Source organism: Microcebus murinus, chromosome 26 (assembly GCF_040939455.1).
Source record: "Microcebus murinus isolate Inina chromosome 26, M.murinus_Inina_mat1.0, whole genome shotgun sequence".
NCBI lineage: Eukaryota > Metazoa > Chordata > Mammalia > Primates > Cheirogaleidae > Microcebus > Microcebus murinus.
Window position 1 is genome coordinate 15167311 of NC_134129.1, and position 144179 is coordinate 15311489.

Sequence of the window (144179 nt, forward strand, 5' to 3'; positions counted from 1 at the left end):
GACAATTTCACTTCACTGAGACTAGCTGACATGGTTTCTAAGTTTACAAGTGTTACAAATAAATGAGTAAATGAACAGCGTGCACAGCCATTCTACGTAGTTACTGAGAAGTGCTGCAACCCGTCATACAGATAGATTTAATGAGCAGGATGTTCCCCAGTAACCTGGACTCCTGTCATTTAGAATTGGCGTAGACTTGCAAGTTATCTTTAAGATCCCTTAAATTTGAGAAAAATAAAGTCTGTGACTTTTATCAGACATTTGCCATTTCTTTGGTTAACCAGAATCCTAACCCACTTTATACACTTGAGCCATTCCCTGCCTTGCTCCTCACTCAAGAATACTTCCTGTACTCACTTTCCTATCCTCTCTCAACCCCAAGGAATGGCTGCATGACTATGCAAGCCAAGCAGCTGCCCATTTTGGTGGTTAACTGTATATGGCAACTTGACTGAGCCATGGGTGCCCAGATATTTAGTCAAGCATCATTTTGGGTGTTTCTGGGAGGGCATTTTTGAATGAGAGCGGTTCAATAACTTGCCCAAAGTCACACATTGGATAAAGGGATGGAGCTGGTATTCAATTCTAAGCTATCTAGCTCCAAAGTCCCTCATCTCAAACATTATCTCGTTCAATAAATATTTATTTATTGAATAGCTACTATATTACAAGCACCATAAAGCCCCTTTCGACTCCCCAGGGAGAGCTAATTGTTCCCTTCTCTGTGCTCCCAAGGCATTGTAAGATTCCCCGATCCCATTGTAGGCCAAATTATATATTTATGGGGCCAGGCAATGGCTCACGCCTATAATCCTAGCATTCTGGGAGGCCAAGGCGGGAGGACTGCTTGAGGTCAGGAGTTTGAGACCAGCCTGAGCAAGAGCAAGACCCTGTCTCTACAAAAAATAGAAAAAATCATCTAGGCATAGTGGCTCATGCCTATAGTCCCAACAACTTGGGAGGCTAAGGCAGGAGGATGGCTTGAGCCTAGGAGTTGGAGGTTGCTGTGAGCTACGATGATGCCATTGCACTCCAGACGGGGTGACAGAGTAAGACTCTGTCTCAAAATTAAAAAAAAAAAAAGAAAGAAAGAAACAAATAAAAGAAATTATATATTTATGAGCCCCCCCCAGCCCCCCATGGTAGCCCATATACCTAAGGACACTGTCTATGCCCATCTATGACTGTCTGCCTGGCACCTGGTCTGGCGTCTCACACAGAACAGGTACACAGAAAACGTTTGTTGGATGGAAGACTGTTGAGATTAAAAGATTGATTAGCTAATATCGTTTCCTGTGACTTGGGAGCCAGCGCCTTAGATGCTAGACTTGTGGGCTTCACTTGGCCAGTGTGGAAAGTGCCAAGGCAGCAGTGAGGGACGCCAAGAGAGAAAGGGTAAGACTGCCCGCCTGTGTCCTGATTCACTTACCTCAAACATGTGCATCCCAAGGCAATTTTGGGAAAAAGATTTTAATAAAAAAACAAAAGCAAGGGAGGAGGTTCCCCAAAGCCAGGGTAGGAGGCATTACACCTTGATTTCTGTTTCCCAAGAGGCCGTGCACATCCCAAGAGGGTCAGTTTTGTTGCTGTATCTTTGGGTTCTGAGCCAACGGCTGGGGCCTCAGCTATCGTGTTTCCCCAAAAATAAGACCTGCCCATAAAACAAGCCCTAGCAAGATTTCTAAGCATGTGCACAATAGAAGCCCTACCCCGAAAATCAGCCCTAGTGAGGGGCGTGGCTATGAAAACCAGCCCTAGTGGTGGGCGTGGCTATGAAAATCAGCCCTAGTGGTGGGCGTGGCTATGAAAATCAGCCCTAGTGGTGGGCGTGGCTATGAAAATAAGTCCTAGTGGTGGGCGTGGCTATGAAAATCAGCCCTGGTGATGGGCGTGGCTATGAAAATAAGCCCTAGTGACGGGCGTGGCTGCGCAGCGCATCTGCACAACCCATGCATGTCGTCACGGAGCGGGAAAGAACACGAGCAGCCCTTCTCATCTGCCCCGTGAGAGCTCTAGTGCTCCACAGGAGAGATCGGGGCCAGTGGTTCTAAAGGAAATAGAGTCGCAAGACATTCAGGATGGGATTCGGGGTCTGGAGAGTGAGGACGATGTTCCAGAAGAAGACGACTTCACTCTATTTGAATCAATGTAGATGGCTGTACCGTCCTTAAAAAAAAATAACACATCCCCTGAAAATAAGCCCTAGGGTGTCTTCTTGAGGACAAATAAACATAAGACCCTGTCTTATTTTCGAGGAAACATGGTATCACTTGCTGGCATCTAAGAGAGAAACCTGTTGAGACAACATGCAAGAGAAAGGTCACCACCTGCTCTCAGCAGATTCACTTGCATTCACAGCACCACAGACCCTAGCCATCAACAATTCAGTGATTTTTCAAAACCTTTACTTGCTTGGAGTTAGCAGAACTCCTTCTTCTAACCGGATATATAAACCAGATAAATGTCGAGTTGCTCTGGTCAAAACAAGGGTGGAGACACGAGGTCCCTTCCACCCCTGCCCTCACGCCCACTGAGCGCTTTGAAAGCCAGCAGCTCACGGGGGGGTTAGACAGATCTGAAGGGTTTCCTCTGTTGTGCCTCTCTGCTTCCTTTCTAATAAATGCATTTGCTAAAAAAAAAACAGTGCTATATGTTTTCCAGTCTGTACAGTTTTCAGGGCAACCTCTGAAGCCTACACACAAAATGCTCCTGCTTTTTCTTCACTCGTGCCAGCCTAGCACGAGATTAGACAGTGAAGCCCTGAGTTAGGTCCTGTGTGTTTGTAGAACACTTGACAGGTCTCCAAACTCTTTTTCAGATGAGGCAGTATAATTTGTTCAGATTAATTTGTGTCATGGGCAGAAGTTGCCCAAAAACAGCACCCACTTTTTTTTTTTTTTTTTTTTGCATGCTTGCCTTACAAAGCCTGGGTTGAAGCCCCTCCCCCCATACTTTGCTCTGTGCTTCTCTTCCACTTGGCTGTTCTGAGTTGTATCTTATATAATAACCCAGGCCGGGCGGGGTGGCTCACGCCTGTAATCCTAGCACTCTGGGAGGCCAAGGCAGGCGGATCACTCAAGATCAGGAGTTTGAAACCAGCTTAAGCAAGAGTGAGACTCTGTCTCTACTAAAAATAGAAACAGATTAATTGGCCGATATAATAACCCAGTAAATATAACTTTTTTAAAAAGTATTGTTAATGTAGGCCGGGCGCGGTGGCTCACGCCTGTAAACCTAGCACGCTGGGAGGCCGAGGCAGGAGAATCGCTTGAGGTCAGGAGTTCGAGACCAGCCTGAGCAAGAGCGAGACCCCGTCTCTACCAAAAATAGCAAAATTAGCCGGGTGTCCTGGCGCATGCCTGTAGTCCAAGCTACTCGGGAAGTTGAGGCAGGAAGATCGCTTGAGCCTAGGAGTTTGAGGTTGCTGTGAGCTATGATGATGCCACTGCACTCTAGCCCAGGGTGACAGAGCAAGACTCTGTCTCAATCAATCAATCAATAAATCAAGAGAGCAAGCAAGCTTGGGTTCAGAGAAGGCTCTAGCTAGGTTTTCCCAGAGGCGGTGAGAGAGGCAACTGGGATTTGAACGGGGGCTAGGAAGATATCTAGGGAGGGTCTCTGAGACACACAACAGAATAGGAGTTTCATGGCGCAGCAAGCAGCTGGGACTCACGCTTGGTGCACTGCAGCACTCCAGTGAGGAACACTCTCGAAAGCAAAGGCAAGCCAGGCCCCAGAGTCCAGACTCAGCCAGGGCGAAGACCCGGTTCCCCAGCTGGTCCAGAAGCTGCAGAAATGCCTGGCTTCAAGGGACCATGTGTGGCTTTTAAATGACCGTTCCCCCATGGACCAGCGTGGATCAAATACCAAGAACCACGCCTCTGACTTGCAGTATGAGTCCTGGCGCCTTCCACAGATTTCTGGGGAGCAGAGGAAGCCCCAGTTAGCGACTTAGATTAAAACTCTTGGTAGTTGGATTCGGGTATGGAGCAGATAAAATTTGATTTAGAAAAATAAATGTGGCATGTCTTTTAAAGACAAAGATAATGAGAACGTTACAGACAATTTGATGGAGTGAAAGGTAGCACACATTACCTCCTTTGATCCCTACAGTACTATGCAAGGCAGTTAGGGCACCTGTTACGACGATTCTCCTTGTGTTAGTGAGGAGACTGGGTCCCAGCGTGGCTTAGTGTCCCCTGGCTCCTGAGAGGTGGAATCTACCGCTGAGTGTTCTCCTTCCTCCAAGCATGACTCCCGATGTTGTTCTGAGGAAAGAAGGGTATGCAGGGCATGATGTCAAGGGAGAATTTGCTACTGGTAGTTTTTACAGAGTAAAGGCATGGGGGCTTTCCTAATTGGATTTCCTCCCACCCCACCTTGGACCAGAAAGAAATTGGGGCGACTCACAAAAATACTTAAGAGTGTGGTGGGGTTGGCTCTTGGCCTTCATGGCCACCTTCTTCTAGCTTGACTGCGGCACTGCAGAGTACTTGACTAGAAGGTGCTTTGTGGGCTCTCAAAGAGGCTGGGGCTCTTGCTGTGAATTGGGTGCCGCCCATCAGAAGCACTTGTATGTGTGAGGTTTGGAAGGCGGAAGTGAGGTGGCGGCCATCTTTCCCTCCCGCCCCAGCTGTGGCCGCTGGCAAACATGGCGTCGCCCAGCCTCTAACCTCAGCCACAGCAAGCCTCCTTGCCTCCTCGGAGCTGTGGCTGTGAGGTGAGCTTTTGAAGTCAGCACTTCCGGTGGTGGCAGCCTCCTGGTTTTCATGTCCGGGCTGTGCCAGAGGCGACAGTGGCCTTCAGCAGTGGGTCAGTTGAGCACTGTTTTGCTCAGAGAGGCGTTCTTGGAGGCCCAGCCTTCATCTCTTTGAAGTTATGCCATGAGCACCTAATCCCCTATATTAAATCCCTCTCTGCTTGAAATAGAACGGTCACGGGTTTTGTGTCTGTGCCTTGAATGGTACACAGAGTTATTTAAAATATCACAAATCTTTTTTAGACAATTAAAGGGAAATGAAAGCAGGGGGAAACAGGGATCCAGTCGTGAGAATAGTACAAAATGCAGACATGAGCACAAGTCGTGGGCAAACTAAGAACACCCTATTGGGCCAGAACATTCTGCGAATTTGAACATCATTCTTTATGCTTCATAGAAGACCTGGAGGGCATTGGTTAAAATAATGGCTGCTCCAATAAGACCATGTGTTCAGTACTGTACTGCCAACACTCTATAGATTCTCTCATTGAATTCTACAAACAGCCTATGAGCTAGGTGCTGTTCCTCGGAGAAGTTATAGGACTCCTCTAAATTCGTATAGCCGATAGATGGCAGGGCTAGAATTAAAACTCAAGCCTTCCTGACTCCAAACACTAATCATAACAATGTTCTTTTTACAATTTCCTTAATCCAGGGTACGAGTCCTCTGATTTGACGACTTTGGATGATCCCAAAGTATAATTTGGCAAAAACATCTCTGGGGTTATGGCACGATATGAGCTAATATATGCACACAGGTTTCTTAAATGCATGGATAGAACTTGAATTTCAAAGGAGAGGGCAGATGAAGCGACGGGTCTTTAGACAACTGTGCGTAACTATTGTTTAAATCAACTAGGTTTTTGATGGATTCTGAATGTCAGGGAGTCGGGGGTTACACTGTCTGACAAGTACCTGGAGTGCAGCTATTCTCAGTGTCAGTTAAGAGCAGGCTAACACTTTACCAATCAGCCCAAACTGGAGTAAGGACTGATTGACATTCTTAGCAGGAGGGGGGCTTACATTCATTGGAGAGCAGTTCAAAAGGAAAGTGATAACCTATTGTTATCTGAAAAGTGAATATCTTAGGTAACCCTGCTGTGATTTGGCTTTATTTTAATCATAGGCAGCCAATCTATAGAAGCATGTGTGTGATGGGAAAATTTCTTTTCTTCCAATTTCCTTTAGACATCTACAAAAAGCTAATAATCTTACTTTTAAAATGCATTAAATAAAAACCAATCTGGGCACGCTAATATTCCTTCTACTTTCTCAGTCCATTTTTACTTACCAACGTATACCATGTTTTCAGATTTAACCTTTAATAAGTACATGCACCTCAACTGAAACTGCACTAGCCCTTCTCATATAAATCACCTTTATTTAATAAACTGAGTAAAATTGAATATCACATACTCCCCTCAACTTAGTTTTTAACCCAAACAAACAAATATATGCCAAATCTTCTACATTTGGTAGAAGTGAATCAAAAAAGTACAAGACCTTAGATTTCCAATAGCCAATGTGGGAAGGTCTTATATGGAAAACATCAGGTTTTTGGTGTGTCTGTACTATAGGAAATTGTAAGTTTAATTCATATGTGGTGATCTGAAGTGATGATCATGACACATTGTTAAGTTAAACATGTTAGTTGTAGAATACACATATGTAGTATAATCCCATTTCTTTAAATAGCATACATGTATGTATCAAAACAAGAAAGGTATGGAAAGAACCATGTCAAAGTGAACCCTGACAATCTAAGGGAGCATAAGAGTTGAGAAAAATCTTTTAAAAATAATAGTATATCACATAATAATTCAAAAGACATTTGGAAACAAGAGCCTTCCTGCCAGAGGAATGTGGAAAACCGGTAGACATGGCAGACATGCTTCCTTCTGAATCTCCCGGTGTGAGTCAACAAGAGGGGTCTGGGTGCAAGTGGCTGGGGAATGCCCCGAAGGGCCTCACAGACAAGAAGTCTTCCATCAAGAGGAGACACCAGTCACAGTCCCCCACAGCATGGCGGGGGGTGGGGGGGTGGGGGGGGAAGGGGGCGCGTGTATTTTAAGCAGCTGAACTGCAGGGGACTTTTAGTGGTTTCCCAGAAGTGGTCTGAAAAGGACTACAGTCTGAGAAGTAGCTGAGAGACAGGAGGAAGAGCCAGGTACGTGGACTTCTGGGACTCCTATTGCTGCTGTCTGTTTCGTTTACTGGGATTTTCACTTAACACAGATTTAAGGGGCAGCCACGACAACAAAAGTTGACATTATCTGATGCCATTGAGGGGGATCTTAGCATCAAAAAAAAATTCACTTAAATTCCTTGAATCTTAGTTTCCTCATCTTTGTAATGCTGAGAAATCCCTATCTCCCAGGCCTGTTGTGAGGCTAAGATGAAATCGTGCAAGTTAAGTGTGTAGCTTAATAAATGCTTGCTTTAAAGGGGGGAGGGGTCAGGTAAGTGGTGAATAGTGGCCCAGGTAAGGCCAGCCCATGGGCTTGGAACTCTTGACATTGTACCGTTGTCTTCAACTTCCCCGTCCCCCTCAGATAGTGTGCATTTCAGACACCTGGGTTAAATTGTCACCAACACGTGCTCTGATTGCCTGTTCATCCTTCGGATTTCCTCTTTCTCTGCTTAAAAAAATCCATCTCATTTTGCAAGGTCAGGAATCTGAATCCTTATCGGCCTGGGAGAAAAGAAGGACAGTCGAGTCCCATGAAGCTCTTGTCTAGTAAGCATCATGGTAGAGAAGACTCCTTCTTGCATCCTACATCCGGGAATAACATGAGACTTGTTTGAACTGGGCTGACCTAGCTAGTCTTTCTGGATCAAGATAGGAAAATAAATTCACAGAGAGGCAGTTTTGACATAGTGGCTCAGAATCCAAACCTTGAAGCCAGGCTCCTTGAATTCAAATCTTACCTTTGCCACTTGTTAGTTATGCAATCTGGGGCAAGTGAATTGAACTCCTCTGTATGTCTTATTTTCCTAATGTGTAAAATAATAATTATTATATATTGTTGGGAGGATTAGATTAATTAATGTATTGTAAAGCACTGATACCATAATAAGAGCTATATATACATATAAGCTATATATACATATACATATATGTACATATACATATATACATAAAAGTTAGCACACACACAATGAATCCCCCATGCCCATGTCCAGGCAGACATCACTAATCAACTGCAGAATTCTTTCTCACTGTTCCTCTTTGAAACCTCTGTACCCTTCTTAACAAAGCCACTCAAGGTAGTTGCTAATTGATTAGCTCACCAAATAAAAACTGTTTTTACATCCTGTTATGGTGTCAACTGGAATATCTGGATGGAGCAGTAGAAAAAGTTAGTTCACCCATACCAGTTTTCTATACCAAACACTAACATGTACCCAGAGTATAGGACAATGACACCATATAAGGGAGATTTGGCCCTCAGGTCTTTTTTTGTGTGGACACAAGGTTTTCGGCTGCCCTGGAGTGCCTGTTCATATCCTGAGCCAAGCAGCCATGAAGAAAGCCCTTTTGCATGTCCTCATTCTTTGTTGGTTACAGATCAGGAGCGCCTGCTAAGCCACAGACCACAAAGAAAAAGGTCACTCTCATAAACTACGCCGTGGTCCTGCTGATGTGTTTGAAAAAGCACGCAAACTTCAAAGCCAACCACGTATGCAGACACGCAGGCGAGCCACGCAAGAACAGTTATTGCAACTACGAGCATTTGCCCCGAGGGCCCAGCCCTCGTGAGGCTAAACCCTTCACAGGAAAACCCACATCACAGAAGCTGCAATGGACCAATGAACGTGGCATCAACAGAGGAGGAGACATATGGGGAAGAGCTTGTGAATTTATAACCCAACAATAACAACTGTTGCATGGAGGAAAAGCAGTATTTTCACCCACATTCTCACTGATCTGAAATTGTTGGTTTTCCCTCTCTAGTGCTCCTCACGACCCTGCAGACCCCCCCCCCCACCCCTCTGTGAATCCAGCGTTTCTTTTTCTCACAAGACTCAAATGAACAAGGCTGTTCTTTGAAACACGGAGGGCGGAACGTTCCTGGAGGACAATTGGGAAGTTCACGTGGTACATGAGGAAGTGTGCACATTACACGCCTGGGACATCAACAGAGAATTCTGGAGCCTACCTACGCCAGTGTTGACTTCAGCCACATTCTCACCAACAAGCTGGAGGGAGTCAGTAATAAGTAGCAAAGCGGTTGATTTTATTGTATTTTATTTTATTTTTACCTTCTCTTGTATTTTTGAAGGTAAAGCGAAATGGCTAAAAAAAAGTCACCCAAAGCTGAGAAAAGAATAACAAAGGGCTCATTCATATACCAACTAGACTGATGAAAAACTAGTGTTTAAAATCCTAGGATTAGGGGTCAAACTAGAGCTTCCCTCTCAAGTCCACTGGTCATAGCCATGACGTTCAGGGCAAGATAGAAAACCCCTAGAGGAAAAGTAAAAGGAGAAATAATACCAACCTCCTAGAATTGTTGTGAGGCTTCAATTAGGTACTATGTATAAAATACAAAACATACAATAAGGATCCAGGTGTGTAATAAGCATTTGATAGATGGTAGCTGTTATTATAACCATCAGCATCACCACTGCTAATTATCCAACCAAGGCAACCTATCAATTATCACTGTTATTTATATGACCGAAACATCTAGAAAGATCCCAGAGATAATAAATGACCCAGTGAGTGAGTGAGTGCTGTAAGAGAAAGTCAAATATGTGGTGTCATCTCACAGGGCAAAAATAACTGAAAATTAACTCATTAGAATTATTTGAATACTCATTAACTGTAATCAGGCATGAGGGAAATTTTGGGATGGTAGCAATGTTCTAAAGCTGGATTGCGAGGACAATTCTGTAAATTTAATAAAATCATTGGATTGCGAATTTGCAGTGGGTGGATTTTTATGGTATGGTAATTATGCCTCAATAAAGGTACTAAAATAGTTCTCCATGGGCAGGAGCCGAAGAGGAATTCAGATAATAGGAAGAACAAAAATTACCTTGCGAGCAGCACAGAAAGACAAAAGGAAAATATGAAAGACAGATTAAAAGACATGGAAGATAAAGTGAGAGGCTCTAAGATGCATTATATTGGAGCCACGGAAGGAGAAGAGAAAGAGGACGGAGAAGAGGTGATTTTAAAAGGACCGAGGTGTTCCAGTATTGATGAAAGACACCAATACAAGAAGCCCCCAAAATGCTAAATATGATAAATAAAGAGAAATTCTAGTTTAGACTAGCTCTTCACTATCAGAGTGAAACTGCGAAGACTAAAGACAAAGAGAAAATGTTAGTGGCAATAAAGAAAAAAGATATCTTCAGAAGAATGACAGACTAAACTGACTTCTCAATAGCAACAATAAAAACCAGAAGAGCATGGAAATAAATGTGCTGAAAAATGTCACCGCCATCCTTGACTTATGTATCTATTAAAAATATATTTTTAAGGATGAAGGTGTAACAACAGTTTAGACAGAAAAAACTAAGGGGTTTGCCAGCTACACACCTTAACTGATTTTATTATCACTGAATTTTTGCATTTCTTCTGATCTTGAATATCCAATGATTAATTAAGTGCAGTCCTTAACTTCAACAGGCTCAATATTAAGACAAGGATTATCAGATTTAGCAAAGAAAATATAGGACACCAAGTTAAATTTGAATTTTAGATGAACAATAAATTTTTAGGATCCATATGTTCTAAATACCATACATACTTCTAATATTAGGTTATTAAGTATGAAATTCCTGGTTTTCTTAAGTACTAAGTTGTTATGTCTGATATTTCGCTTTGACATTTCTTGTTTTATTTTTATTGTGAAGGTACATCCTCATTCTTTCAAACATATGGTTTGACTTGTGATTATCTTTCAAATTTTTTAGAGCAATTTTTGTGAAACCATGGATAAATAAAAAATTTGTTTTATTTTCGAACATGAGGTTCCATTGTGAAACCAACGCAGGGCAGACAGTTCGCAAATATCAACGAAGTGTTTGGGAAGGATGTGGCTAATGAACACACAATAGTTTGATGGTTTGAGAAGTTCCACTCTGGGGATTTTAATCTTGAAAATGAGCCACGTGGGCGACTTGAGATCAAGGTAGATAATGATGAGCTGAAATCCATAGTGGAAATGAATCCATCTCAACCTATATATACATGAATTAGAAGCAAGGTTTCATGTTACTATTCCAACAATATTGGACCATTTGAAAAAAATCAGCAAGGTAAAGAAACTCAATAGATGGGTTCTACATGAATTAAATGAGCATTAGTAGAAAAATTGCCTCGAAGCTTGCTTTTCTTTGTTGTCACGACATAACGGTAAACCATTTCTACACTGTATTGTTATATGTGATGAGAAATGGATTCTTCTTGATAATCACAAGTGTTTGGCATAATGGTTGGGTAAAGATGCAGTGCCGAACGACAGTCCAAAACTGGATGTTCATCAAAAAAAAGGTAATGGTGTCTGTTTGGTGGTCCAGCACTGATATTATCCACTATGGCTTCATGAAACCTGGTCAATCAACTACAGCAGATGTCTACTATAACCAACTGGACAGAATGATGAGGATGCTTGTGATTAAGCAGCCAAGGTTGGTCAATAGAGACAGGCCAATCATCTTGCAAGACAACACTCAACCACATGTTGCAAAGAACAACGCTTCTCAAACTACAGTAGCCGGATTTGAAAACTCTGTCATCTACCCTATTCACCAGACCTTGCACCAACTGACTACCATTTCTTGCAGGCTTTGGACCACTTCTTTTTTGTTTGTTTGTTTGTTTTTTGAGGCATCGTCTTGCCCCATTGCTAGGGCTAGAGTACAGTGGCATCATCATAGCTCACAGCAACCTCAAACTCCTAGGCTCAAGGGATCCTCCTGCCTCAGCCTCCCAATTAGCCGGGACTGCAAGCATGCACCACCCTGCCCAGCTGATTTTTTTTTTTTCTATTTTAGTTGGCCGGTTATTTTCTTTCTATTTTTTTAGTAGAGACAGGGCCTCACTCTTGCTGAGACTGGTCTCTAACTCCTGACCCCAAGGGATCCTCCCGCCTCAGCCTCCCAGAGTGTTAGGGTTTCAGGCGTGAGCCACCGCACCCAGCCTTTGGACCACTTCTTGCAAGGAAGAACACTCAATTCTCAACAAGTTGTGGAAAACACTTTTCGAGATTTCATTGCCATTCACTCTCCAGGCTTCTTTGTTGCTGGCATAAACAAGCTACCATTAAGATAGCAAAACTGTGTCTACAGTTTATGCTCATACGTTGATTAATTATACTGCTTTTTGTTTGAAATAGAATAAACTACACTTCTAATTTGAAATCAGACGTTTCATAGTTAGTGACCTGATGATTACATGTCGAAATTTAAATTTACCTGGGTGTCGTCCATTTCATCTGGCAATCCTAGTTTATACGAGGGGAGAGATGTCAGAGCCAAAGCCGGAGTTGGAAATTGTAGGTTGGTAGGTGACAGCCACAGGCCAGAGACTGCATGGGACAGATCAGAGCTTAGGGAGAGCATGTCAGCTGAGAGAAAACAAAGAACCCTGAATCTCCAACTTTTAAAGGGGAAGATGGTGGAAGACAGAAGGAAGGACCAGGGAGGGCAGGCAGGGAGTCCAGTTTGCAGGAGGAGGGGTACCAGATTGCATAAAGCCTCATTTGTTCAGCAAGTATTGAGTGTCTACTGTAGACCAGCTACTGTTCTAAACACTGCTCTAGATAACAGAAGGAGAGAGAGAGAGTGCTCTGAAATAGGTATTTTGGAGATCATTCGAGAGTTTTTAGAGATGCGGTCTCATTACTCTATTGAGGACCAAGTCCCTGGCTACAATCAAGCTTTTTGAGATTTTTCTGTTATGGGTTGATTGCGTCCCTCTCAAATTTCTGTGTTGAAATCATATCCATAACCCCCGGTACATCAGCATGTGACCTTGTTGGAAATGAGGTCTTTGCAGATGCAGTTAGTTAAGATTGTTAGGTAGAGATGAGGGCAGGCAGGTGGCAAGGCAGGTGATAAGGGGATGTGGTCAAGGGTGGAAGGTCGGGATCAATAAAAACAGAGAAAAGCAACCACCACCAGCACAACTTGAAGTTACAGACTTTTCCCAACTGGGAGCATGCTCAGAAGCTAGGAGCTCATGACCAAAGGTAACCTTTCCCTCATTAACATAGTAAAACCCACTCTCCCTGGAGCCATGGCAGTTCAGGAGCTGGCCATACAAGGACAGAAAATAGGGCCGGGTACAAGATTCTGGGACTCTCCACCTACTTTCCCCAAAAGATATGACTATTCATTCCATCATCCCCAGCTTAACATGTCATTAGGGATTAACATAAAGGACAGACTCTAACCCTGGAAGGACACTGCTCCTTATTGGAGCAGTCCACTGTCTACTGACTTCCAGAATGTTCTATACTTCCTACACTCGGCCTTTAAACTCAGGGTCATCTCCACTCGTGGGGACGGGAATGTTCCTCTCTCTGCAACATACTCGTGCTTTGCAACAAAAGCCGCTTGTGTGGAAGCGTTAGGCGTCTGTCGTCACTCTGTCGCACTGGCCCTGCTTGCGGTTCTTCCGAGCAAGGAGCCAAAGAACCAGGACGACACCCGTCGGAAACCACCCCTGACGAGATGGGGTTACACAGCAACAGGGTAGGTCCCTAAACCAGTGTGACTGGTGTCCTAATAAGAGGGGGCATGTGGACGCAGACACGCACAAGGGGAGCTCTACGTGAAGATGAAGGCATAGTTCTAGAAGCCCAGGGAATGCTAAGGACTGCCAGCAAACCGCCAGAAGCTGTAAGAAAGGCATGGAATAGACCCTCACGAGCCTCAGAAAGGGGCTTCAACCCTGCCCACACCTTGGCCTCACACTTCCAGCCCCCACAACTGTGAGAGACTCCACTTCTGCTGTGGAAGCCAGTCTGTCGTCTGGAGGGCTTTGTCATGGCGGCCCTAGAAGACCAGCACTCTTTCCCTCCTAAAGAGCCCCTGAAGGCTGTCCAGCCGGCATCAAGCTCTCTCCTGGGGTGGGGTGACCCCCCACCCCCCAGGTGCTGGCTCTGCTGGCCTCCAAGGTCCAGGCTGGGGGGGGGTAGCATGGTCTTCCTCAGCCTTCAGCTTCTGCCCCTCCGCCAGCCCAGGGACTTCTTGGCAGCCTCAGCTCCTCTCCCCACTTCCCCTTCCTGTCTGCCCTGCCCCCTCTGCCCAAGCCCTCCTCTTCTTCTCTCCTCCTCCTTCCCGCAGAGCAGCTGTGTGGGTAAGGCTGCCCCAGGGAACATTCCAGTTCCCCTTTTCCTTCTCCCCAAAGCCCTCCCTCCCCAGGGTGAAGTGAAGCTACCCTCCTACCTCCCACTCTGGGTAAAAGGCATCTTTTACTTCCTGTCTGTCCCCGACCCCCCTCTCCCCGACGGCTCTTCCTCACTCCCAGTGCTGATGGAATGTCTAATTATTTATTGAAAAACTATTAATTAACTACTCGTGAAGCGCTGTGCTAGCAGCTTCAGGGACGTGTGAGATGAAAAACACCTGTACTTTAAGAAAATGAAGGCCGGGCAAGGTGACTCACGCCTGTCATCCTAGCACGCTAGGAGGCCGAGGCGGGCAGGATCGCTCGAGGTCAGGAGTTCGAGACCAGCCTGAGCAAGAGCAAGACCCCATCTCTACTATCAATAGAAAGAAATTAATTGGCCAACTAATATATACAGAAAAAATGAGCCGGGCATGGTGGCGCATGCCTGTAGTCCCAGCTACTCGGGAGGCTGAGGCAGGAGGATCGCTTGAGCCCAGGAGTTTGAGGTTGCTGTGAGCTAGGCTGACGCCACGGCACTCACTCTAGCCCGGGCCACAAAGTGAGACTCTGTCTCAAAAAAAAAAAAAAAAGAAAGGAAATGGGAACGTGGTAATAACTTAAGCGTGACGTATAAGCCTCTCCTTGGGCTGACCCAGTTGACTTGGGTGGGCGAGACTTCCAACGCACCTTGGTTCGGAGGGAGAAGACATCCTGGTGGCAGATGGGCGAGGCCAGCGTGGGAAGACCCAGTGTTTGCCACCGCCGAAGGGCAGAGACTCAGATCTGGGTGCAAACTCTGGCTCTGCGTGCTGCCAAGTGAGCTGAGGCAACTCTTAGCTCCTGCAACCTCTTGGGCAATTGAACCTTGAGTGTCCGGAGAATTCAATATCCAAACAAGTAAATGATACCAGCAGAACCAGTGGCCCCGGATTATACGGGTATTTTATGTTAACTGAGTTTAAATCTGGATATAGTGGGCATGGAGACCAGCTCAGACAAGAGCCGAAACAATTGCAGTGCAAGGCAGATACTAATTATAAGAGCCAGAAATATGGAGAGCCGTGGGAATTCAGAGACAACTTCCCAGAGAGATGATTTCGCTGGTCTTGAAAGACGGGGGCTTTTGGATTGATGAGGCAATGCAAACTCTGAGACTGGAAACAGAAGAACGTGGGGCATTTTCCTGGGTTTATGACAATGGAAGAGAAGCCAGGAAGAAAGGCTGGAGCAAGAGCTTGGACAGCCTTGAATTTCTGGCTGAAACATTGGGATTTTAATAAAAACACGGAAATCTTTATAGCAAAGTGAAGTTTCGTGGTGCACTTGTACAATGTTGTTTGCATTTAAGAAAGACAACAACTAGAAGCAAATTTTTGTTTTGTTTTTTTTTGTTTTTTTTTTTTTTTTTTGAGACAGAGTCTCACTCTGTTGCCCGGGCTAGAGTGACGTGGTGTCAGCCTAGCTCACAGCAACCTCCAACTCCTGGGCTCAAGCGATCCTCCTGCCTCAGCCTCCCAAGTAGAGTAGCTGGGACTACAGGCCTGCGCCACCATGCCCAGCTAATTTTTTCTATTTTTCAGTAGAGACAGGATCTCACTCTTGCTCAGGCTGGTCTCGAACACCTGAGCTCAAACAATCCTCCCACCTCGGCCTCCCAGAGTGCTAGGATTACAGGCATGAGCCACCGTGCCCAGCCTAGAAACAAATTTTCGACTGTATAATTCTATGCCAGGCAGTGGCCTCTTCTTCCTTCCTCTTTGACGAGGCTAATTGGCCATGGCAAAACGCACCCATTACGCGTATGGACAAGGCGGTCTTGACAGCTTCCTAGTGACACATGTGGCAGACACTACTATGGAACTGAGATTTCAGGAGCTAACCCGCCCAGGGCCACACAACACAAGTGGTAGAGTCAGGGCCGGCACTGGGATTCGAACCAAGTCCGAGCCTGGACACCAAGCACCTGATACCACTTTGCTATGCAAAGCTGGGCTCTGGGAGAAACGAGCTTAGACTCGCGACACAGGGTGTCAATTAATTAGTGACACAGGTGATTGCTTCTAACTCGAAATTTTACACACCAAAAAAAAAAAAGGCTGAATGACAGCGAAAACATCTGAGAAAAAAAGACTTGTTTTGTGATCCATTAGTGTTCATTGCTGTCTCGTAATAGAATAATGGCAACCGACTGAGTGAGGTGTGGGTCTGTTTGTCACTGATTATTGACACATTCCTGGCCACACAATGTCCTCCTGGCTTTAAAAGAATTCTTTTTCACTACAGGTCACTGTTCACTTCTGTTTTCTTTGAGGAGAAGAAAGAGTTGCCCGGGCTAGAGTGCCGTGGCGTCAGCCTAGCTCACAGTAACCTCAAAACTCCTGGGTTCAGGCGATCCTCCTGCCTCAGCCTCCCGAGTAGCTGGGACTACAGGCATCGCCACCATGCCCGGCTAATTTTTTTCTATATATTTTTAGTTGGCCAATTAATTTATTTCTATTTTTAGTAGAGATGGGGGGGGTCTTACTCTGGCTCAGGCTGGTCTCGAACTCCTGACCTCGATCTATACTCCCACCTCGGCCTCCAAGAGTACTGGGATTATAGACAGGTGTGAGCCTCCGCACCTGGCCCTAACTCATTCTTTATGTAATTACATGGCTCGGGGGGGGGGGGTTCTGTGTTTCAGGTTTTGAGAACCCTCAGCCTCTATAGCTTCCAGGGGTCTGGACAGTGCTGCTTGGTCATGCGGAATGCTTCACCCCCGTGACAGTACCCAACTAAGAGGCAGAAAGCACCTTCCTCCAATCAACTGATGAAAACTGAGCTCTGTTCAAGAAGCAAGTAGAAATAAGGGTTGAGGTGGAGCATGAATATCTCACTTTGAAATGCCTCTTTCAAAACCCAAGCCAACCTCTTCCAACCACTTTCTTGGGATTCCTGATGTCAGCTTTGCCAATCGCTTTTTTCATATGAATTTTTAGATAATCTCATTTAGGAAGAATGAGATTATGCCAGTTGTATTAGATTAGACCATAAAATTGCTGTTATTTGACCATGATTTTGCCAACAAAAATGGTCACATGAATCAACCTAATAAGAATCATGGCTGTGTGTAAAATTTCCAAGATGTCTTCTACACCTATTTTTCAATTTAAATAGAGACCCTCGGTTTTTAAGAATGAAATGAGAAAATATAGCACATATGAAAGTTCTTAATAAATGTTGGTGGAATCCTCAAGTCTATAAATCCTACTGTGATTGGGTAGCCCTGCATGTATTTTATGAAAATTGGGTACAAAACTTTCTGATGTTAAGGTGAATACACTTTAATACTTTAAAGTTTAATTTTTCTAAGCTTGAAATAATCAAAAAACCCATTTGATTTATACATTTACATTTTTATTAGAATTCTTCAGAACTGTCAACAATTTGGACAACATATCAGGAATAAAACACGTGAAACATCAACATCCTTTAAACTTACACCGCTTACATATTTACACATAAAGTTACTGTATATATAAAAAATATTTCCGAGGACTCATGGGCTTGGGAATATTCAAAAGACATTATTGCTACATTTCAATATTTACAAAAAAAGCCACAAAATAATTTCAAACATTAAGCCACTGCAAAGAAACATCCGATGTAAGAAAAAATTATAAAAATATAAACTTTCAAGAATATCCAAGACAAAACTCTCAATGAAGTGCCCCTGAAGTACCTAGACATCTACAAGAAACAACCACTTTTACTAATAATCAAAGTCAATAGAAACGCAAAAGGAATTTTACAGACAAAGTATGGCAAAACAGCAACAATTTCGTAGGGGACAACACAACCCCAAAACCGGTTAACTTTGGAAAAGGTGCGATTGCGTAGAACTTCAGTGCAAATGGAAACTTCCAGATAATGGCCACAGTTGTCTAAATGTAGTCTAAGGGACCTAGGAGGGGGAAACCGTGAAGGCAACATACCTGAATCTTGCAAGACAACACACAAATCTTGCCATGTATACATTATTTACCTTTTATACTGGGCAGGGAGGAGGGGGGAAAAACAGGTAGACTACAGGAATAATAATATCTAGGCTACAGTCTAAAGGGTAAAATGTAAGTATGTCTCAGTGGGACAGTAGCGTTATATAAGATCTAAGGAATGGGTACAGTATGCTGAGTCTAAATAACAGAGTGTCTTAAGTGCAGGTGGGCTGCAAATAGGTACTGAAGCCTTCTGCTTCGTATGCGCTTTTATGGAAGCTTCTAGAAAGCTGTGTGAAGGCAAACAAGAGCAGTAGGGATAATGAAAGCCAAGTGACTTCTTGGGTACCGAAGGACCCTCTTGGACTTGGGGCAAGAATACCCCTCTAAAATATTTGTCTACACACACACACACACACATACACACACACACACACACACCACACACACACACACACACACACACGCACTTCTATAGATACTGGCCTGGTGTCCAGGACATGCCTGTGAGGAAGGCTGAATCTACATTTTATCTCCTGCTACATAAGAATCCGAGCCAAGACAGCACTATCTTCTCACCCCCAGGGGGGGTGGGGGTCACGCAGTAAATCAGGAACTTTCTCAAACGGCATCAAATCCATCAAGTGCAATGCCATTCCAAAGCTGGTAGGCTCGTTTTCTGGAGAATCTATAGAGCAAGTTCATCGGCTAAAAGAGGAGATTTTGTTAAGACTGTGCTTGGCTGTTACGTTTCTTTTACTTAAAAAAAAAAAAAAAGTATTATCTGTTTCCTTCAAACGTATATGGCTCCTAATCTATTCCTACACACGGTGGACACGACACTAGGGTCGCACACAGAAACGAAACCTCGTGGGGTTTCGCCCCTCGAATGTATGAACGTGGGCAATGGATAGATGAGTGTATATACAAACGCTGGCGGGGGAGGCCTTCTCTCCAACTCCCTAAGAGCAAACTCTAGTCAAAAGCCAGGGGAGCGGTATGAAAACTCATACAGTGGTCTACAGCAGCTACCTTTACCCATGCTTAGGGAATAATTGTTCATGCCCTATGTCTCAATCCGAGGATGAAACACCAGATTCCTTAAGTCCAGATCCTCACACGTCTGTCCTGTGTTCGAATCATGTTCTGTCTTTCCATATAAACGGTTTAGGTTTTAGCTTCTAATCTTACCCTATCATCTTGGCTAATTCTCAAGGCCAGGTGTGACTGCTACCACCTACTCATATCAACTATCAACCGGACTCTTCCAACAGAAAGTGGAAAACCCTTGGAAAGACATCTGGGCATCTAGCCCATCCCTCCCTCTCTCTTTTTTTTCCAAATCAGAATTTTTTTTTTTTTTCTGTTTCCCATAGGAGCTACTTTGCCATTGGGAATATATATACAGTTCGAACCTTTGCAAGGGGATGGTGGCTGACGACAAAAGCCATCGCGGCCACTAAAGTGTGCTTAGAAAGACAGGATTTACAGTGGGCTGCCCACTCCCCTGGAGCAGGGTGCAAGTCGAGGGAAAACAAAAGAACCATCGTGGAAGCCGAAAGAATGGGGGATCACCCCTGCGTGGGAGACCCCCGCAGACTCGTTCCGATCAGACGTCTTCCTGGACCAGCAGGGGCTGGGAGGAGGAAGCCGTGCTGCCCACAGAATTGATCCTCACAGAATGGTCCACCACGCGGCTCTCGGGCTTGGGGCTGCAGTTTGCTAAATTGGAATAAATCTGAGAAAAAGAAGCCCACAGTCAATAGCCCAGTCCCTGCAATGAATACAACAACAAAAGGGCACACTGCCAGCATCAAAATCACAAATAGGCCGGGCGCGGCGGCTCACACCTGTAACCCTAGGACTCTGGGAGGCCGAGGCGGGAGGATCGCTCGAGGCCAGGAGTTCGAAACCAGCCTGAGCAAGAGCGAGACCCCCGTCTCTACTAAAAATAGAAAGAAATGAATTGGCCAACTAAACATATATAGAAAAAATGAGCCGGGCATGGTGGCGCATGCCTGTAGTTCCAGCTACTTGGGAGGCTGAGGCAGGAGGATTGCTTGAGCCCAGGAGTTGGAGGTTGCTGTGAGCTAGGCTGACACCATGGCACTCTAGTCTGGACAACAGAGTGAGACTGTGTCTCAAAAAAAAAAAAAAAAAAAAAAAAAAGTCACAAATAATTGAGGAAGACTCTTAAAAGAGAGGTGTTTTATAAGAACTCAGTTTCCCAAACCTAAGTCGTATTGACAAAACAAAAACAACCCCCCATTTTTTCCCAAGGAAATCACTTTACGCAAGAAGTGCTGGCAAAACATGTGCACACCCGGCTTTTCTGCTGGGACCCATCTAATGGGAATGAACATGATCTAACCCACTACAGGGGGGTTATAAATCTCTAGAGCCAACTACAACAACCCAACAGCCCCACGTCATTTGCTGAGAAACCCATGGCCCTTCCAGGGGTCTCTTGTCAAGAATCAAAGCAACTGGGTGGAAAATACTGTTTTAAGTTGAAATAGGCTTTGACACCCAGGAAAACAAGCTTGAACCCACAAATATCAGTAGTGTGTGCTATTGGAAGAGATAGCACCAAGCACACAGCCCAGAAAAAAAAAAAAGCAGCTTAAAAAAAAATCTGAGTCAAAGTAGGGATCACTAATTCTTGCTTAAAAGCAGGAGAGGAAATAATGGATTTGAGTTTTCCTTCCCCCATGCCCAAATCACAGGGAGGGATCTTCCAACTTCAAACGACTCCTCATTCTGTGTGGCTCGCGGGCCTGACAGCTATCTGCCTCTCCCGGCTATGCTTGTTTGATCAGAAGGTTTATTTCAGCGCAGGAACAAGCTGTCTTTTCGATGCTTTTCTTCTAGTTCTGATCACCCCAACCCTCCGGAGCATGAACGGCCCCGGCCATGTGAGAGTGAGAACACGCCAACCCCATGACCAGCATTTGGGGTGGGAAGGAAACACGGCAAATCCTTATGGAAACTTCTACTTCCACACTTCTGAGTGTACAGCCCTCCCCAGCCCTTCCCCCTCCGCTTCTCACATCCCTCTTTGGCTCAGAACAGGGTGGGGGTTGGGCAGAAAGAACTGGTTCCCATTGCTTTACTTCCCCCCAACCTGAAGCTGAATTGACAACCTAAGCCCAGGGAAGAAGGGGTGGGGAGGTTAGTTGTCACCCCCAAAAAAACCTGCAAAGGAGGAACAGACAGAAAGGCGATTCTATGCCTGGCCAGAGTGTACTCACGTGATTGGTGCTATCCGAAATCTGCTTCTCAATGAGCTGAACGATCTGCTTGAATGTTGGCCTTTTTAGAGGATCAGCATCCCAGCAAGTCTTCATTATGTCATACCTGCAAAACGAGGGCCACTTACTGTCCCTCCTCCTCAATGCCTTCAGATGCATGCCCTGCAACAACTTGCAAACTAATTCCAGAGCTGTGCAACTGGGCGCATGGCATGAAATGTGCATGCATAAAATAAAACCACTGCATGGTACGAAGTGTTGCTGCAACTTTGTTTTTGGTGACAGGAGATTATGAAAATAAACGACAGAAATAAAAAGGAACCAAATGACGATTGCAAACTGGGCTGGTTGAAAACCCTCAACATCTGGGCTTCTGTCTTTAAAAAATAAAAAGGGGAAACGTGGTCTGGAGGAAAAACTTCTGGGGCCCTTACATTTCGGCAGGTGCGTGCTCGGGGCTGAGCATTCGGAAGCCTTCCTTGATCATCTTGTAGAACTTAGAGTCCACGGGCATCCCAGGGTAGGGGCTGCTTCCTGCGGCACAAACAGTTTGCAAACTGAGCGTTAATCACAGCCAAGCAGGACACCCACAAAACCTCAAGAAGACGCTCAGACTCTTAACAAAGGTGTGTCTTTGGCCAGGATCGGTTTACCTAAAGAAAACAGCTCCCACAGAAAAATCCCGTAGGACCAGACGTCGCTTTCAAATGTGTACACGCAGTTGAAAATACTCTCGGGCGCCATCCACTTCACCGGCAGTCGAGCCTGCGATGGAAGCAGAACAGATTCCAAAACGTTAGCTAAGAAGCTACAAAAAAAAAAAAACCCCGAGCATTAAAGATTCTTCCAGATGTTACTCCCGCTGGAAGGTGGGGTGACAGCTTGAATAGCAACTCACAAAGGCCTGTTACCTACAGGATCTCAGAGGATCCCAACCACCTCTGACGTCTGCAGGTCACAACTGCATTATTCCCATTTTAAAGATGTGGACATTGAGTCAGTGTAGCCTGGTTATTAAGACGTCAGAGACAGCCAGACACGGATTTGAATCCCGGCTCCGCCACTGGCCCTGAGTGACGCAGAGATTTGTCACATGCCATTGCGCATGTTTCCTCCTTCTTGTTCCTTAATAACAGAAACATGGCCTCCCACATTCGGGACTACATTTCCCAGCCTCCCTTGCAGCTAGCTGTAGTCATGTGACCCAGCCCTGACCACCGAGTCGGAGTCGTAGGCACTGTATAGCAGCTTCAGGAAAATGTCCTCAAAATATAGCTGGCACATACATGCCCCCTGCCCTGTTTCCTCTAGTGTCTTTGCCTCCTGCCTCCTGGATGGGACGGCTGGCTGTCCTCGTGTTGGTCATCTCGGACCATGAAGATGATCCAAGAAAGAATTGGTCCTGAGCATTTCACGGAACCTCTGTACCAACCCTGGCCTGCTACCCCCAGACTTCTTTTACACTTTTATTTTGCGTTTTCTGTCATATGCAACCAAAACTCCCCCTTCACTTATATATTGCGAAAGTTACTTAAATATTTTGTCATTAAGGCTCCATAGCTTCTCCTATAAAAGAAAATCAACACCCCTAATTTCATGTTCTAGGGGTTAAATGAGGTAATATGGGTTAAAATGCTCAGCACTGCCGGACTCATTAAGTATCTGAAGAATCCCCTAGCATAAAAGCAAGTGCTCGATCAATAATAGTGGCTCATCAAGATTGGGACTGTTCTGAGGGGTGCAGTGGCAGGTTCCGAGCAAGTATTCAACAGCTGAACTGCATGTCCTGAACTCTTTCCACTGAGATTGAACTAAACTTTCTGTGACTATTCCTCTTGGATTTATTCTGGATCCCTGGATTTTATAATCTACCATAAAAAGCTAAAGCAATCCTCCTCTTAATCCATTTAGGATTGAAAACTGGGAAGACAGTTTTTTTCTGGTCTTAAAGTTATTTTAGTCTTTTTTTTTTTTTAAAGGCTTCCAATATCCTTTCCCTAAACCTGCTCTCGGGTCTCTTCACCTGTGACCTAACGGTATCCTGCATTCAGAGGCCTGTGAACCTCAGAGGGGAAAAAAAAAATCACATCCTTAGTTTCACTAACTGTTAAATGAAGTCTATAGCATTTCCTTCAATTACAAACGAAGGCAGTAACAATCCACAGTAGAATCAGCAGTACCTGTAACTCTGTCACCAACAGTAATCACAGGTATTGTCACACCCTATGACAGTGCTTACTAGGATCTCAATATTTCCATGCATCACCACTTTGAAAATACAGTCGTTTTTAGAGCCATAGCCTGTTACTCTGTGTCGTAAATACATGTGCCAACCTATCACAAATTTACTTAATAGTTTGATACCTACTTCAATTTAACTGCTTTTCTTACTGATTCTATGTATTTTATTTTAGGCACTGAAAACAGTATTCTAACAAGGGTTCCACACACACATGAAATGCAAGAACTTTCAGAAAACACCTGACCCACGCAGAGTTCTCAAATGACTACAGTATAAATTTGAGGCTGTAACTTGTGAGTTTCCTTGTTTTTAACTTGGCCCATAAATTCTTCTTACCCACTACTTCCCTGGTGAGAATGATGTCTGATTTAAGGTTAGTTCGACAGACTTGAGCTGAAGTCTATGATTTGGAAGCCCGGTGGGGACCCAACCTCTCTTGTCAATTCCAACTAAGGTCACAAACCAATAACAAGCTCGGAAAAAGCTGTGGCATTACCAATGTCACCATTATTTCGATTTCAAATAAAAGACCTATAAAGAATAGTAAGAACGTGCCTGGCATAGTCTAAGCACTTTGCACATTGAACTCATTTAATTCTCACAATGACTCTTCTGAGGCGGGTGTCAACTATTATTCCGAAGTGGAGAGAATTATCCAACACCAAGACTCAGGTGTTGGATAATTCTTGACAATATTACACGGCTGCTAAATAATCTAAACAATTAGAACTCCTCAAGACAGGGGTTAGAGCCTGCTACCTTCTTCCTCTTGCCCTTCTGTCAATATTTAGAGACCTGGATAATAAACCACTTGCCATTCTTCCTTCTAAAATTGCACCAGGATGGAGAGAGGTTGTTTTTATCAACACTCTTGATGATGCTATCTAGCCTCAGGGGAGGCTTTCTAGAAATGCATGCTTTGGTCAGGAGCTAAGCCCAGTGACACATCTACAAAACCAAGTAGAGTACAGCCTACCCCTCCAGATGCCATGGTGATGAAGGAGAAGATATTATATTATCATAAGGGACACAAAAATCTACCTCTAGGAATAAATCTGGACCGTGGAAATGGACCCAAGAAAGCAGGCAGGGAAGACTGTGATTTTCCATACCAGTGGAATGCTGTTCTAGAAATCATGGGCTCTAGTTTCAGCCTCTGCTGACCCGTGTCACCTCTGATCAAGATCACTAGACTAGACCGCACCTTAGTTCCTCCAATTTTTTAAAATAAGAAGACATTATCTTCTAGAGCATGTGTTTGTTCTGAGGCTACACCAAACATTGGCGATAAAACAAAAGCACTCTGAAAAAAAAGTATTACTATGTTCTATAAACCAATTATTACTTTTATTTATCAACCTATTTAACAGCTCTCCAATGATCACGAGTCCAACATTCTACACAGCTAATGTGAAACATGATCTTCAATTTTAGTCTTTCTCCTACAGCTTGTCAATCTCAAAAAATTTCTCCTGCTGTGACCTTCAGGTCTACATTTTCTTACACTTGAGCAAAATCTAGTGCATTACTATTCTCGGGCTATCATGGAAATTCAGGCTATTTCTGTTTCCTTCACATGCCCCATAATTACACAATTAGAATTAGGAATTCTATTATTGAATGTTACTTGTAGTAATGTTCAGCGTGCCATGCACATTTTGCTGAAGTACACTTAATTGGACTGCTAAAATGTACGATATCTCAAGATAAGATTTGCATTATGAAAATCATAGGGGGCAATTTTTATCAAAACTTGAAACTAAAAGTCCTTCAGTTCGAGGTTGCAGTGAGCTATGATGGGTGTTTTCCAGATTGGGTGACAGAAAGGAAACATTCTCTTAAAAAATAAATAAATAAACTAAAAATCCTTCGCAGGATCATCAAAGCAGAGAATAGGTACTCACGTTTCCTTTAACCACATAATTCGAATCATTCTTGATGTCTCTGGCTAGACCAAAATCGCAAATCTTTGTGATCCGACCATGGGTAAGGAGAATATTTCTGGCTGCCAAATCTCTGTGAATACACTGTCAGGTTGGGGGAGAAAAGAAAAACCATTTAAATTCACTTTTAACGTTTCAAGACTGAAAACTACTTTTCAATACTAGAGCGCTGCTTATATTATCAAAATCCAATACTTTTGTTTTACATTAAAGTATTCGCCATGCCCAAAAATCAAAATCAAAATTATGCCTTGAATGCTGTTCCCACTTTATGTTTCACATAATCAGGACCATAATTACGATAATCGCTTTCAAAACCAATTCTAATAAATGCTTTTTTTTTTCTTGTCAGGACTAATTTCATCCATGGGAAAATACATTAGAAACAGTTGTATTGTATTTTTAAAACTGAAAATTCATTTTGCATGCATCTCTTTTGAGTATCCTTTCATAGAGCTCCTAAAATATCTTTGGGACTTCAATTTGACATCTCCCAAAGATGCGAGGAAGAGGGTCTTTATTTCAGCCGCCCTGTATCCTCTTTTAGTTTGGTAATTGTTTGGAAATGTCACCAATGATGTTTAAGGGTAGGATCTAAAACCTGATTCTATTCGGATTCCTCTCACCCTTCCACAGACCATGTTCTTTCTTGCTTTGGTTCCACTATTCTCTTCCCATCCTGTTACTTCATAAGCCATGCATACAATATTTGGGGTCTAACTTCAATAAAACTCAAGTATAAGCTTCATCAAGCATGGTACCTATGAGATACCCCCAGCATTTGCTGAAAAACACAATTCTCCACTACCTTCTAGGACAGGGGTCCTCAAACTACGGCCTGTTGGCCACATGTGGGTGTTTTTGCCCATTTGTTTTCTTACTTCAAAATAAGATATGTGCAGTGTGGATAGGAATTTGTTCACAGTTTTTTTTTTTTTTTGGTTTTTTTTTGAGACAGAGTCTCACTTTGTTGCCCAGGCTAGAGTGAGTGCCGTGGCGTCAGCCTACCTCACAGCAACCTCAATCTCCTGGGCTCAGCAATCCTCCTGCCTCAGCCTCCCGAGTAGTTGGGACTACAGGCATGAGCCACCATGCCCGGCTAATTTTTTGTATATATATTTTTAGTTGGCCAATTAATTTCTTTCTATTTTTGAGACGGAGTCTTGCTCTTGCTCAGGCTGGTTTCGAACTCCTGACCTCGAGCAATCCGCCTGCCTCGGCCTCCCAAAGTGCTAGGATTACAGGCATGAGCCACCATGCCCGGCCACGGTTTTTTTTTTTTTAAACTATAGTCCGGCCTTCCAACGGTCTGAGGGACAGTGAACTGGCCCCCCTGTTTAAAAAGTTTGAGGACCCCTGTTCTAGGAGAATAGCCTATATATATATATATCTCCTAAAAGCCAAAAGTTTTAAACGAATCCACTACATACAAGAAAAAACTCATGGAAAGCTCATGCAGACGGGCTTGTACTTTAAAGCTTATAAATTAGAATGGGAATTCCAAAGAGACAGCAGCTGAAACACGAAGAAACTATGTTTTCCTGTGCTTTCGATTGCCACACTTTGCAAGGACACTCTGCATTCTAACGACGGCTCTCGAGTGCTCCGTTCCACGAGGGACGCCCACTCAACTCACGTTCTTGGAGGCGAGGAAGGCCATGCCCTTGGCCACCTGGTAGGCAAAGCTCAGCAGGTCTTCCAGGTCCAGGGCCAGCTCGTCGTCCTCCATGATGGCAGGAGTCATGTCCTTCTCTATGTAGGAGCCTGGCAGGAAGAGGGGGATTTGCTTAGCAGTTAGAACCTTAAAGGTTAGGGAAAGAAAGGAAAGAAAAAGTGGTGGAATGACAAGACACCCAAGGCTGGCAATGAATGAAATATTGCAAACTGGCAGGCAAATCACCTCCCCCAGGGCTGAGGGAAGGTAGATGTGGAACCACCATAGCTAATAATATTCAACAATCCTGGGTGGGGTTACAGTATTATCCTTACGGGAGAGGAATAGTGGATTAATACGAAAATCCCATATCTGGAGTAAGATGTTCAGATAAAAAAAAAAAACCACATGCTCTGACCCCAAATACCCACTGGCAATCCTAACCACTGGGGACCACTGGCATTGCCACAGGACCCTCTTGTAGAGGAGAAGTGGTCACTGCCAGGAATGCCATCACATCCGACAATGGTAGGATGCATCTTCTGTAAGTGAGGTCGTTTTTATTGCTTGATTAGGTACCCACCTATTCTCGCAGATCTCCTTTTGTCGGCCTTGGTTGGGACAACGTAAGAAACTCCAGGTTTCATGTCCATGTACTCGTTAGTACTGTCATTGCTAGGACAGAGGAAACACCCGAGTCATGGCGGGGTCGAATGGGGAGTGCAGGGGCCACTAACAGGTCAAACTCGCTTTCTTCTCCCCCTAGGGGACCTAACGGGCTGATTTTATTCAAGGAAAGTAATGCAAAGCTTGAACGCAGAGTTTGAAAATATCGTTCTATAAGATAGTTCTTAGTATTCAATATTAGGGTCCAATCCTCAGGAATTAGGTGTCTGTCTTGTGTTCAATCACAGGGTAGATTCAGGTTAGGAGTGTCCTATCTCTTTACATAATGGATTTAATGGGAAACACAGAGCCAAAAAATGTTATCCCACATTACCTCAAACTCTCCTCTAAATTAGCCCCAGGAGACAAGATGAAAAAAAGACAAAGAACAAGTGCTTCCAAGATGTGTTTTGGGGAGACAGAGAGATCGTTAACATATAGCGACTGATGGAGGGAGGTTTAAAAAAAAAAAAAACAAGTTTAGTTCAGATAAACACCAATAATTTGGATGATTTTCTGAACCATCTGGACCTCTTGAATCTGCAACATTTGGCTGGAGACTCTTCAAGATTTCTAGGACTTCCTGCTCCTGATTAGCATAGAAACACCATGACAACAATCTCCTTCAGAGTGTGCTGGTGGTTCCAATCCCATATGGGATCCCAAAGCACAAAGAACATCACACAGGATTTGAACGGTTTAGGCCATTATTTCAGAAAGTTAAAAAAAAATAAGTCTAGGGCCAAGGTTTCAAAAAGAAGGCAAAGTAGCTCATTTCTTCACTCAAAGAGCATATGCTCTGGGGAAACTAACGAAAGGTAGTTTGCACGGGATTTTACTATCTCTTTCAACCCTCAAACTACAGCCACATGCCCCCACCGAGGACATTTATCTGGTCCACTGGGTGTTTTTGCCACCGCTGCCTGTCCTGCTTAGCAGCCGACTGGTCCCAGGCCCACAGTGCGCATGTGTGGAATGTGCACCCCACTCTCCAACGGTCTGAGGGACAGTGACCTGGCCCCCCTTTTTAAAAAGTTTGAGGAGCCCTGACTTAGGTTTACAGGATTAAAAAAGATAAAAAGCTTCACCTGAGGTTTTCAACTTTAGCCGGAGGTACAGAAAATGGCTTTAAGAGATAAGTGACCATCAATAATATTTACTGAGGTTTGCTTGGCGACCCTGGCATTATAAGTTCAGGAGACAAAAATCTTGCCACCTCCAAACTTAGGGGATATGGAGTGAATAAAACAGGAGAGGAGGCCAGGCGTGGTGGCTCACGCCTGTAATCCTAGCACTCTGGGAAGCCGAGGCAGGTGGATTGCTCGAGGTCAGGAGTTCGAAACCAGCCTGAGCAAAAACGAGACCCCGTCTCTATTATAAAATAGAAAGAAATTAATTGGCCAACGAATATATATAGAAAAAATTAGCCGGGCATGGTGGTGCATGCCTGTAGTCCCAGCTACTCGGGAGGCTGAGATAGGAGGATCGCTTGAGCCCAGGAGTTTGAAGTTGCTGTGAGCTAGGCTGATGCCACGGCACTCTAGCCTGGGCAACAGAGTAAGACTCTGTCTCAAAAAAAAACAGGAGAGGAGAAATCTACAACACAACGGCAGCGATAGAAAGTACAGGGGCCTGGGCGAGACAACAGTGATGTCTGTTGGGCCAGGTACATCTAAGAAGTCGTCTTCAGTGGGGGACTGTGACATCATCCTCAAGAAAGAACAGGTACAGCAGAGAAGAATTCTATCCTGGCTATAAATCAAATTCCCCCTAAAGGAACCTGAAGCTCTCTATACATCATTCAAACTCAGAACAGGATTGATCATAAAAGAGATGAGAATAAGGTCCAGAGCTTTAAAAAATAAGCTGGAGTAGTTATGTCTTTTTATAGCATGATGCATTAAACGGGCTTGCAGGGGGGAGGACGGGACGTAGACGAGTGCAGAGGTACGTGGCAGGAAGGCTGGTGGAGAGACACGTTCGGAGCCCTCTGCCACTCTGCTAAAAGTTCGAAGGGACATTACTGTGACAACTTGACAGCATCTTCCTATAAACAGCATCTCCCTGCAAAGACGCACATACCACCAAGCTCACCAGCAGAAATGGAAATGCACACAAGAGCGGAGCCGTAAGACAAACAGATAGAAAATTCATTCAGTTGTGCAGAACTAAAGCTGAGAAAAAAAAAAAACACAACCCTAAAGATGCATTTTTAAAAAAAATCCATCAGCAAAGCTCTAAGTTGAACACAGTCTGAATCTTTCTTTAAAAACACTATTTGAACTTTCTAAACTGTTAATCACATTTAAATGATTTAATAAGGGATGTCACGCCTCAGAGTACCTCGGTGCGTTTTCCAAAGAATCAGGCTTGATTGCAAACCCCCCTGACCCCACACGCTGCCTGCCGACTGTCTATGTCAATCAGTCTTACCAGGAAGACTCTTTTGAATGTAGAAGGTTCTTATAAAGTGCTGCCTCTGCATGCTCTTCCTGCTTTGAGCAAATAAATGAATCACGTTTGCGTCGCAAAAAATTCAAAAGATCACCATAGCAACAGTATTCCGTAATGACCAAGGTGGGCCCTGTGAGCACGGAAGAGAAGGTGAGAAAGAGGTGAGGCATATAGATCATGCTGCCTCCTCCCAAAAACACCCAAGGGTGCTCATGGCCATGAACGTGCAGCTTCAATGCACCAGCTTACCTAGTCCAATGTCATCCTATCTGTTAGCATCCCTTATCAAAAAAAAAAAAAAAAAAGCAGCATGACGTGGAGAAAACTAAAACAAGCACGCCTCTTTCTACCTGAATTTCTAAGTGACATTAGTGCATGGGGCTGGGCGTGACAGCTGCTTTCACAGACACAAGTCACTGCTTCCAAAATTCTGCACTCATCCAACTTCCTGCGTGCATTGCTTTGATTCCCTCCTGTTTACAGCAGGGCTGCGTGTGCTCTCTGCCACGTTCTTATGGCAATGACGAAGGGCACACACTGCAGCCTCGCAGGAGATCAGCCCAGAAAGTGGGTGGAAACCCGAGACGACCTGTATTCCCAGCGCCACTAGCTGAAAAATTCTCTGCTGTTGCAGGTGCTTGAAGCTGCAGTTCCAAAACAACAGGCAACTATTTAACTTGGGGCAGAAATTTTCTCATGAACAATTCACGACGCAGTGAAGCCACATGTATGGGGTTGTTTTAAGGCCTTACAGAAAAAGCTGTTAACTTTAGCTCGGATCTCTCCAGATCACCGGGAAGAGTTCCTTTTATGCATCTTTGTTCCTTCAGACCAAAATGCTGTCTGCAGACACCACGGACATCCTCCGTGGGAACCTCGACTGAGGCTTCAGATAGGAAATTTATTTTTACAGAAGTGAAATGTTACTCTGGGAGGCCGAGGCAGGCGGATTGCTCAAGGTCAGGAGTTCGAAACCAGCCTGAGCAAGAGCGAGACTCCCGTCTCTACCATAAATAGAAAGAAATTAATTGGCCAACTAATATAAATAGAAAAAATTAGCCGGGCATGGAGGCGCATGCCTGTAGTCCCAGCTAATCAGGAGGCTGAGGCAGGAGGATTGCTTGAGCCCAGGATTTCGAGGCTGCTGTGAGCTAGGCTGACGCCAAGGCACTCACTCTAGCCTGGGCAACAAAGCGAGACTCTGTCTCAATTAAAAATAATAATAATAACAAAAAACAAAAAAGAAGTAAAATGTTTGCCTCGTTTGGTGTATATTTGAGAACTTATAGGTTTAGAGACCTATTTTAAATTATGGTATGGAAATGAATATTTACCCTTTTAGTGACTATATCTGATTCAGCAATATATAAAGCTTGCAAGGTAGGAAAATCCTTCCAGTTGAGATGAGACATTCAAGAGGTAAAGGTTGTTGATTTTACATACATGATAGTAACTAGGTTGTCCTACCCCATGATGATAAAACTAAAATCTATTTTTTTTTTTTTTGAGACAGGATCTTCCTCTGTTACCCAGGCTAACGGGCAGTGGCACTATCAAAGCTCACTGCAACCTCAAACTTCTGGGCTCAAGCGATCCTCCTGCCTCAGCCTCCCAAGTAGCTGGGACTACAGGCATGCTCCACCATGCCCGGCTAATTTTTTCTATTTTTTGTAGAGATGGGGTCTCACTCTTGCTCAGGCTGGTCTCAAACTGCTGGCCTCAAGCGATCCTCCTTGCCTCAGCCTCCCAAAGTGCTAGGATTACAGGCATCAGCCAACACTCCCAGCCTAAAATCTATATTCTTAAGAACAATAAAAAAAACAAAAATCTAGCAAGAGAGAACAGTCTGGGTAAAAATCTTGCAAACAGTTTATAATCAAGCATTATCCAAATCTTATTAAAACGTCACCCTTTGATAACCTGGCAGCTGATAAAAGGCAATACACACATGGGTTTACCTCCAATGGTGCATGCTCCAAGAAGATTCACAATGTTCATGTGATTACCCAGGTAACTCAGGACTTTGAGCTCAGACATCAGGGCTTCTCGTTCCGTTAGATGGGCGCTTGCTACAAAATTAGAAACATCTCATTTACGCACAAATCGAATTTGGCAAACGGATGCTTTGCAACGCAGGAGTTTGCAGGAACTTACGTTTGAGCATCTTCACGGCGACAGTCATGGCCGAGTCTGACTTAATCAAGCCGTAAGCAGTGGCCTCAACAACTTTCCCGAAGGCACCTGCACCCAAGGTTTTCCCTTTAGAAAGGAAGACAGTGAGGTTAAATGGTGGCGGGGGTGGTGGGACCGAAGGACCCCTTGTGTTAATTTCAAAATCACAAAAAAAAAGGAAATCAAAGACAAATTTGTCTAGAAGCATTTTCCTATGTTTTCTATGCCCGACCTAGCAGGGGTGGTGGGGAAAATTTCACAGATAATGCTCACTGTTTCAGGTGGAACAAAACAAAGGAAGCCATCGGGGTTCCCTAAAGTCATGCTATCTATGTGCACACAGAGAGGTTACTCGGAAAGCCCCCGTCTCGTACTGACCAAAACTCAGCCTATTTCTGGGAAACTCCCATTTGTGATCATAAGGAAGTTGCGTTGGGTCTATGTAAACATAATTGTTTCCATTGATCTCCTCGACAACCTTCCACTGCACTTCATACATCGGTTTCTGGATGGGAGAGAGAGAGAGAGAGAGATTATATTTTAATGATTAACATCTTGGTCATGATAGCACTCAGGGGAGAGAACAGGTGAGTGGTTACCTGCAAATATTTGTAGGTAAGAATCATCACGACGATGCACATCATACCAGCTACGATTACAAAACCGATCAGCAAAGGAGTGAACAGGGTGTGGGGATGGATTTGTTCTAAAATAAAACACAAATGGGGAAGCACAAACAATCAGAAGGATAGGGTCTTCGCCAGAACTACTTACCCCGAAATGGAACCGCCTCCCAGCTTATAACCCATGGCAAGATGCAAAGCTATGACTCTCCTATCCTTACCTTGCTTATAGTGTACCTGTTATTCAAATGACTCTTTGGAAATACGACTTTAAACCAGAGTACTGCGGAACAGAAGTTGAGACTTCCGTAGCACAAGAGTAATTGTATGCTGTTTTTCAATGAAAAGTAACATCTGAATGAATTTTGTACTTCAATCAAATCCCTGCCTTGTACAACTTTAAAAAGGAGCTTCTTTTATGGATGGTTTGTATTTTCTTTTTTACGCTGTCCTGTAAATTCCAAATTCTACAACTGTGCACGATTGTCTTTTACAACCAAGAAAAACATTTTTAAAGTATTCTTTTCATTGCCCTGTCTGAAAAATCAATGATGTAGAACAATGGAAGATTCTTTCACTCACTATTCAAAAACTGAGAAAAATATAGCACTATTTGGCACTAGTCTTTGCCAACTCAAAAAAAACCCAAAAAACAAAAAACCCAAAAACTGAGCCCTCAAAACGTAGGTGCCCAGTGTCTTTTGTGTTCTAACTTTATACCAATTCATCAACCCATCCACGAGGATCATTTAACTTATGTTAGCAGAGGTAGTCACTCATGAACCAAATTTTAAACATTTTAAAGAAACCACTTGCTAACGTGATTTCATAAAAGACAGTGTTAACTTTCTGATACACTGTCTGGCAAAGTGTGAAAATAACTCATTTTAAATATCTGAAATTTTAAACTGAATTTAAATTTTAAATCGTTCTGTTTGGGTATAAGGTAAATACCTTTCTCTATGTGCTTTCTCTATCCATTTTCAATGGAGACAATTGTAACCATACAATTAATTATATGTATAGAAGACACACGTGTGCACACATATAAAATATATAAAAGTAGCGTGGGTTGCATGACTCAGTGAAAGCATACATTTTATTAGCAAACTAGTACGAAATGAAACTCGATGACAGTACGGTGACAGTACGATGGGATGCATGTAGTACCGGAAATGACATGGCGCATGTTGGAATGGATTGAAAGTCATGATTGATATGTGGTGGACAGAGCCTAAACATCCCCTTAAATTGGATTAAAAAGAAATATACCTTTGTTGTTACCTTTAAATGCAAAGTTAAAATAGGCAGAAGTTTTGCCCACATCGTTGGAGGCCTTACATTCAACCGTGCCATTGTGCCTGAATGCACCCGAGTCTATGGAACTCTGAACCACGAGCTTCCCGAAGGCTGGCCCGGATGAGTTCTGTATCTGCACATCCACGGGCAGCACAGGAGCAGAGCACCTAGGGGAGAAAACAACCACCCAGACTTACTCTAGGAAAAGAAATAAACATGCAACAACATCTACTTAAAGCTAGACGTTCAGCCGGGCATGGGGGCTCACGCCTGTAATCCTAGCACCCTGGGAGGCCAGGGCGGGAGGATCACTCGAGGTCAGGAGTTCGAGACCAGCCTGAGCAACAGCGAGACCCCCGTCTCTACTAAAAAATAGAAAGAAATTAGCTGGACAACTAAAATTATATAGAAAAAAATTAGCCGGGCATGGTGGTGCATGCCTGTAGTCCCAGCTACTCTACTCGGGAGGCTGAGGCAGGAGGATCGCTTGAGCCCAGGAGTTGGGGGTTGCTGTGAGCTAGGCTGACGCCACAGCATTCTAGACAGGGCAACAGAGTGAGACTCTGTCTCAAAAAAAAAAAAAAAAAAAAAGCTAGATGTTCATAATCGATAAAAATCAATAAAAAATTTCCTTTTGCGACTGTCAGTGTTTGACGAGGAATGGGCACTTTTGTGGCCAGGCAAGAAAAGCACTATGGACAAGAAGAAAAATGAGGCTTGGGATTGACATGTGGGTTTGGATCCGATCCTGACAAGTTGCTTAAACTCTGCACGATGCAGTTGCTACAGGAAACACTCAGATGGGATGATGGTTGACGCCCCTCCTGGGGGGTTACTGAAAGGACTAGAAATGAATCCCATATAATGGCTGGCATAGATGCTAGTACACAATAGATCTTTTTTTTTTTTTTTTTGAGACAGAGTCTCACTCTGTTGCCCCGGCTAGAGTGAGTAGCATGGCGTCAGCCTAGCTCACAGCAACCTCTAACTCCTGGGCTCAAGCGATCCTCCTGCCTCAGCCTCCCGAGTAGCTGGGACTACAGGCATGCACCACCATGCCCAGCTAATATTTTCTATACATTTTTAGTTGGCCAATTAATTTCTTTCCTATTTTTAGTAGAGACGGGGGTCTCACTCTTGCTCAGGCTGGTCTCGAACTCTTGACCTTGAGCGATCCTCCCGCCTCGACCTCCTAGAGTGCTAGGATTACAGGCATGAGCCACCACGCCCAGCCACACAGTAGATCATTATACATAAAAAAAAAAAAAAAAAAAAAAAAAAAAAAAAAAAAATTTGAAAGGGTGTGTGAATGGCTGAAATAACATAGCATGAACTGTCTACAAGGCTGAGGACAGCCAGACACTTCAAGGACCAGAGCTGGAGGTTCTAAGGAGGGAGGGCCAGTTGTACTGCAGGTGGCAAAAGCCACTGCCACCGTGAGCCCTATTTTTCAGGGGCCACACCCTGACCGCTCTATGCTAAACCTAGCCACTTCCTATTCCCTTCTTGACACCTCCACGTGAAATGTTTATTCTGTGCCTTGTCTGTCTCTACATTCTGGAATAGAAACTCACAAGGGCAGAGGCTCAGGTATGTTCTGCTCATTAGAACGGCGCCCCAGCACACTGCTGTCAAATCTATAAATATTTCCCGGATGAGTGTCACCACTGGGCTTGCTTCTATTGTGGGCATCCTTGCCTGGGGTCTTGAACTCTCCTTATTATTTCCCGGAAGAAAATATTCTGCTCCAACCCAGCTGAAAACAACAATCCTAGGTAACCTCTTCGACTGACTGTGACAAGGGAGGTCTATGCTATGAAAAATAACATTTCCACCGGCATCTGGACGATCCGATTGTGATGTTAAACTGGGCTTTTAAAGCCTGAGCATAAAATAGCAATTGATGGATAAAAACAGCACCCGTTGTTGACCCCGTTTTCAACTTCAGGTAATGCAAAAGGACAAGTTAAGACTTAAAGAGTGGGAGAAAGCAGCACAATGCCCATGTTCTCTGCTCAGGGGCTGGGCACCTAATTGAGGAGAAACCCTTCGGAAAACAGGTCGCTCACAAATGCCATATGCACGTTGCAATTGCGCGATCATTACTTTCTGGTGACTTGGCAATTAACTTCCCAGGTAATTTTTTTTCGTGATAACTACAACCACGTTTCCCACACACATTACCTCCTGTGTGCCGAATGGAAATCTAATTACCCTGTCCTGCAAAATTGCTTTATCTACCTGCAGGCTAGAAATTGCATGATAAATCCAGAAAGATAACCACCAAACTAGAGAAGTCATTCCGTAATCATTTTGCAGCAAACAAAATTAACGTCGAGCACGAAAAACATAGCAATTATCCCCTCTGAAAAAGCCACATGGCTAAGGAAAAAAAAAATAATAATAATAATCGAAACAAAGCTTTTTCAAAAAAGGAAAAAAAAAAAATCTGGAAAACATTTGAAATTCAACTGAATGGCAGTCCTTCTATTCTCTGCATTTTAAGCAGTGCCCAAAATAGTTATCTCACCTCTGCTCGGTTCCTGGACAAAAATACCAATCTATTGTGGGCTCGGGAAACCCTGCCGCCACACACTGTAGCATGCCATTCACGAGCCTGTCGTAAGTCAGGATTTCTGGTTTTGCTGCAAGAAAAGAGAAATGGCCAATAAGTCAGACTGCTGGGAAGACCTCAGCAAGACGCCCTCCACTCCCTCTCTAATCCTTAGAACCTTCCCCAGCTCAGGGTTCCCCTCTGCCCCCCAGAAAGGCTTTCATACAGTTCTAGCTACCCAGTCCCAGCAGGAACCAGCCACACCCTGCCGATGTACAAGTCTTCTAGAACTTTCTATCCCAGGGATGGTGGCTGAAGTAGAGGTTGCAGGGCCACCTGGCAGGGTTTGTGCTTCTCGTCAAGGGTCTAGGAGTCCCAGCTGCTCTAAAGGGAAAAAGTCCAGCTTAAAGGATTCCCGCCAATGGGATTTCGAGTTATTGTACCTGCCATAGGCACTTTAGGTCACGGTGGGAACTGGCACGGAGGAAATCAGGAGCTGCTACAGGAAAAGAAAAGCCCCTCTCTTTCTCTCGCTCACAAACTTTCTCCTTTCAGAGGGTGGTACTGATAAAGATCTGAATCACTCTATTTAGAAGGAAGTGAAAACAGGAGAGTAAAACACAATATGGGCTTTGAACTCCAAATCTTTGTTTCGAATGCAAAACGTGAACAGAAAATTAGAAGAGGAGAAAACCCAGCCCAAGAATTTCTATTCATCCCTATTTCTGAACCTGAATATAACCATCAAAAAAAGTAAACTGGATCAGCGGGAATGCTCTCATTTGGCATTTATTCCTGTGTAACCACAATCATCGACTGATCTTCAAGAATTTCAAATGCTTGGAATTATTTCTAAAGTGGAAGCAAGATGGGCTTATGTTCAGTTGTTCCAATGGCTATGTAGCTGAAGGATTCGGACCCTTGGAGAATGAGTAAGTTAAACCGTAAGCATGCTGATGGCAGGGACAGTGACATGCTCACCCTGTGCTTGGAGGACACCATGAGCTATGACAAGTCTAAGCACAGACTACAGAGGGCCATGTGCGAAGCAGACAGATCTGAGCACCAGCTCTTACACTTCCTTGAGAAAGCTTCTGAAAATCTCTAAGTTTCTTTGCTCAACAGAAATGGGAGGAAAATGGGAATAATACCAATACCCATCTCATAGGGATGTTGAGACAATTAAATGAGATGGAGCACACAAAGAGCTAAGAATGAGCCATAGAAATGAAACAATGCATTTATTACTAATTATTATTACTGATTCCATCATTCTTTTCTGATCAGAGTGCTCATCCTCCTTGGTTAATCAAGTTTGCTACAGATGAAGTTAACTGTATTTGCCACTCTAAATATTCTCTTCAATGATCTAAAAATTGTGTCTTTAAGACAGTCTGGTAATGCGTGTGTTTAAACCGGATGCGCTGGGAATTAAACACCAATTACGTTGCAACTGACAGGGAAAACAGACGTGGTGAGGACAGACTGACAGATCAGAAGCTTAGGAAGTTTATGTCCCCAAAGGAAGGGGACACTGATAAATGGCATCTTTGTAGGACTACCTCTCAGCACCTCACCTCCTTGGAGGCAAACGAGTTGGCAGGGATCAGAGTGACCACATGCATGACACACCCGCCTGTCACTCAACCTGGCCCTGCCGATGGGCAAGGCCATTTGGCTACTCCACACAAAAGAGCAACTCTCCAAAACAATCTCAAGGTAGGGGCATCCTTGAGAGTTTGGCTCCGATGCCAGCTTTCACAAATAGAGCAAGAAGACAAGCCATCATCTTGCAAAAGCATCCATCTGGCAAGTTCCATTTAATTATCACGGGCAACTGTGTGATCGGGCTGAAAAGTAGGGCATCGCACACACACACAAAATCAGTGGACCCTAGGAGGATGGTATCTGCTGGAGACTGAAGATGCCATACGGTGGGTCTCTCCGGACTCAGTTTAGGTGTCACCTTTTGTTCTAAGGAACTCCCAACTCTCTGAAGCCAAGTTCATTGGTCTCTCTCCTTATTTCCGAAGCACGTTAGAGCATGCTGTCATGCAAGATCTCGGTCTGCCTCCTCCATCTGATACATGTTCTCAGGGGCAAGAACAAACACCTTACTGATTGACTGAGCCTTTGACTCCTGGCTCAGAGTCTGACCCCTGGCAGACACACGGTAAGAGCTGCTGCATGAGTAAGACCCTACCCAAAGGAACAAGTCCCTGGGATCCCAAAGGCATTCAGTGAGAGTCACAAAGAAGGGACCCGAGGGGAGAGCCAGAGAGTGACTTTCCTAGGTTGGGGCGCTATTTCTACTATTCTTGCAATAGAGGGCCATGAGATAAGAAATCCACAAGTATGCACGGCCATGTGAATTTCTTAATACCAGGATTAATGATTAAAAGGGTCTACACATAGACGGCCGAGATAACTGGATAGAACCCAAATGGGAATCAAGTTCATAACACGGACTTACTCATAACTACATTTCCCTTTATACACATACTCCCTAATGCCCGTAAATGCCACATGATGGATTTTCAGTAGAATTAACCTTAACTCAATAGGAAAAAAAAAAAAAAAAAAAAAGGACAAAAGAATACCTTAAGACATTAACAATGGTTATCTCTGGGTGGTGGGGTTCTGGATAGTTCCTATGTTATTCCTTTGGCTCTATTTTCTAATCTTATTTTACAATGAACATGTAGCTAAATATGAATCTATAAAACAGTTTTTAATTAAAAAATTGGAACAGCTCAAAATTATATAATCAATTGCATTTAGCTTTGGTTACAAGTGCTCTAATATCCAAGCCTTCTAGCGTGACACCTGGTAGCAGTTATACAACAGCCATGGCTGGCGCTGGTGCAGTCCGGCTGGCCTATTTGTCCCTGTGTACTGGCTAATTAGGCAGGTTTTTTTTTAAGCTACTATCCCAGGTGGGTCATAACCTGAGGCTGATGGAGCAGCTTTTAGCCTGTTAGGTGTTAGGTTGGCCAAGCAAGCTCACAGGGTCCTAAAACTCCAATGAAACCTGCATGAGATTCACCAAGGGAAGAGGTGAAATGCAGATTCCTGGGCCCCACCTGCAGAGAGTCAGTAAGCTGAGGCTCTGATCCAGCGAAGTGCTTTTTAAAAGTACAATTAAGTGGGGCTGGGCACGGTGGCTCATGCCTGTAATCCTAGCACTCTGGGAGGCCACGGCCGGAGGATCACTCAAGGTCAGGAGTACAAAACCAGCCTGCGAAAGAGCGAGACCCTGTCTCTATTAAAAATGGAAAGAACTTAATTGGCCAACTAAAAACGTATAGAAAAAACTTAGCCGGGCATGGTGGCGCATGCCTGTAGTCCCAGCTACTCGGGAGGCTGAGGCAGGAGGATCGCCTGAGCCCAGGAGTTTGAGGTTGCTGTGAGCTAGGCTGATGCCACGGCACTCCAGCCCGGGCAACAGAGTGAGACTCTGTCTATTAAAAAAATAAAAAAAAGTACAGTTTAAGGGACCCGATTGGGGCCAGGACTAGAGTGAAGCAATTAGGGAACAAAATCTAAGAAGGCACTAACCCCAAAAGGTCTTGCAAATTGGCACCTGTGAGCAAGCACCTCCTTAAATTTTGCAACCTAGGTGCCTCTTTCTTGCCTCACCCTCACCTTAGCCTTGCCCTAATGTTGGTGATGGGAGACCTCACTCTGAAAAGGCTAAGTTACACTGGTACGGTAAAGGTTGTACGTGGCAGGTTGCATTATGAAAATGTTTAATGCATAAAGAGTGAGCTAGGTAGAAGTCTAATTCCTAAAAATGAAAATCTGGGCTCATCTGCATTTTTTAAGTGCTTCGGGTGCACCGTGTTTGGCATTAAATATACATTTTGCTTTTAAAGATACATAACTCTCCGCAGTTCTTTAGGTTAAATCTGAGCTGTGGTTCCTTAGATATTCTACAATAAGCAGTATACCAAATGACACATTCCTTAATTCCTCCCAAGTTGGAGGTTTAGATAAGCCTAAGAGGTGTATAAGTTATGCATTTCCTGCAGAGATTTAAAAAATAGCCTTTTTTTTTTTTCTTTCAAAAACATCGTGGACCTGAATTATTCTGGTATCTCTAACGACACTGATCAGCTTGCAGGCAGATCCCAGAATGCTTGTAACTCTACTGAGAATGTATTACTCATGCAACTACAACTCCTAAACATCCAGTGATGGACCCCAACAGATCTGTGATCTTGCAAAACAATCCTTTTCATCACCATCATCAGGTCTACGAGGAAGGCAAGAACGGAATAAATTTTAAGAACACAGCACAAATACCGAAGCCGAGGGCTGGCAGCAGGTGGGAGGCGGTACACGGTGGGTGGTGGGGTAGATCTTTCTTCATGCAAACATGGGGAAGGGTCTTTGAGTAGAGCTCTGCTCTCATCCAACCATCATACCCAACTCCTGCTATAAATGTACCTTCTACAATCAGCAGGACAAAGAACACAGACTTAAACCTCACCATAATAAAGGACTAAATGGAGAGACAGCAGGAAGGTGAATTCCTATTTTTGCAATTCTAGCTTTGCCGGTACTTAATGGTGATGCAGCAACGCGCTTTTCTGCGAAGTTTTCACCATCCTGGTTTTGGTCTGGGTGAAACCTACATCCGTGCCATCATACCATTATAATAGAGGAATTTAAGTCAGCTAAAATAGCGGTATAAAAATAACTCAAGTTAATTTCACTTACAATAAAAGGAATATTAATACTTTTTTAAAAAAATCCCCAGAATAGATATTTTGGAAACATACTGCATTTTATACATTCTTAAAGATAGCCAGAAATTGATCTCTGGGCACTTGAGCAGAAGTGTAACAAACGAAACATTACTTCCAACTACAATCTCCTGCACCCAGATATTAACAGAGTGTCCATCATTTTAAAAAGAAAAAAATAATCATTCTCTTAATGCAGTGACGTTCTAAAGTAGGGGCCAGCAAACTTGACTTACTGTAAAGAGGAGATAAATTATTTCAGGAAGTATTTTAGACTTGTAGGCCACAAGGTCTCCCTTGCTACTCAACTCTATACCCGTCATACACATATAGCCATAGACATTACATAAACCAAAGGGCATGGGCTATGTGCCAATAAAACTTTACTTATGGACACTGAAATTTGAATTTTATTCTCACATCTCATGAAATCTCCTCCTGATTTTTTTTTTTCCAACTGTTAAAATTTTTTTTACAAAAACATTCTTAGTTTGTGGGCCATTCAGAAACAGGCTGGGGGTCAAATCTGGCCTGCAGGCTGTCAGTTCGCCAAGCCCTGTTCTAAACAGCAATCAAAAAGAAAGCCCGATCATGAGATTAAGTTGGAAAAATGATGAAAGTGCTTGGAGAAAGCCTTGCTCAGTCAGAGTCGCTGTGTTCAATTTACATGGGCCCAGCTGCTGTGCCACCCAGGCTTGGGGAGAAGGACGTGTACACACATCACAACCCAACGCCTCTTGCTGCCAAAGAGTGCTGGCATGGATGAAAGGCTATTTTTCTACTCCGTGAAAGTAGCTAATTCATTAGCCCCTATAACTCAGAAGTGGAGGAGAAGGGTACCGACAGAATGCCCATGGAAACATTACGTGCCTATTCTAGGATTAATTTAAATTTCGCCACATTACAGGGGACCCTGTAGACATCTATAAATGAAAGAGGCTAACTTCATGTAAAAACACACGGCTCAATTGAAAAGAAAATTTCCACTCTTGTGGGAGTTCCACAATTTAAAAGGGACTGCCTGCGTAGGCTACTTTTAGAGAAGAATATGCATGAGAAGTTCAGGGTCAAGTGCAGCAGAAGTTTACATGGTTGCATAGCTAAACCTGTTTCTCCTGCTTCCCCCCACCATGAACATAAAAAATATGGCCAGATCGCAGAAACAGGGGCAATGAAGGGCCTATAGATCCAGACAGCTTACCTTGTTCTTTAACAGGTTCAGTGCTTAAATAAATGCCCCCAAATTAGCAACGCCACTCCCCTAAGACCAACTTTCTTATGAGATATGAAGGAACAGTAGTGATGATACAAACCCTGGAGTGGGACAAAACATTTTGTTTAGTTCAGAGTCACATCTGTTAAATTTTTTTCAGGATAGAAGAGAACTATTTAAAATGTCCATACTACCTAAAATGATCTACAGAATTAATGTAGTCCCTATTAAAATGCCATCATCATTCTTTACAGATCTAGAAAAAATAATTCTACGCTTTGTATGAAACCAGAGAAGACCTTGTATAACCAAAGCAATCTTAAGCAAAAAGAACCAATTGGGAGGCATCAGTCTACTAGACTTCAAACTCTACTACAAGGCTGTAGAAACCAAAACAGCATGGTACTGGCACAAGAACAGAGAAATAGACCTTTGGAACAGCACTAAGAACCCATATTTAATAAAACCATCCTCATGTTGTCATCTAATCTTCAACAAAGCAGACAGAAATATACATTGGGGAAAAGAATCTCTTTTCAATAAATGGTGCTGGGAAAACTGGATAACCACAAGCAGAAGATTGAAACTGGATCCCCCAATTCTCACAAAAATCCATTCACAATGGATAATAGACTTAAACCTAAGGCATGAAACCTTAAAAATTCTACAAGAAAATGTTAGAAAAACTCGTATAGACAATCAGCTTAGGCAAAGAACCTACGGAGAAGACCCCCAAAGCAATCAAAGCCTCAACGAAAATAACTAGGGCCAAATTAAAAAGCTTCTGCACAGCCAAACAAACTATTATTAGAGTGAATAGACAGCCTATAGAATGGGAGAAAATATTTACTTTCTACATATCTGATAAAAGGGCTAATAACAAGAATCTATATAGAACTTAAGAAAATTAATTAAAAAAAATCAAACCCCATCAATAAATGGACAAAGGACATGAACAGAAACTTTTCAAAAGAAGATAGAATTATGGACAGCAAACATATAAAAAAGTGCTCAACATCTCTAATTAGGGAATGCAAATCAAAACCACAATGAGATATCACCTAACCCCAGTAAGAATGGCCTTTATCAGAAAGTCTTAAAACAACAAATGCTGGCATGGATGTGGAGAGATCGGAACACTCTTACACTGCTGGTGGGACTGCAAATTAGTACAAACCCTCTGGAAAGTAATTTGGAGATATCTCAAAGAGCTAAAAATAGAAATGCCATTTGATCCAGCAATCCCACTGCTAGGCATCTACCCAAAGGAAGAAAAGTCATTCTATAATAAAGATATGTGCACTCGAATGTTTATAGCAGCACAATTCACAATTACAAAGATGTGGGAACAACCCAAGTGCCCATCAATACAAGAGTGGATTAATAAAATGTGGTATATGTATACCATGGAGTACTGCTCAACTACAAAAAACAATGGTGAACTAGCACCTCTTATATTATCCTGGATAGAACTAGAGCCCATCCTTCGAAGTAAGGTATTAGAAGAATTAAAGAACAAGCACCACATGCACTTGACATCAAATTGGTACTAACTGATCAACACTAAGGTGCTCACATGGACATAATATTTATTGGGTGCCAGTCAGGTGGGGAGGGGGGGAGGGTGGGTAAACTCACAACCAATGGATGAGGAGTTCATTGTATGGGGGAAGGGCACGCTTGTAAACCCTGGCTTGGGCCAGGCAAAGGCATTACATGTAACCAAAATGTTTGTACCCCCATAATATTCTGAAATTAAAAAATAGGTTGCCAATATACCTTTTTTCCCCCCAATTTAAATGTCTACAACAACTCTTGCATCCACAGAGATTGTCTTTATAAGGAGAAAGAAATTGGAGTGTCACATCAAAAACAACCTTCGTAATTCCCAAGCAATTTGACAACAAAAACTCATTTCAAGTTCAGGAAGAGAAAATAAAAACAGAGTTCAAACAGCGTCAGGCATTTCAAATGAACACACATTATCCATGAAAAAATTAATGTGGAAAGGCAAGCACCTATTTTTGCATCGATTAGCTACCACACCAAGAAGATCTGAAAATTATTCCTTAATTTAGAACTGTCTTGAAAGCTAGCACAGTGTGTCTGTCCTATCACATGTTGAAGACAGGGAGCGTGAAAGGCAAGGACAGATGACCTTATTAACTTCCAGGCACTTAAGCAAGGTCACTCATTGGAGATTAAACAAGATAATTACAAACTTTAAATAACCGACTGACGGGTTTCTTTTAAAATTCAGTCCCATCATCTTGGGGTCCTGCCTCACTCCTCGTTGTCTCAAGATTGCATCAGACACGGACTAAAGACACATAATGAGATACCAAAATGATGCTGTAGCCGAGTATTTTATGACATGGAAAGATATTCGCAGTACCTTTGTTGGGCAGCCCCCCAAAAAACTAGGTTACAAAGCAATATGACCTCATTTTTGTTAAAAAGAAAACAACTTCTAAAAATGGTCTGTAAGAAGATATACAAGGATTATTAGTAATGGTAATCTATGAAATGTAAATAAACATAGTAAGTTAAACTTAAAACTTGTTTGATTTTTTATTTTTGCTTATTTATGTTTCCTAGTTTTTCTATCCTTCACATAAAATTTTGTAATAAGAAAAAATTAACTCATGTACACAAACATTCACACTAACCAAGGTATACCCCAGCTACTGTGGTAGCCTTATAGCAAACTCTCAAAAGCAAATCAATAAATCAGAAAGGAGTTCTACTGAGCGCTAGCTTTATTTAATATTTTAAAATACCAATTATGTATTGTAGAAGTTTAAAAGAATCCATGTAATGGGGGGCGGACAACACTAAAAAGCAAAGATCAAATAGATAAATGTGTTAGTGGCAAGTTGTAAAATTTTTAGCCCCTAACGCAAGTACGGTTTGGGCACCCATGTGTTTGGAAGGTCCTTTCATTTTTTAAAAAATGGAAATAGAAAGCAAACAGGTTAAGTAGTAGGAAAACTTTCTTTGCCTTCCAAAAGCACCAAAGTTCTAGTAACTTTGCTCTCTTCCTTCTTTAAGGATCTTGAAAGGCACAGTGGCCCACAGGCCCAAAACGAAGCAGTTCTCAAAGGCAAGTCTGCCATTAATTGTTTTAGTCTGGCTAACGGTCTCTGAGATTCCAGCCAGGTGGGTGACCCAGAAGGCTGGCTTCACAGGCCCACCTGTGACTGCTTTTGGCAATGGGCAGGTTGGCCACGTGCTCTATTTGCGGCTTCTCCCTAGAACTGGTTCACCCATCCATAACTATGGATTTTAACTATGACCAAAAACACATAAAATACATAAAAGGCGGGGCCCAGACTTTGCAAATGTGATCAAAGGGGAACTTTTCCCATCAGGAGGCCTTATTCTGGGTAATTTATTGCTTTGGCCGATTTTTGGCATACTGTGTGATCTATAAACAATCGCTAACACCAGACAGGATGTTAATTACATGATGCAGTGATTTAGACATGATGTGTTATTTAGCATTTCCTTAAATTGTTTAATTGTTTCTCAACCCCCTGTTAACACCTTTCCATAAATGGAGTGAAATGGTGACTTTGAGAGTTGATCTGTTGTTTGTTCGGGTGTCTAATCTAGCTCAACATTAAATGTGTCCTACGTAAACCCAACGATTTAAAGTAAGCCCTTTAGTTCTTAGTGTCTGTCTCCCTGTCACTGTCACCTGAGGACCTCAGCACTCTCCACTCCACTGGCTGAGGGTTGCCCTTAAAAGATAAAGAAGATCGGAGAGAGATGTATTTATGACCCTAAATACCACTTGTCACATGTTTTAAAGGCCTAACACTGATCTGGAAATGCTATCAGATAATGTTTGGAAGTATCACTTTAAAGTTACTCGATCTTCTTACAATCATTCCAGAGATTTGGAAAATAACTGATTTATCATATCAACCATAATTTCTTTCTAGAACTACGGAGATCACTTCAGGATTCACGTGGGTATTTGAAACTGGAAGCCAAAATAACTTGCAAAATATTTATTTTACGGATTGCCATTTAAGTACACTATAAAGTTTGTTATTTGTTTAAGAAATATCAGATGGAGTGGGGAAAAAAAAAAAGCCAAGTGGATACATTAGGGTCAAAGCACGTATTTGGTAAAAACCTTACGTGTGACAATTTAATGTAACCAAAGAGATCACAGGTTCCTACACAAGTAGTAGCACAGGCGTCTTGGTGGTGTCATTTTTTTCCAGTATCTCTAGGAATTTTGGAAAGAGTAATAATGCCTATTATGAAAGCACTTGGGTGTAAAGTTCCAAGTTTTAAGAATTCTACGTTCCTTTCAATTTTCATTTGCAAGAAAAACAAATTGCCATTTTCACTGAAGGATACCAAACATTTTAGAACTACGAAGTTGATTTCTATATACATCTTAGATAAGCAATTCCAAGAATAATTATAATAATGCAAAGAAGCACTGATTTTGGTTTTGCTTTTTTTTGTTGTTGTTTTTAATGAAAGTCCCCATCAGTGCCCACTGGAAGTTCTACTAGAAGATGACAACCATGTTACAGCTCTTGGTCATTATAAACCACTTTGAGTGGCACTGAGCCACTGTAACAGACTCATGCAAATCATGGCTTGGGTTGAGAGGCTAAAAACAGTACTAAAACATTTGCAAGCTTACCATGCTATACATTTAATTGTTCTCCTAACACAAATCAGCAGAGCACAATTTAAATCTTCCCTATAAGTGTTTAAGACACGCTTCCCCACACATATTCAAATCTACATGTGGAATTTTCAAAACAAATGGATTTTTCAACCACCAAAACATTTAACAACCATTCCAAATCAAGGATTTTCACTAGCATTTCCTGTAGCTGAATCTATTAAGCAATTATGCATCGGTGGCACTGAGTAAGAGTAACCTAAATTTCCGCACTAATGATATGCACTCATTATTCTGATATTTATTAATTCTAATTTTTGCAGAACACAATTCCTTTCGTCCTTGAAGCTAAGCTTATTCACAGAATGAACGATACAGCACACCTATGCATGTCACTGGCTCAGCTAAAATGGTGTCCAAATGAACACAACTATTCCAAAGTTTTACATTTTGAAACTAGTTTAGCTTTTGGTTTTAAAATGTAACACACACAAAAAATTCGACCCCATAATAACGTTAACTAACATTTTTTTCAATGCCCCCTGCCCCCCCCCAAAAAAAAAAACATCAAACAAATCAGCTAATTCTATCTGTAAAGAGCAACTTGGACATACCTCACATGGGGCAGTTCAAGGTTTACACAAAAATGCTACCTCTGCCAAAGCATTTGGCAATCAAAGACATGCAATGTGTTAATTAAGTGGAATAAATGCCTTTTGTCAGTTTCCTCTTTGTAACAAACTGACATCAAGGAAAAGCGTTTCTGAAGAGCTTAACCTGAGAAGCCAGAGCCTGTGCTATCTTCAACCCTATCTCCAGCGAGTGTAAACCCCCCCGGGCAGGTATTTGAGACTCAGGCCCCAGAATAAAGGCAAGGCCTCCCATGAACAGGGAATCCAAGAAGAGATCATTCTGGAAGATTAACGGCATCCCCTTCCTAGTTTCAAACAGGCATGAGTTCACCAAGCAGAAGTGATTAAACCTGATCCTGTCGGATGGCAAATTAGCCTGCTAAGTAAAATGGTAGCAATTCTGTTCCCCGGAGAAAAGCCAGAAACTTCTTTCTGAGGTCAATATCTCATGACCGACTGGTAGACCACACAGTGGCAAATGGAAGCGCGAAGAAGAGACACATCTAAATGCCACTTTGGCCTTAGCACAAAGCACCTGACTAGTGATTAACAAAGTTCCCAACTGCTGAGTTGCTCAAAGTGGGGGGTCTGGGGCGCAGACCACACCCCTGATCTGCTGTCACCGGTCACACAAGAGATAAAGACCGAAACTGAGAGAAGCATTGAGAAGGAGCAATTTGATATCTGTGAAATAAAAAAAAAAAAAAAAAAAATCCCAATCTTGCATTTTGTGTATCTCTGTTCTTTTTCATTTCACTTTTCTAGTAATCGGTTTTCACTGTATTTTTGCAAGACGTACTGATCCACAAGGAATTGGGAATCCTAGGGTGAAAAAAAATCTTTTCCCATAGCCAGGTGGAGAGTAAAGTTCTGCACGAACAATGTGTGTACAATGCTTTTGCAAGGATGCTATTTACCCGCAGTCATCTCTGAAATGAGTTGAATATTAAGATTTTTCAGAAGCAGATAATTTTGCCTGTGTGTAATATACTAAGCTCCTCTGATTAACATTGAAATTAATGAGGGCCAATGAGATACCATATAATCAAAACCGTTCCCTGGAACTGAGATAATAATTAACACGATTCCCTTGGAAGAGGAGAGTCCTGTGGTCAAACCAGTTTGGGGTATACATTGCATCCCGCAGCCCCTCCTGGGGGGGTGTGATACGCATCAGCATATTAAAGATTCTGGAAAGACCAATAACACAGAAATGTGTTTAATGACACGAATGTGACCTTCTTTATCTAAAATCCTATTAACATCTTATTCAGAATATACACATTTTTGAAATGCTGATATAGTCAAACAACTCCAGATTAGCAATTAAAAACTCTGTCCCGGTGTCTCTTAGGAGTTGATTCTTTTCTTCCTGTATAAAGAACCTCAGCACGAAAGGAGGTAATTGTGCAAAATCACCTCCTACGGCAGGTAAGTGGCTTCGGAGCAAGGAATTGGCTGCAACACCCCGCTGTAGCTCGACACACATAAAGCGCCCCGCACGGTTGCTAAGTTGTTGTCTAGGGAATGTTCCAGGTTGTCCCCTCATGCCCCGATACCCAAGATGGCCAATTCCAGTGGTCATCTGCTGGGCCACTCCCCTGGAATTCCGAGTCTTTGGAGGTCTCCCTTACTCTGGCAGGTACGTGTGGCAGGCACCTGCCCGCTCTGCCAAAGACATGCAGATGGGACCCAGAGTAGAGTCAGGACAGACGCCTTGAACTTGGCAAAAGACTCCAGCCAATGATCGGGCTCCCCCTCCAGACTCAACCTTGGGGCAGATATTTCTGTAGGAAGTGGTGGGGGTTGGGGGAGTGGGACCCTGGCCATGCAGGACTCAGGTGGCCAAGACCACAGCCATCTCCCATTTTCAGTGACCTGCCACCTTCTGCTCAGTCGTGACCCGCTGAGCTGGATCGATCCTGCACTCATTTAGCGGAAGAACAATCTAGACACAAATAATATCACAACTTGGGGAGGAAAAAAAGCAATCATGTCCAAGAGTGACAACATCTCTTTCCCACCTAACACTGTCACCCGGCTCCTAGTCACCCTCTAGCTGCCCATTTCACCAATCAATAATAATAATGATACATTTTCCCTCAAACAACTGCTATTTTCAACTTCTAGGGCTCCTCTGTTCGTTTCAAAGGCAGCACCCAGACTGTGGGCCACTTCTGCAAGGTCATGTGGTGAGTGAAATGTAGGACAAGGAATCCATTCTCTTGCACACCCTCGTAACCACCAAACCACGAGGTCCCTGCTAAGGTCAGAATTATCATGAAACGTTATTTACAGAGCACACAACGAGCTCGGTCCTGCAGCTGGGAGGAACACGAGCCTCGAGTTAAAAATAATAAAAAAATAAAAATAAAAAAGATAAGCAGCCCCTTCGTTTTACTTACTGTTCACGTAAACATTAAATGCTACGGAAGCGTTGACGTCAGAGTTGGACACCAGGAAGGTGTAAGTGCCACCTTCGGTCCCTTTTAGTCTGGTGAGGTGAAGTTCACTGACATACCTACGAAGAAAGGACAACAGACCAATCAATGACCTGCAGGTGGCTTCGGAGGGGGGACGTGTCTTTTTCAGTTTCTACCTAGAAATACACGCCCTGTTTGGGGGAAAAATGTGACCCAGTTAATTCGGTATTAATGAAATCTACAATAACCGATACAAACACACACCCACACACAGATGCCATTTGGGGACAACTGGCTGTCGCGTGAGCACGCAAAGTGGCGGAAGGTGACTGTGGCTGCTCCCTCTGCCCACGGTGCTGGGTTCCACTTCCCTCTGGCCACCGCCCTCAGCTGCCCTGCCTGCACCCACCTGCCCCCTGCCCGCCCGCAGACACCTCCAGGCACTCTGAGCGTGTCTACACTGCTGCCCCTGTCTACACCGCCTTCCTTCTCCCAACGCCACAAGCTCCTGGCTAGGACCCCGAGACTTGTCCCCAGGGTCCCCTTTGCGGCCCACGCTGTTCGAGTTTCTGTTTCACTGTAGGGCCTGCAGATTGGGCTGTGTAGACGGAGCACTCTGCAGCCCTCGGGGGAGTTAGAGGCATGGTCTCCAGCAGGGGCGTGTCGCCCGGGGCAGCCCACGACCCACTTGGGTTTCACACACGCTGCACCATAGGCAGTGGCCTCGTGCAGACTCTTCTCGCACCCGTGAGCTCCCTGCAGCCCCCCTCCCCCCCTCCCACGCTGCAGGTCTCTCTGTCCATAAAGCCCTGGGCTCCAAATCCTTGTCTCAGGCTCCGCTTCTAGAGGGCTTGACCTCAGACACTTCCCACCTGCTGGACGTCTCCACCGAAGACCCCACTGTCAACCTCAAAGCCCACCAACCCCAGCCTGAACTCACCATCTTGCCTCGGCCACGTGCCCCTCTTCTTCCTCCTCCTCCTCCTCCTCCTCCTCCTCCCCTCAACGGTATAACCTCTCACCACCCCAACCTACATGCATCTCCAGCTCCTCCCTCCCTCTACGACCCTCTCAATCCCCTGGACCCCTCGTGCATCCGTCCTCTGTGCTCTGACCCTTAGTCCTTGGCCGGGGACACTAGCATCTCTCGGCCATGTCCTTGCAGCGAGCAAAGCTCCTGGCTGGGAAAACACACCAACGCTATCCAGCCCTTATCAGCCACTTCATCTCGGTCAAATGACTTCACCACTCTGAACCTCAGTCTCTTCGTCTACAAAAATGGGGTACAGAAGAGTTCCCCGCTCTCAAGATCTGTGGGGACTAAAGTCAGTGAGTTAATATACTTCAGGTACTTAGGACCACGAATGATGGAAAAAAAGCATGTGCAGCTTACATGAAGTGTTCCCATCGCTGCTGTTTTGACTGCAATGTTTTAAGGATCAAACGAGAGGTCTGATGGAAAAGAACTTGGGTGGGTTCACGGCCTGGCCCAAAGCTACTGAATGATTCTCAGTTTTTCTTAGAGTTTTAAGACATGATGAAAGGTACTAGCTTCTTATTTCTCGGAAGAGAATTATTATTATTATTTTTTTTTTTTTGAGACAGAGTCTCACATTGTTGTCCAGGCTAGAGTGAGTGCCGTGGCGTCAGCCTAGCTCACAGCAACCTCCAACTCCTGGACTCAAGCGATCCTCCTGCCTCAGCCTCCCAAGTAGCTGGGACTACAGGCATGCGCCACCATGCCCGGCTAATTTTTTTTTTTCTATATATATTAGTTGGCCAATTAATTTCTTTCTATTTATAGTAGAGACGGGGTCTCGCTCTTGCTCAGGCTGGTTTCGAACTCCTGACCTTGAGCGATCCTCCCGCCTCGGCCTCCCAGAGTGCTGGGATTACAGGTGTGAGCCACCGCGCCCGGCCTCGGAAGAGAATTATTGACTGTGTCCTGCGTGTATGCCAGTCACTGCTTGGAGCCATCCTCAGAACTCTACAAAAGAACCAAGCTCCTTTTTACAAGTGAGGAAACTGAGGCTGAGTTTGTGTGTGCACGTGAGTGCTCTAAACACGCAGCATGATGGAATACTCAAATGAGGATTGAAGAGGAAGCCATGGGCTTCCTTTCCGTACCAAGTGTCTTCTCGTGCATTTATGGGCCACAGAAAACAGATCTGGCTGGCGCAGTGGAAAAGCAGGGAACAAAAGCAGCCCCCCAGGGCAAGGTCCTGGTCTCACCTGATGTTACTTTCATTCTGGGACTTGGGGTAATCTTCCCATTTATCAGTGAAGGTTCTGTTCATGTAGATCCACTGCTGGCGCTCAGGTCTGGGGTATGCCTCGTACTCAACAACCAAATCCACGTTTTCTCCGTCATTCACGAACATCGTAGTGTTCATCGTGGGGAAGACGTGAATGAAGCCTTTGTCTAATCAGAACAGAGTAAGACAGAAAGAAACCGTCATCCCCCACAAAAAAAACACCACCTCATCTCAGAATGACAAAGACAACTGACTAATTACTGGTATGAGCTGGCAGTAACAAGTAAGAGAATTTTAACTGGCCATTTTACATCATATTTTGCTTTTTTAATAGAATCACTGTCAGTGAGTAAGGATACACACACTTGAAATGCTGATTCTCCCATCTCTGTCTCAGAAGCAATTCTCTCTTTTTTTTTTTTTTTTTTTGAGACAGAGTCTCACTGTGTTGCCCAGGCTAGAGTGAGTGCCGTGGCGTCAGCCTAGCTCACAGCAACCTCCAACTCCTGGGCTCAAGCGATCCTCCTGCCTCAGCCTCCCAAGCAGCTGGGACTTCAGGCACGTGCCACCATGCCCGGCTAATTTTTTCTATATATTTTTAGTTGGCCAATTAATTTCCTTCTATTGTCAGTAGAGATGGGGGTCTTGCTCTTGCTCAGGCTGGTTTCGAACTCCTGACCTTGAGCAATCTGTCCACCTTGGCCTCCCAGAGTGCTAGGATTATAGGCGTGAGGCACCATGCCTGGCCTGAGGCAATTCTTTTAAATTGACCTGTCACCTTAAAGTCTTCTAAATCTACCAGTCTTGATGTTTATTAGGTTTAAAAGTATTTTGACTAAACAGTTAGCCCACACCCAGACCCCATTATAATTGTGTACGTGTTAAGGTGTCGTATATCAGTAAGGAAAAGAGCACTCTAACGCTTAACAAAAATGTTAAAAGAATGTCCTTTAGTATTTAAAGAAAAATAAACTTAGGTCTCCTAATCCTATTGCATATGGCAGATAAATCAGAGACAGCATTTTAACAATCAAACTGTATTTTAACTAAACAACAGAATTGACTCCTATCAAACTTCTACAGAAGAGGCTGTCTTTTGGGCTTTGTAGAAGCAAGAGAAGAAAAAAAATCGTCACAGACACATTTGAATATGTAAACATTGTCAAATGTCTGTGTAGTAAAATTAATTAAGGTAACAGGAAAAGAAGACAGTAAAATATAGAAGGAAAAATGTTCAGCTAAACTGGTAATTAAAATAAGACATCATTTTACACTTCTTAAAAATAGCAAAACTAATTTTAAATAAACTCAGTAATTTTGCAAATGTGATAAAAAGTAGCACCCTGAATTACACACTCTACACTGGCACAATTCTTTCAGGAAGCACTTAGCAATATAGATTTTTAAAAAATGATCTCCTCTTCAATTTAATCCTGTAATTTCCATATGAGAAATCCTTCTTAAAAATGGGATAGATAGCTACATGTCAAGAAAAAAAAAGTGCTTTTTATATTAGTTAGAATAATTATGAAAATGACAAAAAAAAAAGAGAGCTGGTTAAATAAATAATGCAGCCCTTAGAAATGATTATATAATAAAATTTAAAAGTGCTTTAAAAAAAGGGCAATAAAATAATTGCCAATCTTATTTTTATAACCACCATTTATGGAATGTTTACTATGAGCCAAGAACTGCCCCTAAGCACGTTAGCATACATTTTACTTAATAATTATGATAAACATTTAATCTTACAATAATACTGAGACACAGAGCCTATAACCTCTAATTTTTAGATGAAAAAAAAATCAAGGCCTTAAAAGCTATCTAGCAGAGCCTAGATTTGATCACAGGTCTGTGAAAAACCAAGCCTGGCCTCCTCTTGGTATAGCATATCCTGTGCTATAAAATCTCTATGTACTTTAAGTGAAAGAGAGTTGAGAATATAACCCAAACTGTATATATAGTTAAAACTCTTTAAATAAAAAAAATATAAGCAATATACCAAAATCTTAAAAATGATTATATCAAGTTATTGGGAATACAGGAGAATTTTAACTTGATTTTTCTACTTTTTAAAAATTTTTTAATTAATTATAAAATTTAAAATTATCATGCATTAGCTTTGGTGCTATCTGGTTAAGTATTTTGAAGGTTGGCATTATAGTCTTTACTGATGTTTAATTTCCTATAGATTCAGAATTAAAAACACAGTCCATATATCCTTTGTCCACTGTAGCAATGAAGAAAAGATTTTTCAGGTGAGAATAAAAAAAATCAACCAAATAAAAATTAGAGAGAGATGGAAACCATCATCTTGTTTTGATGCCTGAATCATATATGATATACCCTCTTAGCATTCTTTAAGAAAACTTAGGTTAATTTTGAGGGAATAAATATTCTATCTGAATGCTACATTGAGTTTTCAAGTTCTCAGGGTCTTAAAGACCAGTACACAATGCAAAATATTCAAATATTTCAGATAATACCTGCAACGAAATGATTTCTTGCAATAACCATATACAAAATACTTAAGTGCTGCTGAGTTTCCTATAGTCTAGTTTGCACAATTATAGCAGTATGTCCCAGAATGGAACAGAGCTTCAAATTCATGAAGTGTATGAATTACTAGAACCTGGCCAGGCACAGTGGCACACACCTATGATCCCAGCTATTTGGAGGCTGAAGTGGAAGCATGCTTGAGCCCAGGAGTTTGAGACCAGCCTGGGCAACATAGCGAGACCCCATCTCTAAAAGAATTTTAAAAAAATTAGCCAGATGTGGTGGCATTCTCCTGTAGTCCCAGCTACTCAGGAGGCAGAGGTGGGATGATCACTTGAGCCCAGGAGTTTGAGACCAGCCTGGGCAACATAGCGAGACCCCATCTCTAAAAGAATTTTTTAAAAATTAGCCAGACATGGTGGCATTCTCCTTTAGTCCCAGCTACTCAGGAGGCAGGAGTGGGAGGGTCACTTAAGCCCAGGAGTTATGAGCTATGATCGCCACCACGACACTCCAGCTGGGGTGACAGAGCAAGAACCAGTCTCCAAAAAAAAAAAAAAAAATTATTAGAACTCCACCTAGATTGTTGTAATACAGAATCAAAGAACTCCATTCAGGTTGTTATGACATAAAGTTCAATGTTTCTTCAAGCACTTCTCCATTAAGAAACTGGTGATGCCATTAACATTTAATCAAGCGCAACCCCTCCGCCTGGCACTTCTATAACATGTATTGCCTTTTCTCCTTTCCGCAGCCTTGGGGGTGAGAGGCTGTGTTTCTCGGAAGAGAAAATGTAGGCAGAGTTAAAGCAGGATGCATTTGAAAGTTAAGTGGCAGCACCGACCAACTCAAAACCAGGTCAGAACTTTTTTTGCCACGAAAACAAACAAAAAAATGGGTAAAGAATGGATTAATAAAATGTGGTATATGTATACCATGGAGTACTATTCAGCTCTAAGAAACAACGGTGATATGGCACATCTTATATTTTCCTGGTTAGAGCTGGAACCCATACTATTAAGTGAAGTTTCCCAAGAATGGAAAAACAAGCACCACATATACTCACAGCAAATTGGTATTAACTGAGCAGCACCTAAGTGGACACATAGGGACTACAGTAATAGGGTATTGGGCAGGGGGGAGGGGGGCGGATATATACATATATAATGAGTGAGATGTGCACCATCTGGGGGATGGTCATGCTGGAGACTCAGACTTGTGGGGGGAGGGGGGGAAATGGGCATTTATTGAAACCTTAAAATCTGTACCCCCATAATATGCCAAAATAAAAAAAATTGGGTAACCATGTCAGATGATGAAGATATTAATTAGCTTCACTATGGTAATCTTCTTACTATCGGTATGTATCCCATAACATCATGCTGTATACCTTAAATATACACAATTAAAAAAAATTATTTTAAAGAAACCAACCACCAACCAGTTTGGGACAGTCCCAGAGCCTTGCCCTCTTTCCCCACGCCAATGTATCCAAAATCCTACTCCCAGCCACTGAAAAATCCCTTTGCTCTTTGTCTCTTCCTGTTCCTGTCCCACCTCGACCCACTCCCAAAACAACACAAAGGCAGATTCAGGTTTCACAGCCACAAGTCTTTCCAGTCATACAGTTATAATTCTTGGAAATTGATGAATGGATTTTAAAAATCTGATTACATACAACAATATGCTCAAAACATCCTTACTAATTGCTTTCTGGAGCTAAAGCTGAAGCTGATATATCAACATGCTCCCTAATCAACTTAGCAAATTAGTGCTTATGGAGTTTAATATTTTAAAAGCATAGCCTTCTATTCAAATTAGTAAATGGTTCACAATCACGTTTGGGGACAGAGTAAGTACACTTTCTGTGTGCTGACTCTATAATTGCAAGTAAAGTATCTTTTCTGTGTTCAATCTGGTGAGATACTTCCCATTATAACATGGGCAGAAACACCAAAATTTTATGAGATTCTTGTGGGATAAATCACAGAGCTTTGACACTGCTACATAAATTATTGAAGAAATTTGGGGAGAGGGAAAAGGAAAGATACGCAAACAAATACTGCATCATTTTCTTATTGTTCGTGATGAAGAATTTCACCACCCTGCAACTATTTAATCAAAGTCAAGCACTAGGAAAATGGCTGCAATAAAAAGACTGGAAAATAGATTCCATTCAAACAATACTCAAAAGACAAAAAAACAAAAAACAAAAATTGTAAATGAAGTAATTTAAAATTAATTATTATTGTTCTCAATAAATCAAAAGCATGAAGAAACCATGTTCTGCTCTCTTCTAAGTAGATGCTTGGAACGTAGGTATTTAGTGAGATGTGGAAGACAAGGCTAAACTAGTCGTGCATAGTAGATACGACAGGGTAAGGGGACTAACCTAGTATGCTCTGTAGAATCAATGACCCGTGTCCCAGTGCAACTTTTTCCTGAAGGTTTATGCTATAATCTTTTTTTTTTTCAGCATGTTATGGGGGTACAAATGTTAAGGTTACATATATTGTCCTTGCTCCCTCTCCCCCCTCGAGTCAGAGCTTCAAGCGTGACCATCCCCCAGTTGGTGAGCATCGCACTCATTATGTATATATATATATATATATACCCATCCCCTCCCCCACCTGCCCGACACCTGATTAATGTTATTCCTATGTGTCCACTTAGGTGTTGATCCGTTAATACCAATTTGCTGGTGAGTACACGTGGTGCTTATTATTCCATTCTTGGGATACTTCACTTAGTAGAATGGGTTCCAGCTCTAGCCAGGAAAATACAAGAGGTGCTAGATCACCCCTGTTTCTTATAGCTGAATAGTACTCCATGGTATACATATACCACATTTTATTAATCCACTCATGTATTATTGATGGGCACTTGGGTTGTTTCCCCATCTTTGCAATTGTGAATTGTGCTGCTACAAACATTCGAGTGCAGGTGTCTTTTTCACGGAGTGACTCTATGCTATAATCTTTAAGGGTGCAGGGCAGGGTGAGGCGAGGAAATGATGCATCACTGGGGAGGAAAAGCCCAATTCAACTCTTACTACAAATGAACTAGAGCCGGGGAGTGGCAAAACCATAAACAAAAAGGCAGAGGGCCCCACCACAAGATCCAGAGTAACACCTGAGGCTCTACACATTTGCGCTCCCTGATAGACAGAATCTACAACCCTTTCCAAACTCAAGTCATTCAGCAAGGATTTGAACTTTTGGAAAGGTTCAACTTCTATTTTGCTTGTTTGGTGGGGTGGGTCGCACAGAGAATAATAACAGGTCTGAAAAACTTCAGGAAGTGCCTTCCACTTTCCTCTATTAAACTGGTAGAATTTGCTTTTTTGTGCTCTAGCTTCAAAGAGGCCACGACGATCGTTTTTATTCATTCATTCATTCAGTGATAACGAAATTCTAAGAAGCCGCTCAACATTCCATTTACATAAAAAGGAAACCATCTAGTAATTTCTTCTTTCACTACTGCCAGTAATTTATACATTCCCATAGAGATATTTACCTACTACTTCCAAGGTTGTTGTGACATTCGCTGATCCAAAAGTATTACTGGCGTGACACACGAACACTCCAGAATCATTAACTCTTGCTGAGCTGATCGTCAGTGTTTCCTGACGTTCATAGTTGAAGTCACCATGATGCCAGCTATTCTGTTTTAGCTGTGCTTTACTCTGCTGGTTTTGCAAGACGAAGGAGGAAAAAAAAAAAAAAAAAGTCAAAAGATTACCATGTAATTTATATTCAAGATCTTTCCTAGATAAATTAAAAATAGCAGCAATTAACTTCTCCATATTAGCTTTCATTATACACTACTTAGGTAAGAATAATAAAGCATCATGACAAGTCTGTCATTGGAACACACTTCATATTACAGGATTATATCGAAAGACAGTCATTATTAACGACTGGGGGAAAAATATGAAAATTCATTTCTTAACCATAGTAGGTATAATTCCAAATTCTCTGCAGTGCTGAATTTTAAGTTACTATAGAAGAAATATTATGGACTACTGATACTTTATTAGATGAGTCAGCATGCTTATGCCATGTCCTGTTATACATTACCTTTTTCTATTCTATGTCCCAAAGATTGAAAGAAAACACATTGTTAATAACAACAAAGTTCTATTTTATTAACATTTATCACTTGCGGGAATGAAAACAGAATCACAATGTCTACAACTGACTTGGAAATTTATCCTACAGTTCTCACCCAGCAGAATTTTGGCAACCACTGAAGGGAATTCCAAGGTCTATGAGACATCTAAGACCAAACCCAAAATTATTTAAGTATGAACTAAAGAGAAAAGGTTGTGAATTTAACTCGTGAGACATCACCATCCCACTCTTATTATTTGTCTGCAGACAAGACATGGAGAGACTCCTTGTATTTATTATAAAATGTCATGGGAAAATCATGATACAAACTAGAGAAGCTCTCTGAAAAGATTAAAGAGAGTCAAATATAGCTTTTTGCATCTTCTAAATTTTCTGCAATGTGCACACATTCCTATTACAATGGAAAAAAAAACAACGAAAAAATGAAAATAAGCAGGAACTGATATTGACATGGAATGAGATCAAAGGTGGTTCGTTGGCCTGACTATGAAGGCCCCTATCTGTCAGTACTGCAAATCAGAATAAACCTTCTGAAAAGCAGCGTGGCAGTTATGTTCATAACCTCTGATCAACTCCAGCAAATTTATCTCAAGGAAATTACTCAATAGAAAACAAAAGCTCCAAGATGTTGACTGTCCTGAAAACTCAGAAATGACCTAACTGTATACCAGCTATAGGCAGCAATAAGAATTATGACTATGAAGACTATAAAGAGAAGTGTTTATATTACTTAAAAGCATAAATTGAATGTACATTAAAATTGTAACCATGTGATTATATGTATATATGGGGGGAAAGAGAAAAGAAATATGGAAAAAAAAAATTCAGGCTATGTAATATTGATAAGGACTAGCCACTTTTGGCTACTGAGCATTTAAAACGTGGTAGTCCAAATTGACTTGTGCTATAAATACAAAATATTTCTCAGATTTTGAAGATTTAGTATGGAAAAAAAATAATGTAAAACGTCTCATGAATAACTTTTATGTTAATCACATGATGAAATGATAATGTTTTGGATATATTGGGTCAAATAAAATATATTATTAAAATCAACTTTACCTTTTCAGTTTTTGTAATGTGCTTACTAAAAAATTAAAAATGACATATGAAGTTCATGTTCTATTTTTATGACACACCATTGCTATCTATAATGGGATTATGCCTATTTCTCTTCCATACCTCCTTCTAAGAGATTCTCTTAATAGTTGGCAGAAATCTGCTGTTTCATAGCATATGATCCATTGTTAAACAGGATGCAAAGGTAAGGTGATGTGACATTTTCAGAATGCCTTTTCCCAGTCCATAGTTTCACAGGCTTCTCTTTTACAAAAACAGAGTGACAATGGGCAGATCACATACCAAATTCTAGATTTAGGGTTATCTTCCTTCCAGTTCTTTCACAAGCCCAAGAGTTCACAATAGGGACCAAAACAGGAACACTGAGCTTGTCAGTACCAAAAAGAAGAGCTTAGTCAAACTAAGCGATGCAGTATCAACACCCAAATTCTCAAGACCATAATTTAGGATACTGTCAAAGATCTAAATTAAATGCAAGTAAAAATACTAGGGTTTAGAAGCATCAGAGAAGCTAACCAGATTAACAGTGTTGCATAAACTCCAAGACTCTCTTATGCTTAAACAAACAATTGCAACAACTCTAAATAGTCATTTTACCCTAAATTTCACTATGAATTAAACTTATTCCAAATAGAACCAAAGATTATGGATTTTTAAAATAATTTAGTACTGCTAACAGTATTCCAAATTAAGCCAAAAGATATCAATAAAAGATTCATGGAGGAACCTTGGCAGAGGGCCACGAGCCCCATCTGCAAATTCACACATCACATATTGTTTGCACGTGATTTGGTTTTCCTTAACCCTTGGAGGTGCACGCTGGGATTTCCCCAAAGGGCTCCCAACGCTGAAGGCTTATCTACCAGAATCAGTGGATTAATTGGGAGTGGCATGCAGGGCCTCCTGGGAAAAATGGTTCAGAATGCAACTGCCTGGGGCAATTTAATTTCTCCTCTCAAAAAGGCTAATTTTCAAGTTATGCAGAGGCTCAAATGCACACAACGCAGTCTAAATTGTTCTCTCATCTGAAATCAAGGATTATAGAAAGCCAATTAATATGGGATTGTATTCTGTAAGGTTAGCCAAAAATCCATACATAAGCTATTGCTTTTATTACATTAGATGACAGGAAAACTGAAACTTGTTTCTCTGAGCCATTGGTTTGAAAGAACAAGTCTATGGTGCGATCCATTCTCTTAGACAATGGTGGGCTTCGTTTAGCAAGATTATCATTCATCACAGGTCTACACCAATCCCATCAGTGTCTTCCATTATGCTCAACACCATGGTTATTTGTTTAGCAAATAATTTTTTAAACAGGCATGAAATTGCCAATGTTGAAAACAGGGCACGATGAGGAGAAGGAGGAGGGGAACAAGAGGAAGAGAAGGAAAACGTAGTATTTCTTTTTCCCAATTTAATGCATGCATGTGTAATGAAGAAAAACCACCGTGATAGCTAATTAACTATTAATAGATGGCCAAGATTACTCAAACAAAAATTACCGAAAACTCAGTCAAATGGGAATTTTAAAGCAGAATATTCGGGAAACTAAGATAGTTTAAAGACCTTGCTATTAATGTGAGTATTTACAGAGAGAAAAAACTTCAACTGTAACTGGCTAAAAATTTATTTAATTTTATAATAAGATATGTCTAAATTGGTAACTGAGATATAGTAAGCATTCAATATGCATTTGGTAAGTGAATGAGAACCTTAAACATGCCCAACTATTTCAGATGAATGATAACCATTTTATTAACAACAACTAAAACCAATAGAAAACCATTAGCTATCTAAGGTAACCGGCTTCAAAGTTGGAAATCAGATCCGACCAAAAAGAAAGCCCTCTCCCAAATGCATAGGCCATTTTGTGGAAGAGCTTTCTGGCTAATATCTGGGACTGTTTATTCTTTTTTTAAAATGTTAGGGAAAAAAAAATCAGCAACTCTTTCCAATATTTTAAAAGATCTGGCCTAAACAGTATCAATAACAGCTTTACATCAAGATATTCACACAGTTAACCATTCTTTTTTATAAATTTCCCTACTAAAGTCTTTCCAACAAATTGTATGAAATAATAACGAGAATGTGAAGTCCTCTCTTCCACTAAATAAAATTATAAAATGACATTCAAAATAAATTTATAAAACGACACTCATTTGTTACTAATAATAAATGTACCCATCATTTATATGGGGAGGCACAAAATGGGGAAATATGCATGTCTACACACTCCCAGATAATCCAGCTCTGATAGATATACCAGTGGAGTCAACCCCAAGGACAGATTTTGTAAAAAAAAAAAAAAAAAAAAAAAACAACAAAAACTCCCATACAGAGAACACTACAGAGCAGAACGAAGCAAAGAGTTCACTCACCTGGCTGTTTTCCCCTATCCACGCTGAGTCCACAGAACTAGATACATCTTTTATTGTGCACGTCGCTGTGAATTCCTCCCCTTCTCTAAGAAGGTACCTTGCTTTGGACACGGACACAACCGGTACAGCTTTGAAGGCTGCAGGCAAAAGAAACATGGCCCTCAAACAATGTGTTCTGCCACAGCATGAAAGTTTAACTTGCCATTTGTCAGTGTAGCCTACTCTGTCGTCTTTTACATGAAATACAAAGGGTGGCACTGACCTAGCTGCATTACGTGCATATCTGAAGAAACCAGCAATTAAAGGCATGTATCCTTCAAGCAAATTCACTAATATTGAATGAAAGAGATAAGAAAGGTCACTATGAGATTATAATGCTTCTAGAAAATGCTTTCTCAAAACAGGGTGAAGCCCTATTATAGTGAAGCAGGTTTTTGTTGTTGTTGTTGTTGGGTTTTTTTTTTTTGTGAGACAGAGTCTCGCTTTGTTGCCCGGGCTAGAGTGAGTGCCGTGGCGTCGGCCTAGCTCACAGCAACCTCAGACTCCTGGGCTCAAGCGATCCTCCTGCCTCAGCCTCCCGAGTAGCTGGGACTACAGGCATGCGCCACCATGCCCGGCTAAATTTTTTTATAGATATTAGTTGGCCAATTAATTTCTTTCTATTTTATAGTAGAGACCGGGTCTCTCTCTTGCTCAGGCTGATTTCGAACTCCTGACCTCAAGCAATCCGCACACCTCGGCCTCCCAGAGTGCTAGGATTATAGGCGTGAAGCAGTTTTAATCTTTACCTGGACCACCTTGATGGTGTCGTGAAAATGTGATCTACAACTTATTATATATTCTTTTAACCAAACAGGCATCTTTCCCATGTGAAAATACTACCTTTCTTGCTTCTGGAAACCCCAAGTTTTAAATAATCAAACTTTCTTTAATTTCAGTAAGTATACTTTTTCATAAGCCTTAGTAAAAACTCCACTCAATAGCTGAATGCCAACTGGTGTTGAATCAGATGATCTCTGAGATACAAAACCTGTATCTGTATAGGTACAGACCCTATACAAAACCAGCTAACGAAACAGTCTACATAAGGCCACAATAATAACCAGGTCCACTCTCAAACTGTTCGGGATCTCAGATCAATTGGTACTTTCCCTCTTGCATCTCGACCAGTTTTGAGAATGCATTAAAATGAATCAGCTGAAGAGAAAAAGTCAATTCTCATGTCGACAGCCAATTGAAGATTGCTTCTCAGCCTTTTGGCTAAAGTCAAGTGTAAACCAAAGCACGAATAATCTATTCATGCTAATCTATGCAATAATCTATGCAATAATCCATGCATGCTAATCTATGCAATAATCCATGCATGCTAATCTATGCAATAATCCATGCATGCTAATCCTTGCAACCAGTGTAAGTAAAGCCTCCCCATGGGTTTCTGTTGCACGGAATACTCGGTGCAATGACGAGACTTTGGGGTAACCCAAGTCAGCCCAGTCTAAATGCCAGTGTGAGGCAGGCACACCCAACTCTGCCAGAGGCAGTCATGGACCCCGTCACTGGGATCGGGACAGTAAAACAAAGAATTCCCGTGCAGGTGACATTACTTTGAAGCTGGGGGAACTACCCAAGAGCCAGATCCCAACTGATCACACTGGGGTGCACCAGCGGGTAGAGAGAAGTCTCTGGACTCGCAGATTCTCGACGCCCAGAAGAAACAAGAAGAGGGCCAGTACCTGGCCTCACTTTCAGGATGATCTTGTCGGACAGCACCGCCTTGCCCTCCTGGTCGGCAGAGCAGTGTAGACAGAGCCGGTGGTAGGCGCGTTTCACACTAAGGATGGTGATGCCAGCCTTCGGGTCAGGGACGAACCTCAGGTCCTTGGGCAGGGGTTTCCCCTGGCAACCCTTGAGGGAGTAATTGGTCACCTCCGGGTCTGTCAAGGGACACCGGACCAGCGTGTCGGTGTCTTCCTTCCCGTACAGGGACCGGTCAACGAGGAAAAGCTTCGCAGGATCTACGAGCACATCAAAAAATCAGTAGTTTAAAATTTTTCCAAAAGATCTAAAATGTTGCATTTCGTGCCTGCTGGCCCGAATGGCCGTTGGCATTTTTTTCTCTGCAAGCAAAAGCAAAATGTGTCCAAATAGTGCTCACGAGCTAAGAGTTAACCTTAATTAAACACTTTCCATGTTATCAGGCTTAGACTGCCACCCACCTTATCACGTTTAATCTTCAAAACACCCCTAACAGGATCAATATTATCATTGTCACCATTTCAGAAATAAAACCGAGGTCTCCAAAAAGCCACTCTCCTAAAGTGACGTGACTTGGAAATGGCTGAGGGGAGCTCCAACCCAGGTCTGGCTGAGAGCAAAATTTGATTTCTTACAACCCTGAGAATATTCTATTACTAATGTGACTCTTTTTCTACAACAGGCAATACTGCAAGGCTCATCAGCAAAGAATAAGCCAGTCTTGATGAAAGCTGGGGAGGGCAGGAAAAGCTTTCCTCTGTGTGGGACCCTTCCCAGTTTCTAGTCCTCTGACGTTAAGCTTCTGAAGAAGACTCTAGAAAACTCTGGCCAGGCCACTCAGAACAAATAACGTGTGAGCCTCACTCTAATCATATTCTCCCAAAGAAATGTGTAAATACAACTTCCGGAAATCAAATAATTTCAAATGCACGAGGGTCGCTTATGAGTTTCAGGAATGCAGTGGCGAATACGGGAGTCCAAGCCAGGGCACCTGTGATGAGAAGGGACACTACTGATCACTACGCAGGACACCAGGGACAGACGGGGAGTGGCTCCGGCTGACGGGGCCCTCCTACAAGCAAGGACAAACCCGATTCTGGCATATACAATACGCTGCCACCCCCACTGTGTGACAACAACACAGATATATGCTCAGGCCAACAGATTACATTTATTTATTTATCTATTTATTTTGAGATAGAGTCTCACTCTGTTGCCCGGGCTAGAGTGCCGTGGCGTCAGCCTCGCTCACAGCAACCTCAAACTCCTGGGCTCAAGCGATCCTCCTGCCTCAGCCTCCCGAGTAACTGGGACTACAGGCATGCACCACCATGCCCGGCTAATTTTTTCTATATATGTTTAGTTTGCCAATTAATTTATTTCTATTTATAGTAGAGACGGGGTCTCGCTCTTGCTCAGGCTGGTTTCGAACTCCTGACCTTGAGCGATCCGCCCGCCTCGGCCTCCCAAGAGTGCCAGGATTACAGGCGTGAGCCACCGCGCCCGGCAACAGATTACATTTAAAATCTGTTTTACAATCGTCCTTTCCATCTAGAAATTTTCATTTCACTGAAGTGAAATGCATTGGACATCACTGAAATAGACTTCTATCATTTACTTTTGACCAATTTTGAAAAAAAAAAAAAAAAAAAGTTTCCCAAAAAGAATTACACATCTCCCAGCCTTATTAATTTATTCTGCAAATAAATCGCTTCCTAATGGCTGAACTATATGTGTGCGGGGTCCAAGGCCATAGTTAGTTATTTTTTCATCTACTCTTTCTCAATCACTGGCTCCTCCAACTGTGGTCCTCTTTCTTTCACTGCTGTCACGTAGATTACTTAAGTATCCCAACATCTTAAGTCAGTAATAGCTGAGGATAGCTCTTGAGTTACACAACATGACTTCCCCTACAAAGAAAGTTTGTGAGCTCTGTTAACAGTGATCTGATTTGGCTAATTCGCCAGTGTTCCTTTATTTCTTCAGTTGTCATGACACTTCATGACCACCTGGAAATTGCAGAACGCCTTGTTCAGTGTCAAAGAACAGCACATGGGTTAGCCCAACGATTACAGAGCCATGCCCTGAAACGGTGCTGCAGTTTGTCAGTGTACCTGTGTAGGAAAAGACAACTGATGGCCCAAGCTGAGAGGCACAATTCCGTGCAACCTCCTTTACAGCGAAAAGGTGAGTTGGCTTTATTAATCCTTGATAGAGCATGTTAGAATTCGTTCAGTCCTGAGTCCCAAACAACAATTATGTAAGGAAGACAGAGCAGATAATCTTGTCCAAATACTGCAGTGAGGAAACCGAGACTCGAGGTAGCTCAGATCTCCAATTCTACGATAAATTCGTTATTTGTTTGCAATACCACGGATAAGGCCTGAGACCTCCGGGCTGCTTCAAATACAGCCCCAGTCCCAGGACAACCAGGACTAGAAACTAGGACCCTCTCTCTCTTCCTGGAACTTGGACACACCCCTTAAGATTTCAGCAGCTCAGATTTTACATCAACCAAAGGACACACCTCAACCCAGCACGTCTACCCTTGACAAGGCCATTAAACGCACGAACACTGACAAACCACTGAATTTGTCATAGGAAATAAGTATAGAAATCCAACCCTCATATTTCCTTTCCTTTTGTTTCTAAGAGGTCACAATTTTTGAGATGAATCAGCTCTACAAAGGACCTAGGACAGGCATGCGATGTTTAGCTGACCACATAATTTTTCTGGAATTTACTCCCTAAGAGCGAGCCAAATCTTTTGAAGTGTCAGTCTTGGTTAGGGCTTTAGAGGCCTTTGGATCCCAGAAGTGTTTTTTTTACTAAGTGGGAGTATTCTAGCATCTTAAGGCATTAAAATGCTGCTTTCCCAGAGGGCCTCATTGATTCTAAAGGTTTACGCAGAGCACCGGCACGAATGGGCTAAACCTACTGTAATCTCATTAGGGAGAGCATCCTGGGGCTCCCAGACCTCCACCTGGGGCCGTCCCCAAAGCCACCCTGTATCAAAAGATGGGGGAAACCAGCAAAGAAACATGTGTTTTAGGCTTTCTAGCCCTAGCCAGTACTATTTTATCTATGGCTCAGTCATGCAAAATTAAGAACCAGGGAACTGCGTTTTCTGAAGCACAGCAACCCAGAAAGCCAAGAATGTACCTCTGACAAACACATAGATGGAACTGCTTAAGCCTCCTTCGTTGGTGCACGTGTATTTGCCGGTGTTGGTGGCCTCCGCTTTTTCTGTGACCCATTCGTTGTCCTTACTCTCGCTCGTTTCACCCAGGGTCTCAAAAGTCCATTTGACAAAGCCCGGGTCGGTGCACAGCAGCTTGATCTCGTCGCCCACGGCGACTATTAGCTCTGATTTTGCTGGCTGGATGGATGGCAGAGACGGTCCCCCGGGACTCGCAGATGGTTGAGAAGAGCCTGCCAAGGAAAACAAGAATCACGTTGAGTAGGAGCTTCTTCCTCGACGAAATGAAAGCCTTGCTTCCAATGCCCAGTGCCATCTTCTGAGTCTTCTACAATAAAAACAGGCCAAAGCTGCCCTGCTATTTATGGCTGGAAAGAGAGCTCTGTCTAAAGTCTCTTAAGTTCATCCAGAAAATTAAGTGACTTTCTGCAACCCTCAATTAATCCTAAGGGTCACATTCGGTGTCTGAGCCAGGATGCTGGATGCCACGGCCTTTCTTCAGGTTAAACATACAACTGGGTCAAGTGTCCATTCGGAATACGGGCCACTGTCATGGTATGAGCATGCGACGCTTGGCTTAGAAACAACAGAAACAAAATTTCACACTATGGGAAAAAAAAAAAACAAAAACTGTTGGCCTGTCACTCTTTTGGCAGAATGTGCATGACCATGACCAATAGCTTGTCTTTTTCTTACACTTAGTGAATTCAGTTATTTCTATGTAAATTCTCCTTACATGGCAGTGTTGATCAAAAGGAGAACTAGTCACAAATGTCCAAAATAGTAAAGGCAGAAAATGATATGACCCCATTTTAAAGATCAGACCAGGAGATATTTTTTTGGCCTCTGCTGAGCTTCAAGCTGATCAACCTAATAATGCCTAGATAGGTTTCCTAGATAGGGAACTAGCTTGTCTCGTTTATAAAGGTGCAAACTTTAGACTCTGAATATGAAACTCGAACCTTAGAACATGTACAGTGGCCAATGCATTCACTCATGCGTGCATCCGTGCATCCAAATATCTGTTCATTAATTATGATCAACAAAAGCATCGTGCTAGGTGCTGGGAAAAAGTCCACGTGGGTATTTGTTACACGTGGTCCTTACACACACTTCGGGGCTTAAAGAACGACTGTTGACATGAAACACAGCTACAGGGCATAGTGTCGAGCTCAAGAAAAGAGGGGGGCCAGACCTTGACCATATTAGAAGAGGCAAAGGAGAAGGAGGAGAAGGAAGAAGCATGAAGAAAGGGCTGGCAACCGAGGCCAACATACGAGGTCTTTGGAGCTGTAAAGAAACCAGCCTAGGCCGGGCGCGGTGGCTCACGCCTGTAATCCTAGCACTCTGGGAGGCCGAGACGGGCGGATTGCTCGAGGTCAGGAGTTCGAAACCAGCCTGAGCAAGAGCAAGACCCCGCCTCTACTATAAATAGAAAGAAATTAATTGGCCAACTAATATATATATAGAAAAAATTAGCCGGGCATGGTGGCGCATGCCTGTAGTCCCAGCTACTCGGGAGGCTGAGGCAGGAGGATTGCTTGAGCCCAGGAGGTTGAGGTTGCTGTGAGCTAGGCTGACACCACGGCACTCACTCTAGCCTGGGCAGCAGAGCGAGACTCTGTCTCAAAAAAAAAAAAAAAAAGAAAGAAAGAAACCAGCCTGGCTGGAAAACAGGCTCCTTGGGGAGAAGGGGGGAGGTGACACTCAGCGTCTGGGTGCAAATACTGGGCTGCACCAGGAGCACTCACTGTGGATTTTTCTAGCAGAAAAGTGGCACGCACCGTGAGACACCAGAGAATCAACTAGATCCAAGGAAATGAGTGAAAAGCGCTGGCCTACAGGCAGAAGTAACGAGAACCTGCGGTAAGGGTTGCGAATAAAGAGGAAGAGATTCGGCCAGGCGCGGTGGCTCAGGCCTGTAATCCTAGCACTTCAGGAGGCCGAGGCGGGCGGATCGCTCAAGGTCAGGAGTTCGAAACCAGCCTGAGCAAGAACAAGACTCCCGTCTCTACTAAAATTAGAAAGAAATTAATTGGCCAACTAAAAATATATTAAAAAGATTAGCCAGGCGTGGTGGTGCATGCCTGTAGTCCCAGCTACTCGGGAGGCTGAGGCAGAAGGATCGCTGGAGCCCAGGAGTTTGAGGTTGCTGTGAGCTAGGCTGACGCCACGGCACTCACTCTAGCCTGGGCGACAGAGTGAGACTCTGTTTCAAAAAAAAAAAAAGGAAGGGATTCAACAGATTGTTGGAGAAAGAACACGAGAATGGTTACAGGGAACTACAAAGCAAAAGGTTGACTGGGGACAGCCTGAGTTAGCGGCAGAAGAAGGGTCCCTGTGTGGGGTGGGGGGGGGTAAGATGTCAGGATTCTCCAGGGGCTTTCTGTCACCTTTGTAGGGTCGTGGGGGACACGGTGCACACACATCGGATTGTGATTTGTGATTTGTGCCACCTTCCCCGCACACACAGGGCAGGAGACAAGGACTGACCTGAGGCCTTAAGAAGGAGCAAACGCCATCCCAGCCCGGAGAAGAAAGGGGTAGCAGGAGGCAAAGAGCGGTGGCATAAAGGGCGCGAGTGTGAGCCACCAAGTCCAGGATGGCTGGGGGCGGAGGACAGGGACGTGCTCAGAGCGGGCGGGACAGGAGAGGAGGGACCTGCTCACAGGTGAACCCGGTCGGTGCACAGACTTCTCAGCAGTGGGCTGCTCGCAACCTGAAGCTCACAGTCATGGTGAAGTGGCGAAGTTAAAAAACAGGATCGGGTCATCAAAGGACAGGGTTATGGAAAAAAGGAGGAACCCACCAAGCACCAATTTTTTTTTTTTTCTTTTTTAATCAGCAGGCTTTAAGGTCCAGCAATCTCAAGGAACTCTTGCGGCCAAGAGGAAGTAGGAAAGAATCATGAGAGATGTAAGACAAAGAACCAGCAGGAGGAAAGGGGAGAGAGGTTAAAGAGGTGAAGACGGCAATCAGCGAGGCAGAATCCTTCAAAGTGGCTCTCAGGGTGGATGCCACAGCAAGGTCACAGGGAACGAACAGAAGTCCCCCGATTTAGTCACAAAGAGATCCCTGCAAACCCAAGAGCACGATTTCAGTTGAGCGGGAGTGGCCTGTGCCCGGGGCTGTCGCAGACCTCGTCTTCGATGGCCACGGCAGTGCAAGACTCGAAAATAAATCTGGAGCCAAAGGAGGCTGAAAGGCAAAGAAAACAGGAGCCCTCCTCCCAGCGTGGACACGGGGGACAGTCTGCGGTCGGGGACAGAACGAACGCCACAGAGAGGCCGGAGCTGCTCCCTGCAGGAATGCGTACAGAGTCCAGACTCGGTTCCTAGCTCCTACCCGGACAAGTATCTCGCCCGGTGGCAGCCAGCGCAGCCCTATGTCACGCCAAGCACAGTAACAGTACGGTCACTTATAGCCTTTAAATGGCATCAGGCACCAACAGCACGGGGAAGAGAGGGGCTCCTGTGTGCACGAGGCCCGGCATCCGGATGGAGCGGCCAGGATGAGGACACGGAGGCCGGGATTGGGGACACGGAGAGGCTGGGATCGGGGACACGGAGAGGCTGGGATTGGGGACACGGAGAGGCTGGGATTGGGGACACGGAGAGGCCGGGATAGGGGACACGGAGAGGCCGGGATCGGGGACAGGGAGAGGCCGGGATAGGGGACACGGAGAGGCTGGGATGGGGACACGGAGAGGCTGAGATGGGGACATGGAGAGGCCGGGATCGGGGACAGGGAGAGGCTGGGATCGGGGACACGGAGAGGCTGGGATCGGGGACACGGAGAGGCCGGGATAGGGGACACGGAGAGGCTGGGATGGGGACAGGGAGAGGCTGGGATCGGGGACACGGAGAGGCTGGGATCGGGGACACGGAGAGGCTGGGATCGGGGACACGGAGAGGCTGGGATGGGGACACGGAGAGGCTGGGATTGGGGACAGGGAGAGGCTGGGGTTGCGGACAGGGAGAGGCTGGGATTGGGGACACGGAGAGGCTGGGATTGGGGACACGGAGGGGCTGGGATTGGGGACACGGAGAGGCTGGGATTGGGGACACGGAGGGGCTGGGATTGGGGACAGGGAGAGGCTGGGGTTGGGGACAAGGAGAGGCTGGGATGGGGACACGGAGAGGCTGGGGTTGGGGACAGGGAGAGGCTGGGATTGGGGACAGGGAGAGGCTGGGGTCGGGGACAGGGAGAGGCTGGGATGGGGGACACGGAGAGGCTGGGATGGGGGACACGGAGAGGCTGGGATGGGGACACGGAGAGGCTGGGATTGGGGACACAGAGAGGCTGGGATAGGGGGCACGGAGAGGCTGGGATTGGGGACACGGAGGGGCTGGGATTGGGGACAGGGAGAGGTTGGGGACACGGAGGGGCTGGGATTGGGGACAGGGAGAGGCTGGGATTGGGGACAAGGAGAGGCTGGGATGGGGACACGGAGAGGCTGGGATTGGGGACACGGAGGGGCTGGGATTGGGGACACGGAGAGGCTGGGATTGGGGACAGGGAGAGGCTGGGGTTGGGGACACGGAGGGGCTGGGATTGGGGACACGGAGAGGCTGGGATTGGGGACAGGGAGAGGCTGGGGTTGGGGACAAGGAGGGGCTGGGATTGGGGACACGGAGAGGCTGGGATTGGGGACATGGAGAGGCTGGGGTTGGGGACAGGGAGAGGCTGGGATAGGGGACACGGAGAGGCTGGGATTGGGGACAGGGAGAGGCTGGGATTGGGGACAAGGAGAGGCTGGGATGGGGACACGGAGAGGCTGGGATCGGGGACACGGAGAGGCTGGGATTGGGGACAGGGAGAGGCTGGGATTGGGGACAAGGAGGGGCTGGGATTGGGGACACGGAGAGGCTGGGATTGGGGACACGGAGAGGCTGGGGTTACTCTCAGAGTCATACAAAGCATTAAATAATAAAAATGGCAGCAGCAATAAGTAGAGATACTATTATTTCAATTATTTATCCCTTTTTAAAAAGTCGTGGTTCCACGTGAGTATGTGTGATATTGATAGTAAATCTGACCCAAGAATTTTTCAGCAATTTATATTGCAACATATTTCAGCTAATTCCATTTTCTCATGAGTCAACCCCAAGGATATAGACAGATAATCACAATCCAGTCAAATAAACACTGTTGCCTTCCCGAGATACCCCCCCACCCCCACCCCAGCCAGTGTAGACAAGTCCTAGGAGTGCGACCTAAGGCAGATCACCCCAGCTCTGTGTCCAGATGTCCACAGCTGGAAAACGAGGATAAAAACACCCTCATCTCAGAGAGACCTTACGGGAATCGAGTGAAGGGACACATGCAACGAGCTTCAGGGAGGACCGGGCAGTTTTTAATAAAAGCAACTATAAAAAAGCAGTGGGGTATTCCAGCACAGTAAGTTAGAGTGTGGCTCTGGAGTTAGGACTGTCTGGATTTGGATCCTGGCTCTGCCACTGGTGAAGTGTGTCGCAGCTGGGCAAGTCACTCCTCAGCTCTGCCTCTGCTTTCTGTCCTGTGAAGTGGGGACAGTGTTGTTATAGCATGTTTTACAAGGCTGCGGCGTGAAGCACTTAGCACTGTGACAACACATGACTCTTGCTGAGACGTAGTTTTTCCAGAAACAGAACTCCTCATCACTCCTCCACATCGGCCCAGACTTACCCACGTCCCATGTGTGGGGACAGCTCCCACCGCCTCCCGGACTTGTCCCTCTGGGCCAGCACATCCCAGCCACCATTCCTCGGAGCCTCCTGTCCCTTTCCCCTCTGGCTGCCCTCCCCAGGTAGCCAACTGCCACCTCGCAGGGATGACATCCTCTCCCAAGGGGTCTCCCCGCCACCCTCCAGCCCTCCCCACTCATCCCACCCCACAACGCTGAGGTCCATCCGCCGAAAACGCCACCGTTCTTTGCCAACCCCACCCCCAGCCTCAAAAACCGTAACAGAGGTGGCAGCCGCCAACGGTGACGTCACGTGCGGCTCGAAAAGCACTTTCCTGGCATTCATTTCTAGCTGCTTTGCTCAGGCCCAGCCCCCCTCTTCTCTGGCCAACGGACTAAGGACGCTGAGAACATTCTTCAACCTTCTCCATGCCCGCCTTTCAGCCTGGGCTTCTAGAACACGCCTGCTGCGCCAGTCACCTCCTGGGCACGGGGAAAGCCCGGCTGAAGGCCAGTCCCCTCGTGGGTGCTGGTCCCTAAGCCAGTCCAGGTGGGACAACCTGTCCTTGTGAAGTCCCGCCAGCACGGTCACCCATCCGGCTTGTACTGATGCTCTGGAATGTTCTATGTCTAGACACCCACTCCAAGGTCTTAGAGCCCTCAGGTAAGGATCCTAAATTATACTTCCCCCCCACCCCCCGAATAGTCATAGAAACATTCCCTTCAATCCCTGAACAGACAAAAGATGGGAGAGAGGGCAGGCTCCTAAACGCCCAGTCCCTAAAACAGATGTCAACAGTCCACATCCTGTCCCCAAAAGATGACCTGGGTCCGTTCTGCTGCTCTTCCAAGAAAAACGTGGCTCAATTCATTAATTAAAACAGCTATAGATAACTCTCCAAAAAAGAGGAGAGCCTCTAAATTCGAGATTAGTTTACGCTGTGCTTCTAGAATTTTACATAAATTTTAAAAATAATATCATCACCACAAGTATTCGGGCTTTTATATTCAAAATAAATGATTTATAAATTCAACCCTCAAAGTCACCTTATAAAATGAAAATAGAGCTTTTATTAGGGTGAGACTGTGGGTGATGTTTATTCTCTTTCTTCTAAACTATCTTGAATATTGTTATAATAGTCTCACAATAAGAAAACTAAGGATTCGTGATCTTTTTATTAAAAAAAAAAAGGAGTACAGATTCACATTGAAGTGACACCTTTCAGAAAGGTATTCCTCCTGAGAGCTTTGGGATTGCTCTGAAATTGCATTTTGAAACACATCTGGTAGACAGCAAGTTCTCAACACATGTCTGTTGAGTTGAGTTTTGTCTACACCAGGACTTTCTGCATTAGCAAATGTACTTCCCTAATGTTTGGCTAAGGCTAATGTTAAGAGTTGTTTTCTGTTCCCCGAATACGTGTTAATTAATGAGCCAAAAAAAAGAGAGAGAGATGGCAACACCCACCACTCTAGGGACCAACTAGTACTACAGTGAATGATGGCTCTAAGCTAGGAGCTCGGAACTCCAGGAATGATTCAGTAAATACGAATCCCAGGTGCCCTGCCAAGTGCTGAGCTAGAAGACAGTCCTTGCTCTCAAAAGAACATAAAATGAGGGAGGAGATGTGGGTGGCTTATAGTCAACAACGGAAGATTTTAGTGATAGTTCAAAATAAAAAAAAAATGCCAACATGCCCTCTTATTCTAACCTCTCCAGGTACTTGCAATGTCTCCCCATCACCAGTACCCCCAAAAATTGAAAGCAGGGACTCAGATACTTGCATGCCAATGTTCACGGCAGTATAACAGTTCACGATACCCAAAAAGTGGAAACAACTTGCATGTGGCCGTCAACAGATGAATGGAAGAACAACATGTAGAATATACGCACAATGGAATATTACTGAGCCAGCAAAAGGAATGGAATTCGGATACATGCTATACAACACAGCTGTGCCTTGAAAACAGTACGTTAGGTCACATGAGCCAGACTCAAAAGAAGACTGCATGATTCCACATATATGAAGTCTCTCGAGAAGGTTCATTCACAGAGACAGAAAGCAGAATAGACTCCCAAGAGCCGGGGGAGGAAGGAATGGAGAGTTATTGTTTGATGAACGGATTCTCCATTTGGGATGATGAGAAAGTTCTGGAAACGGATAGCGGTGATGGTTGCACAACATTAGGAAAATCTTATACTTACCTCCACAGAATCGGACACTGAAAATGGTACATTTTATGTTGTCTATATTGTCAAACAATTTTACTTAAAAACTACAATTTAAAAAAAAAAAACTTCAACAACTCTTCAAGGCCCAGCTAAAGCCTAAAACCTCCCCCAGCCACCCCAGCTTGCTCTCATCCGACCACAGAGGCTAATCTAGTATTAGCCTCTGTGAGCCATTCAATGTTGCTTTAAATCGCTTCATTAAGAAAATTGTTTTAAACCACACTGACTACCACCCAAGGCACCTCTTAATGCCCAAAACTCTTCGCCTCTTGTCTAGTGCATCTTTGCTCTTCTAACTCACGGCATCTCTGAGTCATCTGGCTTTATTCTTAAACCTATTTATGGGTGTTACCCTTGATATTTTATTACGTATAAATTACACGTGTAAAAAAGACATGCTATGAAAATGAATGAAAAATGAATATGTGTGGGAGAAGAGCTGCTGATTCTCGCATAGCTGAGAAAGATGTTATAAGAGTGGCCCAAATTTTAAAAGTCTACTGTTGAACTGAACATGGGCAAGCATTAATAGATTAGTAGAAGATTGGGGGAGGACCTCCAATCCCCCAAAAAACTTAGCAAATTCTGCATTTGGATTGCTTCACAAGTACTCCAGCTAAGGACACTGGCATTAGAAATTCCTTGCATTGTGCGTACCGCAAGGAGGGCAGCTTAGAACTCTCCCATCCAGTTGGCCAAAGCTCAAAGGAAAGCCCTTGGTCCTCCATATCAAAAGATATGTCAGTGTTGGCCGGGCGCGGTGGCTCACGCCTGTCATACTAGCACTCTTGGAGGCCAAGACGGGAGGACTGCTTGAGGTCAGGAGTTCGAAACCAGCCTGAGCAAGAGCGAGACCCGGTCTCTACTATAAATAGAAAGAAATTAATTGGCCAACTAACATATATATAGAAAAAAAAAAAATGAGCCGGGCATGGTGGCGCATGCCTGTAGTCTCAGCTTCTCGGGAGGCTGAGGCAGGAGGATCGCTTGAGCCCAGGAGTTGGAGGTTGCTGTGAGCCAGGCTGACGCCACGGCACTCACTGTAGCCTGGGCAACAAAGTGAGACTCTGTCTCAAAAAAAAAAAAAAAAAGATATGCAACTGTCTATCTTCCAATTTTTAAGGGAAAATAAAATATTTAAGGCCTACCTGTATTTTTTTGCAATGGGTCGATTAGCAGACTCCTTGGAGGGAGTCCAGTCTGCAGTTCTGGACTCAACGACCCGTGTCACTAGGAGCGACCTTGTTGGCCACGCAGAGAGGGATGGCTCTCCAGGCCTTCAACCCCCTGTCACCCACGTCTAAAGCGGCCCCGATGGGATTGATAGCTGGGGTTGAAAGCAAGGAAGTCATTTCAAAACCTTTCCCCCTTTGGACACAAATATAAGGAACCAGGCAAAACTATGGCGGGGCAGAAAACCCACGCAGGGCAGCATTCTGTTTAACCGCACTTCGTAATTAAAAAGCTAATGATTTGTATGTCGTGGCTGCTTGTGACATACTTTTATGTCCCCGCAGGAATAAACTGGATAGAAACCAAGACGGAAGGACCCCAGCAATCGCCCACAACACCCAAGAGGCTCTGCAAACCAAGAGATATACTGGAAATAGAATGAGGCTGGGGGAGGGGGAGGATGAGCTCAGTGAAAACCACAACAAGTCCTCAAAAAATGCTCTTGCCCGGTAGCAGAGGGGGGACGACCGGATCCGCCCCGGGTCACCCACACAAACTGAAGGAAGCCATGCGATGGAGACTTCCAGAACGGTCCACATTCTATTGTGCTAAGCCCATGGCACCGTCCTCGTTAAAGTCATTTCTTTCAACGCGCACCCGCTGTGTCATTAGAACTAAGGTGCCGAGGGGACACTCACGGCGGCCCTGGGTAAGAGACAGGCGCGATGCAAAAGAAACAGAAATAATGACAGGTGACGAGCATGCCACGGGACTCAAAGAAATTATGCAGGGGTTACGCTGCCCGGCGGGACCACGAGAGGCTCCGGGGGGAAAGAGCCAGGCCAGGAAGACTCCGTACGTGTGTTTGCACGTGCATGTGTCTGTGTGCGTATTCAAGGAAAGGAGAAGGAAAGTTCTGGAAGCACGAAGGTAGGGTGCTTCCGGAAAATCCGGTCCCACGAGGACGGCCAGCTCCTCCCTGCAAAGTGCAAGCTCTCCGAATCCAAAGCAAAGGTGTCGATCTGCCTCGGTAGCCTCAATGCCCGAGAGTGCCAGGAATACAGAAGGTGCTCAATAAGTGCACAGCATAGGAAATGTGAAGGTGCAGAAAGGGGGAGAAAAATGCAGAATGGTTAAATCATTTGGGACATCGTCTTGCAGAGCAGGGCCTGTCCCATCTAGGGTATTTGTTTGTGAGTCGTCTTGAAGGTGGTCTTCGCCCAGTGACAAATCATTTCGAACATTCTTTTCCATTGTTTCACAGAGGATAAACTAGAAGGTAAAAAATCAAATGCATTTTTTCAGGGGGAAAAACACGAGCTTTGGAAGAAAGTGAACTACCTTACAACTGCATACGCCCAGGTACCCCATCGAACCCTAAATACCTCTAGCCTCTAACAAGTTCGAGAACACTCTGCATGGATCCCACGTTCTCTTTCCAAAGACTTTTCTGGGTAAGAGGTTTCAGATATACCTTTGATGCAGCAATACAGAGATTAAAGTACTTATCCAGGTAAACGCACCATTAAAATCTGCTCAGGTTTAGACATGCAGTAAATAATAGGTAACTGTCATCAATTCCTCACTGTCTTTGACTGTAATGCTCCTTGTGTCTGGGCCTGAAAAATCAATTCCTTTGGACAACACAAATCTTTGTTTAGCTTTTAAAAATTAGAGAATTTTTCTGTCTGCGTGCCAGCTCTCAGTGCTGTACCAGGTACAGGAAAGTTAGTAATTACGTAAGTTTCAAGCAGTAGCAATATATCATTGTAAAATGATCAGCCATTTGAAAGTGGGTTAAAAAAAAAAAAAAGAAAAACACAAAATAACAAAGACTTCACTGCAGTATAGTTTTTTTTAATTAAAAAAAAAAAGCAGCTCCTTAAGTATATTTCAAGGTTGGGGTAAAGATAATGAACTAAGTGACACGAGGGACCCAGAGGACAGAGAAAAATAAAGCCAAAGCGGGAGCTTCAGTAATTAATGGCAAACAAGGCTGGTGAGTAACAGAGCAGGGGTCTTCATTGATGAAATTCGATGGGGGCCGGGAGGAAAAGATGGGGGGACAGTGGGGGGACAGAGTCACACAGGTCATTACTGCAGGCAGCTAGTGCAGGGGACACAGGGCAGCTGAGCTGGGAAACCAGGGGTGGGCGAGGGGGAGCCGGCTAAGAAGAGGATTCCTGGAGCTCAGAACCCAGAGGTGTCCCGCCAGGCCGAGGGTCAGCAGAGGACAAAGGAATATCACTTGGGGCGGGGAGGAGGGGAGACATATAAGCACTAGCAAAGTGAGTGTTTGGGAGTCACTCGATCGCTCGCAAGTGCGGCAGGTGTGGCACCAGAGAGGGACAGAGGGCGGGACAGGACGGCGGTGGGGACCCTCTGCCGAGGTCAGGGGGGGACCCTGCCCCAACGACATGGAGGAGCTGATGTACATTTTGGGGAACTCCTCCGGGATCCAGAAAGAGCGGTGCCCCGGGGAACGGGACTGGGGACAGGGCCGGGCAGGGGACAACCGGTGGTCCAGACAGGAGTGACAACAGCATCGGCCAGAGCTGGTGGGGACGGAGAGGAGAAGGGGGTTGGGACGGACCTGGGCAGCAAGGACGAGGGGGACACCCCTGGTCCTCTTACACGATGGGGTGCCAACAGGCTGGGGGAGTGAAAACAGATATAGAAGTTTGTGGAACTAAAGGCCCTGGAGACTTGGGGGTGGGGTCTGGCCACAGACACCCCGTGAAGTCTTAACCGCACATAGGTGGGGTGGTGACAAGGGGTGTCCGTGAAGTCACCCAGGGAGGGCGTGGCCAGTACGAAGAACAGAGGGCCGAGAGAGAAATGGCGAGGCCCAAGGTGGCTGGGGTAGGGCAGAGACAACAGTGAATCGACTGGCAAAGGAGAACTGGTGACTCCAGACCAGATGGCGCAGGGCCTTGTAGACGGACACCAGAATCTCCGAGGACATGGTGGCAGGCGCCGAGTGGCAGAGCATGGGTACCGGCCCCCAGGGCTTCAGGGCACAGGACCGGCCACCAACAGCAGCGAGGAGGGACAGTCACGTCACCCACACCACTCACCTAGCATCACCGACGGAGCTTACAAATGGAAGTGCCAGCATCGGGGAGGAGGAGGTGAAGGAGGGTCCCCGGAGCTCGTGAGGGTGGGGACAGCAGCTGACAGGGGCACGGAAGACACAGGGTGCTCCAGAGGGCTCAGAATGAAAAGCAGGCAGACGAGTAGCCTCAGAGGCAGGTGGCCATAAAGACAGAAGGCACTGGGGGCTGGGGACGTGGAGAGGAGTCACCGGAGGGGCTCCCCGGGCAGCTGCCGCTGGTGCTGGCCTCAGGGACAATGCACGTGGCGCTAAAGTGCAGAAGCTGGTCTGGGGCTTGGGGTAACCAAAGGCAGGGCAAAAACATTTATTTATTTATTTATTTATTTATTTATTTATTTATTTATTTTTGGAGACAGTGTCTCACTCTGTTGCCCAGGCTAGAGTGCCGTGGTATCAGCCTAGCTCACAGCAACCTCCAACTCCTGGGCTCAAGCCATCCTCCTGCCTCAGCCTCCCGAGTAGCTGGGACTACAGGCATGCGCCACCATGCCCGGCTAATTTTTTATATATATATATATATATTTTTTTAGTTGGCCAATTAATTTCTTTCTATTTTATAGTAGAGACGAGGTCTCGCTCTTGCTCAGGCTGGTCTCGAACTCCTGACCTTGAGCGATCCTCCCGCCTCGGCCTCCCAGAGTGCTAGAGTTACAGGCGCCAGCCATCACGCCTGGCCAAAAACACTATTTTTAAGCCCCCTTTCTTTAGACTGGCTCTTTATAGGAGCTTCTCTGTGGCGCAAAGGAGCCTGGGGCTTGGCTTGTGGCTCCCACCTTCCCAGGGACATTTGAGGGACAGTGGCTCCCAGGTGCCCATGCTGGAGAGGGATGCCCACCCCAAATGAAGGTGCCCTCCTTGGGTCAGGCTGCACCTCCCCACCTGCCACCCACCTGCCACCCACCTGCCCCACCCGCCCCCTCCGTGTGAGCTTCCCGCCCGGGTGGATTCCCCCCGTTGTTTGGGCCCTTCCTGCCCCTGCTACTGAGAGCAGTTTCCTCCCCAGCTCCAGGTCACCCCTCCAGTTTCTGCCGTAACCACACAGACAGACTCGGCCCCAATAAATCACCCGTGCAGATCCTGCCTTTCCTTTAGAATTTGCCTTTTATCTGCTTTTCTTCGCTGTGTTGGTGGTCCCTGGGCCAGTGAGGCAGACCTGAGTCCTTGCGACACAGCGCTGCCCTGCTCGGGTCCCTGAGCACGGTCCTCCTAGTAGAGCCCTCACCAGACTCACCCCTTCCCTGTTCCAGATCTGCAAGAGTGCCATCTGGTGGCAGGAGAAGCCGGCCTCAGGTGGCTTTTGCTTTTTGAAAGAGCACACCCAAGATCAAGGAGGTGTCAAACGCCTGCCTCTAAGAAAACTTGCCAAGAAGACAGGGCAGGAAGGACTCAAGCTTGTGATGATGAGTGTTTTTAAAAGACAGGACATCTGTCAAAGCATTCTTTAGGTTGGAGATGAGCAAAAAAGTTATTAAATGTTTGGTGTCTGCTAACATAGATAATATTTGTATGTTTTAGATAAAACGTACAACCGTGTAATTTTCTTCCTAAGCAATCAGTGAAGGATGGGAAGGGGAAAACGTGAAGGTGGAGACATACACAAGTTCTAGATTCCAAACTGTGGGCAAGTCACTTAGGTTCTCTAGGCCTCGGTTTCCTCATCTGAAAAAATAAATGTCACCGGTTCCATGAACCCCTACTTGTGATTTTTATAATCCTCTCCCTTAACTAACTACTTGACCCTTTGAGTGGTCTCCCAGAACGAAAGAACTCCTGGCCTCAAGTGATCCTTCAGCCTTGGCCTCCCTAAGTGCTGGGATTAAAGGTGTGAGCCACAGAACTTGGCCTGAAAAGATTTTCTAGGAGACAAAAGGAGTTGAGATTCTGAATGCACCAGGGCAGACTTCCTGCCACCAAGACTCACCTCCCCCCAACAAACTGGCCCCCCCATGCATGTACCCCTTGTGAGATACACCAGGACTTGCCCCCAAGCATGTGGCCCCTCCTTCAGAAGGCCATGGTATCCCTTAGTCAGACTGGTTTGAGGCAGCTCCTCCCATTCTCCCGGTAGGACATCTGTCTTATTAAAAATTCCTTTCTTCCTTGGCAATCCTTGTTGCCTCAATTATTGGATTTTTGTGCACGAAGTAGCTGGACCTAGACTGAAACCCTCTTGCAGTTTCGACAAATAATGCAGTAGTCTAAAGCCACCAAAAGCTCTAAAATTCCAGGATCTATTATCCTTATTGGATTGGTCAAGATTGGCCAAGATAAAGAAATCCCTTATAAAGAGCCAGTGACTAAATACAGAAGGCACTCAACTGTTCGTGGCAAAGTGAATAGCAGTGACTGTCGCCTATTCATTTATGTCATATATATATACATATATATATAGCTACATCACATCATTTATAAGATATAATAATATGACTATAATCATCTACTTGGGTGTTGCATTACTCTTTGGACAGAGAATTAGAATAAGGGAACATAGAATTTGATCCACAGCTCTGACATCCTATGAAGTTAATAACAACCGTGAAGACTCATATTATCATTCAAAACTCAAAGAAGGACCTTTCTCAGCTAATTATTTTGCAAAATTTCTTCTAGACACGCAAACCTTACCAGCAGCAGAGACTTCCACAGGACTCCTGAGTCTATTCCCTGCCCGCTCATCCGAAGAAAAACACAACCCAGTGTTGGAGGAAGCAGGACTTCCCTTTTGATCTCAAACTAAGATAGGGACTGGGAGGAAACCTCTCTCGGCCATTATAAAGCTGGTCTTTGGGGACTTAGATAAGGGCTGGATTTGACAAGCACAATATATTAGGATCCATCCCTGAACAGAAAGGAGGAACTTTCTCATTTCCACCGGGTTTTTCCCAAAAGCCCAGTAGAGCTCCTGTTGTAAATATGTAGATTTCCAGGTTTTGATTTCTGGAAATCACTTACTGAAACGTGAACCAGATAAGAAACACTAAGGATTGGAATCCAGTAAACACCAGAACAAGGCCCCCACCATCTGTGAAGTCTGGTGGGGGGGGGGGACTCTTCACTTCTTTCAACACTAACTTCCTTAACCTAAAGAACAATGGACACTCTGCAAATGAGACGCCTGCCCTCGAATGTTTATAGCAGCACAGTTCACAATTGCAAAGGTGTGGAAACAACCCAGGTGCCCATCAATACATGAGTGGAATAATAAAATGTGGTGTATGTACACCATGGAGTACTATTTAGTTCTAAGAAACAACAGTGATCTAGCACCTCTTGTATTTTCCTGGCTAGAGCTGGAGCCCATTCTACTAAGCGAAGTATCTCAAGAATGGAAAAACAAGCACCACATGGACTCACCAGCAAATTGGTATTAACGGATCAACACCTAAGTGGACATATAGGAAAAAACATTTGTTGGGTGTCGGGCAGGTGGGAGGGGGAAGGAGGGGATGGGTATGTACAAACACAATGAGTGAGATGTGCAACGTCTGGGGTATGGTCACGCTTGAAGCTCTGACTCGAGGGGGGAGGGGAGGCAAGGGCAATATCCATAACCTTAACATTTGTACCCCTATAATATGCTGAAATAAAAAAAATGGAAAAAATAAAATAAACAACAACGGAGAACAAAGTAAAAAGGAACAGGTCAAGGAGAACATGGCAAAGGTCAGATACACTCCTCAAAGGCAGCTTTACCCCAGACCTAACAAGCACCTCCATGCAGATCCTCTTGGTGGGACATGCCACAGAGGGGTGGGTGTAGCCAGGTCCTTTTGCAGGGGGACCTGTCAAATGCACACTGCCTTCCCGTCCCTGTCGCCCTGCCCTGCGTGGCGGGCTGTGGGCGCAGAGCACTGCGATGCTCACTCCTCACCATACCGTTACTTTCTACCAGGAAATTTAGAGTTCTGCAAAATGCCACTTCCCGAGGGCTCAGGAGGGGACACGAGGTGGTTGCAATGGTGACAAATGAAAACTTCAAGAAATAAAAAAAGCATGACACCCTAAGCTCTAGCTGGAATCCTATGGCATCAAACTCTTCTATCAAATGAAACATCAGCAAGTGAGAGACTGATTGGTTAACACTTATACACATACACACATGTGCACATACACACATGTGTACATACACACCTGTACATACACATATGCATATACGGCAACTGGAACATTTAAGACTTTTTTTTATTATGGTAAAATGTACATAACATAAAATTTGCCATTTTAACCATTTTTTAAGTACACAGCTGAGTGGCATTAAGCACATTCACATTGTTGTGTGACCATCACCATCATCCATATTTCCAGAACTTTCTCATCATCCCAAAAAGAAACGCTGTATCCATTAAATAATAACTCCCCGTTCCCTCCTCCCCCAACCCCTGGTCCCCAACATTCTCCTTTCTGTCTCTATGAATTTGATTGTTCCAGGTAGCTCATCTACCTGAATCATGTAAATACCTGTCCTTTTGTGTCTCACTTAATTCAGTATGTCTTCAAAGTTCATCCACGTTGTAGCAGGGCAGGACTCCCTTCCTTTTTAAGGCTGAATAATATTCCACAGTCAATAGACACCACATTTTTGTTTATCCACTCATCTTGACGTTTGAATTGTTTCCCTGGGCATTTTTTAAAAAGCTCTGTCTTCAACTAGGATCTGCCTTTTGGAAAAGCCTCTCCAATTCTCTAGCTCTTAAAAATGCTAGGAATTATACTGGACAAATAGATACGTAAGCGAATTTTCAGCATAATGGGTGAATCAATAACATTTCACTCGTGAATATACTCTAAAATCCTGCTTTTCACTGGCTCATCTGATATGAGAAATCACACCCTCCCCCCACCTCCACCCCACACCCTGAGCAGACAGGACATTTTCCCTTCTGTTTCCACTTTCAAAAATGTCCTTTTCTACCCACAAGGCTGGTTTGTACCAAAGGAAGTAAAAACAAACAGTATTAATAATAATAAAAGCATTTTATCTGAGGCAGTTGCTGGAGAAAAGGTTCCTGGCATTGATAACTGTGGCCCAGACAGACTTGAGTGAGCAAGGGTCAGAACAGTTTACCTGCAGCCCCGGATAACAAGCTCAGGGGAACTGCCTTCCCCTTCTTCTCAGAAGAGCTAGGAACATTCGGGAAGTTTTACTAGCCTTCGTGTTAGCTTGCCTTAGAGGAGGATCTGTGTTTTAGGTGCTAGAGAGAACCAATTTCCAGGAAGGCAGGGAATGTGTTTTAGGATCTGAGTTTAATTTAAAGGACTCAGGCAGAGCTAAGGAGCTCATACGTGAGAAGCTCAGAGTGTCTGTCCCTTTTGGAGCAGGGCTCTGGGCCCCAGAACCTGGGGGAGAAAGCCAGCACTTGGCTAGAGGCAGAACTCACCCTTCCCCTAGGCTACAAGGCTGAGTCTGCTTCAGTGGGTCTTCAAACACAAGGAGGGGGCATGTTAGCAACTTACTCCGGCCCAAGAGTTCAGAAAAAAAATAATATATATACAAACGGACAAAGTAAATGTGGCAAAAATGTTAACAATCAATGTTCTGGAGTTCTCTGCACTCATCTTGCAACTTTTCTGTAAGTTTCAAACTACTCCCTTAAAAAGAGCTTTTAAAAAAAAGAAGAAAAAGTGAATCCAGCTTTGCAACTTTATCCAGAAATATTTTCAAGTCCAGAAAAGCAAGATCAGAGGCTGGGAAGTATGGTGCTTCTCTGAGCTTGGGTGAGCAACAATAGAAAACAACAGGAATATCAGGAAAACAGCTGTGGGTTTTAGAGCCAGACATGCGTGGGTTCCAATCCAAGCAAGCCTGAGGCTTTGGGGAAGCTGATTTGACCTCTAGAAGCCTCAGTTTTGACATCTATAAATTAGTGGTAACAGAGTTTGGGACCCTTATATCACCTCTAAATTCTTTAAGTACCTAACACTCAATAAATGTTCTCATTACGGCTGCAATTACAGCAAGAAAGGGAGGGGGAGGGAGGGGTGAGGCAGTCTGGAGTTGAAGAGAAAAAAAGCATCAGGAAAAACACCCTCATTGGGATCCAGGGTCGGAAGCAAGGCAGGGGGAGGGGCCGTGGAATGAATAGCAGTTATAAGGAAAAAGAGCATGGGATGAAGATAAATAAAATAAAGAACACAGGTACCAAAGCACAAAATTACAGCTCTTCCTGCATGGACACCCGTGGCCAGCTCAGCAGATGGTGGCTACAGGATTCTGACTGCAGGTGAAGAACTGTGTTTGTGGCGTTTGTTCCCAAACTTACTGCGTTTTATTGCATTCTCTTAATCTAGCAGGAGTTTGCAATAGGTATAAAGAGAGTAAGTTGAGCTCCAAATGTACAAAACAGAAACACCAAACAACCAATCCATTTGGAAATAGCCAACAGATTATCAGTTCCTCTATCAAAAGCAAGATTCCCATAAACTTATCAGCCTCTTTACCCTCTAGGTCTTGAAACCTTTATCTTACAAAAAAGAAAAAGAAAAACACCTTGAGCCCTCAACTCTCAGTGTATGTATTTTCGTAAATTATGCACTTGCATGCTATTGTCAATCCTGACTTATATTAAATCAGCAACGCTGAGTTTCTTATTTTAGACAAATGCACCCCCCTCCCTTGGAGCTGTGGGCTCTGGGGGGCAACCCCCAAGTTTTCCCCTTCTAGAATAGGAACGAAAAGCCCTAGCTTCAGCCAGACCAAAGCAAATCGACTAAAATAGGCAAAGGGGTGCCTATCTCTGTTCTTCTATTTAATGGATTTAAAAAATGGGGGGCAAGGAATAGGGCACCCCTCCCCCCTACTCCGACATCAGCTTCTGTGTGCTAAGGAGCCAGTTCTTCTTGGAAGCCCCAAGGAGAGAGAGGACGATAGGCATTTCCCTAAAACGTCCCCAGGGGCCACTTTTATTACCCTGGGGGGAGGGGGGAGCTGGTGGCTTCTGACCCAGGTATAATGAAGTCTCCAAGAGCAAAAGATTTCTCTCCTTTCCAGTATGCCTGGAATACCAATACTCAAGAACTTCTCCTCCCAGGTGTCCCATGGGCCATACGCCACGTTAGAACCAAGTCACAAAATTCAGCTGCCACTGTGCCAGGGACTTGCCTTTCCAGTGGCAGGATTAGATGGTGGTGGCATCTAATCACCCCCGTGGTGACACCTCTATCAAAATTGGATGCATGCGCCAGCCCATGTGTCCTTGGAATAAAATTGGGGACTGCCCCCACGCCCCCCCCAACAATCCATTCTTCCAAAAATACTCAGTGGATGCTTGCTGTGTGCTGGGCAGTGAAGTTGCAGGGCCTCCCCACCCCCACCCCCACCCATGGAGTTTATATTTGGCTCCAGGGTGAGCAATAGACCAATAATTATACATTATATAATTACAATGTGATGAGTGCGAAGAAGCTCACTGTACAGGAGCGAGAGCTGGCCTGCCCTGGGAGGTCGCAGAGCTTTGCAAAGGAGAGGTGGGAGCTGGGAGCAAAAGTGCACTGGCAGGCCAGGGAGACGCAGGGTGGCGCTGGCAGTGGGCGACAAGGAGCCAGACACCTTTGGGGAGTGGCAGGAGCACTGAGCTCCAAGGCTGAGGCAGGTGCCCTGTGCAAAGCAGAGATCAAAAAGGAGACACTTTAGGCCTTGAAGCACACCTACAAGTGACAGAGTGCACTCCAAGCATGCAGGGAAGTTTCTGGAAGGTTTCAATCCGGGTGGGACACACTCCTATTTGTCCTTTTAAAATGCCACCCTGCCCCCGCCCCGCGCTTCTCAAAGCCCCTGCGGCAGCCCCCGTCCCACGGTCCTGCAGTTGTTCGTCTGTCTTCCTGTCTGCACTAACCGAAACTCGCCTCTATCTCTCTTTGTCTGACAGAAGGAGAACTGAGAATCCGCACCCTCGTCTTGACACTCTGACATGGAAAGGGGCCCGGAGGGGCCACAAGAGCTTCGACGCTGTGACGGTCACAGCCGGACGCTGTGACAAAGGCTGGCTCTCCAACCTCAGCCTGCAGCAGCATCACCTGAGAGCTTGTGGAGAACAGATTGTTGTGGGCCCTGCTTCCAGATCTTTCCAATCCAGCAGGTCTGGGGTGGGGAGGGAGAAGTCTGCATTTCCAACAAGTCCCCAGGGGGTGGTGCTGACTGGGCTGGTCCAGACCACAGGAGCAGGGAACCAGCTCCCAGGAAAAAAAAAAAAAAAAAAAAACCCAGGGCATTAGTGCAGCAAAAAAAAAAAAAAAAATTTTTTTTTTTTTTTTTTTTTACCAGGATCTGTATCTTGGAACTCAAAGGAAACCTGCAAAAAAAAAAAAAACCCAGATTTTCTTGAGTGAGCAAATCTGCCTGGCTTTTACACCTAGAAATCAGCCTAGCACTGGGACTCCCTGACAAGCGTTGGCAGCCGGTCGGGCACAGATTTCTCGAATCCCCAAGCTTTAGAAGTGGGAAATGTTGTAGAATTCTCCAGTCGCAGCCACAGGACTCCAGAATGGTGACACTGGGTGGCAAATACAACTTCTGCAGCCCATCAGACCTCAATCTGGTACAGTGCATTCATTGCAAGGCCTGAAGCCCACATCCACAGCCCGTGCTAATAATGCGTTTGCCCCGGGAGAGACAGACACACGGCAAATGTCCTCCTTAGACAGTCCGTGTTCCTGCCCACGGCCCCAATGCAACACCAGACATTTCTTGGTGAGCAGTCAGATACCGTTCACCAATTTTCTAAATTGCTAATCAGATAATTGCCGCAATAGTTAATTTTGCAGCCATTCTCCATTTGAATAAGCAAAATAGAAAATAATTAGACCCAAACAATCACACTGGTTTAAAAGCACACTAATGGACAAAATTAGTTTATTCAAATTTGTTTCAACATTCATCAGAACGCTTGCTGGTCAATTTGCCTAATGAGTGTTCACTTCTCCCTTAATTTTTCTTGCGTGGCATTCACTTGGAGCAATACATTAAGCCTGCTCCCCCCCACCCCACCCCTTTGCAAAGAATTCTTAATGACCAGCCCCATGTTGCAAATGATATCTTCTCAGTTTCTCTGTAGAAAACAAGCAGAAATGTCTGAAAACAATTTTGCTCTATTTTCCAGAATTAAAAAAAAAAAAAAAGTTCTCAATATGTTCATTGAGAAACTTTTACTTATTCCTTATAAGGTGTTAGGATAATGGCCTGCCCTAGAAGCATGGGAGAAAAGGGCCAATTCTAAAATTGTAACCTTTTAGTATGTAATTTAAATCAATGGCCAGTTGGAGGGAACTCAAGTTGGAGGAAGGAAATTTAGTATTTTTGGAAATCTACATTAATATTATGTCAAGTCTTAGCAGCATTTTTTTTCAAATGACTATAATTAGAGATATGCAAATTTTTCACTGGGGAAAAAAAAAACTGAGAAAAATGCACCTAATTAAGTAATGATGTTATCTTTATTAGATGGTATTGAAAAGTATAAATGTGGTTTTTAACCCTTTTAAAACTGTAAAATAGCATTGCCTCCTTCAGAACTCAAGGGACCTCACACCAAACAGATAATGGCAAAAGTTGTGTCACTTCTTACAAATTTTCCTCCAAAACAAACAGTCAGCAGTGAGCTTCCTGGCATCGGATGATTTCAACCATTACATTTTGTCATAAACAATAAGCTTAGAAATCTAACGTTAAGTAGGCCATAAAGTGTTCATTTCCAGAGAGTTACAACCACTAACTTTCATCTCCACAACAAATTTTTAATAACTTATTTTGGAAGAAAATTATTTCTTAAAACAGCTACCAGTGATTTTTGTATTCAAAGACTTGGAGTCCAGATGTAGTAGACTCAAAGGTTGCTAAATTTTATGTTTTAAAAAAATCAATACAGATTCTGGGAAGACAGAGGTGTCTGGGCTGGCAACATAATTATTGACTCTCCCCAACCATACGAATGGATTCAAAAACTACGGATAACATCCGCAACAAAACTAGGTGAGATAAGGTACCCCAGGACCTGAATATGAGGAGGGAGGGACAAACTGCCAACAGCCACAGGGATCACCACCTGGCACTTACTAGAAAGCTGAGAGGGTCATCCTGAGACCAGCCACAGAAGCTGGGAGAAGACTCCGCAGATTCCAGTTTTGCTATAAGTGCATGCATGGCTAATGTGCTGGAATGTTCTGGAACGGGGGAGGTCTGATCCCTGTGTGCTAATAAGCCAGGACAAAGCCCCACACTGAGGAGAAACTGCTGGGGTTGGGGTCTGAGATGAGCAACAGTGGGGGCACAGTCTGGATGGGTGAGCAGTTGGGGGTAGGAACCCCCAAAAAAGAAGATCTTAGGATGTAGGGAAGGAGAGTCCATATTTTTTAACCACCCGCATCTGTGACACTAGGCAAGTGACATCAGCCTTCCTAAAGGTACAGGAAAACTCAGTGAGCAACAGAAAAGAATCACAGTTGAACTCCAAATAGTCATTTTTTTAAGAAAAAAGTAAGGAGCAGAATGACAATCCTGGTGTGAATAAAATCATGCCAGAAGGACCCAAAAGGAAAACAGAAAATGTATAGTCTACTATTTCAAAATGAGCCCAAAGAAATTAAGTAAACAAAAGAAGCTATAAAGAACAGCGTAAATCAGAATGTTAAAAACTCAGAAATGAGTTGACTGCAGAAAAGGATTTGAAAATGGAGGTGAAAGAACTAAGAATTGAAGCAAAACCATTTCGGAAATGATGGATAAAAAGAAAATACACGAGAACAAATAAAAATGAATCGTGCCTTAAATGAAAAGATGCAACAGAGGAAAAATTTTAAATTCATGCAAATTACAAAGAGATTAAAAGAGTTGGAAAGGGATAGACACAGAAAACAGGCAAAGAAGATCTAACATACGCACAATGGGAGTTCCTAGACCCAACAAAGAAAAACAGAACAAACAGTAAACACTAAACTTCAAGAAATCTTTATTGGGGGAAATAAAAAGACCTCTCGAAATTACATACTAAAGCAGCATATCCTGTTCTCTGGAAAAAAAAAAAAAATCAACCCACAGCAGCCAACACTATAAAACTGCTGGACTTCAAAGAATAAAGGTAAAAAACATTCCTTTGGATATTTAGGCAAATATGCCAAGTTACATGTGAGAGAAAAATCAAATTATCATCAGACTTGGACAACACTTTATGGCAAAAGGTAACACAATAAAACAACAAAGATACAAATAAAAATAAAATATGCAAAGATAACGTGGGTCAAGGGTTTTATATCAGCCAACCTGACCTTTAAGTGTAAAGACTACAGACAAGCTGATGTGCATGTATAACTCAGGGAGTAGCACCTATCAGAGGATGAGCTTCAAAAAACCAAAATATCAGGAAAAGTATGATAAAAGGACTGGTTTCCAGCGTTGAATACGTATTTACCTGTACAACTAAGATTAAATGATGTTAACCAGGGGTCCTCAAACTTTTTAAACAGGGGGCCAGGTCACTGTCCCCCAGACCGTTGGAGAGTGGGGTGCACATTCCACGCATGCGCACTGTGGGCCCGGGACCAGTCAGCTGCTAAGCAGGACAGGCAGCGGTGGCAAAAACACCCAGCGGACCAGATAAATGTCCTCGGTGGGCCGCATGTGGGCCACAAGGCGTAGTTTGAGGACCCCTGATGTTAACAAAGAAGACAGCAGAGTATGGGATTGCTAAATGCTCTGACAAGGTAGTTTTAGTGCAGCCATCCGAAAAATGAAGCATGGGGGGAGTTCTGAAAATTGGCATGTGCTTACTGGCTGCCTTACAGATACTCATTGGGAGTAAAAGAATATTATTTCAAATCCCCAGCTTGAGAGAGAAAAGAGAGAGGAAAGAATAGCTGCTGACTAGTTTAAATGCTACAGTAAGAAACCAGTAGAAAATAGCCCTCCAAAAAAAAGAGGAGACAAGGGTATGATAGTAAGGTATCAGTATAAAGGCAACCATAAGAATACACATCTAACAAAAAATACAAATCTCTGCAAATACCCAAAGTTATACCAAAAAAAAAAGAAAGAAAGAAAAGAAAAGAAAGTAGAAAAACACACCACTCATACAGTACTCTTGTTTAAAAAAAAAAATCAAATCTGAATATGATCAAACTTCTAAGTCACCAATTTACAGGAAATACAGGGAATAGAATGTGTTAATACCACAGGAATGCACTCAGCAGAATTCAGCCTGAAAAACTGCACAGGACAAACATTCAGTTTCTTCAACAAAAACAAGGGGCTAAAACCTAGATAAGAAATGACTTAAAGGACGTTTCAACCAACTGCAAAATCCATTGTGTGGATGGATCTTGTCTGGTTTCTTCCAAATACTTGCTTATATTTTTCTATGTGTTTATTTTTAATTGGGGAAATGTGAATACTGGATATTCGATGACACTGTGGAATTATACTGATGCGGAGGGGTGTGATATTGGCATCATGATGTTTAGAAAAGGGAGCCCGCATGTTACAGCTGCACACTGGAAATATTTGCAGATGCAATTCCACGCTGCTTGAGACTTGCTCACAGTAACGGGACGTTTTGAAGCTGCATGATGGCTACAGGAGAGTTCATTACACTGTTCCCTGTTCGAAATGTTCCATAAATAAAAATGCCTATTTCAAAGTTCAGTTCCTCCAAGTTGAAATACAATGGCTGCTAAAAGATTATCAACCAAGCCAGGGAATAGCCCCTGAGGCTCCCTACAGCTTTTGCTTTTTTTTTTTTTTTTTACCCTTCCCTAGTCAACTGATAGTAAATTTAAACAAGGTCTATTTAAATGCAAACCCTGAAATTCACACCCAAAACAATAGGTGCTAACCTATGATAATGGCACCAGATAAAAATGATGGCTAAACCTGGAGCAAGCACATTAAAGCAACTGAGTTCATAATTACTGAAGTGCCCATAGCTGCATACCTAAAACTGGGGGTGCCTTCTTGCCCTTATCCCAGGAGGGCATTGGAATCCTTCCCAAAGACCTGAACCAACAATACCAGAGTTGGCAAGAGTCTGACTGCAGCGCCTCCAAAATGGACAGAGAAGGAACTTTCCAGTCCCGAGTAATTCACCTGTGTCAATTCTCATTTTGGGGAGTCCTTCATTTGAAACTCGAGAGCTTATCCCTTCATGGACCTCTGAAAGCCACCCAGCTGCAGAAACAGCAGAGTTGAAACCCCACACACGGTAGGAGTGTGACAGTCGCCATACACGGCTGTCGATCATAAGGTGCGATCCATCACAGCATGTCACAGTTATTGTGACAACCCAAGTTGGTCAGACTCTTAACAAGAAAAAGATGAAGGAGCTTTAAAAGGAGGTGCAGAACCCCCAGTCCTTGCAGAGATACCAAAGAGCATTCACGGCCTGGACTCTGGAAACATCCCTCTTCACTGTGAAAGAACATTCTAGAACATTCTGGAAAAAAAATGGTTCCAAACCTCCAGACTAACTAGGCACATGAAAGGCTCCAAAAGTCCCGAGGTGAGGGACACCTGTCAGTGTGTCACACACTTATCCAGTCCTCTTCAGTGCCTTCTCCATCGGGGACAACCTGTGCTGTCAAGAGGACCGCTATTCCGGACTTAACAAAGACTGGGGCGTGGAAAAACCAGGGGAGCAGCTGACTCTCAGCCCTCCCGGGGGCAGGAGGGGTGGCAGCTAGTGACAAGCACCTCACAAGCTTCCACTGACACCTGCCTGCCCCGTCTCCCCCATACCCTTGAAGCAAGCTCGAATCTATCTCCTTTCTCTGTTATCCTGGCTACCTTTTCTGCCTTTCCCCCTGAATGAACCAGTCCCCTCTGACCCTGTAACCGTTCCTTTCTCTGCTTTCTTCCTTATGACCATAATAATACGGAACTGAAATAAATCTAAATTAAACTGCTTTCTACGAGAGACCTTCAACTTTCCTTCCATTTTTTTTTTCTGTCTTTCTGGATTCTTAGACCTAAGGTCTTGAGAGAAAAAGAATTCGCTGGAACATAAGCCCCAAGAGAGAGAGCAAGGATTTTTTTGCCTGATATGTTCTCTGCTATAACCCCCGATGCTTCAATAATTATGTGTGAATAAATCTATGGAATCCCGGTACAGGGTCAGTTTAAGGGGACCAGAGGGGACCAACAGAATGCAGCTGTCATCTGAAGCTCCACCTCTCTGTGGCCAGGGCTGCTGTCCCAGGTGTCCCATACAGAGACAGAAGCCACCAGACACTGCCTAGGACTCACCTCCTGCAGGCATGCACCCCCTCCCCACCCCTAGCCTCTCTCTGGAAGGCAGTGGTTCTGAAACTCGAGATTATCATTTTAAATAATATCCCTTGAAATTGCTGGAATGTAAATTAGGCAACACATTCAGATCTACTAAAAAAAAAAAAAAAAAACTTACAAACCCTTCTACATATGCTAGTTTATTTTAAAAAAGCAAAGGGGGGGGGGGTTCTCTTTTATCAAAGGGATTCCTTTTGGTTCAGCTAAAAATCCCTGTGGCAAATATATAGACAATACTAAAATAAGTAGAAAAACACTTCACCATCCCACTTAAACATTTTTATTAGTTACTCTCTAATGCTGTATTTTAGATGAAGAATCCTCGTTTAATTTAGCAATGACAAAAATCCTAAAAAAACAGTCCATGTGGTGTTTTACCAGCCAATTCAATATCACCCATTTCTTAAATCGAAAATCTTTCCAAGGTTCATTCTCTCAACATCAGCCATTAAAAAGGAAATCTGCATCGTGAAAATGAGGATGGAAATGCATCGAAAATATTTTATAAGCTAAAAATTGTATCACTTTAGAAGTTCTCATATTACCTTTATTCTAGTGTAAGTAGAATTCTCAGTTTGTTTGTTTGTTTTTACATAATCTTGATTTCTTTTTAAGCATGCACTAGCCAAGTAGAATAATAGCCAGTTTTACCAGCCACCTCTCACACTACTAAAATCTTCAGTAAATATTTACCCCAGAAACCATTATCTACATTGGGTCCCTTTCTCTAAATACTTCTTTCCAATGGAGACACATTGACTTCCAAAGTTCGATGTGTGATAATGCTTTCCTTTGTTCTAATTCGGTTAAGTAATTCCTGTGCTGAAGAGTCTACACAGGCTATTATATTTAAATTACTGGGAGTCCCCGATTGTTTGGAAGAATTTTTTTTAACACCCTCTGAAATAACCTGAGTTACCTGGGGTAAACCCATATGAGATGGGATTATTTTGCCTCGCTCACTAAACAATGTTAAAGATACAAGGTAAAAGAGCTTCACCTCTTTTTCATTTTCTCTCTTATCTTTTTCTCTACTTGGTCAAAAAAAAAAATGAGGCATTCCCTGGCAAGTGCTATCAGACACAGTTTTTCCTTAAGGGTTACAGTTCTCCCACTACAGCCACCTGGCCCTCCCCAAATTCCCAGCTTTGGAGGGGACAGTCACCAGTCCCCTGACTGCCTTCCAGTACAGGTTTGGGGGGATCCAGGGAAGAATCTCTAGACGCCCCAAAAGCCACACAGGACCCCTTAGCAAGGTTTAGGGGGTTTGTCTGTTGCTGTTTTTGCTTCGAGGAATGAACTGCCATAAACAAGGTTTGTAAAAAACTGCAGGTTTATCGTTTCACTATTTAAAATCTGTTAAGAATCAAAGACCATCTATTGCCACTATCAGATGTTGAACCCACCTGGCTGGTGGCAGGGGTGGAGGGTAGGAAGGTAGGGGAGGGTAATTAGCCTTGGACTTCAAAACAACTCGGAAGTACACATCTGTACCGGATTCGCATTGAACACACAACACAGGCAATGCGTACCGAAGTGAGACCAGGACCTTTCCATTTTTTAAAAGTTATTTCTTGGAATAACCAACTATAGGAAACAGGAACAACTCTATAAGGAAATACTTCAATTACTGAAGAATAAAAAAAAAAATCCAAGTGCCCTAAAAATTATCTCATCTCACCTTCCAATAGTCTCTGCAGAGATTCCCTTCAGGGAGGCTTTGGCTAACTCTACCCCTTTGTTTTTGCTGTTCGCATTTTGACCAAATCCTGTCCCACTCTTCAAGATTGAATTCGGGTCCCATCTTTTCCCCTGAACCAGCCATCCTACTCAAGACATGACTCGATGGCAATGAATGGGACCAGACCTGCTGCGTAAATCTTACTGCAAATCCTATAACATGAGCGCTCACCCAGCACTCATCTTCCTGCAGATCCCAGGAATCTAAAGCCAGGAATCCCATATGAGACATGGTCCCCTAAAGGGACAGGACGAGTACAATGATAGTATCCACCAGAAGTGCTGAATTGCAGTTTTGTTTCTGTCACCTTCCCCCACTGGAAGGGATAGCTGATCTAAAAAACGTGCCACCGAGCCATGGCCACCAAATGACCGGAGGGAAAGGACACAGACAAGGGAAGTCAGAGTGACGGGGCAACCGCAGACTGAATAACCCATCCCTGAGGAATCAAGGGGAAAGGACTCCAGTTGCTGGTCCTTTGTCCCTAGATGCTGCTGCATTGAGTGATCACAGAGCACAACCATTCTTAGCTTAGGACTAAATGATCAATGATGGATTTCTCTAGATCAGGGGTCCTCAAACTTTTTAAACAGGGGGCCAGTTCGCTGTCCCTCAGACCGCTGGAGAGTGGGGTGCACATTCCACACATGCGCACTGTGGGCCCGGGACCAGTCGGCTGCTAAGCAGGACAGGCAGCGGCGGATGGGCCAGATAAATGTCCTTGGTGGGCCGCATGTGGCCAGCAGGCTGCTCTAAACCTCGAACTTCCTTTTATTTGTCTTATTTTGACACTTGGTTTAAGTTATCACACAAGTATAATTTGTTCTGTGGTTAAATGCCCCCCACTCCCAAAAGATCAACAACCCATTGTTAGGCTGGGTTCTTTGTTGGCTGTTTTCAATATAGCCAAAATTGTGAGTACACCAGTAGGTCATGTTATGAGTCTGCCCAGTATTTATGAGAAACACCACCCCATAGCCGAGACAGTGAGAAAAGAAAATGGCTGGTAATTTTCCCATTTCCAAATGATCCAGAAAGGATTTCAAACAGGCCCCTAATGGGTCATCAAACCAACTGAGTTGGACAGGACCTAAGAACCATTTCAAAATGACAATTACTTGGCTGTCCACGTACCTCCAAGTGCAGATCCTATAACTATCTCTGCTAACACAATGAAGTCTTTTCCAACCCTTTCCAAGGAAAGAATTTCTCCTAAAAATAAAATCTCCATTCCTTTCTGGGGCAATTTAAACGACTCTCATTTTGTTCCATTCTTCATTCGCACCGTGCAAAGATTGAAGATTGTCATTCACTAAACCCTCCCTCACCCTACCTTCTCTAGGCTTACTAAATCCTATTTCTTTCAGTTGCCTTCAAAGGGCCTATTTCCCAAAGCTTTCATCAACTGTGTCCCCTCTCCACCTAAAATGTCCATTTTATTCTCTGAGAAAAACAAAAAAAACACTATACCTTAAAAATGGTCTAATACAAAGAAGAAACATAGGATAACCTTCCCACTATATATTTCTTTCCATGAAAACTGACTTTTCATCATCTGACTGGTACACAGTTAACACTCTACTTTTTATAAACCCCAAATGCTACCCTAATAATAAACAGCCATTCTGTGACACTGGAGGTTAATTTAATTTCTTATATGGACCTGACCCTAAGAAGAACACCTGCTGTGTCTATGATCGGAGTTTCAAGTAAATTCAGCCTGTCAATAGTCAATGAACACGCATCATATTCCCTCCGTCCTCTTGGCTTTATTTCCATTAATTCCACAGTGCGGCCATTACTCCCAGTTACCTACCCCCACAATAACCTGTTCTTCCCCTCAATCCCATCACTGCCTGACATGCACAGGTGCCCGTAAATATGCCCAGTGACTGAAGTCCTGAACCTTCATCCAGAAATGATCTGAAGTCTGTCCTGCCCAGCTCTCCGTCAACACACAGGTCTCAACCATGAGATCCACCGTCCTAAAACAGGTCCACAAAACTTCCCTCCAGACACCCGGCATGCCAATGTTGAAGGCAGCGCTGTTTGCAATAGCCAAAACGTGGAAGCAACTCAAATGCCCATCAAAAGTCAAGTGGATAAACAAAATGTGGTCTATACACACATGCAATGGAATATTATTCAGCCTTAAAAAGGAAGCAAACCTCTGCAACAACACGGACGAACCTTGAGGACATTATGATAAAGTGAAATAAAACAGTCAGAAAAAGACCAATACTATATAGGATGTACCTAGAATAGTCACATTCAGAGACAGAAAGCAGAATGGAGGTAGCCAGGGGCTGGGCCTGAGGAAGGGGGAGTCGTCAGTAAAGGGTATAGAGTTTCAGTTTTGCAAGATGAAAAGAGTTCAGTAAAGGGTATAGAGTTTCAGTTTTGCAAGATGAAAAGAGTTCTGCGGAATGGTTTTGCACAACAATGTAAATGCACTTAACACTGTTTAACTTAAAAATGGTTAAGACAGTACATTTCCTATTATGTGCATTTTATTAACCTCTCCCTTGCTCTTGGCCACCCACCCCATACACAGCAAGAGGGGGAGGGCGTCCAAGTTTGGGGGCAGGACTTGGCACCTCGCTTCCCCAGACTGTGGGGCGGGTTGGGAAGTGTGCGCAGCTGGACAGAAGGGTGGAGCAGGTGGCCTTGGACTAGCAAGCAAAGCCTGGAGGGCCACTCCTAGGTCAGGTCCAGCTTAGCCTTGACTTCCAAGCCTTCTTCATAGGACCAAGTTCAACACTGGACCAAGTGTTCAACTGGTCCAACTGGACCAAGTGTTCAACTGGTCCAACTGGTTCAACTGGACCAAGTTCAACACTAAATACATGCTCCCTCCAATGCTCCTGGAAGTTCATCAGAGGCGTCCACCTTTCCATCAGCCACCAAACCAATCCCGAAATAAGGTCTTAATGTGGTTCCACGTTTCTCTTGCTTTTCTCGACTGAAGACTTAACTACAGACCCTCTACCCTCCTCTTTTAAGGTGCAGAAATTAGTCTCACGGGGATGCTTACACTGGACCCTGATCTCTACCACCTGCCCACAGAGACCAGCTTCTCTCCTTGACCATCCTGTCCAGAGCACGTTGCACGAGTGACAGCCCAAGGCTGCTCTTAATCAGTGGCTGTCCTCTTGGAGTCCCTGTGAGGACCAAGACTTGGGGACGGATGACCCTTGGTTAGCCTGCATCCAAAATGTCCACTGGGCACATGCTATGTTCAAAGCTTGGTGTAAGCGCTTAGAAGACAGGAGAGATGTCAACCCAGTATTGACTGAGCACCACAGTGGCAAGGTCGGCTTGGTCCCTGAACTCCTAGGAAAAGCAAGCAAGGAAAAGCTCCTCCTTCTGGAAGTTTTCAATGCCACTTTGTAAGGAAGCGGGACTCCCGGCTCCCACCTATCTTGCCCAGGAAAAATGGCCATTTACAGACGACCCCGCCCCTACACACACCTTTATCCAGAAATCTGTATCTCCTTTGGTGGAAAGTAACCTGCAGTTAAAAAGAACCAGGCAGAGAAGTATCCATTACCATTAACTGGGGACTTTTTAAAAAACTAGACATTCAATATATAAACTGCATCTTAAATAAAAAAAAAATCCTACACAATCTGTTTTTACACCATTTCCAATTTTTTTTCCTAAGAGCCAAAGCCAAAAGAGGAACCTAAAATGAGCCTGGTAGTGGAGTCCACACACTTGGTCTGTGAGGAGCACTGTGCTGAGCACGTCACATGCAGAAACTCCTTTAATCCCTGCAGGAGCCCTATGTCTTTATCCCCATTTTACAGATGAGGAAATAAAGCCTAAGGACAGGTTGGGTGTCTTGGCCCAGATCACACCGCAGGCAAGTGGCAGAACTGGAATAAAAACCCAGGCTGTCAATTTCAGAGCCCAAGCCCTTAACCCTGACGCCACGTGCACTGCATAATAATTTTGGCTTAAACCTTACGTTTTGCAAAAATGTGGAAAACCTAGCTGTCAGAAAGGTATGTAGGACTGGAAGATATCTAACAAAAGGGAGTCATGACCAAAATGTAAGGAAGAAGGCTGGCGAGCAAGACTCCTCTTTAGTGTTCTGATAGGAAAAAAGATCAGGTGTGAATGTTTCTGTTCGAGAAATCATCTGTGTGGGGTATTTTTCTGGGGGGAAAAAAAGTCCAAGATCTGTTCAATCTCTGAGACCATCGATTCCCAACTCTTACCAAATGCTAAATCAAACTCAAGGCAAACAATTAAAATTTATTTCATTTTAAAAACCGCCAAGTTAACACTTAATTGGTACCTCCGTGCAAGGATCATAAAGAAAAATAGTCAGATTCTACATATGTGAAGAAGTCACTCATTTATTAAGTGCCTATCCTGTCCCAGATTCTGGGCCAAGCACCTTTATAAAAAAAATCTCTTTCTAATCTTTAGGGCAATCCTATTATAAACATAGGCACTGTTCCCATTTTAGGAAGAATAGTAACTCTTATTTTACAGATAATAATTATGACTAACATATATTGATCACACAGTATGGCGTGCCATTCTAAAAGCTTTCCATGCAGGAATACTTTTACCGGCACAGAGAGGTTAAGTAATTTGCCCAAAGTCACACAGCTAGTGAATGGCAAAACCAGCACGAAAAACTAAAGTAGAAAGGTAAAGCAACTTGCTCCAAGGCCACAGCACTGTCAGCCAGGGAGCCATCAGACTAACGCAAGGCGGCCCGCCCAGGTTCCTTCCACGTGTCGCCTGCCTAGTCCCACCTGTGTTTACCAGGGCCTGGCAGTAGAGAGATGTAGAGCCTAATGCAAACTGAAGAGCACAGGAGCCATATCTAAAGGGGCCAGGGTCTTCAATTCAAAAGGAGAGAGAAATAGAGACCTTGATAAAAAATTATCTGGATTTTTAAATATTGCCTCAACGTTTGCTAAAAAGCAACACACAGGCACAAAAAAAAAAAAAAAAAAAAAAAAAAACCCATATGCATGGGCTATTGGCTTACAACTGCTCTTTATTTATTAAGGCTCTTAAAAGATGGGCTGTATGATCACGTCCAGCATCGTCAGAAACCAGAGCTGCTAGGCCATGCTGACTCACAAGTCCTCTCCCGGGCCCTCCTCACTCTGAGCTTGCAAACTGTGTGCTCAAGTTACTGAAACCGCATGTGACATTTTGCATATTTGGATTCCTGCAAGTGTCTTTTAATCCCACTTTTTTTTAAAGTTGCCACACATGCACGCGGCAAAATAAAAAGCACTTCCCACACCCGAGCCTGCCAACTCTTCAACTGAATTAACTCTGCAGAAAACGCTGCCGCAGCCTTGACCACTACCTTGACACAGGGTCCCCACACGGCAGGCAGTCCAGCCCCGGGAATCCTGCTCCGGGCCACCGTGCCTCATTTCCTCATTTCCTCCCGGCCTTCTTTAATCAGCTGGAAGAGACTTGAGGAAATGAGTCAAAATCCTAAGGGTGACTTGGAACGGCTGTCAACAACAACAGCAAAATTCATCACCACCACATCTGTACGTAAATGTGCTCCAAGGGAAGCCCAGGGAAGACCTGGCACATTTCTGATGAGAATTTTCTTTGGGGAGGAAGAAAAAGGTTTTGAGTGGGAAATTGTGGTTATTTCTCACCGTGCTCATCCAGGGCAAATAACCGACGGTATCAGCCGTTATTGGGGGTTTTCGGGTTCACAACTATGCACCAGTGTAGGAAGCTAACACCGTTGTCATTTTTTTGCAGTGGCAGATGGATTTCAATCGACTTGTGTCATCATTTTAAAGTCAGCTTGTTGTCACTTCTAAGGGACCCCCCCTGGGATGGGACAATTAATAATACCTTAAAGCCCTCAGACTGCATGATCAAATGCCTGCACCCCCTCTTCCAAGCTATAATGAATCCTCCCTCAGAGAATGCGTCCCTAAAATCGAGAACACTCTTAACTTGGGCAATTCTAGGTCTTTTTCACCCAAACTGGGACGGTGGCGACCTTGGGCAGACTGCATTCCCAAACCCTCCAACCATGCCTGGAGGATAGGAAGGACTCGCTGAGTATTTGTGAATGAGTCTTGCTTTACAACAGATTCTGGTGGATCCTATAAACGGATACACAGTGGGACATATGGAGACGAGAACAGGCTTCGCCACTGATTATTTCGGGCTCATCCTCAGCCAGTTTCTCCAGTTGTCCAATACTAGGGGTGGTCATAGCTACTTCCTCCTGGGCTTGTTGAAAGTACTAGAAACAGCAGGTGAAGCCCCACAAGCACAGGGCCTGGCACACAGTTTCCAATTAAAGAGCAATTAACCAGGTACAACGTGGGTGTAATGTGAAATTGAAGGCATATCAGAAACCATGCACGGCATACATGATTGATAGAGTCAAGAAAGAAAAATGTGTGGATGGGCAGGAAAAGACCAGAATAAACAGGGATAAATGAATGATCTGGGATCCCTTTACAAAACCGTCACACTACGTCCAGCAGGACAATAAGTCAGATCGCCTTGTGTCCAGACGCTGAGGATAACTTGAGCCTCACATCTGCAGGAAAAAGGGGAAGGGATGATTCACGCTCCTTTGCAGGTTCATCCTGTTGAGCATAAAAGCTGTAAATATTGGGGGGTGGGGGTGGGGGGGATGAGGGTCATCACAGAGCTGGCACCTCCCAGCCATCACAGAAAGGGTAGTGCAGAGGAGCACGTGGGACCCGAGGGGTGCGGAGTATAAACCACAGGCTCCCCGCTTAGCCAGGGGCAGAGCAGTACAATGCACCCCTCCATACACCACGTGGCCCCGGGGACCAGGAGGCTGGAAGGGATGGGGGGGAGGGGGCGGGGATAGTGGATCAAGAGTGCCGCGTCTACACTCGGGAACGGTGGAGGCGGAGCACTCTGGACCCAAAGGATCCTGCATGATGCGGATGCCCCATCGTACTCTGGAGGGAACTGGACTCCCCAGAATTTAAGCCACCTGCCCAAGGGCGCGAGCCACTGACCGGCAGGGGACAGAACACACGGGCAGAGCAAGCATTAGTCACTGTACCACACTGCCCCCAAGGAGACAGACCTGAAAATTCCCTGCCAGACGTCTACTGGAAGGAGCAGGCTGACGAGGAGGAAGAAGGAATCCATGGATGCGCTTAATTTTTAGAAAGGGAAATATCCACTGTGTGGTCTCTGTCCTTGTAGTGCCCTGGTGGGGTCAAGCTCACATAACCTTAACTGATATCATCAACAAAAAGGCCAAGGCACAAAACCATAAAGGCCAAAGGTGTCGTTTTAAGTAAGCCAGGCGATCAAATCCGCCCAGGGATCCGAACACTCCCTGGTGACCCCTGCTGACCCCTCGTGCCGCGCAGGGGCCCAAGCGCGAGGCTGCTGTCCCCCACCAGTAAGGGACAGTCTCACTACAGTGCTTTGCCATGCGGCCGCGGGGGCTCTGGATTGCAGTCCAGACCCACTTCTATCCCAACATCATCAGGGATCAGGGTAACCCTAAAGGGTTTTTATTATATATATATATATTTTTTTTTTTTTTTTAATGACCTGGGAGAGGTCAGGGCTTCAGGGATCAGCCCGGCGCCCCGCGACCCGCGCGCGCACGCGACAGCCTGGAAGGACGGGCACGGGAGGCAGGACTCGGGCAGAGCTCCGGGAACCTGCAGCACTGAGAATAAATCCTTCACCGTAAGACCCAGGTTCCCGCGCGGATGTAACTGCCTTTCCCTAACGGCTCGAAGAGCCAGTAAGATTTGCAACTAAGTTCCTCTCCATCTCCCACCCCCGCCTCCAGCAGCGCTGGAGTGTAGACAGAAATCCCAGGGGGCTGGTGCTGGTGTTGGAGACGGGGGGTGCTGTCTGGAATCTCCAAATTCCCCACGAAAGCCGGGACGTGCGATCGCAGGGCGCACGCTCCGGGACCAGGGGCGCGCGAGGCGGCCGGGTCCGACCCCCGCGTCCCCGCAGCAGGCGGCCCGCGCAGCCCCGGCCGCTCCGGGGCGCGTGGCAGGGACGGAACGGCGCCGCGGCGGGGACCGGCGAGCAGGCGGTGTAGCAGAGCCAAAGGTCTGCAACCTAGCGGCTGCTTCCCGCACGCCCTGCCCGGGTTGTCCCCGGAGCCACCGCCCCCCGGGGCGCGGGGTCCGGCCCCGGAGCCGCCCGCCGCCCGCGCGCCCCGGGGCGAGAGCGCAGCCCGGAGGCCGGCGAGCGCCGCAGCCCGCGTTCGGGCGGCGCGGCGAGCAGAGGCGGCGGCGGGTCGGTCCCCGGCTCCGGGCACAAAGAGCGCCTGCGGCCGGGGAGCGGCGGCCGCGGCGCAGGGGACGGGCTCTCCAAGTTTGCCCCCGGCGCGGCGGGGACCCCGCGGGCCGGTCCCCCCGGGCACGGGTCACGCTCGCAACTTTCAACAAAAGGAAGCTGCGGCCGCGCCTCGCTCGGCGACATCAGGCGCTCGGAGCGGAGCCCCGCGCCGGCCGCCGCGGCCACCGCGCACCGCGGGCACAAAAGCGACCCCGGACTCGCACGCAGCCCGCAGCGCGCTCACGCCCCAGCCCCTCGCGGCCCCGATCCCCCGGCTTCGCGCCCCCCAAGCCGGCAGCAGGGGGCCCCTGGCGCAGGTGAGCGCGGCGGGGCGCGGGAGAGTGCCCGGGCGCCCCCAGTCTCCCCGGAGGCTGCAAGGCTCGAGCATCGCGGGCCCGCAGCCACCTCTCCAGACGCGCCCGGGGTGCACAGCCCCTCCCGGGCGGGGGCGCGGCCCCGAGCCGCCGCGGTGTCCCACCTGTCCGGACGCGGAGCAGCAGGAGCAGCGGGCAGAGCCAGTGCCCGGCGCCGCGAGCGCCTCTCATCGCGGAGGCTGCGCGGGGACGGAGCTGCGGCGCGCGTCCCGGCTCTCGCCCGAGTGCTCCGAGCGCGGCAAAGCCGAGCCCCCAGAGCCGCGGGCGCCGCGCGGCAGCCCCTCCTCCCGCGCCCTCCCCCTGCGCGCCGGCCACGCCCCTCCCGCCGCCCCTCCCGCCGCCCCTGCCCGCGCAGCCCGGGCTCGCTCGCCCGCGCGCGGTGGCGGCGCCTGGCCCCGGCTCCTCCGACGTGCCCATCCCGGGGGGCCGCGCCCGCGCCGCCCGCTCTGGACCCCGGAGCCCCTTCCTCTCTCCCCGCCTCCCCCCTGCGCCGCGCCCTGCCCGCCCCCGGCGGCCCCCGGCCCCGCGTGGTGCCGCCCGCTGGCTTGGTGCGGCTGGGCGCCGCGCGCACTTAAGGACGCGGGCCGCCACCTGGCAGGTGCGCCCGGGACAATAAAGGTTGGCACCGCGCCCCCCCCCACCGCCAGCGCGCTCGGGAGGGGGGAGGCTGGACGCCGCGCGTGGTGGAGGCGGCGTGGGGACGCGGACTGGAGGGTGTCAGGAAATTGGGGCCCGGCATTCTCGTGCATAGCAGTGAGCAGAGGGGGACCGAGCGTGGCGCCTGGCACCGCTGCAAAAAGCCGAGCCGGGGCTTAGGTAATTCTTTACGCTCAGTTTCTCCACCTGCTCCTCTGTAACCTCCAAGAACACAGTTGGTTTCCATTGGTCGGCGTGTCCCCCGCCCGAGAAGCCCCTGTCGCCACGGTGGAGACTGGGGCGGTGGAGTGAGGGGCGGGAGGCGCCTTGCGAAGTTTGCTCTGCAGCCCGGATTTTTGCATACATTTGTCTCTGGGCGCCTTTTTTTTTTTTCTTTCTTTCTTTCCTGTTTGGTTTCTCTGCCTCTATATCGACGACAGTGACAAGACCGGGGTTCCCTGCGATCCCTTTAGCCGCCCTGGCACGCCCCAGGAGCAAAATAAAAGTAAAATGATTGTCTTAAGTCAGGTTTCACTGCCCAGAAAGTGCTCGTTCCCCCTTGCTCGTGGTGGCAGTTCTTGATTGGAAGATAATGGCACTATCTGTATATAGGGGTTTCTAGTTCTTCCCCACACTGACTGTTCTTGGGGGGTGGACAGATAGATATGTTTATTATTGTAGTTCTAAAAGTAACCCAAGATCACATGGCTAATAGAGGGGAGACCCGGGGTTTGAACCCTCATTTGAAGAACTACTCCAAGTATGGTGAGTTTTTCCTATGCATGCTGATAAACCAATACACCATCCCTCTAGAGAGCTCAAGAATGGAAAATAAATGGGATATGCCCATCAGAAAGAGAGAGAGAATAATTCAGAAGCAGCTAGACTCTTCTCTAAAGTATCACCCAAAACATACAGTTGCCCAACTCCCCCACTTCATTGAGCATTGAAATCTCTCCTGTTCGATGGAGACAGGACCCAGATGGTTTAAGAAAAAATGATTTTTAAAGCAAATCATTTAGGCCAGGCGCGGTGGCTCACGCCTGTAATCCTAGCACTCTGGGAGGCCGAGGCGGGAGGATCGGTCAAGGTCAGGAGTTCAAAACCAGCCAGAGCAAAAGCCAGACCCTGTCTCTAGTTATCTAACAATAGAAAGAAATGAATTGGCCAACTAAAAATATATAGAAAAAATTAGCCGGGCATGGCAGCTCATGCCTGTAGTCCCAGCTACTCGGGAGGCTGAGGCAGGAGGATCGCTTGAGCCCAGTGCTTATAGTGAGGTATAGGACCCCATGCCACATGTCCTAGCAGATGGCTTTAATCATACAGCTGTGGGAGAACTGAAACTCAGAAGGTCTCTGTCCTCCGGGCCATCAGATCTCGTGTTTTTCTTAGGATGACAGATAAAAAGATAGCACTCAAAGCAATCATAACTTTCTGGGAACTTGATTTATTTCTAAAATCCATTTTGTATTGAGAAAAAAAAATCACTATGAGTTAAAATATCAACGCTATGCCTGAGAGAGAAAATTTACAATTTTCTTCTTCCATCAACTGATATTGGAAAGGATAACATCTTCAAAGGAGTGGGTGAAAAGAGACCATATTGCAATTTAATTCTAGGCAAGAAACTTCTATCAGACAAAAAAAAAAAGAAACTGAATAGGGAATTATGCAATGCTGGACTGCGATTCTGTTTGGCATTCAACAAACGTTTATTGAGCACCTAGGTAGGCACAAGCTCTACGAAAGTAAGACAAAGTCCCCGCCTAGGGGAAGTTACAGTCTAGCAGGGAACACAGGCACCCAGATGAGAAACTATAATAGCTGCTAACAGAGCCACTACATTGAGCCGGCACACACCAATTTGGCAATATTGATTGGTAGAATATTGGAATCTTTCTGTATCGATTACAAAAAGCCAATCCCCAAACACCTCCTAAGTGCCTCCTAACCCACCCTTGAGACACCCAAGTCACCTTAGATCCAGCAATTAAAGGTTTAATGCCGGGCACAGCAGAGAGCCAGGGTTGTTTGCTATTTTTAATAATAATACCCCTTGCCTGTTTTGTACCGAGAGAAGGCATACAGATGAGGTACTAGGAGCCAACTGCTATAGAAACGAACTATGTCATAGATCAGCACTGTCCAACAGAGCATTCGCAATGACAGAAATGATTTATATCTCAGGCAGGATGTATGGGTCCGTTCTATACTGTATTTTGTGACAGTCCCGGGCTCTTTCCCAGTTGGTGCTGTGTGCATTTGACTATTTTCAGAATTGTTTTGATGAGGACTCTTGAAGGCAACTTGTAGAAACTCAGCTCAAACTGACTTTAAGTCAAGCAAACAAACATAAAATTTAGTGGCTCTTATAATTGCGAAGTCTAGGGATGATAGTATTTCAGAATTTTCTAGATCCAAGAACTCAAAGTCATCAGGACCAGACGTGTGTGTGTGTGGGTGTGGGTGTGTGGGTGTGTGTGCAATTGCACATTTTTCTCTGTCGTTATACTGCGACAATACTTCCCTGTGTTGCTTTGCTGTCCTTTCATATATTCAGGTGGCTCTGGGCTTACAGCTCATTAGTACTAATGGAAGCACACCTGTCCTGCCCCATAAACATCTCGTGTGAAAGTACTGAAAGTGAGTTGCACTGACCTGGCTTGGTCGCATGCCCTTCCAGAACCATTCACTGGATCCGCAAGGATGGAGTGTGACCACTGGCTGGGTCTCTGTCACACCCCCCCACTGGAGCCGGGGTTGGGAGTCTGTCTCATCCATACCACAGGGAGGGCGTGTGCCCCCCAAAAATGGAGGTACTGTCACTATAAAAAGGAGGAACGATGCTATACAAAATAGAACTAATGAGGTCTCCTAGTCTCACACAGCCAAAACCTCTAACTTGAAAAAAAAAATGTTATTATATCTCTGATTGTAAAAGTAAAGATGCTTATTGTGGAAAATGTGGAAAATACCAAAATTGTAAAGAAACAAAGAATCACCCAAGGTATAATCACTGAAGAGTTTGTTTTAGTATGTTCCTTTCTAATTTTTTTTTCTCTGCTTATGTGTGAGTTTTCTTTCTGCACATAATTAAAAATCTTATTATATTTGCTAGGTTTTCTAACCAGCTTTTTCATTAAGAACACAAGCATTGTCCCAGCTCATTAAAAATTCTTTGGAAACATAATGCATAATGACAGTATACTGTTCAATTGTATGGATGTACCATAATTCTGAATGTTTAATCATTTCTCTATTGTTTTTGTTCAGCTTTTTACTATCATAAATTTCTTGATGATTAATATCTTGGTGAATAAAACTTGCCTGCCTCTGATTATTTATTTAGTCTAGATTCCTAGAGGTTGAAATTACTACACCAAGGGTATAATCCTTTTCAAGTTTGCTTTTTTTTTTTTTTTTTTGAGGCAGAGTCTTGCTTTGTTGCCCAGGCTAGAGTGAGTGCCGTGGCATCAGCCTAGCTCACAGCAACCTCAAACTCCTGGGCTCAAGCAATCCTCCTGCCTCAGCCTCCCCAGTAGCTGGGACTACAGGCTTGAGCCACCATGCCCGGCTAATTTTTTTTCTATATATATTAGTTGGCAAATTAATTTCTTTCTATTTATAGTAGAGATGGGGGTCTCACTCTTGCTCAGGCTGGTTTCGAACTCCTGACCTGGAGCAATCCACCTGCCTCGGCCTCCCAGAGTGCTAGGATTACAGGCATGAGCCACCTCGCCCAGCCTCAAGTTTGCTTTTTAATAGTCCTTGTTTTTTGGTAATCATTTGAAAGTCCTTTGTCCATAAAGTTGAAAAAAATGAATATACAATCCTCATTGTTAGACTATTGTTAGACTATCCTAGCAATAACCACCTCACAGTCTGTGAGGATGAAAGGAGGTAAAACATGGTCTTCGTTCCAGCTCTCATTCAGTGTTTATTGAACACCTTCTATGTGCCAGGTGGACTCCACCAGGTGCACTAGAATACGACGTTAGACCAGACACGGATGCTGCTTTCCTGGGATTTACAGGAAAAAAGGAGACAGAAAGAGAGAGAGAGATGTAAAGAGGGCAGTGATTATATTAAGTGCTCCAACAGAGGTATGCACGGGGCAATATTTGAACACGGAAGGCACCTAAATCATGCACATGAGGCTTCCCAAAGAGGTGACAATTAGATTCCGAGGGATCAGGAGGACAGAAGAATGGTTGAGCGCTGGGACGTGCACACGCAGACAAGTAGAGGCAGGAAGCCCCATAAGGAATAGGAAGATCAAGCTGTTCAGCAGAGTTGGGGGAATGGGGCTTGGGGGGCGGGTTGCGACCACAGACATAGACTGCAACCATATATGCCAAGAAATGGGACCTTGGTCCTCCGAGCCATGAAGAGTCACTAAAGGACTCCAAACGGGGGCCTGATGTGGTCAGATTGACATTTTGTGGGAAAGCTCAGTGAAGGATGAGTTGAAGAGGGACAGAACTTGAGGCAGGAGGAAAATGGTTAGAAGCCCAACGCAGTGATCCTCGGGGGAAGAGGGAAGCTGAGTTAAGTCCTCCGAGGTGGGAATGGTGGGAGGCGATGAGTAAGGGACATATTATTAAGTAGGCTCAGCCGGTCTTGGGGACCCACAGTGCTGGGAAGGAGAGTGGCAGAGGGACTCTGGGAGGATGGCCCGGTTGCTCGTGTGAGCCACCCGTGCTGCCTTCCAGCAAGACATGGCTGTAGGTTGGCAGCGAAAGGGGAAGGATTTGCGGTTAAGCCTGTTGGGTTTGAGGTCCCCATGAGTGTCATAAAGCTAGACCTGCAGGGCTGGGACCTAGCCCAGGACCAAGCTCCAGCGAGGGGACCGTCGCACCAGATTTGGAGGAGGGCACTGCAGATAGAATGTCCATCACAAGGAAGGCAGCAGGAGGTTGTCACCTCCTTGGGGAATACCCACATTGAAGGGACAGGCAGAAAAAGGACCCCGTAAAAGATCCCAATGAGCAGAGATCAGAAAGGCCAAAAAGGAGAGGGCTGCAGCAAAAGGATATTTTCAAGAAAGTAGGAAAATTCAACCGTCTCCTGTCTCTTAGGGAGGTCGAATGAGATAAGGACAGAAAAGCAACAATGAGAGTTTGTCATCATAAATGACAACTGACAATATCCATCCACCACTGTCCCAAATTCTTTCTGTGTACTAACTCATGTAATGCTTGCAATAACTACCAGTTAGCTACTCTTGTTCTCCCCGTTTTGCAAACGAGGAAACTGAGGCACAAGGAACTTGCACAAAATTTGAACCAAGATTGGACCCCTTGGCATAGCCCCTGTGCTCAATTACTATAATATGTCACTTCCCTAGTTCACCTAGGGGTCTTTGGTGACTTTAAACCCATATTCTCACCGCCCCCCACCCCGACACACACGGTTTGTGGGGCCAGGATTCAGACTGCAAGGGGGTGAGCAGTACATTAGCTAGTAAAGAGGTGGACATGAGGGCTTGCTCCTTGACAAAGTTTCAAGAAGTTTAGGGGTGTGGGGAAGGAGCGAATGAGGCAGGAGATTAAGAGGAGCTTTGGGGAGCCCTTGGTAGTTTGTAGGCTGGACCGAAAGGACCACAAGAGGGAGATCTTAAAGATCTAGACGAGGGGGAGAATGATTTTAAAAAGGGAAATGGAAACACAATCGAAAGCCAAGATAGAAGAATGAACATTAGAAAACAGAAGAAACAAGGCCAGGGAGAAATGGGAGACCATGTGTAGGGTCAATTTAAAAACGCTATAGTCATACACACACGTATATACACACTCTTAAACTGTTATACTAAAAGATTACTTTTTCATAATTATCAACAATCATTGCTGAGAACTTCCTACAACAGGGCCACTGTACATACATGCATACATGAAAAATAGGGCCTTTTATCTAAATCCATGTCATGTTGCTTCCCAGAATTAGGAGGGATATTTGTAAATTTTAGAGTTCCATAAATCCTCCTAGCACAAGGTTCAGATATCTTTTAAGTCATGCATCTTTCTTTGGCTTATATTAGAATTATTTCTAACCTTGTCAGAGCCTCTCCACTAAATAATAAATTCTTTGAGGAAACTGTACTATAACTCAACTGTGAGTCTCACTGAAGGGCTTGCCCCAAAACAAAGCCGTGCACCCAGTAGGCACTGCATGTTTGCAAAACTGATTTACTGACAAATTATGCATCTGGGGGCTTTTTCCTCTGCTTTTTTATTTCATCAGGATTTGTTTTGCTACAAAAAAAAATGTGTGGTTATAAATTTTTATACTCCAAATCTACGTTAATCGCAGAGGGAGTACTATGACTTTTTTTTTTTTTTTACTTTTTTACATTTTCCTCCTGATCTGATAAAGAAGTCACATTGCATTGCTACAGAAGTAAGAAAACCTTGCCTTAAGACTGAAAGTCTTCAATGGTTGAGTAAATACAACGAGTAAGTATGTGTTTAACACAAGAAAGAGTACAGATAAATCTGGTTTCCTGATTGGTAGGGAATTGAGGAGGCAAAATCGTTTATAATCTATGTGGGGTTCTTAAAATTTGCAACTGAAAGATCTCAGATTAGGAGCTGCCCTTCATTCTCCATCAATAGAAATTATTTTCACAATGGAAAAATAGCACTATAGTCTTGGCCTTTGTTCTACAGATGCATAAACCATTCTCAAGAACAGAAGGGGCTCTGGGGTGGCTTGTCCACAAACCCCCAGTGGTTAAAATGACTTTGGAGATGGGCTATTTACCCAGCAGGGCCTGGGGGCAAGAAGAAGGAGATAAATGGGGGAAGGTTGTTTTTTTAAAAAAAAAAAACACACACCTAATGTTTTCAGTTGGGTGTAGGTACGGCGATCCTATAATTTATAGGGACTCTTCTAGGAGGGAAAGGGTACCACAGGCATGCACTGAGCCACCCAGGACCAATGGTTATCTGAACATACCTGTTATAGTAACCTCTTGGCTGCTACCCATTTCACTGGGGAATCTGATCTCTTCTCCCCCTTAGGCCCTTTAGGACAGAAGTACCTTGACAATGTGGCTACAGGGACTTAGTGCTAGCAACTTCAGCTTGGGGAGGGTGTTCAGTTGGAGGGGGTGGGGAGAGAGAGAAAGAGAGCAAGCAAGAGTGAGCTTGACCAAAGCAAAAAAACACCGAGAGCATTGACTTGCATATTAAAAAAATAATTTCTAGGCCGGGCACGGTGGCTCATGCCTGTAATCCTAGCTCTCTGGGAGGCCGAGGAAGGCGGATTGCTCAAGGTCAGGAGTTCGAGACCAGCCTGAGCAAGAGCGAGACCCGTCTCTACTATAAATAGAAATAAATTAATTGGCCAACTAATATATATATAGAAAAAAATTAGCCAGGCATGGTGGTGCATACCTGTAGTCTCAGCTACTCGGGAGGCTGAGGCAGGAGGATCGCCTGAGCCCAGGAGTTTGAGGTTGCTGTGAGCTAGGCTGACGCCACAGCACTCACTCCAGCCTGGGCAACAAAGCAAGACTCTGTCTCAAAATAATAATAATAATAATAATTTCTGGCCAAAATTATCATCCTCATTGTTATAATAATAGCTACTGATATAATTATACATAATGTATTCTTCTTATTATTCGTGGCATAATGACCAGATCTACCCAAATTTTTACTGTAATATTCCTTTAAGATTTATTAAATTTATTATAAATTAATTTATTAAATTTATTTATTAAATACTTTCTTAAATAAATTAATTTATTAAATTCCTTACCATGTCAGAATATAATATTAAATGCTAGCTCATGTTTAGTCTCATGTGCTGATCTAAGTAAGTGCTTATATTATTGCAGTTCTCCTTCCAATAACCCTTTGAGGTAAGTCTATTATTAGTCCCATTTTCCAGATAAGGAAAGGAAGGCACTGATAGGTCAAGTGACCTACACAAGGTCACCTGGTTAGTCCATGGCAGACGTAGGCTTAGAACCCAGCAGCCAAGGAGCAAACCTCTACACCGTTGCCTCGCTCTGCACCACGGGACTGTGGTGCACTATTACTCCGTTTTAATACTAGGTTTTCAACTTCACACTTGACCCTTCAGAACCAAAGGGAAGGGATTTATCTTTCCCCATCCCTGTATCCTCCAGAGTGTCTTACACTCGATAAAAGTTCAAAACATGCTTGCTTGCAAAGTTGTGGAAACAACCCAAGTGCCCATCAATTCATGAGTGGATTAATACAATGTGGTATATGTACACCATGGAGTGCTATTCAGCTCTAAAAAACAATGGTGATCTAGCACCTCTTGTATTTTCCTGGCTAGAGCTGGAACCCATTCTACTAAGTGAAGTACCCCAAAAATGGAAAAACAAGCACCACATGTACTCACCAGCAAATTGGTATTAACAGATCAACACCTAAGTGGACATATAGGAGTAACATTTATTGGGTGTCGGGCAGGTGGGAGGGGGGAGGAGGGGATGGGTATATACAAACATATAATGAGCGAGATGTGCAACGTTTAGGGGATGGACACGCTTGAAGCTCTGACTGAAGGGGGAGGGGGACATGGGCAATATATGTAATCTTAACATTTGTACCCCCATAATATGCTGAAATAAATAAATAAATAAATAAATAAATAAATAAATAAATAAATAAATAAAAATAAAAAATAGGCCGGGCGTGGTGGCTCACGCCTGTAATCCTAGCACTTTGGGAGGCCGAGGCGGGCGGATTGCTCAAGGTCAGGAGTTCGAAACCAGCCTGAGCGAGACCCCGTCTCTACCAAAAATAGAAATAAATTAATTGACCAACTAAAAATATATATTAAAAAAATTAGCCGGGCATGGTGGCACATGCCTGTAGTCCCAGCTACTCGGGAGGCTGAGGCAGTAGGATCGCTGAGTCCCGGAGATTGAGGTTGCTGTGAGCCAGGCTGATGCCACGGCACTCACTCTAGCCTGGGCAACAAAGTGAGACTCTGTCTCAAAAAAAAAAATAAATAAAATAAAAATAAAAAATAAATGTAGGCCAGGCACAGTGGCTCACGGCTGTAATCCTAGCACTCTAGGAGGCAGAGACACTCTGGGGGGTGGATTGCTCAAGGTCAAGAGTTCGAAACCAGCCTGAGCAAGAGTGAGACCCCATCTCTACTAAAATTAGAAAGAAATCAATTGGCCAACTAAAGCTATATAGAAAAAATTAGCCGGGCATGGTGGCACATGCCTGTAGTCCCAGCTACTCAGGAGGCTGAGGCAGCAGGATTGCTTGAGACCAGGAGTTGGAGGTTGCTGTGAGCTAGGCTGATGCCACGGCACTCTAGCCCGGGCAACAGAGTGAGACTCTATCTCAAAAAAAAAGAAAAATGTATTTGGAAAAGGGAGCAATTTGAACACTGACATAACATTTGATGATTTTAAGCAAGATTGCTCTTTTTAAAGTGTGATAATAGCATTGTGCTCATATTAAAACCAGAGTCCTTATAGTTTAGAGATGTACACAGTATTTATAATGGATGCCTAAGATTCACTTCCAAATTCTCCAGCAAGGGTAGGCAGGAATATAGACAAAGCAACATTGGCCAAGTGATCGTTGAAGCTGGGTGGCGGGGTGGGGGGCTCCGTTATACTATTGTAGATGTTTAACTTTTTTTTCACAATAAACAGTTGTTTTTAATTACTTGTGGTGTTTTACCCAATGGGGGAGACCAGGGGAACGACAGAGCCAAAGGCAGCGAAGCCTCTGGCCAGCACTTCCAGCGGCAAGCTTGAACCTGGCCAGAGTCCCCTAATGTCCCTGGCCCCATGTCTACCTGCCTTAAAATGAGAGCTTTGCGCCTGACCATTTCTGAGCTTCCATCCAGCTCTAAAAATTTTAAATTGCACTCTGATCTGAGTGCAATCGTTAAAAGGGAAAAAACGTTCACCAAGCCTTTGCCCTGGCTACCTCTGGTGGCCACGAAGAGCTGCTAAAACCATTCCCACTTCTCTCTTTATTCCTCTTCAAAACACTATGCCTCTTGCCTGCCTTCCCTTCATTCCCTAGCTGTGTGGCCTTGGGCAAGGTACTTAACCTCTCTGGCCCTCAGTTTCCTCATCTGTAAAATGGGATGAGAACAGGGTCATAACCAGCTCCTAGGGCTGTGACGACAATTATATGAGTTATTATAGGCAGTGCCTGGCATACAGTAAGCACCCAATAAATGACAGCTATATTCTTTTGCTTTTCCAACTTTATAGCTATTAAAGCTAATTGCGGCTCAGTGAGGGTATGTGATTTAGCCAAAGTCTATTAGTTTTAATAAACAGTGGAGGGAGCAGACATTTAAACGCGAGTTTCTGCCCATAAATCCAGTGCTGTTTCCACTCAAATTGCCCTCGGAGGGCATTATTATGAAAAATAGCAAATCATGAAAAATTACACCAGGCGACAATCTAGTAGGATCAGGTAGCAGTATATCCTAAGACTCCGGGAGTCATCAGAAAATAAGTTAACATTTGTGGTTAACACAAAAACTTAGTCTGAGTCGCAGACTATGGTCTTTGGGTCTTGGAGCCAGCAATCCTCTCTCCCAGACAGCCTGGAGCCCGAGCACAGAGCAGTTGGAGAGCCCTGGGTGGCTGAAAGGTAAATTATACCAGCCTGCAACAGTCAGCCCAGCAGGGAGAAGTGGACAGGGGCCTTCTTTTGTTTGCATACTGAAAAGCTTCTTAACCACGCACACTGAGCCCTTTGCAAAGAACTGGGCTTCTCAGCTGACCTCAGGTGCTCAGGAATTATTTTCCAGTGGCTCCTTATTAATGAGTCATTTTACCAACAGCTCCGCCTCCCTCGGCATCTCCTCTCTAGCATTTATCTGTCCTGTCAAGAGCATTTTTTAATCACGCTTGTAGAGCTGTCATGTGCCAGAGAAACAAGATTGATCTTCATTTGTTCACATAAAGTTGAAAGATATGTTGTTAAAAAGAGGAAGTCACCGAATAACGCAGGATCGTTAGAATTAGACTAAATATTAGGTGCAATCATACAAAGTTGCTGATAGTTCGATCGTCTTTGACCAACAAAAACAGCAAATGTCTATTATTCCACCTAATATATAAATATAGCTCTGAAGGGACACGCACCAAACTGTTCATTGTTCATCTTTGGCTTAGGAGGGCAAAATCGAGCAGGGGGGTGGTGGGCAGGTAGGGGACTTCGTTTCTTCTTCTGTTTCTGTATTGCTCAAACTTTTATTCAAACACGTTCATGTATTGCTAGTATAATTCAAACATTTTTTCAAAAGTTGCTATTTGCCCAATTTAGCTACGTCAAATATTTTCTGGAATGAATTTAGGAATTAATAAATATGTATGTCAAATTAAACATTCCTACCCTCAAATGCCATTGCATTTTGCACGTGTGACGGACACATGCTTCAGAAGTTGCAAACTTCCAAGTTTCCTCTTGAGTTAATTCTGTATTTTTCTCGGTCTGACTATTTATTTATTTGGGGAGAGGGGAGTTTAACAGGGATGGTTCTCTTTCCATTTGTTTTTAAGTGGAGGAAACATTTCTAACCCCGCAAGACCCATCTAGGGGGTTGTGTTTCAATTACCCCTTATGGGCCAGGTGTGGTGGCTGACGCCTGTAATCCTAGCACTCTGGGAGGCCGAGGCGGGCAGATTGCTCGAGGTCAGGAGTTCGAAACCAGCCTGAGCAAGAGCGAGACCCCGTCTCTACTATAAATAGAAAGCAATTAATTGGCCAACTAATATATATATATATATAGAAAAAATTAGCCGGGCGTGGTGGCGCATGCCTGTAGTCCCAGCTACTGGGGAGGCTGAGGCAGGAGGATCGCTTGAGCCCAGGAGTTTGAGGTTGCTGTGAGCTAGGCTGATGCCACGGCTCTCTAGCCTGGGCAACAGAGTGAGACTCTGTCTCAAAAAAAAAAAAAAAAAATTATCCCTTATGTACCTACTGACACACAACTTCTGCCTCTTAGCACTTCCCACAATGCATTGCAACCCCCCACTTTCTCATGTCTCCCAAACCTCCTACCCCTCCTCCACCCTCTGCCCCCCACTACACCAACTGGAAAATAAACACCCTGTCTGTTCATGGCGACCTCTCTAGCCTAGAATGTCCAACATAATAGCAGCTCATCAGCATTCGTTAAGTGAATGAAAGCTTGCATGCCAGGGGGAGGGGGCCAAATTCTTCTCCATAAATTGTTCCTTTTTATCTTAAAGAAAATACATACCAGTTAAAGCAATGACAGAGCAGGACTTTACGGAATTACTCATGTAATGGCTCAAGGGCAAAGAACTAAAAGCAAATTGGAAACTTCATGTTTTGTTCCAAGCCCACTAACACTCCAACATGTATTAAATGTTAATAAGCAGCTCTGCGGGTCAGTGGGTTAAGTAATAGCAACGGTGGAAGGTGAGAGGTGAAGAAATACACAGAAATTACGTTCGGGATGGCTTGGTTCACCCGAGCGCAACTTGTATAATAGCGTGCAAGTGATTTAACCATGTCATCTCCCTCCCGTCTCTGGGTACAGCGACAGCATTCTCTTTATTCAGGCATCCGAAGAGCCTGGTAAAACTTGGAAAAGAGCACAAAGTACCCAAGGGCTGGATATTGGGTCACCTTCTTCTCCTTAGTGAAAAACAAAAAGAAAAGCACTGCATTAAAAAAAAAAAAAAAAAAAAAAAACTGTTCAGGAGCTGATTATACAGTTTGTAGCTCATGCTTTCTCTCCCTTTGCGTTTAACCATTTTTCTACACATTTGCATGGAGGCCAAGAAAAGAAAGACCGTGTAAGCACAAAAACGGCCGATCCTTAACAACAGTGCAAAATAATAGCAATAATTTTAATGATGGTAATTGTAGCTAGTATTTTCTGAACGTTTACTATGTGCCAGGTGCTTTCCTAAAAAAAATCACTGGCTGGGGTTGGGGAGTGCTTTTCCCCACGAGGAGACACTTGGCAATGCCCAGGGACCTTTTTAATTGTCACAACTGGGGGGGAGGGGAGAGTGGGCAGTTGATACTTGCATTTGGTAGGTGAAGTCCAGGCATGCTGCTAAACATTCTACAACCACTGGACAAGCCCCCGAGACAAAGAATGATCCAGCCCAAAATGTCAATAGTTCTAAGGTCGATAAGTCCTGCTTTTGATGAATTATCTCATTTCAACTCTAAATAACCCTAGGATATTTTCATCCCCATTTTACAGATGAGGAAACTGAGGCACAGGAAGGTTAGGTAGCTAGTAAGCAACAGCGAAGCTTACCAGTTCAAGCCTGTCTGACTCTGGAGGTCTTGACCTTGGCCTTGGTGTATTGGTGGGAAAGGGGGAGACAGCAGACAATTGCCGCCGTAGGGTCCCGATGTCCCTCACTGTCACCTTTTAGGGACTTGGGAGGCAGGTGCTTCCAACTTCACCTGCTCCCTTTGCTCAAAATGCGAGTTCTGTGAGCGTGCTAACTGCTCTTTGCCATCTTTCCAGCTATTCTTACTAAGCTAGTATTGATTTCCAATTAGTAATAGTCATAGTTAATAAAAACATCCACAAAGGCGTTTATGAGTAGTTCAAGATAATAAAAGAATGGAACGTTGCTTCAGCCATGCATGTCAGTGGGCAGAGTGTGTCCGAGGTTACGGGAAATGTTTGCAACAGCCTTCGGTTCCTTAGACGTTGTCATTTTCCATATTTTGTAGGGGTTGAACATTTAGGTATGGCTCTACCAGAGTGGCTTAGTAATACCAGGCCCACAATAAGACATTCCATATTTTATACGTTAAGTGCTCCCTTTTCCTTTAAAGTCCCCAAAGTCCTGTCATTGGTAGGCTTTGCTGGAAATCATTCATTTTCAATGAGTCCAAAACAGGACAAATGGAAAACATTTCTAGAAATATTCGTATGGCCATGGGTTTTGTCTCCTTGATGGTCAGGCTTCTTTGTCATTGCTCCTTTTCGTCCTAATCAGATTTCTTGCTTATTGGCTTATTACTATATTTGACTTAATAGTTTCCATTCTGCATGTTTTATAATAGGGTCAGCTTCCTGCTGCAAAAGAGAACAGGGCTAGCAAGTACTATTTATTCAGCCTCCTGCCCTACCTGGCTCTAAAACTACCATCACTGCTCCAATACCCAAATTTTGTTGTACAGCTCATAAAAGAACACAAAATTGCCTCAACGACAGTGAAAGTGGAAAAGAGAAGGGAGAGGAAGAGGGCCTAGGAAATTCACAAAGAAAGTGGAAGAAAACCTTAAAGAGTGGAACTGTGATTATTATTTTACCTATACTTTTTAATGAAGGAGTATATTATTGGTAGAATAAAATAATATAGATTTTTTTTTTTTTTTTTGGAGACAGGGTCTGGCTCTGTCACCCTGGCTAGAGTACAATGATGTCATCATAGCTTGCTGCAACCTCCAACTCCTGGGCTCAAGCGATCCTCTTGCCTCAGCCTCCCGAGTAGCTGGGACTACAGGCATGCGCCACCACACCCAGGTAATATTTGCTGTTTTTTTGTAGAGACCAGGTCTTGCCCTTGCTCAGACTGGTCTTGAACTCTTGACCTAAGCAATCTTCCTGCCTGGGCCTCCCAAAATGCTAGCATTACAGATATGAGCCACACGCCTAGCCTTTATCCTTTATTTTTACCAAACTAATTCAATTTACTGGGAGGGCTGTTACTCAAATCTAACCTTAAATTAACACTAAACCACATCATTGAACAAAATACAAATGGATATTTTATTTTTTAGATTTAAGGCAGAAGATAATGACAAACCCAAGTTAGGAACCTCAAAATAACTTTGATTCTTCCTCACTGGCCCACCTACCCCGTTTCCCATGACACCTGCTTCTCCAATCCAGGTTGCATACTGCAAGGAGAACTATTTTTCTCAAATAAAAATATGACAATTCTGATGCCTATCTCAAAAACCTTCAATGACTTCCCCATTGCCTAGAAATAATGTTCCGATGCTTTAGCATGCCATTCAAGACCCTTCTCGGTTTGGCTATAACTTGGCTTTCTAGTTTTTTGCCAATTCTCTTTCCTTTTTATCCCTGCCATGGTGCAAGAAGCTTCAATTCCAGTCATAGCAGACCACTGAGGGTACCCCAAACACAAGTTGCTATTGTTAGACCCCTTGCCTTTCTTGTCATTTATGTTCTTTGTCATTCATCACCCAACTCAGCCCATTCTTCCAGGCCCAGTCTAAATGATACCCTCCTCCCATTACCATCGCATGTTGTTTCTGTCTCAACAATAGGCTTCTTTAGAACACTCAATGGCTACTTTTGTCTCATGCACAGATATCTGTAACATACACTAGCTTCTGGGCTCAACTTCTATCTCTCTTTTGTAACATAGAATCATGACCATAATTGGGGGCTAGGAATATTTGAATTAAGTGACCACAGGATGTGTGCTTTTGACACTAATTTGCCTTGGGAAGCTGAGGATAATATCTACAGTGACCACTCTTTGACTCTGGCACATTTTGAAAGAGTTTGGTGGAAGTGGTGCAGAAAACACATCCTGAATAGCTCAATCCCTCCAACAACTATAAGATCTGAAGAATCCACAAGCAGCTCTCCGTCTAGCACCCCAAACACAAGTCCCTCAACCCTAACTTCCCTACCTTGAGGCTTAAGATGCTTCTGGAAAAGCTTCAAAAAAATGTTCCCACTTTTTGTTTTCTCAGAAAAGCCACTTCCTTTCTGCAATTCCAGTCACACAGTCATTATTATATTGGGACAAAGATTTTAGACTCAGTGCCATGCAATTTTCATTCTGACTTGCAAAAAAAAAAAAAAACCCTGGCAATTTAGTTATCTCTTTGCTCTTTGTTGGAAGTGTCCGTAATCGCGGGTACAAAACATTCGGCCTCAATCAGACCCACGTGGGTATATTTGTACTTAGGAATTTGTAAACATAGAAATTTTAGTTCTTTGGCTCATTTCTGAAGAAGCAGCCACTACAATCCTTCAGTCCCCTCTTCTCTTGCTTCTTTCTTAAAGACTCCCTATGCCCTGAAGAAGGAACAACAGAAATTGTTCTCCCTGATTCAAAAATTAAGGAGGAACGAGCAGCCACCTAGGGTTCCAATCAGGCACTGGCCTGGTGACGGGATGCAGCCCTCAGTCAGATGCAATTTAGAGAATCAAGGAAGGTTAGCCCAAAAAATGACCTTGGAGTATGTCAACAGCGCCAACATGTCCAGGGCCAAGCAGGAAACATGCATGGATGATCAGGCCAGCGGGAAGAGGAGAGGCTGCTGTAGGAATACAAGAACTCAGGGCTCTTTGCACGAGAGCAAACACTACTCTACCCAGGCAATATAGTTACTGGTTAAGACTGAGAGGCCCAGTGTGGCCCAGAATTTCCAATTTTCCCAGGGAAGCTGAAAATCCAGATTTTTATCAGGGGGGTGAAATATCCCTACTTGGAATCTAACGGGAAATCATTTTCAAATACCACATAGCCCCAAGTAAAATCAGTCTGAAGGTTGGGAATGCCCTGGTGCCACTGGTTTGCAATCCTTGTTTTAGGGACCGTTCCTCCCACTTCCTCTAGATGAGATTGATTTCACACCAACGGCTGGAAGCAAGAAGATAAACTAGAATCCAAGTGCTCTGATTGCCAATCTCTTTATAATCACCTTAGATTAGGCATTTGAATCTGAGACGATTATAATGCAAGCGCCAAATCGGCCTAGAAGGTTCTTTCGTGGTTCAGATCTGGAGTTCCAGGCTCACCTGAGTTTGAAGGACAACAGGATGACAGATTCATTTCGGGTCCCTTTAGTGTCTCTAAAATCCTCTGGAACTAGACAAGGGCTTCCCTGGATATGACTGATCATTAAATACACCTGGGGAGACTCTCGAAATATAGATTTCCAGTTTCCAACCTCGAACTAGGCAATCAGAAGCTCGAGGGACATGTATATCTTTAACAAACTCTGTCAGTGATTCTGAAGCTCAGCTACTCTAGGGCTGGGAGGTAAATGTGGACTAGAAATTCCAGATTAATCCCAATCCAAGGCAATGGTCTTTCAACATGGAGCAGGGCTACTATTCCAGTGAGTGTCTACATGTTAATTGAATCCATGTTTTAAAAATCATTCTTGTCCAATTTCCTAAATTCTTATTTTCTTATATTTTTAAGAAGAAAAAACAAGAGCAAACCCCGTTGTGATAAAACTTTGGTTTTCCATAGTACTGCTGGAGCAAGACATTTATATTCTGGAATGAACCTGAACAGCTGCGAAGAACTACTTAATTAAATCATGAATGATAAATTCCTCCTAAGTTATACTTAAACATTTTATCATTTTGCTAGTGCTTAATTTTTTTTTACTATAATCTGTAAACATTTAAGTGGAATCTATGAATTAGATTTCAAAATAGATGAGTAATTTTAGACTGTGACATTCCAGTTTATTTTAAGGGACAATTAGTAGCACTTATACAACTGTATCTAATTGCTAGTCTAAATCAAACTCAGCAGTACTGATTGTTTGTACTCTCATTAGGCCTATTTTTTTCCACAGTGACCAAAACAAGGGAATAGAGGCAAAAAATAAAATTCTAAAAGCAAAGTGCTCATAATAAACTTAATTATCATTTTGAAGTCAGCCCAGATTTACTTGGGCCAATAACTCATTACTAGGTCTCATAAATCACTTCTTCTTTTGACCCTGTTGGCTACATAGATGAAGTACTTCCTGATTACATATAACTTGAACCCCTTCATAGCAAGCTCAAAGCTTTGCTTACATTGTTTGGGTGCTCACCCAGTTTGCAAATGGCCATGTTCAAACTCAGATTTCCACAGTGACGGTGAGGATGATGGTCGTGGTTATACCGTGCTGCTGATAAATTCGTCCTCAGTTGATAGAATGTGCACTTTGGCTTGTCTGGTCAAGGCATCAGCTGTTTGCCGATTTTCAAGCCATAGGATCCAGGAATAGTTTGAAGTATTGCCTTAATTTTATTTCCTCCCTTCTTTGGAAGTTTGGGGGTGTGGTGTCCTTGAATAATTATGAGCTTGGTCCTCAGAGGGAGAAATCAGTGCAGCTTCTTGCTCCATGCTCCATGCCCAGAATTTAACAAGATGGAAGATCTCCAGGGTAAATAATTTCTATTCCAGCCACTACCTACTGCACCACTTGCAGAGAGCACCGAACAGATCTCTGAAGAACTGATCCAGGCCTAACGCCATTTCAGATTTCCACAGATATTCCCTGAGTCAGTGCTTCATTTCTGATGAATCTGCCGATGCAATTCTATATTTACCTAGTTTTTAAATCCCCCACTATTATTTTCAGGACGACTGTCATGGGGTAGAATCCTTCAGCAACACCAACTGTTGGAAAAAATAAACGTATAGAGGACATGGATCTCCCAAAGGGACAAGCCACTATTATTCAAGCTTGTGTCAAAAAGGACCCCATGTGGCTAGATCTTCCGGCTTTTCAAGAAAAACTGGCACCACGATTTTTACATGAAATCTCCCAGTGTTGAAATATTAGCAACTGATTTAACATAATTTAAAATGTCACTCAGGTCAAATAATAATACACTTTTGTGGAGCACTTCTAGCCGATAGGCTGCCTGTTTGCCAACTCTACAAGAACAATTGCTCTGTGCGTGTCTTAGCGCCAAATCAATTTAGAAATTTCACCTGGATGGCTTTTATGTAAGATCAGCACATATATAGTGCCTGCTGTATGCCAAGCACGGCAGGTTCTGGAGATACACTAGTGAACGAATCAGACAAAATGAAGCTTACGTTCATATTCATAGAATTCACAGAAGACAAGGAAGTGGATGGAAAAAAAAATCTTAAAGAAATTTACAACTGGACAGTTTTGACAGGCAGGGGAACCTACAGACCTGGGGACACAAGTGGCCTTCTGGATCCCTGAGTGTCGCCTTTTGATGGAATCCAAAGTGTAATACAGGGGTTTGTTCTGCGAAGTTTGGGTTTGGTCGCAGGGCCTCACTCGGGCACCTGGAGGGCCACAGGTGGCCTTGGGGACACAGGTGCCATGTTTAAAACCCTGTATCAGAATAAAGCGTTTCTTCCTTCCACAGATATTTGTTAAGTCCCTAACTTCGTGTTAAGCACCTTGCTAGCCAGAAAGAATGCAACGGTGAATGAGAAGAACATAATATTGTTTAGCTCTCTGCATTCAACTACAGGAAGCAGAAAATAAATCTGGAAAAAAAAAAAAAAGAAAAAGGAACAATTTTAAATAAAGATAATCACAAGTCATGCTAAATGCTATGAAAAAGACTAAACAAATGGCAAGAATGAGAAGACTAGCTTAAAAAGGATATAGCCAGTGAAGTTCTGCCTGTAGAAGTGATGCTAAGCAGAGGTCTAAAGAATAAAGAGAGAGAACGTCACTTGAACGAAAGGGATTGGGGTAGAGAGAGAAGATTTCTAAACAGAATGGCATGTGCAAAGGGCCTGAGGCCTGAAGCCTAAAGAATCGAAGCCTAGTGGGGCTAGAAGATAGTGGGTTGAGTCTGGAGGGACGAGCAGGGGCCAGATCACACTGGGCCATGTATCTATCATAAGAACTTCAGGTTTACCCTAAGCCCAAGGGAACTTTCTAGAAGGTTTTAGTCAGGACAGAGACTTGATCTAATTCACACTTTTTGAAAATCGCCCCGGCTGTTGTGTGTACAGAAAGCACACAGGCATTGAGCAAACAGTGACACAGCGAGGTGAATGAGGAGGCCACTCTAAGTAGCAACCTCAGCAGGAGATAACGGTTGACCGCCCTAGGGTGGTGGCGTTGGAGACAGTGAGACGGACATAGATTCAGATACGTTTTGTTTACGGGGCTTGCCCTCAAGTCCCATGACTCTCTGTTTGCCTGATCTTAATTTTTTTCTAGGAAATAAAAATCACAAGATCAGCCCTGCCTTCTGATGTCAGAAGTCAGCGTGGGAAACGGACAGACCACGCCGGCCTAGCAAGAATGTCTCTTCTAACGGACTCTCATTGAGTCCAAGTCCCCAGAGATAAAAGTGAGGCGCGATTCTGTCTGCTAAGTGTCTCGCTTAATGCCAAAAGCTCGGGTCACCAGGGGTTCTTTGGATTATAAAAGATAGAAACAGCACGATTGTTCCTCTTATCAAAATACTTTTGTGTGTTTGTTTTATCTCTTACTTGCTAAGCAAAATTGAGCACCAGAGTTGCAGAAGAACCTTTACAGCAATGCTTAACCCAATACAACTGAGAAGTTAGTCTTTTTATTTTCTTTTTTTTTTATTTCGGCATATTATGGGGTTACAGATTTCAAGGTTTCAATAAATGCCCATTTCCCCCCCTCCCCCCACAAGTCTGAGTCTCCAGCATGACCATCCCCCAGATGGTGCACATCTCACTCATTATGTATGTATATACCTGCCCCCTCCCCCCTCCCACCTGCCCAACACCCTATTACTGTAGTACCTATGTGACCACTTAGGTGCTGCTCAGTTAATACCAGTTTGCTGGTGAGTACATGTGGTGCTTGTTTTTCCATTCTTGGGAAACTTCACTTAGTAGTATGGGTTCCAGCTCTAACCAGGAAAATATAAGATGTGCTATGTCACCATTGTTTCTTAGAGCTGAATAGTACTCCATGGTACATACATATACCACATTTTATTAATCCATTCTTGGATTGATGGGCACTTGGGCTGTTTCCACAGCCTTGCAATTATGAATTGTGCTGCTATAAACATTCGAGGGCAGGTGTCTTTTTTGTAGAGTGTCATTGGATCTTTTGGGTAGATGCCCAGCAATGGGATTGCTGGATCGAATGGTAGAATCACTTGTATCGCTTTAAGGTATCTCCATATTGCTTTCCACAGAGGTTGAACTAGCGAGGAGTTAGTCTTGGATAAAGTTTAGATGAGTCCAGAACACTGATTTGCTCTGTGACTTGGCATTCCTGGGGCTTGTTTATTTTTTTACTCCATGATGTAGGGTGCCAGTGAAGCCTGCCTGGGCCCGGTGGAGCAGTGTCCCGAATAGGCTGGACTTGAAAATCAAGCACATTTGAAAAGGAAAGTCAGAGTAAACATCTGATATTTTTTCAACTCCCTACAGAGGAGCAAGATGAAGAGAGAGGAGATCGGGGTGAGAGTTCTCAGCCTGGAGCCTGGGCCCTCTGCAGGAAGAATGTTCTCGTAAATTCATTCTCCACATCTCCTGATTCAAATAACATAGGCCCCTCTTTATTCTGGACATTCCCATTTTCTGCAATGCTTTCCAGCATGGGTTTGCCAGGCTGGGATGGAGTGAGAAAAAAAAAAAAAATGGAAACAGATATTATAGGGGAAACAGGGTTTGTAGCCAATTTTGGGGATTCAATTTGTATGTCTGAAATGATTTAAACTCCTTGAAGAAACTTCAAGGTCTGAATCATGACCTTTTCCTTCAGGGAGGCCTTTGTGGACATATTGGAGTATAAGAAGTCAACAAGAAAAAAAACAAAACAAAACAATCCCATTAAAAAGTGGGCGAAGGACATGAACAGACATTTTTCAAAAGAGGACACTCAAATGGAAGACAAACGTATGAAAAAATGCTCAACATCACTAATCATCAGAGAAAGGCAAACCAACACTCCAGTGTGATGCCATCTTATACCAGTCCGAATGGCTATAATAAAAAGTCAAAAAACAATAAATGTTGGTAAAGATGTGGAGAAAAAGGAACACTTATACGCTGTTGATGGGAATGTAAAGTAGTCTAACCTCGATGGAAAAAAGTATGGAGATTTCTCAAAGAACTAAAAGTAGACCTACCATTCAACCCAGCAATCCCACTACTTTGGGCATCTACCCAAAGGAAAAGAAGTCATTACATCAGAAAGACACCTATACCCATGTTTATTGCAACACAGCTCACAATTTGCAAAGATATGGAATCAACCTAAGTATCTATCAGTGGACGATTGGATAAAGATACAAACACATGCTCCGTGGAATACTACTCAGCCATTAAAAAGGTATGAAATCACATCTTTTGCGGCAACGTGGATGGATGGAACTGGAGGTCAGTATCTTAAGTGAAATGACTCAGAAGCAGAAAGTCAAATGCCACGTGTTCTCACTTATAAGTGGGAGCTAAGTAATGTTTACGCGTGGACATAGAACGTGGAATAATAGATACTGGAGACTTGGAAAAGTGGGAGGGTGAGAGCAAGTGAGGGTTGAGCAATTACCTCATGGGTACAACGTACACTATTTAGGTGACAGTTACACAAAAAGCTCAGACGCCACCACTACTTACACATCCATGCAACAAGACTACATTTATACCCCCTAAATCTATAAAAATGTTAAAAAGAGAGACATATCAACCAAATGTAACATGTGGACAATATTTTATCTTGACTTTAAAAAAATGGACTATAAAAACTGATTTTCAGACAGTAAGAGAAAAATGAACAATAACTGGGTATTAGCTGGCCTAAACAAATCACTGTTAAATTTGTTAGGTGTGATGATGGTATTGTATTTTTTTTTTTTTTTTTTTTGGATAGAGAATCCACCACTTTATTTACAGAAAAAGATGGCTTTTTGTTTGTTTGTTTGTTTTTGTTTTTGTTTTGGGTATTGTATTTTTTAAAAGTTATTTGTTAGAGGAAGATACTAAAATAGTTACTGGTAAAACAATAATAATACTATAACAAACATATGGCGCATACTATGTGTCAGGCAGCGTCTGGGGAGTGAACTTGCTTTCTCTCATTTAGTTCTCATAATGATCATCCAACTAGTTAGGGGCACACCGGACAGTCCCACCTAGGCAGCCTGGCCCCGGGTTTTGTGCTCTTAACATCCTTTTTTCTCACCTTCCAACCTTCGATCGCTGTCCCCCACCCCCGCCTTTACTGAAATGTGTCTTAAATTGTGACGAATGTTCCTACGGGAATCTTCCTGTTCCTTTCCTGCTCACATCTTAAACATCTAGGTTTGAGTCAAAAAGGATAAGTAGGGACAGGATTGTGAGAATAGTATTATCCACAAAATCTAAGACGTATGGGACCCACCATACCTGGTGGCACTGTGCTAAAAATTCTACATTGACTATCTTTTTTTTTTTTTGAGACAGAGTCTCACTCTGTTGCCCAGGCTACAGTGAGTGCTGTGGCATCAGCCTAGCTCACAACAATCTCAGACTCCTGGGCTCAAGCGATCCTCCTGCCTCAGCCTCCCAAGTAGCTGGGACTACAGGGATGTGCCACCATGCCCAGCTAATTTTATATGTGTATATTTTTTTAGTTGACCAACTAATTTCTTTCTATATTTAGTAGAGACAGGGTCTCAATCTTGCTCAGGCTGGTTTCGAACTCCTGACCTTGAGCAATCCACCTGCCTCGGCTAGGATTACAGGCGTGAGCCACTGAACCCGGCCGACTATCCTTTAATCTTTACAATACTTCTAAGGGGTAAATACTATTATTACCCTTGCCCCAAATCACACACTGGGAAGAAGGGACTTGAAGTCGGGTTTACCTGGTGGCAGGGCGAGCTCTGAGCCTGGGAGGTACACAGCCTGCTAGGACAGTTACCGTCTGTTTTCTCTCTGGTCTTCGTTTAATAAGCCAAGAGGTTAACTGCTATAGTAGATGCCATGGGACAGTCCCCAGTCCCCTGCTGATGGAGGGGCCGCCAATGGGTGGCCACCAATTGGTGTGGGCCACCAATGGGTCCCCTCCAGGGATTGGCTTGGTGCGAGAGAGCTATCTTGGCCAATGTCATGGCCATGCCCATGGCAACTCAATTACAATGACTTGTAAGCCAACTCAGATGGCGGAGAAGGGGAAGAGAACTCGTGTGTACTGTGCCCCGGCACCGTGCAAGGCTCAGGAGATGTTATAAAACCTCGAGGTAAAGGAATCAAGTAAAATATAGCCAGCTGCATTTCACAGGTATAGACGGCAGGGTTGGAGAGAAAGAAGCGAGTTGTTTGAGGTCAGGAGATGAAGCCAATTTCTGGCCACCAAAACGTAGGGAGTGTGGTAGGCTGAATAATGGTCCCCTGAGATGTCTATGTCCTAATCCTCAGAACCTGTGAATACCTGCACGAGGCAAAAGGGGCTTGGCAGAGGTGCTTTAAGTAAGGGTCTGGGGACAAGGGGGGTAGACTCAGTGTCACCCCAAAGGTGTTTAGAAGAGGGATTCGGCACTCTATGAAAAAGACGCCTGCACTCGAATGTTTATAGTGGCACAATTCACAATTGCAAAGATGCAGAAACAACCCAAGTGCCCATCAATTCATGAGTGGATTAATAAAATGTGGTCTATGTACACCATGGAGTGCTATTCAGCTCTAAGAAACAACGGTGATCTAGCGCCTCTTGTATTTTCCTGGCTAGAGCTGGAACCCATTCTACTAAGCGAAGTGTCCCAAGAATGGAAAAACAAGCACCACATGTACTCACCAGCAAATTGGTATTAACGGATCAACACCTAAGTGAACAGATAGGAATAACATTTATCGGGCGTCGGGCAGGTGGGAGGAGGGGGGATGGGCATACACAAACACAATGAGTGAGATGTGCAACGTTTGGGGGATGGACATGCTTGAAGCTCTGACTGGAGGGGGTGGGGCAAGGGCAATATGTTTAATCTTAAAGTTTGTGCCCCCATAAAAATACATAAGTAAATAAATAAAAATAAAAATGAATAAGTAAATAATAAATAAAAAATAAAATAAAAATAATAAATAAAATAAATAATACAAATATAAATAAATAAAAATAATACAAATAAATAAAAATAAATAAGTAAATAATAAATAAAAACTAAATAAATAAAATAAAAATAATAAATAAAACAAATAATATAAATAACTAAAAATAATATAAATAAATAAGAATAACATAAATAAAAATAAATGAATTAATTAAAAATAAATCAATTAAAATAAATAAATAAAATAAATAAAAATAAATTTAAAAAAGAAATACAAATAAAAAGAGGGCAGAGTGAGATGGAGAGACGGCGGCGGAGATAGGAGTGATTTTGAAACCGTCAGCTAAGACACACAGGTAGCTTCGAGTAGCTGGAAAAGGCGAGGCAACGAGAGCTTCCAGAAGGAACCCCGTCCTGCTCACGTGTTCTTAGGTTTCTGACCTCCAGAGCGGGGAGACAGTGCCTGCGTGTCCCGGGCCACCGCGCGTGACCAGGTGCTGTACGCAGCAACCAGGGGAGGCTACTGCAGCTCGGCCCTCGCCACCCTCGCCAGCGTGCCCGGCGGCAGCTGTGGCTGCGGCACCCTCGCCTCTTCCCGCGTTTCCCCTGGAGCAATGTCACCGCCGCTCTGTCTGCATCCGAGGGACCCTGAGACGCTGTATGGGGGGCCAGGCCTCTCTCCAGGGCAGTCGCTCAGCCACTGGCCAGCGTGTGCCCAGCCACCCCTCCCAGGGCGGTGACAGTGACAGAACTGAGAAGAGAGGACCCCCTAGCAGGACGTCTCCAGGGGGACCCTCCTGTACTTGCCTTTGGGGGCCAGCTCGTCTCTTAATCGGGGGCTGTTTGTGTTTGCTACCTACCCGCCCCTGTGTTCTCACCCTTCCTTCTCTGCAGTTGAGCAAACCAAAGCAACTTGCAAGGAACAACAGGGGCAAGCATGGCATCTTCACTCCTCTTCAGGATCAAAGATTGTCATCGCTGCTAAGAGCTGGCCGGGTTTGACCGTCTGAGGCTTGGGTGGGGGTGGGAAGAAGGAATCCTGCCTTTTGGAATGGAGAATAGTGTTTACTGTATCCCTACTCAGTGCCAGTCTGATCCCTGTTTTACCAAGGAGTAATTAAAGTGCCTACTCAGGATCACAAGCTAAAAACTGGCAAAGAGGTGCAAACTCATCTCTCTCCCATCCCAAAGCCCTCAAGGGCTCTCTTCATACGCCGCCTCTACTGTAAAACTTGAATTTTAAGAATGATGTGCCCGGGCATGGTGACTCACGCCTGTAATCCTAGCACTCTGGGAGGCTGAGGTGGGAGGATGGCTCAAGGTCAGGAGTTCGAGACCAGCCTGAGCAAGAATGAGACCCCGTCTCTACTAAAAATAGAAAAAAATGAATTGGACAATTAAAAATATATAGAAAAAATTAGCCAGGCATGGTGGCGCATGCCTGTAGTCCCAGCTACTCGGGAGGCTGAGGCAGGAGGATCGCTTGAGCCAGAAGTTGGAGGTTGCTGTGAGCGAGGCTGATGCGACGGCACTCACTCTAGCCTGGGCAACAGAGTGAGATTATCTCAAAGAAAAAAAAGATTGGTGGAAACGTGACTACTCTTTTCCCAATATTAGGTCTAAATTCACAAAACACGATGCCAAGGCTGTCTATACCAAACACACTTCTCTTTCCTTCCCTCCACTCCCACCTTCTGCTCTATGTGAATCTGGGGTCCCTCTACCCCCCATCTCTGTGCTCCACACCAGCACTCACTCCCCCGGAAGTTTGGTTGCCAAGTAGCTTCTGCTTCTGGAAGTCTCGCTAGCACTTCTGGATTCCGGCGTGCCAGGGCTCCCAAACGAAATTCCACACCGGAGTAGTCTTCCCGCCTCCTTTCAAATTCCCAAAACCATGAGCTTTGCTGCCCCTTTGTTTCTGAAACTGCAATGATTGCTCTCCAGACTCCTCTACAGAGATGCACGCGTGTTAAATTATAGAATGATGCAGCTGGCAGGGTTAGCGTAGATGAGGAAACTGAGGCTCAAGTTCACAGTGTTAGTTCAGTGGCCAAGTCTACTGCTGGAGTCTAAACCAGGACTCTACATCCTACTGTACATTTTCAGTCACTTATTGGGCCTATGTATTGATAAAAAGCATCAACTCTGGTTTTAGACTGTCCAGGGTTCGAAGCCTGGCTCTGCCACTTGCTAGCTGTGTGGCCTTGGACAAGTTTCTTAACATCTCTGTGCCTCATCTGTATCCTGGGAATAATCTCAGTGCCAACTTCAGAGGGTTCATGTCAGAATGAAATGGTTTCCATATGTGCAGTTGTACATAATTATTGTTCAAGCGTTAGTTATTAATTATTTCATCCAATAGACTGAATATTTTAAAGAAACAGAATTACCAAAATTTTTCTGTAGTGGTTTGAGAGACTTCCAGGCATAAGTGGACAGCATGGTAGAATGGGTAGGAGCAGCTCTAAAAATGAATTATCAGAGGCTGAATCCTGGTTCTGGCTCTTTCTGGCTGCAAGACTTTGGGAAGTTATTTAACTTTCTTGTGCCTCAGTGTTCTCATCTCTAAAATGGACAAAACCAAAGTATTGACAACTTCGGGTTATTGGGGAAATTAAATGAGATAATTTATGCTAAGCATCTGGTACATAAGAAAGACTTAATATCTGTTAGCTCTTATTATATACAGGAAAAAACAACGTGGCTACATTGCTTTTAGTCCAGTCATTTAGTAAGTCGTGCAGAACTACTTAGTAAATACAAAGCTTTGCTTTTGCAGAGCGATTTGTAATCGCTGCATTATTTAACCAATTAATTAATATGTATTGTTCAAAAATAGCCCTGGGAAGTTATCTGGGGTTCTCTGTACTTATGATAAGTCTTAGAAACTCAAGGTCACACTCAAGGGAGTTTGAGGGTAGAATTAAGAAAGGAATTTGCAGTCACCTGCTTCTGCTGTTTAATGCCCTGAGAAAGGCTGCTTTTCTGTCTATTCTTGGTCATTTACGTCCATCAAAAACAAACAAGTGTTTGTGTCGTCGGGTCGCAGCCAGTGGCTGGATCGTCATGTCTTTCTCGGAGGGCTCAGTCCTGAAGATGGGAAGCCTACGAGTATCCTTGTGAAGAAGGAATGTGGTTCAAGTGGGGGTTGAGAGAGACAAGGAGGGTGGAAGGCTCTGATCTAGAATGCGTGTGCAGGATTGGGGGGCGGGGCAACACTTGGAAAGTTGGGGTACAGAGTGCAGGATTCTGAAAATACCTTTGGGAGAGAGCAGAAGACGGTCACTCCCAGGGGAAGAGGTCAAGAGGGAAGAACGATCTCGAAGAAAAGCTGTGCCTACCTGGAGAAACGAGTTAAGAATTACAGACCGAGTGCTCTAACTGGCTTGTCCCTGTGTTCCCAAAGGGCAGAGTCACCTGGCGGGAGAGCCAGCCGCGTGCAAGGTTCTGAAGGCTGCAGCCAACCTCTCTCTCGGAGGAAAACAAAAGACTCCAGTTTAACCCTGGGAACTAACCCAACTCCCAACTCACCTGCGGGTCTCGGTGAGATCGCCCAACAATCCGGCCACGGGCAATAACTCCAGCTCTTTACAGCCGAACGGGTCACTTCACGGGCAGAGGTATCCGATAGGAATCAGGTCCGAGTCAGTTTTATATCCTGAAATCCCTGCTCACCTCTCCAAGCAGATGAGTCTATTTCCCCTGCTAAATGTCCCCCGTGCAAACCAATGGCCAGAGCTTCCTCGTGCAAAAACAAAAACAGCAAACTGGGTATAGATCATGCTGTGGATTGCAAGACAACGTGTAAAGTGAATACAACAGGGGATGTTGTATTCACTCTCTAATACAACAGGGGAGCTTGCTTTTTCAAAATCTCCCCTCTTGGAATCAATGAGTGAGGTCTTGGGTTTTTTTTTTTGTTTTTTTTTTTAAAGCATGAACTTTGCCTCTTGTTTCTCGCGGTGAAACTTACCTTTCACCTGTAAGCGCTCAGCTTTTAAAAATACTGCTAACAAAAACAGTGAATAATTGTTGCAAAACAATATTGGTAAATTATCCTCCTGACCTGACCTCTCACCTAAAAACAAGGACCTCCTGGAAAAGGTACTCCCCCCCCCCACCCTGCCCCACCCCTGCCTTGCCTTGCAGGACTTTTGTATGAGACAGATTTATTTACATAACACAGAAAGCAGAGTTTCATAAAACTCACTGCAAGAGTGCCTTTTCATTCCAACTAAAGCAAGGAGTTTGGAGCGATCAGCCCAGTGACTTTGTAGAGAAACGCAGAGAAGAGGGCTACAAAGAAGCCCTCCTGAGCAACTTAGGAGCTCTGTTTCCAATGCGGCCTCATTTCTTTCCCTCTGTGTTTGACATTGTCCCATACCAGCTGAATAGAATTCAAGTTCCATGCATAAAATATTATGCAAGTTCCATGCATAAAATATATCATAAAATATTATCATAGGACCAGACATTGCTTCCAAGAAGGTGGCTTTTCCTCTTTGCTGTGATGACTTTAGGAAAATGTGCCCATTGCCTACGAACTCGATCCACCAAACCCAACGAACCCCAGTCCCAAGAAAGGGTGGCTGGCCGATGCCGGACCCTGAATGTCAACAACCAGGCTGAAAGGGGAGGGGCAGGTATTTTAAATGTCAAGGCCTGCGTTGTTCTGAATACCCAGTGTTCCCATTTTAAATTTGAGAGGCATCAGCAAAGAGCATCCTGGCATGTCTTAACAGTTGCCAGGGGATGAAGGGTGATTAGACAGATGCTAGTACCCAGCTGTTCGCCCAGCTCCACGGAGGTCAGAACGAGAAACAGTATTTCAGATGGGCAGGAGCTGGGGGACTGGACTGGTAATTTAGACATACCAACAGAAAGTGTTTAGGAACTAGAACTTTCATAGAGAAGGTGCTCGATGCATACCTGATCCATAAAGGCTCGAGTGAATAAAATGGATGAATGAGATTGTAGAATCCTCTTAAATGTATCAAGCTCACTCCATGACCTTGAGGAGCGATTATGCCTATTAATTCTTAAAATCTTGAAGATGTTACAGGCCCACAAACATTTTATTGAAGGTAGCCACTGCGTCAGGCCTTGAGAACTTGGGAGGGTTTCAGTCTAATGGAAGAGAAAGATACTTCAACACGAATCCTACCGACAAAGGAGGCATTTGTGAGGAAGAGCTACATAGAATTTCACGCAGAATATGAAACTCTGCTTCCAAATTCAACCTGTAGATTGCACACATGCATTTATTGACACTGCTTATTAATTCATTCAGGCATCAAATATTTATTGAGTGCTTGCTGTATTCCAGGCACATGCGGCAATACACTCAACAGACCACATCCCTGCCCTCCCAGGGGGAGAGAGCAGGCAATAAGCAAATATGCAATGCATCAGGTGGCGATAAATATTGTGGGGAGAAATGAAGCAAGATAAGAGGTATAGAGAGAGTCGTAGCAGGGTGTAGACTCGTGCAGGCGAATTGGGGACAGCCACTCCACTAAGGGAAGACATTTGGGAACTAAGGGAGCAAACCATGCTGCTACCATGTTTCCCTGAAAATAAGCCCTACCCATAAAATAAGCCCCAGAAGGATGTCTAAGCATGTGTGCAATAGAAGCCCTACCCCGAAAATAAGCCCTAGTGATGGGCGTGGCTATGGAAATCAGCCCTAGTGATGGGTGTGGCTGTGAAAACCAGCCCTAGTGGTGGGCGTGGCTATGAAAATAAGCCCTAGTGGTGGGCGTGGCTATGAAAATCAGCCCTAGTGACGGGCGTGGCTATGAAAATAAGCCCTAGTGATGGGCGTGGCTATGAAAATCAGCCCTGGTGATGGGCGTGGCTATGAAAATCAGCCCTAGTGGTGGGCGTGGCTATGAAAATAAGCCCTAGTGATGGGCGTGGCTGCGCAGCGCATCTGCACAACCCATGCCTGTCGTCGCGGAGCGGGAAAGAACACGAGCAGCCCTTCTCATCCGCCCCGTGAGAGCTCTAGTGCCCCACAGGAGAGATCTGGGCCAGTGGTCCTAAAGGAAATAGAGTCGCAACAAATGCAGGATGGAATTCGGGATTTGGAGAGTGAGGATGATGTTCCAGAAGAAGACGACTTCACTCTATTGGAATCAATGTAGACGGTTGTACTGTCTTTAAAAAATATAACACATCCCCTGCAAATAAGCCCTAGGGTGTCTTCTTGAGGAAAAATAAATATAAGACCCTGTCTTATTTTCGAGGAAACACGGTATACGGGAGCAGAGCGTTCCAGACGAGGTGATGACCAGAGGACAAGCCCTGAGCTTGGAACGAACTTGGAATGCTCCATGTGCAGCAGGGACGCAGGGCTGCTGGGGCAGTGAGGAGGGGGAGAGGGAAGGGATGAGGACAAAAACAGCAGAGCCAGATCTTGCACTGCCTTTGATCTGGGTGACACAGGACGCCCCTGGGGAGATCTGGGCGGAGGAGCCGTGCGTCTGACTCACGTTTAAGTGCTATAGTGGGCGAGGACGGCAGCAGGGAGGCCGGCGTGGGGCGGGGGGCTATTGCAATGACGTTGGCGGCAGACAATGCCGTCCCGGATCCAGGCTGGCAGGATGGAGGTGACGAGAAGCGGCTGGACTTTGGACGTATCTTGACGATAGAGTCGACAGCGTTTTCTGTAGGTTGCACGGAGGGTGCAAAAGGAAATACAGACAGGGGTAATGCCGAGCTTTGAGGCCTGACCAGCTGGAAGAATGGAAGTGCCATTTCCTGAGACGGCGAAGGTCGCGGCTGCAGGGCAGGGAGACCCGAGCTCTGCTTTGGACAAGCTAAGTACACGGTGCCTGCAGACGCCCAAGTGCAAATGTCAAGTCCGCAGCGGGCGACGCCAGTCCAGTCTGGAATTCAGGTGAAGGGCAGGCCGGCAGTGTGGGTCTAAGGAGTCACAGGCTTATGGCTAACCTTTCAGCCACGGGGATGGCCAGGGAGTGAGTGTAGACCAGGGGTCCTCAAACTGCGGCCCGTGGGCCACAGGCGGCCCGCCGAGGACATTTATCTGGCCCCTCCAGGTGTTTTTGCCGCCGCTGCCTGTCCTGCTTAGCAGCCGACTCGTCCCGGGCCCACAGTGCGCACTCTCCAACGGTCTGAGGGACAGAGAACGGTTTAACCCTGTTTAGAAAGTTTGAGGACCCCTGGCAGAGAAAAGAGATGGCCCAGGCCTGGCCCCTGGGGCATTCCAGCATGTGCGATCGGGAAGAAAGGAGACGCTCCTGGTTCGGAAGAGCAGAAGCAATAAGCATTTCATTGTTGGCTCAGCAATGCCTGCTCTGATACGTAGTCACAGTGACCTCACTGCTAAATTATAATTTAACCAAAACTTGTCCCTGTAACTAACTATATTAAGAAAAAGAAAAAAGAAAGAATAGGTATGTGTGGAGGTATAAAAGTGAGGCATGATCATCTTCCAAAGTAGAAAATATAATAAATAATGTCTAAAAAATTATAAATAAATAACTAGGTAGCAGTATAAAGAGGATATGTAGAAACACAGAGGTAAATACTGCAGAGGAGAAATGACTGCAAGAGTAGAAAGTGGCTTCCTTTGGGGAGTAGGAAAGAATGGAGCAAGTGACTATTCTTTTCTCATGCATCTGGGTCTACAGGTGCATGCTGCTAATTTTTAATTGTTTTGTAGAGATGGGGTCTTGCTATGTTGTCCAGGCTGGTCTGGAACCCCTGGCCTCAAGTGATCCTCCCGCCTCCCAAAAGCATGAGCCATTGTGCCTGGCCTTTTAATTTTATTTCTTGATACGCACATGTTCCTCCCATGTCCTCCACCTTCAGCTTTACTGGTGAGTAAGGAAGGGCAGAAAAGGAATTATGGTGGCCCCACCTCACCCCTTCCTTTCACGTCTGCTTCTTCAGCATAAGCGGTTGACTGATACAGGGAGGCAAGAACTATGCAAGTAGGAAAAGCCATGAAAAGGTACCTCTGTGCTTCGTGTTTCTTAGATGCCTTCGCTTTCTAACTGTGTTCCAAGTAAACACTGTCGCAAACGTGAAGCGTGGCTTCTCGGGGGTGTCGGCAGCCTGCTTACCGGTTGCACGTAAAATAAACTTACTTTGTCACGGTTCTGGGCCTTGCTCACCTCTCACGCATCAGAGTTCCAGAAGCTTCTGTGCTTCTGAGGACCCCTGCAGCTTCATGGGAGTGGGGACAGCCAGGCACCGCAGCGGGGACACCCAAATCCCATGCGTGTCCCCTGCTCACGCACGTGCTCCGCCGTCCTGGTAGACTTCACGCACAAAGCGTTGATTCAAAGCTAAAATTATTCAGGATCTCGAGACTGCAGCGGCAGAGCGTTAAACCAAACCTGGGGCCCTTCTGAGTCAGGGGTCTTTTGCGACACGGGGTATGTGCCCAGAAGCTGGCCCTGCCAGCGGAACCTAATTAACATCCACAACCCCAGCTCCAAGGGGACCTGAAATGTCATTTCCTTGCTGTCTAGCTTCCGCAGGGCTCGCATATACCGGGAGGCAAAAGAAATGGATTCTGAACACCAATTGCCTACAACAGACCCTCATCTCCTTTCCCTTCTAGGTTTTCTTCCCCTCTCCTGACCTTCCTCCCCTCCTCTCACCTACTTCTTTTCCGAAAGGTAATGTTCCTTTCAAACCAATCCCCACCGTTTTTTTTTAATTATTATTATTTTTTAATAAGCTCTATTCCTGTCTGCCTTCCTACCATTCTTCTTATAATCTTCCTCTGTTTAGTCCATTCAGGGTGCTGTAACACAAGACCACCACCACGGAAGGGTGGCTTGTGAGCAACAGGAATTTGCTTCTCGTGATTCTCGGGGCTGGGAAGTCCAAGGTCAAGCAGCCAGCGGATCTGTGTCTGGTGAGGCCCACTCCCCATGGGCAGCCTCCTTCTCTTCGTAACCTCGTAGGACAGGAGGGACGAAGAAGGATCTCTCTGGGGTCTCTTTCATTAAAAGCACGAATCCCTCCTGACCTAATCACCTCCCGAAGTCCCCACCTCCTCATCCCAGCATTTTGGGGGTTAGAATCTCAACATAGGAAGGAGGAACACAAGCATTCAGATCACAGCGTCCTCTTTGACAAGAATTTCCCCGTTACCAACCCCACCCTGCCACCCTGCCCCGAAAAACCCTCCTGTCTCCACTTCTGATATCAAGTTCACTGTCTTTGCAAAAGTCTTGATGGGCAACGTCACCCTGTAGGGAACCTATATGAACTTCTTCAGCACTCCTGCAACCAGAGTACCAGGCTCTTAATCATGCTGGCTTTGTTTTGTTGCTTTTTGCCTTTGCTGTGTTGGTTTTATGACCTTTGACTCCAAGAATTCTTTTCAATGTCTTTGGTTTTTTTTTTTTTTTCCCAACCCCCTTTACTGCTGTGTCCATAGTACCTGCTGGATAGTTGACTGAGTGAATGAATGAATTAAACAGGAACTACAGGATGAAAGTCAGAAAACCTGAGCCTACCTTATTATGGCTTTTCTGTACATGGTATTTGTCAAGTTGTGAATGTACCTCTTGTGGTTTCAGTTTTTGCATTTATTAAATCGAGACATTTGGGTTATCGCTTCACTTTGTCCAAAACGAATTTCCTTATTAGCACAATTCTTAGAATCCCTTGGGAGAAAAGAACTACTCAGGAGTAGTACAAGCTCCCTTACTCTTTCCTTTAAACTCCCACTAGGATGGTGAGGACATGAAAGTTATATTTAAAATATTTATTTATAGTCCCACTTAGTACTATATTCTTAATGCAAAAAGTAATGACTGATTCAAGCACCAAAAAGTTATCCTGAATCTTGGTATGCCTTGGAAAATAAAAATATACTCCTAGCTCATGATGTTATCACGTTTCACTGATTTTTTTTTTCTGTGCATAATTCGGTTCTGCAAGAGTATGCCCTCCATTGTACCTTAGTTTAAGAATTGACTCAAAAACAAAATGAGTATCCACTTAAATAGTCTTTCAGTGGCTTGGAAATGACAAAAAAAAGGACTAAATTTATAGAAATATGAGTCTTTCTATTAACTTTCAAGGACAGAGAGAGAGACAGCTCATTGAAATGGCCGTATTCAAGTGTGAAGGTTTGATGGAGTGTTTGAGTTGGGTTTCTTCCCCTCACTCCCATCCCCAAAACAGAGCTCTGTTCAACCTATCTGAACAATGCCAGTTCATCCCTGAAATGAACCCTCCAAGAAGTAGATAATAACATGAATGTGTAAGGGAAATGATGAAGGAGACACTCATAGTTTCTGGGACCGGCTGTCTTGGTGGAGCTGGTATGGGCATTTTTAATTTATAATTAAAGGACACATGGCCTCAGATAGATTAACCAACTTGCCCGAGGTCATTTGACTAGTAAGTGGATCTGAACCCAAGCCTTCTGTCTGTTAGACCAATAGTCCTTCCACTACCCAGCATTTATCTTTCATTCATAGAACGGGGGTAGGTGGCAGTGGGGGTCTTGGCACCTATGAAGATTTGGAAAAGACCCCTAAATTTGCTATCCGCATTGACCAATTTTGATGCTAAATATAAACCAGTCTGCCAGAAGCATTGGGAAGAGAAAAGGCAAAAAGATAACCAGTGAACCCACCTGCCATTTCTATTTTATTCACGCAGTTACAGATGGGGAAACTGAGGGCACAAATCCCCATGCTCCATAAGTTTACGGGAACTATGGCGGAGACTACCAGCTCTTGGCCAAGATGCCTTTCTTCTCCTTCCTTGGGACAGCGGAACTACCTTTCCCAGCCTCTCTTGTGGCCATGGGACTGATTTCTAGCCCATGGGGGAAGAACAGCAGTGATGATTGGCGTGCTACATCCAGTCTAGTTGGAAACCTTCCACGTGTCCTCATCCACCGCTCTAACTGGGATAGAGTCCCCTGAGCAGCCTTAGAAGCTCCATGTGCCATCAGCCTCAGTTCCTGAACAGATGGAGAGTCCCTGCTCCCTGTCCCCAAGACCTGGGACCACTCTGGACTGTCTTGTGAGCAAGCAATAAACTTCTGCTCTGTTCAGCCCTAACCTGTTCGGGGTCTATTTGTTACTGCAGCTTGTCCTGTCCTATCCTAGCTAACACAGGTCTAAAGAGTTCCTTCTCCCACACCCAAGCAATATCCCAATGCTCCGATTTTGTTCCAAGCGTGGTTTTTCTGCACAACTGCAGACCCCAAACAAATAGCAGAGGGGCATGGGAGGCACGGAGGAAGAGAGATGCATTTGAGGCTGTTGGTCTTAGGTATTTAGCAGCAATTTATTCACCGCATTTCCCAAAAGTCACTGCTACTGTATCCCACCATTGGTAGGTTTGGTTTGTGTCACCGACTAGCCATTCATTTCTTCCTCTTTACAAAGAAGGAGTTGATAAATAAGAAGCTCAAGGTCCCTTCCTGCTCTACTAAGACATGAGTATAAATTCCAGTGCCAGTGTTAAACGGAGCTCAGGAAGAGAGCAGGATTTGGTAGAGTCGGTACTCAACTTGAACTTGGCCCCAGGTTGAAAATTATCTCCGCTCATTTGTTGGCACTCATGCTGGACTTGCTGTTAGGTATTTTGAATATCATTCTTGGCTATTTCTCCCAGAAGTCAAATTTAGGTATTTCTCAAGCTCTCTGCTTTTGTCAGATGATGTGAAGAAGGAATAAGTAAGACCAGGGTGTTCCCAGATCTGAATGTGAGGAAGACCAGTTCTGAAACGTTAATAAGTGTTGTAAGAAAAGAAAATGGGTTCTTGAGTGAAGAGTATGGGAAATACTGGCTTGAACAGGCATAATCCAGTAGGGCTACACATTCCACCCCATATGTCTTCATTTCATCTTAGCCCCAACCTTGCAAACTCCACTCGGTAAAACAGAAACCCTGAACTGGCCCCACTCTTCATTCAGGGACCATCTGTTATTTCTCAAGCAAGCCCCTTGCAGACTCAACACCTTAGGAAATTATTAAATCCTTAGTAGATTACCCAATCCTTAGTAGATTATTAAAATAGTCCTTCCAACTATCTGTAGTGTTTTTTTCATAGAGCATTTATATTAAACTTCATTCATTTTTTTGTTGTTGTTGTTGTTATCTGATGCAAAGTTTCTTTACTGCAGGACTTCTCAGTGCCTTTAACATGCTAATTTGGGATAGAAGCTCAGTGGAGAACATACTGCGTAGTGCTTCCTGAGTTTATTTGACCACGGGGAAACCAATGTTGTCTGGGATACGTTTTGAGAAGTCTTGGGTATAAGTTAAACTTGCTTTGCCTTGGATCAGGACAGGAGAAGAGGTGCTCCCATGCCTGTACCTGCCTTCCCATCTCTGCCATGGAGTCCTACAACCCCCTGGCCTTCCACCTTGGCCTTCTTGCCCCAAGCCTTACCCTGGCCTGCTTTTATGGTCAGTTCTGTGGAGCCAGAGGGTCACAGCGGTTTGCTGATAGAATTCAGCCTACGTTCGCTCCATCCAATCTCACCTCTGTTTTAAGCTACTCCTCACTACATTTCCTCAGCTCTGATTGGTAGGACTGTTGTTGTTTTGTTTTGTTTTTTTTCAAATCCCAAATTGGGCCTAAGGCCAGCCCAGTATCTAGTGCACATGCATGTACTGATGGAGGGCAGTGGGAGAGAGATTGGGGCGAGGCCAGGAGATCTGGGGTACGTGCTTGTCCTGGTCCTAGATCCATCCAGCGGTCAGACTCCCCACCCACCCAGTCCCCTCCACTCCCAGCACCTCGACGTCTCTCCATATTGCCAGGAACAAAATTTTCTCCAGTTTCATCAGGATTGGGTCAAAGGTACAGTCCTTCAATTTTCTTCTTTCCAAGTCAAAAATAAACCAGTGCTCATTCTCACTCCTTCTTCTCTTCTTTCCCCTGTTTCAGGGGGGAAAGTGTTCTTACCCCTTTCTGGGGCTGAACTTCTCGTCGGGGCTCCTGAGACCGTCCTCGCCATGATCAGGGGCCTGTTCTTCACCCACTGGCAACCGCTTTCCATTCCCACCATCAGCCTCTTCTCTTCCACTTGTGTCACTGTCACCGTCAGTTTGGGCTGCTATGACAAGATACCATGGACTGAGTGGCTCAAACAACAGGCGTGCATTTCTCATTGCCCTGGAGGCCGGCAAGTCCAACTTCACGGTGCCACAGACGCAGGGCCTGGGGAGGGCTCTCTTCCCGGCTTACAGACGGCTGCCTTCTTGCTGTGTCCTTACGTGGCAGGGAGAGAGAGCAAGCTCTCTGGGGTCCCTGCTTTTGTTTTTGTTTTTTTCCCTGAGTCAGGGTCTTATTCTTTTGCCCAGGCTAGAGTGCAGTGGCATCATCATAGCTCACAGCAACCTCCAACTCCTGGGCTTAAGCGATCCTCCTGCCTCAGCCTCCCGAGTAGCTGGGACTAAAGTCCATGCCTGTAGCTGGGACTACAGGCATGTCCCAGCTACCACATGGCTAATTTTTTTGCAGAAACAGGGTCTCTCGCTATGTTGCTCAGGCTGGTCTTGAACCCCTAGCCTTAAGCGATCCTCCTGCCTCAGCTTCCCAATGTGCTAGGATTACAGGCATAAGCCTCTGTGTCCAGCCTGGAGTCTCTCTTTAATAAGGGTACTAATCCCACCCTGGGGGCTCCACCCTTGTGACCTCGTCACCTCCCAAGGACCCTATCTTCCTAACACCATCACTTTGGGTGGGAGGGATTCAACCTATGAGTTTGTAGGGGCCATAAATCAGTCCATAGCAGTCACGGTAAATAAGCTTTCTTAAAAGCAGACTTCAAACACCGAACTTTGCCAAAGAGTAGTCTGCACTCATTGCCTCCTCTGCCTGCCCATCTCCCAGCCACCTCTTTGTCCACGGCAGTTTGTCCCTGTCCCTCCTGTCCTCTGTCCCTCGGACGGTCTCCAAAGCCTTCTGAATGCTGGGGACATTTATCTCTATTGATAACAACTATTAATCGGGCTGTGCGAGGAGGGCTCACGCCTGTAATCCTAGCACTCTGGGAGGCCGAGGCGGGTGGGTCGCTC

General features: G+C 44.7%; 1 protein-coding gene across 4 annotated transcripts; it reads right to left on the bottom strand.

Annotated features, from left to right (window-relative positions):
• Nucleotides 1-17477: 17477 nt before the first annotated feature.
• On the bottom strand, nucleotides 17478-105017 carry KIT (KIT proto-oncogene, receptor tyrosine kinase). Of its 4 annotated transcripts, none has more exons than XM_012758274.3 (21): nucleotides 104897-105017; nucleotides 67879-68148; nucleotides 64695-64976; nucleotides 62962-63098; nucleotides 58884-59052; nucleotides 52846-53035; nucleotides 50596-50711; nucleotides 36920-37034; nucleotides 34375-34556; nucleotides 33067-33173; nucleotides 32846-32972; nucleotides 32450-32554; nucleotides 32254-32364; nucleotides 30275-30425; nucleotides 27759-27850; nucleotides 27158-27285; nucleotides 25483-25605; nucleotides 21990-22101; nucleotides 21771-21870; nucleotides 21337-21442; nucleotides 17478-19823 (listed from the first exon to the last, which is right to left on the bottom strand). In XM_012758274.3, the coding sequence occupies exons 1-21, from the start codon at nucleotides 104961-104963 to the stop codon at nucleotides 19695-19697; spliced, it is 2919 nt and encodes a 972-aa protein (XP_012613728.2). In that variant the 5' UTR covers nucleotides 104964-105017; the 3' UTR covers nucleotides 17478-19694. The 4 variants fall into 4 exon arrangements, with proteins under 4 accessions (XP_012613728.2, XP_012613727.2, XP_075854020.1 ...); XM_012758273.3 differs by having other exon boundaries at nucleotides 34363-34556; XM_075997905.1 differs by having other exon boundaries at nucleotides 58884-59055.
• Between the last annotated feature and the right edge of the window lie 39162 nt (nucleotides 105018-144179).

Bases quoted from the DNA above. Each gene is read 5' to 3' on its own strand.
- KIT (XM_075997904.1), bottom strand. From the start codon at position 104,963: ATGAGAGGCGCTCGCGGCGCCGGGCACTGGCTCTGCCCGCTGCTCCTG. The intron at 30,426-32,253 runs GTAAACCCATGT...CCGTGCTCACAG, and splicing joins TGGAGCATGCACCATTGGAG to GGCCCACCTTGGTCATTACG. The intron at 22,102-25,482 runs GTGAGTACCTAT...CTTCCATCGCAG, and splicing joins ATTATGTGGTTAAAGGAAAC to GCTCGACTGCCGGTGAAGTG.